Here is a 108,275-nt window from a genome sequence, read left to right as displayed (position 1 = left end):
CCTATTTTGTGCATTCCCCCATGAGAGTACGGACATTCCCATACTATGTGGTCGAGGGTCCCTCTCACCCCACAAAGATTAGACCTATCGCTACTGGCATCGGGGAACATGTGGTTCGCCATAACCGGGTGCGGATACGTATAAGTTTGTAGTCGTATATAGTAGCGTGGATTCAGTCATTCTTAGGTGAAAGAGAATTCTATTCCTACGAAAGCGGCTTTCTTCTTTTAAGCAAAAACAAACGAGAGGTGTACCGCAAGGCTCAGTCCTTTCCTCGGTGCTTTTTAATATTATCATGAGCACACTACCTTCTCATCAAGAAGTAACTACTTATGTTTATGCAGGCAATATTGCGTTTCTCACATCTGCAAACGACATCCACACGCTATAGCAACGACCGCAAACTTACCTTTGTGCTCTGGAGAGGTAGTTAGATGTTAATCACTTTATACTCAATGCCAGCAAATGTGCTGTTCTAATTTTTCGGATACGTGACATAGCGCACATCTCATTGTCTTGGCACCTTCAAGATATACCGCAGGTGGAATCTACTAAATACGTCGGAATTATTTATAACGCCTCTCTCAACTGGCACCCATACATAGATCATGTAACTGGAAATTTTGTTGCATGCTCTTCTCTAGAGCTCCAGCCTACTTTCCCCGTACTCTAATCCTCTTAAAAAGAGAAGCATTACGTCGGTGTTCAGGGCTGCCTAAATTTGTTGCGAATTCTATTCTTTATCTAGAATCCCATGTTCCTCCTCTTTCGTGCAGGTTCCGGCTTTTGACAGTGCAGACGTTCCTAAGGATTTACGAATCACCGCTGCGACATCCCCGAAAAATCTCTATTTCACAACCTGCGTTGTTTTTCGGTGTCAACGGCCCGCGACTACATACTCCGCAAATTATTCGTGCAAAAATTACTTGCCTCTTTTGGTGTGCGCATATGCGATGTACTTCCTATTTCCCACAGAGCTGTTGCAACGGATATTCAATTCGATGACATGTTTCCTAATAATGCAAAATTACACACACACCGTATTCTAGATGATATATTACAAAATCATCTGAAGAACCTTCAAACAAACATTGTAATTGCAACAGATGCTTCACAATGTGAAGAAAAGTCAGGTGCACGAAGATTTTCACCGATTCTTAATAGGACAGTTTCCATTCGGCTGCCAGATTTCATACCGATCGTTTTCGCCGAATTTATAGCCATGGCGCTGGCATTACGCAAACTAGGACCATCAAATACGTCAGCCATGATAGTCACCGATTCGTAATTATTGTGCTCATCTCTTACTGCTTCTCATGATTCTCGCGTTATCAGGGCGTTTCAATCATTGGTACCTCATTACTTGAGAAGCGTGCATTTGATTTAGGTGCCTGGCCATAAAGGACTAATTATAAACGAAATTCCAGACTCTCTAGCCAATGCATCGATAAGTGGCCCGATTCTCCCTTACTGCCCTTTGACTGCTCACGTTACTGCTGCTAGATTTCGCAGGAGCGTCATTATACAGACAGTATCAGGCTCCGCAATTACCCACTCTGCGGAATACGGATATTTCCTATACTCATGGGACAGAGATTTTTGCCGAACACGGAGAATTGAAATGTCCATCATGAGGCTGCGCTGCCGTATACCTGCGTTGAACTTCTACCTCCACAGGTCTGGTCTGGTCCCCTCACCATCATGCTCATTCTGTGGCGAAGCGGAGACAATAGAGCCCTTCTTGCTGTCTTGCAAACGTTCTTACATTATTTCTATTGGTCTAAATTTATCAGTGCCTGTGATTATATCTTTCAGAGCCCCCATTATTGGGTTCAGTCAGAGAAATGTTTGCTTGGCAATCCAAAATTACCTGAATGAAACCAATCAATTTCCATGTTGGACTGATCGTTCTCTCTCCCCACCATAGCTATCTTTTATTTCTTGTCTAGTATTAAATTATTATTATTATTATTATTATTATTATTATTATTATTATTATTATTATTATTATTATTATTATTATTATTATTATTATTATTATCTTTTTTATACCCGGTTTTGTTCTCATTATTTCTTTTTTCTCCAAGCACAAAACGTTTACTTTTAAACTCCAATGCTCAAATTGTTAACTCCCTTGTTATTATTAATATTTTGTGCACCTAATTGAACCTCCTGATTCTTGGCCCATCCCCCACGGTGGGTATGTGCCACGGCCACTCAGGACAACAACAACAATCAGAACAACAACCATCACTATCAGCGAAACCACATCCTTGATAATGAGCCTGACCAGTGGGCTGCGGGATTTATTTGATTATCTAGAAGCATGTTTCTTGCTGTTAACATGAATTGCGTAAGGGTTAACATTCATTTCTTGCAATATGTTATTCGGTTCAAAGTGTATTCTTGTAATTCTTCTTTGTTCTTTTACAGGTGGAGTCTTCTTGCTTCGGCTTTGGCTATTGTAGGGGGTCTCTAAACCTCTCCCCCTGCCCACGCTGGTTAGTTGGAGAGAGCCTATTACTTTAGGCCTTTGTTTTCGTAGGTTGAGTGGCAGACATGGAGGTCCTTTATTTACCGATGTATTTTTATAAGGTTATGCGCGCTTGTGATTGTTATGGTGTGCAGTTAAACCTCGCTATAACGAAGTAGGTAAAATTGTCAATTTGCTTCGTTATATAGAAATTCATTGTATTGGAATTCCACCTTTTATGCAAATTAGTACAGTCGCCGATCGATTGTTCTTATACTGAAGGGGCCGCAGAATTTTCCGAGTTAATGGGCAGTAGACAGAAAAAAACAGCGAGGTTGAATCAGAAAACGATTCATCCTGATATATCTGGGAGTCGGCGTCGAAAGATAACGGTTTCGGGCCACGTCGACAATGCTTTCCCATCAGTGGTACAAATAACACGAAGCGGGCCGCGCTTTCGCGTACACTCCGCCCCCATGGCTGTTAGCGTCGCGCGCAATGAGACGACGCTATCACGAAAAGCGCTGGCGGCGGGGAGCGAATGCTTCGTCTGCGTTTCGCTGCGTCGTGTGGCCGAAACGCGAGATTACCCAACCTCCAATAGTAAACGCGCTGTAAGGCAGCTTGCCCGATGCGATGCCGTCTCGGCACGCCCACACTTCGCACACGATGCAGATTACATGTGGAGCAAGGTGCGTACATGCATATGCGCTCAGCCGCGCTTACATAAGCCTTGCGCAACCCCGCTCCTCGCGTGCGCTTGATAGCGTTACCGCGAGCTCGGTCCCACTCTTTCTCTCTGCTCACGCAAAAGCGGCACTTGCGAAGCCACTGTCTTTCTTGTCTCACGCTCGGAAAAAAGTGCAGGGGGTGCAGCAGGATCTCGTCGCGCTTGGAATTTGTACATAACATGATGCCGCTCCACTTCGGCGGTTGCTCTTGTCCCACCACGTGCGATCTGCGCGATGCGTTTGCAAGCAACCGCTTGTAATTCCACCATTTGACCACGTCCTGTCCGCGGAAGTTTCCATTTACTGTCTCGTCATTCCTTTGCGGCGCAAGCGAAATTTCGTTACATTGAAATCCCAAACACACTTAGTTAAATTGAGGTTCTAGATACAGAGCATTCTATGGAAAAGAGGTTATGAAAAGGTGAATACTTCATTATATTAGGAATCTTGTTAAATTTAAGTTCATTATATCGAAGTTTAACTATATATCAATATTTAATAGTGGTAAGTATACAGATTACGTTGAATGATGATATAGTTGTTACTTCCAAATTAGCATTTAGTTTGGCTTTCGTCTGGCATGTATTGAAATATTTCTATAAATGGATGGATGTATGCAAAAGTTTAATGCAGAACCTGAGGTACGCGACTGAGCGCACTGCGGGCCGCTCCCACCTTGGGACAGTCAGGCCATGCCCGACCGCCGCATCGTGGGCCCTATGGGACAGCCCATAGTTGCGCCCCGCCATCGGGGCTCTTGATAGCGGAGAGCCACTTGTCCTCATTGACTTGTTGTGTGCCTCGTAACGAGGGGCTACGCCAGAGCATATGGTCTAGGCTAGCGATGTCATTGCAGTGCCTGCAAGAACTAGTGGCATAGGTGTCGGGATAAAGCTTGTGGAATAAAGCCGGGCAGGGATACGAGCATGTTTGCAATAATCTGAGGGTCAATGCCTACGCTCCAGTTAACTTCTTGTGTGGAAGGGGAAAGTGTCTCCTGCCGAGATAAACTAGCTGCGTGATTTCATCTAATAATTTTTATTGACCTGTGGCAAATGGTATTCTTTGATGCACTTGTTGCGTAGTAGTTAGGTAGGGATATTCGCTTTTTGGTTGCACATTTTCCCACACCCCCTTTCTTGCCTTGTACGTTTTTTTATCATGTCGATGTTTATATTTACTGCCTAATGCATGTTGCAGTAGTTCAACAAGTTCCAATATACCCAAACAGCCTAACTTCCTTCTCTTTCTTTTTTTCTGGTAAATATTCCAGATTTGTTATTTTTTTAATTTTTGGATGAGTGTTTTTAGTATTTGTTACAGACCCTGTAAATGCAGATATTTTCCCTTTTATCCGCTCTTACTTTTATGTTTTTTTCTTCCTTTTTTGTTTTTTTATTCCTGATTTTTTATTTTTTCCTTTTGTTCCGGGCCAGGCAGTGGGTTTGGTGAATTCCCTCCCTTGTTCTGGGTGAAAGGTTTGAGCTTACGTTGTGAGTCGGACACATTAGGATGGTACAGTTTCATAGGGATAGCTTCCTCTTCTAGTGGTAGCGTTCCGTTTGGAAAGCTTTGCTTTGCTCGTAGAAGTGCTGAGGAAAGTTTCCATTCTTCATCAATTTTTGCGATGGTGAAGGTTTTCTTTCCTTTGTGCGTGACGCCACTTGAATTTCCATAGCGCTAATTTTGTAGGTTTAGAGGAGCATGATCGTTTTTTCTACCCTTCTTTCCTTTCTTCCCGTCTTCTGTATGGTTGCTCGGGAGAACACCCTACGGGTGTTTCATCCTATTTGGGTTTTATCCTATTTTGGATTACTTGGAGGGAATGGGTGTCCTCCCTTCGTTGGTCCGGGGGTTCAGGAGTCCTACGAGCTGGCTGAACAAATGCGTGTTGACTGTTTATTTGCCTCCCCAGAAAATGGCTCATGACTCGACTTTTTCCCAGTACTCTGTTAGTCTCGTTAGGCTGTGAAGTATGTGTTGTTCAGCTTTTCTTTTTCTTTTTTGTTTTTTTTTGTACAGAGACACGCTCTCTTTTTATGTTTACTTTCGTGGTTGTAAATAGGTTTCTTTATTCATACAGCTTATGTTAGTATAACTTCGTTGATTTTCTTGACAATTTTGCTATAATCGCCATTTATTCCTAGGTTTACAGAATTTCTGGTTTGTGCTTACCTATGTTCTGCTTCTATTCTTTCTTTCTCTTCCTAACACCAGCTATGTCACCTTGCGTCATGCTATGCTAATCATTCAAGTTGAGAAATAGCTAATGAAATGCGCTGCCGATGAAATTGAATATTAGCGCAATAAACGTCGGTTTAGTGTGCGCGGCTTCTAACGACATGGTAATGCGTAGTACAGCGGCGGTGACACGGTAATCACCGCGAGACAGCTAAGTTCAGAATATAACATTGTTCTTTGGGCTTTAACAGCTGCTTTCGAGGATTAAAATTTCCCTACACTCAGCAACGACTAGATACCCGCTGGTAAAGTTGACTTCCAAAATCTTTCTCTGCTTCAGAAAATGTGCTCCCACAATGCGGAAAATGAAGTACAAAAAAAATTTGTTGACTGGAACATCAATGCAGTTACCGACACATATTCTGTGCATATACATCGAAGCTAGTTCTGCGCAGTGTTTAGCAAAATAATTCGTTCGGGGTGCTCGATGACTTCGATTCTGCAATTGGAACGTGCTCCTTTAAACAAATTGGTAAAAACTGCTGAAGAATAATGATATCGGTCTTATGATCACCTCAAACGAAAGCTGGTTGATCATACACTTTTTTTTACAAATAATGACGATTGCTTTCAGTTTTCGGTTCTTGCGCTCCTTTTTTTTTTGTGCTGAATAGCGTTGCACACCATCCTATATTTTCCAGAAAATTGAGGCGGTATGGCACTTCCGATTATTTCAAGTTGAAAAATTCGAAGTCCCTAGGTGGCAGTGCATTTTATATTCACAGTAGCGCTTGACTATGAGAAATACGAGAGTGCATAAGATTGTCATCTATTAGGGTGACATGTATTTACTTCGTTAAAACGGGCGTTTGGGCGATTTGGTAAGCCATATTTGACATGGATAGTGCTCGTCCGTGTCGTTCCTCCCTGCTTGTCCCCATCAAAACTGCGCTGTTCTGTTTCAAATTTATTTGCCATCATTCGTTAATACTCAGTGACTTTGGGCAGCTTCGTGGGTCCTGCGGAAGGTGTATCTTGTATCTTAAGCGATACGATACTTGCTCTGATGTATCGAAATTGATTCAGATGAAGGTCTCTTCTAATACATCATGATACAGATACAAGATACCCAAGGAGTATCTTAAGGTGACATCTAAAATTCATGTATATTCGATACTGGCTGGCGCTGAGATCACACTACCCGTTCAAGGCCATTTTTATTGGTGATCGCTTTCCTCAATCTAAGCATGCTAAGCTCGAGCATGCATATATCACGCATGACGGCAAAAAAAAGAAGACGACGGAATGACACCATAGTGAAATGTGATGACAACATTGGAAGCACTACGTCAAATTTTAGAGATGATGGAATGACCGCTATAGCACGGCGACGACGGAATGACGATGTTGCAGTGTTGACATTATCGTGGTGGTGTCGGAAAGTCGACGAAGACGCGACAATGGTAGCATGAAGACTATGGGATGGATGGATGGAAGACACCGTAACGAGGAAGAGAACTGCGGAGCTGCAATGACGACTACTGCATGGCCACAATGGAAATTACTACAATAAGGGGACGGCAATCGGAATAACCGGGGACAGCTATGTCTGCGCCAAAGCCGGTGGTCTGATGAGCTTGTGGTTACTTGTGGTTCTCTTGTAGTGTCTTGTGTCTCTTGAGATGGTATCTTGCACTTGTTGCGCGTCGATAGACACTTGTGCGTCTTGGAGTCCTGCACGCGCGACTGGCCTCTCGAGGCACTTTGCGTGTATTCGCCGGCTTTTTGAACCCTCGGAAAAACAATTTTACGTAGCACGTATTGAAGAACAGAAAACCCTATCCGGAGTTTGCCATGTCGCTCTACAATTTTCTCATTTACACTCTCCGTCTAGTTATATTGGAGAAGTTGAATAAATAATTAGGTCTAATTATGTAATTAGGCAGTATGAAAACATTGTTTGAATATCTCCAAGTGATGGCAAACAACATCACATTTGTTCTCTCCTGCTACGTGGTATTTGCATGTTTTTAAAGTCTATAAAGTTAGCTCTGATGCTATGCATGTAGAAAGATAGATTGATGGGCCAAAAACGGCTGAAATAGACACAGTTTGCTAGCAGGGTGTTCAAAGAGGCTGGTTGGTTCATAATTCGAATAAAGCGGAAACAGCACGACACAGGACGAGCGAGTAAAGAGCACAGGATAGAGCGGTGACTATATACCAAATGCTTCATTTGCAGAAGCAGCATGTAAAGACATCAATGAACGTGACATAAAAAAAAAGGATGAGCGTTAGCCATGGAGATAATCCAGTTCCTTTATTGGCGACATGCATCAATGGCGATGCATACTTCAGTTTTGCATCCCTCATGATAGCAAGAAAGGAACCGGAATATATCCGTGGCCCACCCTTATCCTTCTTTTTCATTCTTTTATCTCCCCTTCGTTGATGTATTTATATGCTGCTTCTGCAAATAAAGCAGCTCTCTGCTATATTCAGTGCTGTGTCTTATGCTATTTGCTCGCTCGTCCTGTGTGGTGCTGTTTCTGTTTTATTCCAAGGTATGCTGATTCTATTAGGACCTAAAGGTTCTTTACACATACTTGGGACTCACGTAAGCCCGTGAACATGCTATTGTAGCCGTATCGGTTGCAGCTAATCGACTATCGGTCTCAACTTCACGTTAACAAAGCTGCACAAGCAAGACGCACTTAGAGGCCACATCTGCACGCTGCGCCTTGTTGCTGTGCACTATTATATTGGTGTGCGTGTAGAAGGTTCTAGGTGAATTACAGTTCTTTGGTCCAGAGTGCCATTGCCGACATTTGTGTACATTCGTTAAGGTTTACTTGTGCGTGGTGTGTCGCATTATGTACAAGATGTTTCAGACCATAAGAAGACGCAAACCAGTGCAAACACTAGTGGACCATGTCTTGCTGTGCCAAGTTCAACACACACAGAGTGAACATTAGATGAGCATACTTGCTCTTAACCCGTAGTTGGTATTCCTGTAAGGCATAATTGTCGGTAAAAGCGTGCGCGCGAAGAGCATAATAATTGGTGTCTTTTGTTTGATGTCCATTTGGCAGTACCTATGTTTTATGGAAAGCACGTGAATCTGAGCAGCCAATACGGCAATCAAGAGGCTTCAAACAAGGACCTTGATAAGCCAGGGAAAACGCAAAGTGTACCTAGACATTTTCTGTGTTTATTTTTTATTTTTTTTTTCAAGAAAATTATTCCGATCGTTTCACGTTCCCCACCCGACTACAGCCCTAGCGAAGTTCCGCACAGCACTTTATATTGGGTGATTATTCCTGCCGTTGTTTATACATGGCGGCTCTGACCAGTTTTGACACGAAACTTCTTTCCGCTTTTATCGCTGACTCGTGTTTCAAGCAGACTGTTCCGGTTGCTTCTGTTTTCGAGCATCTTCTCTTCCAACGATTCTGGTGAAGATGAGGCTATTCAGCTTTGTTGTTGGCGCTTCGCAGGCGAGGTATGTCAGATAAGACAACAGGAAGCTCCAAACTAGCACTGCAAAGCCCAGTGTCACCTGGAAAGAAATTAAGCAAATTTAGAGGTATGGCTCTTTGTGCTAGTTGGTTAGATAGAGCAATGGGGGTCAAAGCGCTCGCAGACACGAGCAAGTGCGAGAGAGCAGGATGAGCACCAAATTTCAACAGAGTGTTTATTTAAAGAACACTAACGTAACTGTAGGACCGCATTAGGTTGCATTGAGTTGTGTCAGGAACCCATACTTAGTGATATTTTCTTGCCCCATTATGACAAGGTCATAGAAGTTTGTATGTCTCAGGTGTGGGTTACCAAAATCTGCAGATGTGCAGAAGAATACCTAGAACTGTTTGATTAAACCCAATCTGCAAATGATGTTGCTAACATTTTTTCCCGGTGTCTTGACAGTGTGGTCATAACACGTGAACTACTGGTCATGACAATATGAATCTGCTTCCAGATCATTCATTTCATTCTAGCCTAGTGAAAAGAGCAATCGCTAACCTGTCTCTTGACAATGTGCTCCAGAAATTATGCCCCCGTAAGATGTTTGGAAGCTTTGACAAACAAAAAAGCGTGTTTTAGACGCAGGTTACCCTGATCATGTACTTTTTTTCAGTAGCAGAAAGTGCGTTAAAGAAGTTAAACATACCCGCCATGGTTGCTCAGTGGCTATGGTGTTGGGCTGCTGAGCACGAGGTCGCGGGATCGAATTCCGGCCACGGCGGCCGCATTTCGATGGGGGCGAAATGCGAAAACACCCGTGTACTTAGATTTAGGTGCACGTTAAAGAACCCCAGGTGGTCAAAATTTCCGGAGTCCCCCAATACGGCGTGCCTCATAATAACAAAGTGGTTTTGGCACGTAAAACCCCATATATTATTAAAGAAGTTAAACAATGTGGCACGCACATGAGCATTTACAATATGAAAAAGGTGGTTGTGCTGGATTTGCATAGCGTATCACACCAACTAAAGAGACTTCGACGTAAGGTCAAAGTAGACGTATCATGTTCCGCTTCGCAGGAATTGTTCAACTTATGGAGTGCCACAGACCCGTTTGCCAAAAAAACGCGCAGTGTTGAAAGGATCATCCGCCCGATCTTGTGTCATGCGCAAAAAATGTTGTGTGTTGCCTTCCGTTATCGTGCGGGAACGTTTACATTGGGCAGACTGGGAGGTACCGGAACAATAGATACAGAAAAGATAAGCAAAAATTGAACCATTACCAGGATGGTCACGTGTATGCGCACTGCGGTGATTGTGGATGCAAGTCTTTGTTTAGGAAGTGCCCTGTTTTGTATAGAAATAGAGATAAAGATATGCGGGATGTTGTTGAACCTGCTTTGATAGTGAGAGCAGCTCATAACTGCATCAGCGCCCTTCAGTGGCTCTGACTAAGTCTTGTGTGTTTATTTGGGTTCCTTGAAGCGGCTGGTTTTCAAGTGCTGTGATTGGGCCTCTTCTCTGTGTGGGCCTGCAAATACAGTATTTATCTGGAAATAAACACTCTGCTGAAAGCTAGCGCCCATCCTGATGTCTCGCTCTTGTCCGTGTCGTCCAGTGCTTTACTCCCGTTGCTAAATAAATTTGCTCACGGACAAATAAACCCAATGTAGTGTTAACGTGAATATATTGCTTTTTGATTATGGATACAACAATATTAATCTCTTTTGGTCGGCGGTCACACTTTGTTATTAAGTACGAAACAGTCTTGCTTTCATTCGAATGTGCCCTTTTCGCATGAAATTTTTTTAATATTAAAAGAAAACGTCGCAGGGTCGCCCGGAAGGCGTAGCATCGACTGCGATAGCAAATAATAACTTATTAGACAGCTATACGAAGTAAGGATAGTTGTTTTGTCGGACGTGTAAGCTTGTGAACAATCACTAGCTAAAAAAAATTAGCAAGCAGGGAGTCACGCCGAAGTATGGTGTCAAAACGCTGGTACCCGCCGTGGTTGCTCAGTGGCTATGGTGTCGGGCTGCTGAGCACGAGGTCACCGGATCGAGTTCCAGCGACGGCGGCCTCATTTCGATGGGAGCGAAATGCGAAACACCCGTGCACTTAGATTTAGGCACACGTTAAAAAACCCCAGTTGGTAAATATTTCCGGAGTCTGGCACTATAGCGCGCTTCATAATCAGAAAGTGGTGTTGGCGCGTAAAACCCCGTAACTTATTTTTTTTAAACGCTGCTGTCAGAAAGCGCAGTAACAGCATCGAGGGAATTGACCTTCATGCTGCCTCTCGCTTGAACGCGAACTAAGCGGCTAGAACACAGTACACACGAATCTATTCAGGGCTCACCCCACCTAGACGCTGTTCTTCATCGTTCCTTCATTACCGATTGCTTTCAAGATGGTATGTGCGCGGCCGCGATCATCGCGCCATATGCACGTGCCATAGGAGAGGAAAGGCCTTCATCCGCAGTGTCTTGCGCGTGATAGAAGACGGCGCGCTTCCTCTCCACATTTATCCGTTGCGCGTGGCAGATCGAACCACCATACTCGGCTCAAGCTCAGACGTTTTAACTCGCTCATACAGCAGACGGCGCGTGGCTACCACATTTTCGCACTTGAACTTTATAGGGATCATGATGGGGACGGTGACAACGGATATGCGCCTGAAGGGACCGTATACTTGATATCGCAATCAAAATGCGTGACGCAACTTTCTTTACATGGCCTCTTGCCAGGTCAAATTGCAATTTTTTTTATGCAATGCAACTTGCAAATTGCCTTTGAAGGAGTCTTTTACCAAAAAAAATCTCACTGCCCTTCCACTCTGTGAAGAAGGACCACCAGCGAAGCTGTGCATGTGAGCCCCTTAATGGCAAACTGCACCCCCTCCGCGGGTCGGCCAGGCATAGCACGATCTTCGGGCTCGGCCCACGTATGGGGTGGACTTAACACCTGCTTCACCTCCGCAGCGGGTCGGGCTGGTATTGCACTATCTTCAGGATCGGCCCACGTATGGGTAGTGCTTAACGCCTGCTTCACCTCGGCCGCGGGTCGAGCTGGTGTTGCACTATCTTCGGTATCGGCCCACGTGTTGGGAGTGAACGCCTGCTTAACCTCCGCCGCGGGTTGCTCTGTCATTCCACTATCTCCGGGATCGGCAAACGTACTCGGAGTTTTTTGCTTACGACACGAAAATTGCCTTGGACGGTTGAGGTATACAGCTTCGCCGTAAAAAAAAATGTTCAAATTAGTTCATCTATGAAGAAGACAGAAGAAATTTATTGTCCCGGCGTCGACTTCGTCTTCGTCTACTGTGATAGGAATTGTACGGACACTCCAGGCGCATTTGCATCGTCGTCGGCGGCGCCGCTGCCATGATGTTCGTTGTAACACCGTGGCCTCGCACCGTTATGCTGTAGGTGCGAGTGCAAGTGTGCGAGGTTGAGCCATTGATGGTCCACAAAAAAGACGAGAGGCGTGCAGACAGGACACAAGATTAGAGAAGTGGACAACAGGAACAGCGTTCGTGTTGACCTCTCGTCTTTTTTGCATAATGATTCCTTACCAACTAGCTCAGTTTTCTGTCATTCTAAGCATTGATGGTGGCTTGATCTAGCCCGCGCGCATGGAAGTAAGTTGGAGAGGATGCACGCCGTCGTCCAAGGCGCAGGAGTTACCTATTGCGGGGGAAGGGGTTTCTATTGAGGCGGCGGCTGCGTATCGTGCAGCTGAAGGCATTTGCCTTGGCCCTATCCTAAAAGCAATATGCGATCACTACAGTGCCCAGGGTCACCGACGGCTGATAGCTTCGTGTGCGCTGTGTTCTCGCCACTTAGTTCGCGTTAAAGCGAGAGGCAGCCCGCACTCATCGAGTGAGATGTGTTTCTGTTTGCCTATGCGCGCGCGATACAATGCTTGGTAATTTAGATAGTAAGCAAATGTTAACAACGGAATACGGCCAATAAAACTTCGTACTTCGTACGAAGTTTGGGTTTATTGTACTTCGTACAATAAAGTCCGTACTTCATATAGCTGTCTGCTAATTTATTATTGCAATCGATGCTTCGTCTTTACGGTGGAGCTGCGACCTTCTTTCTTTCTTTCTTAGTTTCTTGCTGCGCGGCATATTCACAGCGGCGGCGTTGCGCCCTTCGCATTTGTGATTAACCGATGTCACGTGTCATGGTGAGTGACATAGCTAGCACTGCGTTTTACATAGGTGGTTTTGTGCGTGTTTCCGTAACTCTATGATTGGGGATCAGCTTCCTATAGAAAGGGAGGGCGCGCGACGTTTGGTCTGATTTTCCCAGCTGTTTTTGCACTCGCGCAGCGCTGTAATCCTTTGCAGATATGATCGTCAGCGGGAGATGTATATGCTGCGCTGGTCGGTTAAAAATGCCCAAAATACATGAGCTTCCGCTTAAACAATTGCTCCTTAAAAGGTCACCCGCAATGACAGACTCTTCATCATAACCTAGGCCTATTAAAATGTGAAGTAGTCTACTAATTGTAAGCTGCGGACACCCATTCCAGAATGAAAAGGGCTTCCCGCAATCATGCATAGGGCAGTCCTTGCTGCCCAATAGTAATCTTGTTTGAGCGCCCAAAAGATGAAAAAATTAGGTTCACTTAACGTGGACCCTTCTCGCGCTAGTTGTTCGCTCGAGGCTCCGACTAACTCCACTTTTTGCAAGCGTGGGCAATACTTTTTCCAATAGAAAGTGTCAACCTCTAGCTCCTGCGCGACTAAACAATTGCCACGTAAGCGTTAAAAGCGTAAGCTAAGGAGTGTTAGAACCCTGGCGCACTAGTAAATAGATGCGGAATTCAATTTCAATCGGTGATATTCTCACCAAGTTAAAGTGGGACCAAAGTACTCTTTCCCTGGACGCGTGTAGCATGAGCTGCATGAATGGCAAGTGGATGAGGTAGACGCCGAACGAAAGCTTGCTCAATGGCACGAAGGCCTTCCAGGAAAGGAACTTGCCGACGAATCCTGCACAGAGAAGTGATATGAACACTCACACATTCAAAGTTGGCACCACCACAAACGCGTCGCAAAGATGCCTACCAAATTATTTAACAATCCGCCATCACCCAAGCATTGAGAAGATGCAAGTGTAATGCATGTTGTTGCTTCGCAAGACGCCCAGGTCTCCGTCTTGTTTGCTATGTGCGTGAAATTACCCCAGTAAGCACGGAGCGACATCACCGAGGAAAATTGAAAGCTCTACGAATATAACTGCAAGTAATACGAACTCAGAAAGAAAGCTCAGTTCTTTCTTGCATGTGGCCCTCCCGACTTGCGCGATTTTCTCTATCTGTAGAAGCGCCGAGTGCAATGCCCACGGTGTCGAGAAAACCATAGAATATCTGTTGTGCTGCTGTACATCTTTTGAAAATGAAAGACATTGCCTCTGCACAGCTCTCAGTCAGTTAGAGAACCGTTCACCATGGCCTCGCATATCTTAGCTAGAAAAGGCCACAAAAGCGCTGCTGCGATATTTGAAAGCTACCGGATTGAGTCAGCGTCTGTGATCCGGATTGAGTGACCGGTTGATATTCCCAGTGGACTTTCTCTTCTTCTTTTAATCATTCCGTCCCCTTTTCCCTTCCCCCACTGTAGGGTAGCCAACCGGGCTGAGTTCTGGTTAACCTCCCTACCTTTCATTTATCATTTGCTCTCTCTCTCTGCCTCTCTATCTGTATAGGAGGTATAACTCCAAACACCTTTGATTCAATAGAGTCAAGAGCAAAAATAATAATGGAACGCAGTAATCAAACTGGGAAATCCGAAATCCTCGAAATTACCGCTCACTATTACTCAGCCTAAATCAGCAATCACTTACCGTTTCTACGGGAAAGTAAGAATTCTGGTTTCTGAACTGTTCTTGATATTCTCGCCATTGCTTATCATTAAACTTTGCAGGCCTAAATCTATACTGTGCATATTGCAGTGCATTCTTATGTTAATCGTTTCTAGTAGTGTGTTTGCTCTTTTGCTGTATAGTATACACAGTGGTATCAGTCCCTACTTCTTATACGCTATTTCCATATCCAAACGGCATCGTAACAGAAAATTTGTCTACTTAAATAGTTGCTGTCCTACGCTTTGATGCTGTCTGCATACGAGCACAGGCACACACACGCTGTAGTTTAAGTATAGCAGTGAAACCATAGTAGTACAACTGGAATATACATGCATTTATAAATATATATATATATATATATGTGTGTGTGTGTGTGTGTGTATAATATTTCTGGAAAGTGGATATAATACAGCTTTCGTAAAAAAAACACAACTTATTGAAGTGTTAGAAAGTATCGTACGGCCAATATTACCTATGCTTGCAAAAGAGGTTTTCATAACAAGCGCTAAAGACGAAGTCGAAGGAACACATATGCCAGGTCTAGCGCTTCGACTTCGTCTTCATCTTTGCCCTTTTTATGAAAACCGTCAAGATGAACGAACTCCCCCAAATCAAGGTACCCTTGAAAAAGAGGTCCCGACGTTACCGCAGGTCACAGGCGCAGAGGGAGGCCATGCTAAATGCAGTTCTCGTGGAAATGTTCGTGGCGGTGTGCTTATTACAAGCGTCATTAATAACTTCCAGATCGTCGTTCTCTTATTACTGTTTTTATGAGATCGGGCCTTCGGGCAGTTGGTTTCCGCTGTGTCCTCATTAGAATAAATGAGATATACCTGTTTTTATACTTGCCAGAAATAAGCGGCACGTTATGAGTTAGGAACAGGCGAACTAAGATGTGTGCGGATTATTTACTGCCTTAGCAGTAAATTGCGTATGCAAGTGATGATGATCTTCTCACGTTTTACGAGCAAAGTCAACCTAATGTCACTCCAGAAGGGCTCAAAGCCGGGCGACTTGCTACCCATTGATATTCATACCTTGGGTTGCGCAGGACACTCGTGGATGAAGGAAAGGACTCGTGTCGTCTAGTCGTTTCCATCGCCCATTTGTTTCGTGCGCTAACCAAAGCATGCATATGCTTATGCCATTGCCCTTGCCCAAATGTAAACACAACCGGGATCAAATGTAGTAAATATCAAAGAGGAGAAGAGAAAGGGGGAGCAAAAGGGGAGGGAGGGTGCGCCATGTTCAACGTTTAAACGAAGCGAATTGTGTGCCGATGAATTCTTGTCTTTTGTTGAAAAAATACCCCTCAAAAGCGTTGGAAAGTGCTGTAGGCGGGCAACGTCTCAAAAAAGAAAGCAGTAATATGCGGGCGATGTTTCCAAGCAAGTGATTTCATTACAGGATACTGAAACTCTTGCAATGGCTTGAAGTAAGTAGCGTTGCCAGAAATCGGGCTGGGAATGGTCCTACAAGTGTGCTCCAATTTCTGCTTATGCGGGGTGTATGGTCACTCTCTAGCACGTAAGCTGCGCATGACGGCTGTTGGATGTGATGTTTGCCTCTAAGAGTTCTGACTGTTTTCTTTGTGTGTTGTTTGTTTCTTTGTTTCTTTATCTATATTTGGGTAAATTTGTCACATGCAAGAGGCTCCGATCGAAATGAGCTGAATCAGTGCAAACACAGCGGAACTTGCCATCCCACATAAAGCATGTCGGACAACATGTGACCCACGAAATGTTTTTAACCAGATGCATAATAAGCCAGTAGAGAAAGAGCAATAAACTTTGTCATTAGCAAAAGAAATTAATTTCAGGAACAGCAGTATGCCAAGCATGGAAGACATCTACCAGAATGCTAGAGCCAGATACTTTGCACTGAGGTGAAGGAAAAAGCTACCCATAAACAGAACAATGAGACATGATGTTGCTGATTATTTGTATAGAAATGTCCAGCCTGGTGGATTTGCATAACTCTTTATACACATAAACTCGTCAAAGTATCCACGTTCCTCAGTGAATGTCTAAAAACTTGAGGACTCGTGAAGGAAATAGCTGTTTCATAAGGGCGCCTTTACGTCGCCGATTCGTTTCCTTCAACGACATTGTTCGTATACCAACTCTCACCGACTTCCTCAAATTTTATTGTTTCCGAAAGTTTAACGGTCGACAATGGACTATATGGGTGCGCGCCATGCTTTTATCAGAACTTCGCATTGTGATTTGTAAATAATTTGGTGTCGTCTCCCTTCTCTCCTTGTTCAATGGCATTAAACAGGCTTTCCAAGTCAGTTTACCAACACTGCCGACAATTACTGTAGCCCATCTTGAATCGGGGTAGTTGTGGGCGACATGAGTTCCTTGCACGACACAGGAAATTATTGGCGGCTTCAGTAGTGCTGCAACAATGCGCGCTTCCATAATTTAGCATTGTCATTCCCCTTAATGGTCACCATCACAAATCCCTTTTATCATCCACATTTTTCTCCTTCTCGAGCGTATGGTAGCTGGCCATAAAATGATGGTTATAATCTACGTGGCTACTTGTGCTGCATAGTGAATTACATCTCGCTGACTCTCGAATTTCTCTGCAGTGGTGCTTTTAGATGCTCCAAGTTTTACAGTTTGTAGAGTCCAAACCCACCAGGCTCTGATTCCCCACATTATGTTTACTGCTTCGTTTCAGTTTTAGACTCGTTAATATAAATCAGAAATAGGGACCGCTATATAGAGCGTGCAACAAAGTAGTGGCAGAAAAGCCGCGGCAAGAGCTATTGAGTAATTCCACTTGAAAAACACAACAGGAAATTTCAGTCTGTCGTATTTTGGGCCGTTGTTTCTATGGCTCCGTTGTCCAGCGTTCAGTTGTCTGTAGTGTAACGTCCTGTAGTCGAAAGTGCTGTAGTTCTTGATCAATATTTAATTAAAATTGACAGAGACCTCTTTAAGGCTATGTAAATTTGTGAGCACGAAAAAAGGAAAATAAAAAAGAACTTTCCCACCAGGGATGCGAACTTGGGACCTGAGGATCCTGAGATGAGAATATTACCACTGCAGCACGCCAAACTTTTTTTGCTTTATTACATGGAAAAGAGAAGTGAAGGTGTATTACAAAGTGGACACAACTACACACTTAAAACTTAGGCAAACACACACATGCATCCAACAAATGCATCCAGTCTGGCGCAGGAAGCAGCACTTTTGCGAAAGAAGGATCATTTTTGTAGATCGTGGGCGTTCGGCATGGCTATCACACACTCTACTTCTCCATAGGCTACATAAACCAAGTACTATGAACATGTCATAGGGAGGACCACCCGTGGCCTTAAACAGTAGAAACCCAATTGAATATGGAATCATCTCAACGTCCTTTTTAAGCGTCCGTTGGGGAATGTCCCAAAAAAATACAGCGTCCCTCCAGTCTATGAAACAGTGATCTATGGTTTCATACGTGGACAGAGTCGACAGTTGGTTGACCACGCCACAAAACAACGCCTCGTATTTAACCAAGGTTTAACAGGGAGTGTTTCCGAATGTAATTTAAAGAAAAATGTTTTTACTCCAGGAGGTACACACATTTTTCGGACGCGCTTAAGTACATCCTAATAAGGTCGCTTTAAATAAGGTGCGCGATACAAAGGATATGGGAAAATAGAGTTTACCAGTGCCGCCGAAATTTCTTTTCGACTCGCAGTGAACACGTACTCCAAGCTGAATCTAACTGCCAAGAAAAAAAAATGTGTCGACAACCTCCTTGCGAAAGCCCCAGGGAGCCTGTGGGACATCTTTGGCATTTGATGACACTGCTATATTAGGAGCATATTGAACTAAACGCAGTTGCAACATTTCACGCAATAATGAACGGTCATTGTCTCGAAAGAAAAACAGGCGTGTAACAATTTGCCTGACGAAGAGGTGCACCAACCCTAGACCACCACGTTCAAGGGGGAGGAACAGATTGTCGCGCCGCCTCAATTCACAACTCGAACTCCAAATAAATGCTGCAAATACGTGATGCAGTGCCTGAAGGCAAAGTCGTGAGCAGTGCAGTACTTGCAGCACATACATGAGACTGGAAGCTAAGAAAACGTTACGCACTTCAGAACGAAAGAACATTGACGAATTGCGCCCTCGCCATGAATTCACTTTACGTTGAATTTTGCCGACTTCTCCCGAGCAGTGAGCGTTGCTATTTCTATACTGTGAGAGAGGCACACCTAAATACCGCAGATCCTGTTCCATTGAATGCCTGCGTAATGTGATGGCATTGTGGCCCATAATCCAAACCATAAACCTGAACACTTTTTCAAAGTTAACGCTTGCGCCATAAGCCGCACAAAATTCTACTGTAATTGCAAGAGCAGTCTTTACACTCTTTTTATCCATACCAAAAAAGTCTACGTCGTCTGCATACGCAAGAACCCGAACCTCATAAGTCCGTAATTTAAACCCTTGTAAATTTTTTTCTATAAGAATGCTCATACACAGTGGTTCGAAATACAAGCAGAACAGAAGCGGTGACAAAGGGCATCCTTGTCGTACTGATGATGCAAGCTTAATCGAATCGGAGAGAGAGCCATTCACTGTGAGCCTCGTGGAACCATTAGCATAACATATCCTGACACCTCTAAGGAGCAGGGATCTGATTTTTATATGCTCTAGTAGGGTAAACAGGAATGAGTGATTCACCCTGTCGAACGCCTTAGCCAGATCTAGCTGCACCATTGCCACCTGTCCAAACCCCTCAGCTACACACGCTAGCACCGATCTCGCAACATGAATGTTCGTCTGAATGGAGCGGCCCCTGATGCCACATGCTTGATGATCACCGACCACAGATCTTATTACAACTTGAAAACGGTTAGCCAATAACTTAGCAAAAATTTTATAATCAACATTGCATAAGGAGATAGGTCGATATCCGTGAACGTTTTCCAATTTAGTCTAATCATCGCTTTTGGCTATAAGGACGGTGTGTCCTCCGTAGATTGTGGCGGTTAGGTACCCTACTTCCAAGGCCTCACGTACACCTGAAGTAATAATGGCGATAAGAAATGAAAACACTGATAAAATTCGGCAGTAAGGCCATCTGGGCCGGGCGTCTTGCCCTTCGCTAACGAATCGATGCATGCAGTTACCTTATTAACTTGTGTTGACAATGGCTACTGATATTGCAGACTTGAAAAGGGAATTCCGTAGGGAACTCCGGGAACTGAAGGGCAGTTTTGACTTCATAAACAAAGCCTTTGAGGATCTAAAAAGCGAATGTAAAACCCTAAAGACTGAGAACGAGACCCTCAAAGCAACGCAAGCGGTGCTTGTGCAGGAGGTTGAGGCACTGAAAAAGCAAGCGACAGCGCAAGATCAGTATTCCCGGAACAAAAACATCGAAGTGAAAGGAGTGCCGCATAACAAAACAGAGAATCTCGAGAAGCTACTAAATCAGGTTGGAAGTGCACTCGGTGAGCCTATCACGAAGGAGAATGTCGAGATTTGTCACCGCGTTCCTGCGCGCAACACCGATGCAGATACAAATATAGTGGTTGTTTTCAACCACCGAGCCAAAAGAGATGTTGTGCTTGAGAAGGCCAGAAAGACTAGGCTAACGGCAAAAGACATTGGGTTTACCATAGACAGACCAGTGTACATCAACGAACACCTTTGTCCTCAGCTAAAGAAACTGCTTGGAATGACCATCGCTAAGAAAAAGGAAGCAAACTGGCGTTTTGCATGGTCTAAAGGAGGCAAGGTTTTCGCGTGCAAGACAGAGGAGTCACGCATAGTGCGAATTGCGTGTGAAGCGGATCTGCAAAAAATTGGTAACTAAAGACAGCTAGGAAAGCGCGTTCAGTCCAATTTTATCTTTTCTATGGTCACACCCAGGGACGTTGTTGCCCCTAAATACAGCGATTGTATTACCTTTCTACACTACAATGCGCAATCTGCGTGTGCTAAGCATGACCAGCTCACTACATTTTTCAATGAATTTGCTTTCCATTTTCAAGTTATCATGATTACCGAGACATGGTATGCGTCTGAAAACGAAGTAATGTGCCTGCCTGGTTACAACACCTTCTTTGCCAACAGACCTTCTCGTCGCGGTGGTGGCGTGTTGCAGCTTGTGTCAGAGCGCTTATCGTGCAGTTTGCTCGATGACTTTTCCATAGCTACCGCAGATTACGAAGTTCTAGCACTAAAGTGTGGAAAATGCGTGTTTGTCACTGTATACCGCCCCCCAGATGGAAACACCAACACTTTTTTTTTCTTTTTTGGAAAAATTACTCAGCTTTGTGTCAGTAAACGAACTGCGCCTTACTATGGGAGGAGACTTAAATATCAATTTTTTACGCCAGACACCAAAATCTTCTGAATTAAGAGCGATTCTCGAGTCGTATCACTGTACTAATGTTATTACTGAACCTACACGCATCGGCCATCTCTCTGATAGTTTAATAGATGTATTTGTAACAAATTCTTCTGAACATTGTACCGATTCAGGTGTGATTGTCACTAGTTTAGGTGACCATTTACCAATTTATATGTTCTGCCGTTTTAATCACTGTTTTAAAGATACACATCACGCTGATACATTTCTCGTGCAAGAAATCAACGGCAAAACATTAGGGGAATTTCGCACGAAAATTGAAAATATAAACTGGAGCTTTGTGCTTGAAGTAAGTGTTGCAAACAACGCTTACAATACATTTATAAGCATTCTGAAGGAAGCGTATACTTGCTGTTTTCCGTTTAAACAAGTAAGAAGGTCCACTAAAATACGCAAGCCATGGGTTACGAATGAGTGCCTCAAAATGATTCGCGAGAAAAATTTATTATATGCTCAATTCGTGAAAACAAAGGCCACTAATGATCTCGCAGCATTCAAGAAATTCCGCAATGGTGTAACTAAACTTTTGAAAAACACAAAACGTGCATACTTTGAACATCGGTTTAATCAAGCAAATGGTAGAAGCGAACCAGTCTGGCGTGAACTTAACAAGCTTTTAAGATCAGACCGTGAAGATGAGTTGGAAGTTACTGTGGCTGGCAAATCGTTAAGGGGCGAAGAGCTACCAAACAGCTTTAATGACTACTTTACTTCTCTAGCCTCAAGCAATTACAACAAAACAGCAATTGAGTTTTTGGGTGTACTACCCAATAAAAGTTCAGCCTTTTTTGAGCCAACTTCTCCGGAAGAGGTTTTCTTAGTTTTCATGTCCCTGAAAAACAGCAAAGCGCGTGATATTGATGGGCTGCAAATAACACCCATTAAATTTGTGCTCGATCTTCTGTCACCTGTCCTCACTCATATATTCAATATTGCTTTATCTACTGGAGTCTTTCCCGAAGCAATGCAACATGCCAAAGTTACTGTACTGTTTAAATCGGGGAACAAAAAAGAATTTTCAAATTACAGACCAGTTTCAGTATTACCTGTAATTTCAAAAGGATTAGAAAAAATTATCTGTAAAAGGGTTACATCATTTTGCGAAAAACATTCTATCATATCCAAGCAACAATTTGGTTTTCGAAAAGGAATGTCGACAGAGCTTGCTTTACTGTCACAAAAAGAATTCATTCTTAACGGTTTTGAAGATAAAAAGATAACAATAGGAGTTTTTATTGACTATTCTAAACCGTTCGACCGGATTAATCATTTAATTTTATTTGATACATTACGACATTATGGGTTTCGCGGCACTCCATTAGCACTTATACAGTCATATTTAAGACATAGAAAGCAGTGCGTCTCAATTAAATCCCACCAATCAACCCTTCAAAAAATTTTGCAAGGAGTTCCGCAAGGCAGCGTTCTTGGGCCAACATTGTTCAACATCTACATAAATGACATCGTTCATATAAGCAAAAAAACACACTTCATAATTTATGCCGACGACAGCAGCTTGTTTTTCCAGTCAACTAGTCTGGCTTACCTTTCGAACCTGGCAAATAACACCCTGAGTAGTTTACTTAATTGGAGTAAAACTAACTCGTTGGAAATAAATAGTACGAAAACAAAAGCTATTATGTTTGCTCCACCACAGAAAAAAATTGATAGAAACATAATGTTAACGCTTGGTGCGGAAAGGATAGAGCTTGTAAAAACGGTAAGGACTCTGGGAGTAGTTTTTAATGAGCATTTATTGTGGGATGATCACGTCGCCCGAGTTTCACCGTCTTTGGCCAGGGCTTGTGGCATACTATGCAAATTCAGACATGTTTTACCCCCTAAAATTAAACTTTTAATCTACAACAGCCTTCTTGCTCCTCACATAAACTATTGCAATCTCGTATGGGGAACCACTTCCCAAACGAATCTTCAGAGACTACTAGTCCTGCAGAAAAAAGCCGTTCGCAATATTGTGAATGCCTCTTACGATGCTAATACAGCTGCAATATTTCGCTCCCTTAATCTGATTCCCGTACAACACTCGTACGAAACAAACCTTCTCTTAAAGTGCAAAAACAGTCTTCTATACAACAACATATTTTTCTTAGATATATGCAAATTAACTTTCCCCACACTTGTACCGTACAATATGAGGCAAAAGAATGCTTGGCTACTGCCATTTTCAAGAACAAATTATGGCTTTACTAGATTAGAATATCGCGTACCAAAGTTACTAAACGCCTTACAGAATGTTGATATAACCCTAAATGATATTTCTAGGCGAACGTTTACAGCACAACTTTCGGAATACGGCGCATTTACCTGGAACCAGTGACGCAAACGGTTGAGCAATGATTAAAATGACTTATATAACGGTATTTTGCTTATATTTCTTGAGTATCCTTTGTACAAAAGCATGTTGCTGTACTAAATTATACCCTTATAAGTGGCTGTATAAATTACAATGGCATGTTCCTGAAAAATGAATGTTGTCACAATGTTTAAAGAACAATGTTTCAAGAAAATGTTATAAATGTACTTGTCTTTTTTTGTATTGGTGAATATGTGGGCACTTCTGTGTTTCTCTCTCTCTCTCTCTTATTGACAAATTAACAGAAAGTTTTTTTGGTATGAGTGTGTGTATATGCATATATGTACTCTGAATGTCTGTATCAATCTGTGCCTGTTGCCAAGAGGGGCAAGGACCTAGTCAAGCTGCTGTTTTGCAGCTTTTTGTTCTTGCCCTAGTGTTCTTTTTCTGCTGTAAAAAAGAATGCTGAAATAAAAGGAATGAAATGAAATGAAATAATATCAATGTTTTCATTTGTATAATCGTAAACAGCCCGATTTACCTGGAGCAGCAACGATACATTTTTTGGGGAGCATCTGTATCCAATGGCTTATGGTCTCGAAATACTTTTTAAAAATGCTCGAAAAACGCTTTAGTTATTAGAGTAGGCTCATTAACAATGATTCCACCACACTCTATATCCAGTATTTGTTTCGACAGCGCGTGTCGGCGTTCATCACCAAGGGCCCTACTGCAAGGCTGTCCTGCCAGGAAATGCTGCTCTCGCGCACGCACTAGTGTACCGCTGTATTTTTCTGCGTTCAAAGTTTGTAACTGTGCCTTGACCTTATAAATATCATCAATATATTGATCCGGATGTAGGCATTCAAGCTCATGCAAGTCACTCAGAAGTCTATACAATGCTTCGTAATTATTCTTTTTTTCAAAGGCCAATATTGATGATTCTTCGATAGCTATCACTTAAATTTCCTGTTTGAATAATTCCCAAACAGCAAAGAGTGGTAAGTCCTTGCGGCATGACACATGAGCTATAAGCTCAGTAAGACGATTTAAGAAACAATCACGCAAATGTAATTGGTTACTAAACTTTCACAGCTTCCAGCACATACGCCGACTTTGGTAACGACGGCTGCCAAACGATGCTGAGACTAGGCAATGGTCACTAAAGATTATAGGATGCACAGTGTAACCATAAATAAGAGGTAGCACGCTAAGCGAAACGTAAATTCGATCAAGCCTTGCATGCGAGGTACCCTGGAATTGCGTATATCGACAACCCGCCTTTTCATTTTCCCCAATGTCCACAAGCTGATAACCACATATCAGGCGTTGCAACGCATCACCACTTGGATCACGTCTCAGCTTCAGTGACGTACGGTCTTGCGCGTTACATACTCAATTGAAGTCTCCAAAGATGACCAATGCACGATCAGTACAGAAATGCTGTTCTAGAGATAAGAAGAAACACTCGCGTTCACGTAACTTGTTCGGAGCATAAACACACACAAATCTAAACCTCATACCACTGATATCAACATCGCAACAGATTAGGCGCCCTTCCCTATCTGTAAACAAATGTAGCAAATCACATGGTAAATGTTCTGTCACAAATAACATACAACTTGAGGAAACGCCTACTGCATAGCTGACACAAACATTATAGTCAGATAGGAATGGAAATAGAGCTACTTCTGTGTTTTCATTGGATTCAATGTTTGTTTCTTGGATAGCAGCAACATCTAATTTTCTATTGCGTAACAAATGAAGAAGCTGTACTTGCCGCCGCTTACTTCGTAAGCCACGGACATGTAAAGAACCGAAATGGAAGGGAAGAGCGCCCGCCATGATTACCTACGTAGGTGCAGCGTCTAAACGCTGCTCCACAGGTGCGCCACTCTCTTCTTGATGAGGTGATGCACTATGGACTTTTTGGTGCACGTTAACACAAGGGACATCTGCAGGGGTAGGCGTTCCCCGGAGCGGTTTTGTCAACTTTGAGACTTTGGGAACGAGAGCCTCCTTTCCCGAGGGCGATGAATTCTCAGATTACGCTGGACGCTTCTTAACGGCCTCGCACATCGATCCAGATTCCGCTGACGGTGGGTGATATAGAACTGATGGCGATTCTGCCCATGACACAGTTGGTTCGTCGTCAGGCGCCTTAGTCTCATGCTCACTCGCAGGCTTCTGGCTGAGGCTAATGTCAGCCGACGACGGCTTAATCTGTTCTTGTCGCTGAGTCTCAGGGAGTGTTTCTCCAGTTGCATTCACAACTTCGCTCACGTCCATTAGATGATCGCTGATGGTATCATCTTCAGCTGGCCTATTTCCACGAAGCTTGTCAGCGTAGGTTCCGACGCATGCATCCGCAGGGACACCGTAGCGGTGACAGTTACTGCAGCGTGGTGTTCTACATTGTCGCCGGATATGCCCAACTCCGTTGCACCGGAGGTAAAGTGGTGGCCGGCCAGGTACAAAGATAAGGCACTGGTGGCCGTATATACTCAACAGATGTGGCAGATTACTGGCAGAAACTCCATCTTTCAATGTGAACGTTACGCCTCAATTAGTCATTTTCCAGCCCTCCATGCCGTCACACCACCACATTTCCCTCGTGATTAACTGCACTGTGCCATATGGCTCTAGAGCTGCAACAATCCGTCTCTGTTCGAGGTGTGGGGGAAGCCAAAGAAGCTTCATCTTGATATTCTTGCATTCGGGGTCTGACAAGGCACTTGAAGCCCTTCACCAACAACTCGCCTTTGTCGACACCCCTCTAAGTGTACATTTTGGCTGAGCCAACAGTAAGAATCTCTGTCTGCGTTGATGTTTTCATTTGCATTTTAAGAGCCAAGATGGGCTTTCACTCCACCGCGTCAGCTGCCGCATCTCTAGGAGAGCAAAAGTGTAGTTACCATCGACAGGTACATCGCGGAGTGCTAGAACATTGATTTTGCTGTATGATATCCACATTATATCAGAAATTCAGAAATAGACAACGGTGACCGGGGACACTGTTAGGATTGTTACTGCTACTTTCCACAGTTGTCTCTCGCTCGTTACACTTTTGAGCGCGCATATATTTCGTGCCTTTAACGTAAAATAGCTACATAAACATTCGTGGATGAGTGTTCATTCTGACAGCATACTGGCTTCTCACGGCAGCGCTGCACCTGAATCATGAGACCCGAACGAGACAGATTTTTACGCAACTTTGTGGAACAACCCAAAACTTCTTTTTCGCCTTGCAAAACCAATGTCATATTTCTGGGAAAATAGCTCTGTGTCAGTGTAATGACACATGTAAGTCCACATACCTGTGTGCCACATCTTACCAAATAAAACAAAACGGTTACGCAGCCATTCCCGCAGATCGTATGATTTTGATCAGCGGCCGATATTGAGAAGGGCGGTAGGGCGTTGCTGGTGTCTCGTCGTCACGGCACAATCATAACAATTGGCCACGTCGACATTAATGCCGATGTCGGAGCTATCAGTATTGCCGGCTTCAGAGATGCACAATTGGCTGCCGCGCAAGAGAAAAGTAGTGTAAACCACCAAGGCGAAACTGACGTACAATTCTAAAGCGTCAAGACGGAAAACGCTTCTGTCGGCGCGTCAGAACTTATGTCGCTGCGAAAGAAAGTGGCTCATTTCTAACGCCAGGGCAGAAAATGTGTGGTCCCGACAGAGAGTTCCTGTTGCGACGTTAGAATCGCTGTCGCGATAGAAAGTTGTTGCGACAGCATAAGCTCTTGTTACGACAGAACATTTCTGTTGCGACTTCAGAACTCCTTGCCGTCGCGACCGAATGTTTCTGTTGCTATGTCCGAAATGCTGTGGTAACGTAAGAGTCGCTGTCACGATAGAAAGCTGTTGTTGCAACTTCAGAACTCTTGTCGCAACTAAACGTTTTTGTTGCGACTTCAGAACATTTCATCGTCGCGACAGAATCTATTTGTTGCGACGACAGAATTTCTGTCGTAACGTCACAATCGCTGTCACTATAGAAAGATGTCACGGCTTCAGAACTCTCGTTGTCGTGACAGAATGCTTCTGTTCCGACTTCATAACTCTTAGTCTTCGCGACAGAATGTTTCTATTTCGACATCAGAATTTCTGTCGTAATGTCAGAAATGTCTGTCGCAACTACAGAAACGTCAGGAACTTCTGTCGTACAACAGAAATTTCTGTAGTTGCGACAGGAATTCCTGTTGTCTTTTTCAACTGGGATATTTGGCACAGAAACAAGAACAAACACAGAAAAGAAAGAATTTTGTAAACCTCACCTGCTCGACCTGAGAAACACGCTAGTGTCATCCAGGTAACGAATATGGACCAGAGAATGCGGTCGAAGAAGGCCGCAAGGAGCGTGACAGCCTCAGAAGTAGGATTCGGGCTCCTGTACCACGCCAACTTGCCGAACACTGAGGTCAAGCCGCAGGTCACGGACACGCACCAGCCTGCCAGCTGCATGCTCTGCACACGAGGTAATTTTCAGACTAAGTAAAATTGACATATGGGATGCACACTTCACCCACCATGTCAAGTTGAACACGCTACGCCGAAAGTAATTGGAGATTGCGCATCTGTTGAACTTCTCTACCACCGCCAACTCCACCACTACCACAATCACCATCGTCCTCGTCATTACCGTCATTTCTCAGCATTACAATCATCAATATTTACTCTAAGTTGCCCTACAGATCGAATGCACCTTTCACTACGCAATGCTTGTAATTTAGTAGCTGTGACTACCATGCTAACCAATAAGTATTCCTTCCTTCATGATGGGAAATAATTCCGTCACCATGCTGTCACCATTTTGTCTGCCAGAGGATAAAAGCTTCCTGCTGAATGGTTTGAGGCCTCACCTGCGCGATAAGGGAAATGCAATTTGTGGCTTTTATTTAAGTTATACTCGCTTTTGAGTTGTGAAAAACCCACGAATGAAATATATTACGGGGACAGTCTTATTCATGCACCGTTACTGGTGTAGTTTACGGTAAAAATGAGATGAAGATGTGTCGCTCCTTGCATATTCTTTCATTCTCCTCCATTATTGTAAGCGGCAGTGTCATGGGCCCTGCTGAAGATCGGGCCTTCTATCGTCTATTCCAGTGAATTGTTTGGTTATTGAAATTCGATTATTTCCTAGAAGGCAACAAACTACGGTCTTTAACATAGTGCACAGTGAAAGTCCTATATCAAACAATTATACACCATGCATTCAGAAACACATTGCGTTCAAGCCATTGATTTGAACGTTCATAATTTAAAAGGAAAATATACAGTTTTTTCATTACCTTCGAGATATTTCTCTTCCTGAAGTCCTTCATCAAGATAAACGTCATACAGCCACTGAAGTAGCAGACGCCGTGATAGTATGGCCGGATGTAGTAGTCCCCATATGTTTTCTCGAGCAAACTGTAAGAGATAAAAAGAACAGGTGTACTCATCAGCTAATAAAACATACTGCTGCCCTGAAGGCGCTATACCAACCTTATTGCTCTCATAAACAGCGTCATTTGACTCAGTGCATGCACTTTGTGAAATATATGTAGTACTAAAGCTTCCTTGAGTGGTTCGCGCAAGCGCGTAGTTTGAGAATTTCACGTATAAATGGCTTGACTACAATAAATACCTATACTATTGCCATAAAATGTAACTTGAACAATTTCAAGAACGTTTTAATGGAGTTATTTGCCTTCATGTTCACTTGCATTATTAACATGGCTTAACTGGGACATCAAAACGTCAGTTTTAGACTCCTCTATGTTGAAAAGAAAAACCGGCTAAAGAGTGAATCACACTGAACTTTAACGTAGTTACACTTAAATGATGGTCCACTGAAATGTATAGTTTTAGCATTTCAATTTATGGTGATGGTACATACTAGCAGACCCTGCGTACATACGTAAAAACTTACATGCATGCGTACATGCTTTCGTGAGCAAAAGCGCACCTACCTAGGATTCCGCCAGCAAGCCAATTTTCTTTTCTGCCTGTGCATGTCACTTAAAATTGAGGGCTGCAGTTTGTCATGGCGTCGTGAACTTTCCAGTCTATTTGCCAATACGAGTTACTGGATTTGAATTACAATTAAATTAAGATTTCTCGCCGAGCATGGGGTACGTATAACTGGTTAAAGGTTGAAATACGCGCGCGCGTGCGCGCGCGAGCCCACGCACGCACGCATGCACACACACGCACACACACAAGCACAAACACACACACACACGCACGCTCGCACGCAAGAACGCACGCATGCACACACACGCACAAACACGCACATACACACACACACACACACACATATAATGATCGTGCGAAACCCAGCATTACAAAACACGATACGAGATCATCAGACAGAACATTTACCATTAATTTTTCGTTAAGACGCTGTGTCATCCACCGAGAGAAAATCCTCAAGTAGAAAGAATGACGGCATTTTCGCTAGCTGAAACAAAAGTTCAGGACGAAATCGGCGTGGTGTTCTTTACTGCGGCTGACAGCGGTACAGACTCTCGTGCAGATGGAATGATGGGCAGATAGGCAGATTGTTCACACACACTAGCGGTAACGTAAAGTACTTACTTCACGTCAGGGCCTGGAAAAATCATAAATGGCAGCAGATTACTGCGCGCCACGCCCAATGTTCCGATAGCACAGCTAAGCACCGAAAGCACGGAGAACACAGCCACGAGCGCCATCTTGCGACTGAAAAAGACATAAGCGTGGCACGTTAGTTCAAGTGCAATTATTAAATAAGCAGCTATTGGTTCAGTACAGCAGAATTATTTAGCTAGGCTTCTTTTTAGATGGCATTTGTTGTACATGCAGCTTTGTGCCATCGTGTGTTTTTCACGTACGTGCCCTAGGCTATTGATAACGGAGTGGACAGTGTCGTTGCTTAACGGCAATGTTTGCCATCTTCCTTCGCATGCACAATAAACGTGCATGCGAAGGAAGATGGCAAAAAGTGCATGCACACTGCTTAATAAGGCTGCGTGAAACATGCATTTTCACTTAATATCACTTATCAAGCAGTGCAGATTTTGGGGCTAGTTGGTTCGTTGCCTCCATTCAAGTCAAAGATAAGAAAGACGACCGGACGTGCACTACTTCAATCGGTGCTCTTATCAAGGTGTGAACTGATTAAACGAGTACCACTACAGCAAAGACAAATAATACCAAACGAAATCGTTAGTGGCGCTTCTCGTCAATTATTGCAATGCATACATTCTACATGTGCTCACCACCGCCATCTGCTTTTCCCATATTATACTGAACCAAACCATTTTACCATATGACCATATGACCCGCATATATGCGTTATTACAGAAACGTGGCTACATGATCTGATAGGCGACGACGAAATTGTGCCGCCTGGTTATCAAGTCATCAGGCGTGATAGAGGCCCTCGTGGTGGCGGCGTGGCGGTTATTATAAAGATAGCGTTGATGCCACTCTTGTTGATCAAATTGCGGATCATGAAAGCCTTTTTTTGAAAATATCGTTTAAGCAGGATACCTTTTTCCTTTGTGCCATGTACCGTACACCCAATGCAGATGATTTGCTTTTGAGTAAGCTATACGATCGACTTTTAGGTTTGCGTAATAAAAACATATTGATAACTGGTGATTTTAATTTACCAACGATTGATTGGGAGAACCTACGTCATGGCTGTTCTTCTACTGGTGATTCTATTCTTGACATCATGCTTTTGCTCAACCTTAAGCAAGCGGTGACTCACTATACTCGAGGCAGCTCAATTTTGGATTTACTGTTCCTCAGTGAAATATTAATTCACGGCACCATTGTAATTGAGCCTGGTATTTCTGACCATAAGCTAATCTTCTTTATTTGGGATAAGGCTTTAGGTCGAACTAAAAAAACTGAGTCTGCCACTGTTGTAAAGGAATTTTCTAAGGCTGATGATGTCGCTATAATTGATTACCTTGATACGCACATCGAAACCTTATCACACGATGTTGAGTCCTCATGGCAACTCTTTGTTAAAACCATACATTATTGTCTTGATAATTTTGTACCCAGCCAAAAAATGTGTAAGCACCGTGTAAACACGTGGATTAACCGAGAACTGATCCACATGAAGCGTAAAATTAAAAGATTACGCAAGAAGCGTGCAACAATGACTTCCCAGTTTACAGAATTAAAAGTTAAGCTACAAACAAGCTTGGCAAAAGCAAGGAAATATTTTTATACTAATACATTGACAGATTTTCTTCAAACTAACCCCCAAAAGTTTTGGCGGTACTTAAGTGAAACGAAAACCGGGATTAGCAAAATGAATGTCGATGGTTTGGTGATAACTGACTCCTGTGCTATTGCTGAACATTTTAATGCATATTTCCAGAGTGTTTTTACTAAAACCGATTATTACGAATTTCAGAATTCAGTCGTTGAAACTGATACTGACATAGAAGTAACGAGGGAAGGAGTAATACATATGCTGTTAAAACTTGACCCTAAAAAATCAGCTGGGCCTGACGGTATACCTAATGCCTTTCTTAACCGATACGCTGAGTATTTATCTGGGTTTCTAACTGCTCTTTTTAACTGTTCACTGTCTTCAGGGGAAATACCGACTGACTGGGGTATAGCACGTGTTAAGCCGATTCATAAAAAAGGTGACCACTTGTCGTTTGAGAATTATCGTCCGATCTCTATTACAAGCAGTTGTTGTAAACTTCTCGAGCATGTTATTGCAAACTTCATTCATGAATTCTTTAGTGATAACAATGTACTAAGAAAATTTCAACATGGATTTAGAAAAGGGTTATCCACTGTTACACAACTAGTTACAACTGTGCATGAATTTTCACGAGTGCTTGATGCATCAGGTCAAATAGATGTTCTCTTTCTAGATTTCTGTAAAGCCTTTGACAAAGTGCCACATGGGAAATTGCTGTACAAATTACAGTGCTTGGGGTTACCAAGTCAAATATTTCAATGGATTGGCGCTTACCTTCACAACAGACAACAGTATGTCGTAATAAATGATTCATCATCTGCTATTCTTCATGTCACGTCTGGAGTTCCACAGGGAAGTGTATTGGGACCACTTTTGTTTTTAATTTATGTTAATGACTTGGTTGATGTTATTCCCGAAAATGTGTCTGTACGTTTGTTCGCGGATGATTGTATCATTTTTAAACAAATTGTATCCCCCAGAGATCACATTGAATTGCAACAAGCACTGAATGTTATTGACGACTCGTGTCAAAAATGGGGCATGCAACTAAATACTCAGAAAACAGTGCTACTTCGTATCACCAGGAAACTAAATCCGAGCCAGTTCTGTTATACCCTTAGAAACAATAGTATCTCGATTGTAGGCAAATATAAGTACTTAGGTGTCACCCTCACAAGCAACTTAACTTGGTCAACCCACATTTCTGATATCTGCACATCTGCACTACGTAAGTTATGGTTCCTTAAAAGAAAGCTGAAATTCGCACCCTCGCAAACAAAGCTTTTAGCTTATAATACGTGTGTTCGTTCTAAGCTTGAGTATGCTTCTATCATTTGGGACCCCTATTTAAAGAAAGATATCATGCAACTTGAACGTATTAACAGAAAGGCTGTTAGGTTTATAGTTGGCAAATATCGTAGACTTGATTCCCCATCCAACCTAATGCAATTAAACTGTATTTCTACGCTAGAAGCCCGCAGAAAATTCAGTCGCCTTTCATTTCTTTATAATTGTATGTTTGGTAACATAACAATAGATCTGCCTGACAGATATAAAACCCTAAACAACACGACGCACACGCCATGGCCATGAATTTGCTCTAACCCCAATCTTTGCCCGATCAAAAGCTTTCAAATTCAGTTATTTTCCAAGAACTGTGGAAAAATGGAATTCTTTGCCGTCTGATATTTTTGGTTCCAATAATTTTCTCGCTGAGTTGGAGTGTTACCTTCTCTCTTAAGCTTTATTTCTTTCTTGCTTGCTTTTTTGTTGTCTGTTACTTTGCACATTCATGTTGGATGTAACCCACACCTGCTTGGGCCACCACATTGGCCTGCAGTATTTTGAAATAAATAAATAAATAAATAAATAAGTTTCAGTAGCTTAGAATAGACCTTTATGAATAGCATTACTAGATATTGAGGGAGCCTACGACAACGTAGAAAGGAAATTGTCGTGGGATAATGTCAAGGAAAGAGGCATACATGATGATTTAGCGGGCTGCCGAGGGAGTTATACAGAAACGACCGAGAAAAAAGTGCATTGAGAGGCCGGAAATGTAATGAAGTGGTGGAAATTCACCAGGGACTGAAGGAAGGATTTCCTTCCTATTGCAAAAACCAGCGTCTTTCAGTTCTTTCCAGTAGGAAACCAGGGCGTTGTTTGACGCTGGATGAAACTGTGAACCTTGGCGCTCACTGGAAGTCACCGGCACAAAGGTGAGATCGCAGGATAAGAGCTGTGTCACACTCGACGAGACACTGCTTTCAGTGCTCCGACACTTCTCTGTGCAACGGAAACACCCTGCAAGGCCAAGCCATGAGGACATCATCAAAGTCGCCACGGACAATTGAGCTAGCCTCAGGCTGCCAAAATAACCGCCGGAGCATGACTACTACCGGAGACTTCCAGGAAGATCAAGGCCAAAGCCTCACCTGAAGTGACAGCACCTGTGCCGCTGATCATCCTCCAACAGCCCAGCTAGCCACGAACCTTTCGCGCATTATCGGCTGAACACCCGAAAGCTGGCTGGAGACATGAGAAAGAGTCGCCACGTTTAATAACTGGAACTGTCAGGACAGGTAGTGCCATGTGTACTTCTCCTTGGAAGATATCCAGAGGACTTGGTTTGAGAGATGGGAGTCGACTCTATGGAGTTCATGGGTCTCACAGATGTGCCAACCACCGCGGGTGAGCTTAGCGAACCGCAGAGCCGCTTCAGCAGTCACCTCTAGCGCTCCGCTGCGGCGAACTCAGTCCGCAATGGGCTACCGAGTGCATCGCACAAGAACGCAGTATTGTCCTGAGTTAGCATAAACCATATATTTTATCCGGCGGTACACAACACTGCTCAAAGGTCTGTTCCCAGGGTGGTGCGTGAACCAAAGGGGCGCAGCATGAAGGGCGAAAATACAGACACGGGCGTCTGTAGCATGTCGCTGCGATAGCACAAGCTCAAGCTAAGTCACGCCGCTATGAAAAATTCCCGCGGCTATACTGCTTGCTCTCGCACTAGCCAATGGGCAAACTCGCGAGAGGATAGGCAATTTCCTTCGGCTTGGGCCTCCAATACATTCGGCTCGGCTTGGTATTAGGTCGCGCGAACACTGCGTACCCCTTTCTCGGCTTAGCATCCGGGAAGCGTCAAGACAAAGTACGCGCTGGCCGCGCGGGCAAAGGCACCCTACTCGAGCTCAAGTCCTAGCCACAAAGCTGTCAGCAGACGAGAGGAAGCACGTAGGTACTCAGTGATGTCCAGGAGGTAAAAGGCGCTCTCGCCTATAGCTGACCCCTCCGTGACCTCGGCTGCCCACCCCCAACGCAAACCATCGCGAGTAGAGCGCCACAGCTGACAACCGGTCGCTAGTAGCAAGGAGTGAGGCGTAGAGATGGCAGAACAGATGAATGCGTGCGCTATGGCGCCGGTGCATTCCGCAATCCCCACAATCGTGAGGAAATGAGACATGTCTCGTAATGGCTTCCTGTAGTGTCGTGACCAAGGAAAGGGGAGAAGCTTTCCTAGAAGCCCGAGTGCGGATCCCAAACAAGAACACTGCCTTTTACATGGAAGAGGGGACCAGACCCTTCTGTTACGGAATGGCCACCCGAAAGCTTGTTTCCTCATGCGGTGAGTAAAGCAACAACATTTCGCTTGTATAATTTGCAACCCGCCTAATACAGTTAGAGTGTTCTTTGCCGAAGCCACGGCCATCAAAACGACTATAGAGATGCGCAGCAGACAATATCACTGCCAAGTGACTACACCGAAGTACGAAGTTCAGACTTCCACGAGCTGACAGAAACCGTCATGACCGTTGTATGTGAGGAACCTCGCAAAATTTTCCTGCACCGCAGCCTGAAATTGCTTCGATCACCGGCATTGTGAACGAAGAAATTCATCGGCCACTGGGAGTTCCCAAAGTGCAGCACGAATTGCCACGGCCCATGCCTGAAGGAATTACCCCGTCGCCGTCACTCGGCGTCCGTTTCTTTTTGCGCGCCCACGCAACGGCCCGGTAACGCCGCTTAACCGTCGCCAGCAACCGCCGCCGCCACTGCCACTGCCACCAGCCCGTCGGCCTGTCAGCGTGCGTAACGCCTTCAGGAAGATCGCCGCGTGGTGCGCATACGAGCACCTCCCGCTTTGTTATTACAGCGGAGCAGCACGCCATGTCTACCGCTGATGCCCACGCCGTGAGGTGGGACTAAGAGGCTGCGCCACTGACGCGCCGCGTTCACATATTGGCGAGCGACCCCGTATCATCGCCACAACATCACCGCAACGCACTGGAGGTCCCGACGTCTTTCACGTTCGCCGTCACCACGACGCTACCTGTCACCGTAGCGCCGATCGTACCCATGGCCAGCCCGAAGCCAATATGCGGGATGTTAAAAGAAGCAAGCGATCGAGTAGCGGCTGCTAGTCCTCGAAATGGCGAATATCATCCGCAGCCGACGAAGACGCTCAAAAGACCTTCACGACGACATAGCGATGACACTACGCCACCCGAACAAAGCCTCGAAGAGGAAAAAAAAACGCCGCCTAAAGAAGACCTCAGTAGCCGACGTAACATCACTAGCACAACGCGACACAGCCTTGAGCCGACACCGTGCCCTAATTGCAACGCAATACAAAGATTGCTCATATTTCATAGGGGTTGCACTAGTATTCGCGGGTGTCTTTTCTGTTTAAGATACCCAGCGGTTATCGCGAATCGCTTACGTGGCAAATCATTGGAAAGTGTGTGTGGGGGGGGGGGGGACATTTGCCTCTCGGAAAGGTATGTAAAGCGTTTTCTCCTGTGGGAAATTGATGTAGTATTGCAGCGATTGGCACGATTTTTTATTCCTTGAGAAACAACAAAAAATAATGTTTGTGGCAGAAGGCTCGGTCACTGCATTCGTTACTGTGAAGGCGCACAGCAGTCTTAAACTCATATGCACATACACGGCCGCAAGCCTTGTATCATTTGGAACACCCAACTTCAGCCGGAACGAGAGTAAGCGAACATTTTGCAGTACTTACCCTCTCAATATCAGAAGCGTCGGAAGCGCGACCAGAAAGAGTTGAAAATCCGCCGATAAGTACCAAGTGTGGGGTAGCACGTCCTGTAATTGCGACATGAGAGAATGATGTGAATTAAAGGCAGGTGTAGCACGGGATCCCTAAGACGGGCGAGATGGTCGTGATTCTGATTCTTTAGGTTTGGTTGGGCCACCTCTTTAACTTCATGACAACGGCTTTCCTGTAGGCTAAGATAAGCTGCGGAGCAAGTTGAAATCAGAATTTTAAAAAGCTGGAGGTGTAATCAACACTGTTCTCCTTATTCTTTTCTTGTTTTCGCCTTGCTTCGGAGGGTGGTATCACTGTCGCATACAGCGCAATTAAATGCACTTACACTGGAACTAATGATGAACAATATACTTATTCTAAGGCGCATCTTCTTGATTGTCCCTCCTATTATGATGAATGAAGCTTTTCAAGATATCGGGTTATGATATTTATGTAGGAATGTATATAAGGAATCATCAAAAGGCGTGCATGCATTTCTTTAATATAACAAGTATGATTATATTACTGAATACTGACTCGATAGACCACATTTGTTTCTCGCCGATATCCAAAATCAAAGGCTCGTGCTGAACGACTGTTCTAATTGGATTGAGCAAGATCTTACAAAACGCTTACATTCGACACGAAAATGCAGACCATTGCGTAGCCTATGTTTGGGTTGTCAGAGAATGTAGCGACCGATAATCTGCAATAATAGATACCAGGCACAGCACTTGAATTACGTTCAGGCTCTTTGCGTTCACTGCTCTGCACAATGAACATTTACAAACGCCAGCAATTGGGTGTTTTCATCCAAGCTTTTGTTGGCCAGGTTCACATAAGCGCGTTAGTGGCGGATCACATGTAAAGGGCAGTTGTTTGCCAGGAAGGCGAATCGCATTCTTGCTCCTGTTAGGAACGGCCCGATGACGTGCAAGTTTTGCCTGCTAGTTGCGACAGCGGGCGTCAACTTTTCCTGGAGCGCCGCCGTAAACCTCTAGCCACGGCGTCACTATGTCGACTTTGTGTGGGCAACAATACGCGCGTCCTTGACTCTCCGTCGCTGGAGCCGAGTTTGACGAAGCAGGCTTTGTATCTGAACCCGTCACCGCGTACCTTTATCTGCTATGAGCGGGGGAGTTGCCGCGGGAAAATCTACGGAGACACCCTCCCACGCGACGATCATGCCGCAAGAGAATGGGCAGCCTGCGGGCGCGCTGCGGGGGTCAGCTCGGGGAATCAAATGCGCCTACGGTGCCTGGTCGTCTAGCCTACGGTGCCTGGTCGTCTAGCCTACGGTGCCTGGTCGTCTAGCCTACGGTGCCTGGTCAACTTGTCTACGGTGCCTGGTCGAACGTTTTCCCTCACCTTGAAATCGAGGGAGGACCGAGTGTTTATTAACCGCTCTTGTACGGCTGCTCAGTGTACTTTCTCAAGGAGTCATGTTAGACTGATGTACTTTTCTCTCCAAGTCATGCTAGACTGATGAACTGCATGTACATAGTGTAAATAAACCCATATTCCTCGTGCTCGATGAGAAGCAGTCCTTCCCTTCAACAACGTCCTCCGCGTGGATAAGTTGGACGACGGCATGGGCCAGCTACCATCTAATTCATGCCCGACTTCAATGCTTGACAACTGATTACGAGCGATGGAATTGAGCCCCCAATCCTAACACTCCAGGGGAGGGCCGGTTCAGATGGGGCAATCGTCCAACGCGGTGCATGTAAACGTTGGCGTATCGCACCGAGAATAAGAAATATAATATGGCTGACGACATCTTTTCTATACTGTATTCACCGGAGAAATTGGCTCGTCGGAAGTAGGTTCCAGCTTTTTTTCGCACGAAGGGATGGATGCGCCACACGTAAACGCTGTCGCATAGCATCACCGCTGTAACGCGCATAACAATATGCGTAGTATTGCGCATACTGTAGTACGAAAACAGTCGTCCATGCAAATTGGATTGCTGAAACCGAAATTGCCTTACCCAGGATTTCATACGATAGAATTAGTTAAACGCAACGACAACGTCATTCGTGGAGCAGCACCGCATTTGTCTAGACGTGGATGCTGAGTAGATGGGTTCAAGGAGCGCTCGTGAACACCTTGGTCTTTGTATACCCCCCGTAGTGGTTGCCTAGGAACGACCAACTGACAGACAGATAACCAGATTCGCGATAAGAAAAAATGAGCGTGCTTATTGCAACATGGAGGGATGACTGCGAGCTTGGCCTAACTATGACGCCTTTGCCTTAACCGAATGTTAGGTTTGCCCTTCATAGTAGAAGTCTTTGTAAGGCATTATAACAATATTTGTCACTGATAAGTTTTGGTATTATTATTATTATTATTATTATTATTATTATTATTATTATTATTAAATTATTATTTATTCTTTGATCCAGATATTGAAGGCTGAAGCGCAGGAAATTATCATTGCTTTAATTATGGATAAAGGGAGCAAGGGTGCAGTTATCCAAGACCTACCCAAGAGGCATGAGTTGTCGTGGCGTTCATAATGAGACGATCGAAACATTAGGGGAGGATACTCATCCTATTCGACTTCGAAATGTTTGTGCGGAAGTCAGTTACAGTCAACCCCTCTGCCCAAGAAGCCTCTCGCTGAAAAAGAACAACAACTGCCAATATGAAGAAAGCATCACAGCAGTCCAGGATCTCGTAATGGCAGGAAGGCGCGTGACAGAGAGCTTCATCGCAGAAAATGTAGAGATGCCCCAGGATCAGACAGAAGGGTTGAAAACATGCTAACAGTTGCACTGGACATACGAAAGTTGTAAGTTGGTGGGTCGAAAAAACGCTTACTGCTCGAAACAGACGCCAGGGACAGGTCTTCTCTGCTGAAAAGTGCTACCATTTTGAGGCCAATTTAGTGACTTTACTCAAGCAATATGCGACTACAGATAAAGGTTAGGCATGCCAGTGTTATCCACGATCCAAGGTGGATGAATACAGTGAAAATATTGCTTATTTCCCGCATGCAAAAAATTCAAGTCAGTGCCATTCTGGCAAAAAGATGGTCTCTGCTTTTGGTATGCCGTGGCTGTCATCGTGACCGAGTACACCAAAAAGGGTGAGCCAGTGAATGGAGCATGGGCCACATAACGTAGAACTATTCCAATATGTTTCTGTACTAATCTCCTGACGTCAAACTTGCGTACCCGCCGACGCAAGCATTGGGCGGTGACCCGCAGCGTTCCCTGAATAGCCCAATCAAACGCTCTACTAACTTATAAGAGGTGTCTTTTCTTTGCTTTCAAAATGAATTATAGTGCCTGTATTGAGCGGTTTTTCGTTTGTAATTGGCTGCCAGGAGGCGAGGAGCTCACTCAAGTGGAGACGGTTTCGATGGGACCGAGCCAGCACAATGAACATAGATAAGTGGATGAAGAGGGTGGTGTGGGCGTCTGCGATTAGTCCGCTTTCCATTATTTAGCTTGCGGTGGCTTGTCTAAAATCACGGCGGCGTGCAACGGAAGGTTAAGAATGTCGCTAAAACGGATTCTCGGCAAAGAAGAGTTGGCAGAACGAGGTCGTAAGCGTTCTGAAGGTGCTCAAAAAGGTTACATGGCCACACAAATAGCTTTATTACACGGAAATAAACTCAAGCTCTTACGCAGGTGGAAGTAGCCAGTGCTTGAGCGATCGGCGGCAGCCATCTTTTATTCCTTTCAGAACGGGGCAGGGGCGCTATAACGTAAAGCTAGTCCAAAACTTTCTATTCCAGCTGTGCAAACAGCCATCTGTGATTGCTCAAAAACTTTTTTGGACCACCCCCGCGTCGCCTCTCTGTGACGCGACGTCACGAAAACCGCGATAGCTCGCCATCTGATATCACTTGTACACACTGATTATGCATGATTGGACACAACTAAAGAAAAATAGTTCCTTGTGATTCGACGCCTTTTCGCCATTAGACGTCGGCTATTGGTCAAAAGTTTCAGGGCTGCACCCACTTGACCTGCCTGTCACGCAACGTCACAAAGCCGCGAAAACTCACCGCGTCAAAGTGACGTGTACGCGTTAAGGATGCAATAATATGTCGAACAAAACCAATTTTGTATTCTGAATAGCCACAGGTTGCCCCGTTCCGAAAGGAATAAACTATGGCAATCGCCGATCGCTCAGGCACTGGCTAGTCGCCCCCGCAGGAGAGCATGGGTTTACTGGCGTACAATAAACCCTTTCGCATGACCATGTAGCGCTTCCAAGCACTTTCGCCACGTTTATGGCCTCGTTCTGCCGACTCTTCCTTGCTGAGAATCCGTTTTAGTGGCATTCTTACAATTCCGTTGCATGCCGCCGCGATTTTCAACCAGCGACCTCAAGCCAAGTAAAGGAAAGCGGACCAATCGCAGACGCCGGCACCACCCTCTTCAACCACTTGTCGATTTTCAGTGCACTGGCTCGGCCCCATCGAATCCCTCTCCCCTTGAGCGTGCTCCTCGCCTTTTATCAGCCAATTAGATAAGACAATCCGCTCACTGTAGCCAATGTTATTAGTTTTTAAAGCAAACAACAGTGACCTCTTACATATGAGGAGAGCTTTTAATTGGTCCGTTCAGACAACCCTTCGGGTCCCCACTCGATGCTTGCGTCTGCGTTTACGCAAATTTGACGCAAAGATATTGGAATAAAAACATATTGCAATAGCTTTAAGGGCCCAGCCTGTGGCTATTCGGTAAAAATGCAGCCTTTTTGGCATAATAATGCATCTTTAATAAGCACACGCAACTTAGACACCGGGAGTTTTCGCGCTTTTGTGACGTCGCGTGACACGCAGGGGAGGTGGGTGCAGCCCGAAAATATTTTACTAGTAGCAGAGGGCTAAGGTGAAAAAGCGTCGAATCAGAAATACCTATTGTTTGTTCAGTCATTCATGCATAATTACGTTGTACAAGTCATGTCAGACGGAGAGCTATCGCGGTCTTTGTTACGTCGTGTGACAGACAGGGGAAGTGGGCGTGGCGCCAAAAAGTTTTTGACCAATCGCGGGGGACTGATTACAGAATTGGAAAGCTTGGAATAGCTTTAAGTTATAGCGCCCCATAATAGGCTGCCCAATGGAAGCATGTGCTCGAGGCCATCAACGTTAAGTGGTTTGGAATGTTGAAGAAACATGCCCTTTTCCGACAATGTCAACGTACGGGAGCATACGTCCACCACTGTAGTGTCACTCATTAGGTTTTGTTGCTTTGAACTGCTTCCACATTGATTCCTCAGACATTGATCTCTTTCCTATGCTCAAGCAGCACTTAGCTGGAACCTATTTTTCATCACAAGATGACGTCATCGATACAGTGGATGACTTTCTTCTCATGCGCGTGGTGCTGAAAAGGGACTAGGTCGAAAAAATAGCCACGAATGATCAGGTTCCTGGCCACCTAGTATTGACATCGGGCGATAACTTTTCCGTCACCATACTTACGTATAACATTTTCCCGCGTATCCAATGTGTTTCCCAAGCTATAGCAGTTGTTTTTCCGTAAGCGTTTCATGGGCTAGTACGAAGAAAGCACATGCAGTCGACAAAGATACACAGGACTCACCCAAATAGTAATCTCATAGAAGTTCCTGATTTGGAGAAGCAACTGCCACCAGTGATTGGAGACTTCATCGGAGAACTTTTGAAAGAATGCTCTTGCGTTCGGCCCAGTGACCAAATGGGGAAGGAGATACAAGCAGATGATGATGAAAAAAAGAGGTAAGCAAAACCTGGAAAGAGAAGGGCATGTTAATACTACTCATTGCCGCCGGTGCACGCTAACAGCATGCTTGCTCTCACAGTAAATTTAACAGCTGTGTCAGCTGTAACACGGTGCCTTAAACACTTTTACCCTTACGGTTCTCCCTGAAACTCCTCACTGCGCGTACCTGTGATAGATAACCGAAGCGCAAGTGGGTTAAGTCCTTTCTGCGGAATAGAGGAAAAAAAAACATGGACACTATTTAAACAGGACAAAGATTTTAAAGGTGAGTTCTGCTTGAATGACTTTAGCCATGTCCATTCTCCGCATACGGCTGTGTCATGACTTAGCACCAAGCTGCCCCGTCGGCGAAAGCCCTTTTTCCTATATCTATACACAAGTTCAACTACCCAGCAGCTAAACATCGCAACAATAAATACGTATTAGGGTGTAAAGCTCTAATGTGGGTCCTTCTCCCTTTTTGGTATGTGCCATGCCTGAAGCACTTCATCACCCCTGTAATTCACGCATCATTTGTGACACTCTTTTGAAGACCACGATGACTCAAAATTGTAAGCCAATAAATCGGCATAGTCTAAAGAAGAATGTATGTGGGATGCGCACAACGTCATCCTCGTCCACAATAGCATTGCCTATCGGGGCTTGCGAAGTACAGACATACACATGTCACCCCTCACGGAGGTGGTGTGGAGAGCAGCAGTTTTCACTAACTTCCAAGAGGGATAGCGCAATGGAATGGTTAATATATACAACAGGGCCCCGTGGGGCATTTTCGAATGTTGAGGTGAAGGTAAGAGCAATACTAGACAGGAGACAAAATGAAATAATCCGGACAGAGCGCTAACATCAACGCCATTTAACATTAGCGTTGTGGCCTGTTTGTTTCTATTGCCCATTCTGTTGCCTCGGACTACGTTCGTCTAAGTTCAGTGGTAAATGTGCACGAAACCAAATGACGTGAGTTGTACTTACAATGTTTACAATGCCACAGCCGCGCGCGTTTCGCTCACATATGCAGCACCAGTTATGTTTCCGCGACGTAAGTTTTAATGCGAAAGCATTAGGCGATACAATACGGGAAAATCGGACGTCATCGGCGTGCCACCAACCGCTGGCGCAAAGAGTAAGAAATGTGTCGAAATGCTCGGATTGAAGTCATGTTTCTCAGGGTGATTCCTGTAAATAAAGGGAATCAATTAATTTTAAAGCGAAATTTGGCAAATATCGGTCTGGGTGGAAATTGAACCCACACGTCCGGGATGACGCCTCCAGACGCCGCGGATGCTCCGTAGTTCTGGTTGACTAAAGGCGTGCCTAGTGCGTGCTCCATTTGGCGCATGATGGTGCAGCCAATGGGGAGGAGGTGGCGCCATGTTATGATTGTATAAAATTGGTGCACAAAATAGAAAGCATGAATTCCCAATTGACCGGCACTGACAGCAGGCCTGTGCACTTCGCTTTATGACGTCATGCTATTTGGAGCGAAATTTGCATTGCTATGCCAGGCGAGACGTAAGCGGTCACGTCAAATCACTGCTCCGTGAGCGCTTCATTAGATTCTGTGGAAGTCGAGCAAGGTAGCATGACGTCCCGGATTGTTGGCTGAGTGGGGCTTGAGTTATGAATTCCTCGCGGCCAAGCGGGCACGTTGAGATGCTTGACGCATTTTGATTTGGCCTTACCGAGGTTTGCGAGGGTTTGCGCGGACAAGGAACGCCTGGAAAAATTATTTCCAAAAAGGCACTAAAACCTTTTCCTAATCCAACACGTAAACATTCTTAAGTGTATCTGTCAAGGTTCTCATTTCTGTTGTTGAACTGTTCAATATGCTATGCCTCTCACTGTGTGTCCTTGTAGGCCTTTGGGGTCTTTCTAAATAAATAAATAAAATATTATCATGCGCTGATTGGTTGGTAACTGCGTGTTCTAGAATGATATTCACGAGCCTACTGTAGATTTGGAGATGTTATCCCGTGACGTATTGTTCACTTATGCAGAAAAGAGGTTCGTTGAGTGGCAATTGGCGTAATTGCTATTCAATACAAGCTGACCTGCTTCTGCTCGAATTGTCCATAGTGCCAGTACTATAAAAAAATTAGGGCAGGAAATCTATACGTGAGAATTCTCATATAGTGCATAGCATTCTTCGTAATCACTAATTATGAAGCCCATTCTGTACTCTTGAAAGGATAGAGAACACGCACAGTATGAAGATCTCCCCAGTAAACACCTTTTTATTGCTTATCTTGAGTTTCATGAATGAAAACTATTGCTCCAGTGCCTTTTTTCGCGCACAGTTTGCCCATGGGCATGCTCGTTTTTGTTCCAACGCGTCTTCTTCACAAGCGTCTCCCTGTTGTGGCAGGCGCAACTGCCTTATTGCTTGCGTTTTCCCCGTGTTCCTTCTCCGCGCAAGCTTTTGCGTTTTTCAGTGCGTCTCGGTAAGGCCAAATTGAAACACGTCAAGCATCTATACGCATCCGCTCTCCCGCGAAAAATTCGTAAGTGTGTTGCGTGCAGGTTGTCGATGCATGTGTGCGTGTCATAATCGTTTCTGTATTAGACGTCATGTATGCAAGTCTCGCCATCTAACAAATTTATTGGTACCTATGTGATCCTTTAAGAAACAGTACTTCACTTAAGATGATGAGTTTACAAAGTCACGAAGTTTTTCGAAACCAGAAAGACGAAGTTTCGGCATACATATGTATTAGCCATCGGTACCATGGTCGCTGGATAAAAGAAAAGGCGCGGCCAGCTGCCTACATCGAAGACGCTGTTATCCACTGCGGCGTCACCACACAGGGAGTGTTGTCTGGGATGGATGGATCGATGGAAGGCAAAAAACTTTCAGCCCTAAGGTACGGGATTATCGCGCAGCGGGCCGCTCCAACATTGGCAAGGGCAGGCCGAGCCTGGCCGCCTCCTCGGCATAGAAAATTCGTGAAGAGTGCGCTTCGAAGGCCATCGCCCGTGCAAACCGACGTGGGCCGTTCGCGACAGCTAGCTCCGTTCGGCCCAGCCAAGCGGCCGAGAATGAAACTACAGCTGAGACATTCGCTGCCATTGCAGCCCGCCTGAAGTGGCAGGCCTCACCTTTCCCCGGACGCTAGGTGGCGTCGACCAGTCAAGACACCTCCGCATCGAGCTCCAACAATCGCATGCGTTTCATCGTTTTTTCCTGCTACCAGCCTATCGACGACATTATCCACGGACAGGGCGTCGCTCAAGGAACGGCTGGATGTCCTACCCTCCACAAAAGAGCCCATTTATTGGACTTTACAGGAGTTTTTTACCCGACCACGTCACTACGCCTAACGCCGGAGCTGAGACGCACTCCTGGAGCCTACCCCCACTCCCGTCGACGCCAGCCTCGCGCCACCGCGCTCATTTACGTGCCGCAAGGTGTCGGTTACCATAGGCTCCAACGTGCAACCGGAGGCGCCTCGCTCACTTATAATGTACCCTACCCCACCTGCCACCGCAACCGAGCCAGCCAATGTAATGGACACTCAGCAAACTGAGAACGCTGCTGAAGACGGCTGAACAACAGTTCAATACAAGGAGAAGAATCTTACCACCCCCCTGCACCCTGCTGCGCTCCACACTGTCGTAATTCCACCTCAGAGTGATGTGCACCACCCTCAGCACAACTTGCACCACATCTCACAGGCCGCGCGGCAACAAGCCCCCCTCAGCCCACACGAAGCCTGGGTCTCTCACTGCATATTAAGCCATGAAGCAATATAATCGTTATCAAGACCCAAAGTTCAATAGCAGCGGAGAAAATCGCTGTCATGTCTCAACTCACACTTGGACCAACCACGCACGCTGTCACAGCATACATTACCGCACCGGCCAACTCCTGCAGAGGGGTTATCTACGGAGTTGACGCCGGCACATCTTCGGAGCAGCTGATGCAGAACTTGGACCAACCCACCTTGGACACTTTTGGACCCACCATACTAGCCTCCCGGATGATGGGCCATTCAGAGACTGCTATTATTACATTTGAAGGACGCATTGTCCCCAGGAAAGTCGTTTATCATCGAGCTATGTTCCAATGTTTTCCCCACCTCCCCAAAGCAGACGTCTGTTCCTTATGCCAGATGTATAATCATCGTGCTAACAACTTCCCCACCAAATCAACCATGATCAGATGTCCTCACTGCACGAGACAACTCAAGCAGGCAGGAGAAGAACACCAATGCTTTCTCCTTTGCCCACATTGCGGTGGCGATCATAAGACCAACGACCCCAGCTGCCAAATTAAAAGGCAGAAAGACCATAACAAGACAGAACGAGCCTACTTACAACGCATCAAACTGCGCAACGAGCAACAGCCTACACTTGGTTCCAGCGCCCCCAACACCGCAACCTCAACTGATTACTATCGCGAATACCCTGCATTATTATCGCATGGACAACAACAGCAAAGAACGCAGACGCAACCGCCCCAGAAGAAGCAACAAGACATGCGACCTAACACACCGCTGTCACAGCCGACGACTTCGGCAAGCGCTACTCCGAACGTGCAACGACCAACCTCGAGCAAAAGCCCTGCGCGCACCCCACAGTCTGGGGGAACCATCATACCCAAGGCGCCTGGTAAGCCAAGCGCTCTCATCACCCCGCAATCCCCATGCTGCAATACCCTAACGTCAAAAGCACATTCTCCTACTCCAATTAACGAAGCACCACAATATCAGCAAAACATCCTACACGCGCATTCCCACAACACACCTTCAATGCTAGAGTCTCGTCTAAACAAATCAGCGACTCTGTTAGAATACTTTGAAAGCGTAGAAATGAAACTCGACCGCCTCACTGACATTGTTGAAAAACTTGCCACAGCCTACGAAGGTCACGAAACACGCCTAACCGTGCTGGAACAACGAGCAGACCGCATGCTTAAATGCCTTATTCCAGATAAAGATCTTAGCTACGAAAACATGGACCACATGTCACATTCGCAAAAGAGACAACTTCCTGATGACCCAATCGACACCTCCAGCACCCAGTCTAAGACTGCAAAGGTCGCTAATCCATGGCAGAAGTAAGAGACGGAAACTTTTGCGTTTGGCAGTGGAACTGCGGCGGTCTCAGTAACAAAAAAGCAATAATGAGGCAATGCTACCTGAAATAGAAAAACCCACCACAATGAACAGAACATCCCAGGATACACAGCTACACATTGAGGGCACACTGAATACGACCAACCATTAATTTCGACGTACGTAAAACGCAACACTAAACACTACACGGAAATAGCACCAGACTGTTTAGCAAAATATGTCTTAATAACCACAATATACCCGGACAACTCATAACGACCTGCCAAGCTGTGCAACGCCTACAATCCACCAAAATCTATGTACAACCTTAGTCAGATCTTCAAGCACGCTAAACAAAATGAGAAGACACATGACATTTACATCATGGGAAACTTCAATGCGCCCAACACATCATCGGGATACAAGGCGAACACGAAAACGGGCAGGTTGCTGGAAGACAACATAAACAAATTTCAGTACACAGTTCTCAACACTCCGGGGGTAACAACTCGCACAGGGGCGCAAAATCAAGTTCCTACTACACCGGACCTCGCGTTGTACAAAGGTGAATATGCTACGAGCTGCGAGAAGAGCCATGAAAACCTAACTAGGGACCACGACATAATAAACATTACTATGCACATGACACCTCGAAAGCGCCGCGCAACCGTCACCTTCACAAATTTGGATGAATTCCGGAAACTGAGGCAGAATGACACTGACACAGGGCATGACTTGGACACGTGGGCTAAAGGCCTCACAGAAACTAAGAGAGCAGTTACTGACACGCACACAACTTCAGCGCCGGCAGACCGGCCCGACCAGCACCTCACACACGTCTGGAAAAAACGCAAAAAACTATTGAGAGTCTTACCCCAGCAACCGCATAAAAATCACCTTCGTGAAAAGGTAGATTATATAACTATTCAAGTGATAAATCATGCCCGGGTGCTCGAACAGACAGAATGGAACCATATTCGCGATAGAATCCAGAATACGTTATACAAAAACCGCACCTGGCATCTTTTGCGTGCCCTGCTCGGCACAAAGAAACAAGTGATCCCTACCACCAGAAACACACCAGTACACAAGGTATAAACAAAACATTTGATGAACTTCGGACCCTTTGCGTACTTGCGGCACATCAGCCACTGTACACAGACTATACGGACCTCCCAAACGACAACATCGGTGCCGACTTCACTATGGCAGAACTAAACATAGCACTGTTGCAAAACAATAGGGCGACGGCACCGGGTCCTGACGGCATCACATATACTCTTCTGCGTAATCTGCCCGACGAAGATAAAGAAACGGTTCTCTCGCACATAAATGAGCACTGGAACACGGGCACCCTCCTAGACGAATGAAGAACATCACACATTACCATGATCCCAAAACCAGGGAAAAAAGCCACGCTTTGCAACGTCAGACCCATATCCTTAACATCAGGTATGGGCAAAACAATGGAACGGCTTGCCGGCTTGCACTGAACAGACTAGAAGAACATTTGGATAACACGAAGCATTTTCCGCACCAGCTCATAGGCTATCGCAAGAACATTTCCCCACAGGACTTATTTCTCATATTACAGAACATGCTTCTGCAGCCGAAGACAGCACAGACCCAAGCCCTTCTGGCAATGGATATAAAAAGGCATTTGATAATGTTACACATGATCACGCACTCAAATAGGTTCACGACAGTGGATGCGGCACCAACATGTACAATTACATACGCAGTTTCCTCAAAGGCAGGACAGCAGGCTTCAAGACAGTGCAGTCTCTTTCCTCCCCCATCAATATTTCCCGTGGAGCACCTCAAGGATCGATTATATCTCCCACCCTCTTTAATCTTTGCATGACAGCGCTATCAAGGCAGCTATCCACTTTCTACGCCGACGATATCACACTATGGCGCCATACCTTTCTTTCTTTATTTATCCACTTCCCACGTCAACAAAATGCTGGCAGAGCAATTATTGCATCGGAGGTTCGTGGGCTCACAAGTAGGTGGGGGTAAGCATGCAAATGCTTGCGTATTTACAGTAATTCACCTTTGAAGCCTTGATTTCGGAAGGGGTTCCTTGGCACGAAACCGGAAGGACAAACTAAATGATCCAGAAACTGACACAGGGCACGTAGCCAAAGAATACTAGGCACTGAAAAGTTTCATTTTAAAGCAAACCACTTTCGAAGAAACTCGCTGCTCCTCTCGCGTGGTGGTGAAGGCTGACGTGCAGCGACATGCTTAATATAAAACATCAGTCAAAGAACGGTCAGAAACGCAACCTGAGTTGGATTTCGGTATTTTTTTTTGTTAAAGTGGGAACATCAACATCACATAATAAAGGTTACATTGCATAGCGCTAGTGTCGGACAGACTACACAGCGATAAAGTGCCCTTTGTACTAGAAATACACTTGATTAACGCGGCTTTTAGGCGGGTTTCCACAGAAATAAAAAATGGCAGCAGTGAAGGAAAAGGCACGGACGGAGACGAGACGACAAGGACGAGCGCTGATCGCACGATGTGCACGTTGAATTGTGATCCCTGAGTGCCAGAAGTAGACAGCAACAAGACGCTACCGTTTCAGGCATCGCTGTCTCAGTAAGTCCTCCTACTCACTCAGTAAGTCGGGCTCGGGAACTTTCTTTCGGTCTCTAGGCCAAGCGCCTGCTTCAAGAAGCTAGCATGTGGTTCGGTGCACTTCCCCAGCCATCGGCCATGGAATATGTGTCGTGAAGATGTATCAGTCTGACTGGAGACACTAAGCACGTTTGTACGTCGATGTTCTGACTGTGCAACTCTGCAGCAGGGTGCAGAATTCCTCGCGCCAAGGTGAGCAAAGGGCCTTCCACGTTCTTGCCGACCAAGCAAAGGAGTCCCTTTGGCAAGAATGTTGGGAAGACTGCGGTTCCACTCTACTCCGGGCGCGAAAGGATCACACTGCAACGTGCACGTCGTAGGTTCGGCGCTCGTTCTTGTCGTCTCGCCTCCATCCATGCCTCTCTTTTTTTTTATGCGCTGCAGCCTTTTCAAATATGTACCAACACGTCCAATTCGCAATGAGCATTTTGGTATATTAGTTTTTCAAGTTACAAGCATACATCTGCGGATGATTTTTTTCGCCCTAATGCGATAATGAAGCAGAGGACGCGAAAGCGGGTGTATGATGACATAACAACGTTATCGGCGACAGTGGTCTTTTAAGCATTATGGGAAAGAGAGATAAACGAGTTGAACACAGCAAATCCAGTTTCGAGAAAATAGAATTACGTCACACTAAAATAAGGCTATCTCAGTATGGACGCTGCAGTTGCACATGAATAAAAACTACGAAGGGACAATCTAAATACCTGATTTTTGGCATATCACATTAATGAAGGGAATTAAACTGTGTCTTAATGTTTCATATATTTGTAACGCACATGCCTTCAATACAGTAAATCTTGTTAAAGAGTGCTTTCGCAATGGGCCACTAATGAAAGTACGTCATTCTTGCCTTAGTTGTGGCTGTTACGCTCATGCCTAATCTTTTTGGGTTTCAGTGGCTCGTGATAACAAATATCAACATAGAGGTTCACTCACCTTATAAGCCTTTTCGCCACGTCTGTAGCGAAGACAACAAGCCCGTTTCCAGTTTGTCTGCTCGTAGTAAAGCACAGAAGAAATCCACTGCAAAGTTAATGAAGACATGGCTTTACAGCGATCAGTATACTAGCGGATTTTACCAGGAGTGGCCGAAATGTCTGCCTTTGTTCGTCAATCGTTGACCAATTTGTCCCTGTTTTGCGGTGACCAATAATTTCTTTTTCTTCTTCTGGTGGGGAAGAAGGTTTTCATATATAAATGGGCTATTGTATCAGAACAAAGGCCGACACGTGAAAAAGGCCTCGGAAAACATGCGCAAATGGGATGCCTCAAATTCTACCACGAATTAATGGGCCGTCACTACATCCGGCGACAACTTTCTGTGGCCGTGCACTCACGCCTAAGAGGCGGACTCGCGCCTGTTTTGCTACGCCTCTATCCTATCCCACGCATTGCGGTTTTCTGGCGTCCGTATCTCTTTTCCGCCGCCTTTAAACGAATATGGTGTCCCCGGGTCGCCGCACGTCAACGTCGCCTGCTGACGCACATCCACAGCGTTCCGTGACCCCAGCCGCCTTGCATCTGTGACAAGGTTTGTCGAAGCAAAAGGTGTCCACGACAGGCCAAGAAAGTCATGTAGAAAGTTTACGCACAAGTATGCAAAAGAGGCCTGCAGCTCGCTACCACAGACGCATGTGGGAATGTGAGCGAACTGACTGGGGTTTCGCGAAAGCAGTGTGTACCGGGTTAAGCGCGACGTACAGTGTGGCACTTTCAAGTCACCGAAGCGCAAACGGCTGCTTCTCCCAGGCACACACAGCAATGCCAGAACTAGAAGAACGAGACTTCAACTTCACTACTGTTTCTCCCTAGCCGCTCTACGAAGAAAAGTGCAACAGTATTTCCTGAGAAATGAAATTCCGACAGCCGCAAGACTTGCTCGAGATGTGACCAGTGATAGAGACATGGCTAGGCCTAAAATGCATGTAAATGCAAAAGCTGCTTAAGGGCATTGGGTTTTATTTTCGCAAATGGAAGAGAAATTCTGCTCTCCTCGAGAGAAATACCTTGTGGCGGTGGCTGTCGCTGCGTACCATCTGCAAACTTCGCACCAAAGCGCGCTTTGTACGATAGTCGACCCCTTTTTGTATGTTTTATAGTGTATGGACCAATAAGCGATCTTTTATCACCCCATGAGCCTAAGCCTTTAATTCTTCCGCAAAACATTTTTTTTCCGAGAAGCAAAACACGCAAACTGCGCTTGGCTGTAATTGTTAGCTTAAACATTGGTAACGCCTGAGCTGTCGCTGGTCACAGAAGCGCCATGTGCACAAACGCAAGCGTTGTTGTTTGACAGTTCGCTTGTTGTTTATTCTCGTGGCAGAGCCATTAAGGTTAGCATTGTAAGTAGTGGCGCTTTTTGTAGCCGCGTGTCGCGCACCACCCCATTTCGATGCCTGCTGTGCAGCTCACTCCGATCACCTGGCCAGCGTTTGTATGCTGCGCACAATAAGATGCTTCACTCATTTCATCTCACGCACATGCGGTGTCTGAATATTGCTTAATCGCAACAGCTGAGGAGTGAAAGTTCACTCAGACCTTCATCCGTCATTAGAAATTGTGAGCTGCGCATGCCTGGCGACATGCTTCAGATCTTTTTGTTGTTTGTTTCTTTTCTGTAGGCACGTATATTACCTCCACAAAACTTCGGTCAACGCTGGGAGGTCTGGGAGGACGGGAACGTTGTTACACGCGAGGATGTTTTTCGGGAAGGTCTTACTACAGGCCTTAGCGCACCCAGCGGCAAAGGTCCCAGCCTGATCCTATTGCATGCCGGTAGCAACGACGGCTTCGTAACTGGTGGTTACATTGTCTTCCGAGCCGCGAAATGTACTGGTGACTACCACAAAGAAATCAATATGCCGCGGTTCGAGAAGTGGTTCTCTGAGCAACTTCTACCAAACATCATACCACGCTGCGTTATAGTAATGGACAATGCACCGTGCCACAGTGCTCGCCTCGAGAAAGAACCGACATGATCAACACCGAAGGTTGACACCACCTTGGCTAACCGAGAAAGGCATCGTGTTCTCTCAGGGCCAGTTAAAGCCAGAGTTGCTGGAGCTGGTCAATCAAAAGAAAAATAAGTTTTCATCCTATCGCGTGAATGTTGTTGCTAGGCCTGCTGTTCACGACGCCATGATGCGCTCTCTTCATACCACTGAGAGTTTAATCCGATCGAACTGATCTGGAGATAGGTGAAAGGTTAATGCAGCGACTGACAATGCCGCATTGACCCTTGCAGCTGTCTGAAGGTTGCTGCAGAACAGCATCACTTTTGTCACCGTGGACAAGTGGCTTAGGCCTTATTCTCACATCCGTAGCATCGAGAGGAAATTCTGACGGCCTGACGCATCATTGACGCAAGCCTCGACATGCTTGAAATTTAACTTGTATCAGATGCGAACAGCGAAAATGATGCGAATGATAGTGATATGAGTGGAATGGAAGAGGCGCTGTGTATGTTGTATTAACATTTTATTTTGTGCTTGGACTTCTGCCTCAAGCTTTTACTAATCACGCGGCATATGAAATAATTGACTGTGAGGTTTTACGTGCCGAAACCACAGTATGATCCCAAAGACCAGCGTAGAGCTCCACCCTGGACCAATGTGTGCCATTTTATGTTTTTCCTTTTAATTTTCAAAGCTTCCCCTTAGGCTGAAGCAAGCAGGCATAAAAATTGCGTGAACAAATGCGTTCTTCGACGTGCAGCACAATTTAATGTACGGGCGCTTTTATATTTTGCCCACATGGAAATTTGGCCGCTGTGATCGAGCTCTCAAGCTTGCACGTATCTGCCCATAGCTGCTACGCAATCGTCGTGGGTGCAGGACATGTGCATTTCGAAGGCGGACATAATAGCTGTGGGAATAGTTATAAATAGTTCTGGAAGGCTGCAATCATCTGGAAGGAGAAGGTTGCATAAATAAAGACGTTGACTTTGCTGCTTGCAAAGAAACACATCGCATGGCACGTTGCAGCGCGTGATGCCGCGCATTGTACATATAGAATGCGTGGCGAAGCTCGTAGTCACTGGCACTTTCCAAGAGTTACAGAAATAGGGTATTTTGCATAGGAGTTAAACTGAAATTGTGTTCGCGCGCAGCTACAACTGCGATTTTTAAAGGTTATGGTTGCTCGCGAAACAACCAATTTTCAGTGTTTACACATAAAATGTATCATCTTTCCATACATGTTATGGGATATACGTATGTATAATCTTTACAGTGCCTTAACACGGCTAATATATATCTACCACATGCTTCCACGAATCCAGTCATCGACAACGCCCATTTCAGGAAAGCGCTGGTGCAACGGAAAGCCGAAACCTCAATCGAAAGGCTCGGACTACTTGGGGCACTAATACATAGGCATAGGCTCCGCCCACGTAGCCTTCGCTGCACTTCCACAGGAAGCTGTCGCCAATTATAATGTTGTCATTGGGGGTGGCACATAGACGAATCTTTTGTTTCCCATCACATCTACTTGTTCGACTACTTCAACGTTGAACGTCTAAGCACCTAATGAGACACTCTTAAACAAAATCCTGCCGGCAAAAGTTTACGAAGTGTCAGCGCTTAGTTTGTGCGTAGCGAACTTAACCTCAAAGATGGCAAGTGCGGTTCCAGCCTAGTTTAACTCACGTGCGGGAGGCGTTTGATGCAAGAACCAGCTGTTAGCGAACAAAGGGGGCACAAGACTAATAATATACAAGCAGCTCCTTCTTAGGTTTCACGAATCCTGTATGACAAATCCTCAGGTTCCGCTGAACCTCTTAGAAAACAAGGGTAGCTAACAATGCGGAACGCTTACGCGTTAACGTTGACCGCCATGCAGGAGACCCTAGAGTCAATATTTATTTAAATAAATTCTGAGGCTTTACATGCCACACAACAATTATTAAGCTTAAGGCACACTCATCACAATATTTTGGTAGAAGGTAAGACATTGTTCCACTTAGTTGTGTTACAGAGTGTTTTCTCTAGTCAAAATGATAAGCAAATTTAAAAAAGAGAAAGAAAAGGAAAAAAAAACGTAATTAAGCGGAACACTAATGCAGCTTTACCCATGTTTGGGAAGGACATGGCTGCTTGTCGCTAGGTTGCTCCTGAGGGAATAGATCTTCAACCTTGTCTAGCTTCCATTACGTATACCCAAAGAGTCTAAGTAAGATTTTTCATTGATTTTTTTATAACTGCACAGATAGCCATTCGCTCTTAAATATTTGTTTGCCTCCTAAAACACTTACTATTATATGACTCCTTGCCAAGATACGGAAATGCATTATCATCTCCACCGGCCTGTTTCTGAAAAGATTGTCTCTTCTTCCTCTACTCTAGTAGTTGAGAGCTCATCGATGAATCACAGAATGATATCACCACGAAAATAAACTGCCACTATTACCTGCAATTCAACCAATGACGTTCTGCACCGAGGACGAAATCAGGAGCCGATTGACCATTGTGGCTGTTGGCTGGACTTTAAGGTGTATCTAGTTATCCTAAGTCACATTTCAAGATATGAAATGTGTTCGCTTGTTGAACGCTTTTCTCTCGTTTGTCATAAGATGACACATATGTGAGCGCGCACCTTAACTCTGTAACAACATTAATTTTTTTTTACTCACACTAGTGTGATCGTTGAATGAGCGACATCGTTCGTAAAGTGCCTCATCTCTACTAGTGCGAACAAGGACTCTCGACATATTGCTGCATCCCGCTCAAATCCAAATGGGTGGATGCAATGCTAATATTTCCGCGGTGTTGAAGTGGCGGAACTTAGAGAAAAAAGCTATAATTTTTTCCCCGTATCGGCGTTCGAAATTTAAGAAATCAAGCAAGGATTTGCTTAGACAAAGCCACCTGCAAACGACTCCATAAATGTGGCGTCGAGTATGCTGCAGGAGAAGTTAGGTTCGCAATGTATTCTGTAACGCTCATTTATTTCGCGAGGGTTGTGGTTTGGGGGAGCTGGTATTCAATGACGCTGTGTTGACAATGACGCAACCCAGAAGGAGTGGAAAGAAATTAGAAAAAGATACAGCAGAAAAATTGGGGAACAAAGAAAACAGGGAGCACCGGGAAAGGGGAGCCGGCTCCCTGTTTGATTGTGTTTTTGTTTACACTTTTCATTCACACACTCAGATTAGTGCTAATGTCAACATAAGCTAGCGAACCTGTTCATCCAAGTGACATTTTTTTTTATTCTTTGACGCGAAAAAGAGCAAGAAAAAAGACTTCAGGCTCAAAAAGACTCGTCAGGGCAAGCATCGGATACCCACTATTCTGATATGGTCGAATACATGTCGCATTTGGTAGTATTTTGCGCGCTGGTTTCATCAGCACCTCACAAGCATAGCAACGAGCTTCGGTAGAGTTGTTGCTGTAGTAATAACAATCGATGAGGTCTGTCAAAAAGCTGGTACGAAAAAGCTGGTCTGCAGGCCGCGAGCGAGACCGTAGAAAATATGACGAATGAATTACTGCTGGTTCGTATGAAGAACTTACATTTTCTTACGCGTGCACTTTTACATACTCCTTTAATTGTATTGGCTGCGGTACTTTGTGCTCAGTTAAATCTGCAGTCTCTAAGAGACAGCACTCTCTAGTCAGTCACGCCCTTGGATGTGTTCCAAAAAAAGAATGAACTGAATTACTTCCTCTTTTACATCACAGCGACTTACCTAAGAAAAAAGAACGTCCCCGCACTGTTGGACGCTGCTGCGCTGATCATGTGGGTCCACTTGTCAGAACTGATGAACATGTTCAGCAAACGCGCTAATGATAAAAAAGAGAGGAAGCGTTCTTTTCAAAATGACCTAAATGGTGTACAATGCTCGTAATTTGGAAGAAACAGTAAACAATATATAAACGTCTGGCTGCGTGACATGCGGGTTACCTCGTTATCGGATGAATGGTTACTTTAACACGCAATGGTGTTTGACTCAACTTGGCACCAACCAGCCGACATTAGTAAATTCTTGCTGCGCATAACACAAACGATGAAGCTGCATAAAAAATGCGCTACAAAACTAAGATGCCACGACTATGGATCGTAGTCCTTCCGACGGGCCCTTCATTATTTCACATTAGAATCTCCCCGCTTGTTTGCCTCCGCCAGCACACAGATGCATATGTCAATGACTATTTTTGAGGGCTATATGATTGCGCTTAATAAGAACACTGGAAAACAGAAGCATGCGACACACTTACACCAAGAGTCCGACAGAGTTATGTAAAAATGACCAATCACGAGGTGAACGAGACACAGGAAACGCATGCCGTGCATGAACTGCATGGCGTACTGGTCGGCATTTGACTTGTCGGCCACCTTGAGCAGGTCGCGCGTGTTCGATGTGGCGGAGAAAGCCACAACGAATTTGAAAAGGGCACCTGCACAACGAAAGCACACGAGTTACGTGGATGGTTTTAGTGCTGCTTTGCGCAATGGCACATTTAATTAGACCATTATGCCTATAACACGTCCCAAAACTATCAATGGTTCCGAAAACAGCGGGAAGTGACAATATCGGTCGGAAAGATTAAAGCACTAGCAGAAGCGTTGCGTCGCCTTGAGTTCGAGGGGCAAGGTTTCGGCATGGCACGCTTTCAATTTATTTAAATGGGCGAAAGGAAGCGAAACTGCATAGTGGTTATGAGGGACGCTGTAGCCAAGGAATAATGATTAATTTCGATTGCTAGGGTTTTTAACGCATGCTGAAAGCAAGGTACAGGAACATTTTTCCATACCTCATTGGCGGAATGATGCTGCCATCCAAAGCGGGAATGAAAGCTGTGACCTGATGTTATGCCGTGCACCGGAAGTTAGCCACTACGCCGCCGCGGTAAGTGGACCCATCTCTAAAGCTGAAATATGAACTTTGACAGTACACTTGCGAAGGCTTCGCCTGGGTGTCTTATTCTTCCCTTAATTTGTCTGTACCTTCCAAGCACAGTTTCGCACCCCTAGGTGCTCTATCGATCAGTATCTTCAGTACCACACAAGTGTTTTCAAGTTTAGCTTGTATTTTCTCGCAAGTTGCGGTGTCTTGGTGACGCAGAAACACAATCGCTCCCAGAGCAGAGCAGCTGCCGATGCCGTAGCGTTAGTCATGAGCAAGTTTTCCGCAACCAATCAATGCCGTTTTGCTTCATTCGGGCAGGGAAAGGGCAGGGAAAGGGTATAGGGCTCGCAGCGCCGGCTTCGTTTCCGTTCAGTTCATTCTCAGAAAACGTATGGGACGGCCACGTGTTGAGCGTTCCGCCAGAGGAACTGGCGGCGTTCGACGACCAGCGGTGAGAACTCGCCCGCGAAAGGGCTCACCATCGGCGCCCCGATCCAGCCGTTAAACCCGAAAAAATTTGGGGGGTGTTGCTCTTAAACTTGCGTTTAAGAGCAAGTTTTAGCTCGAGTACATGTAAAATGCAATAACGTTGTTGTGTGGTAACCCCTGGAGCGATTTTAATGAAATGTGTTGCATTTCAAAGAGAGAGCTGCACGTGGAATTTCGATTTCAAGCCTGAGTTTTGTTAAAAAGCTTTGAAACATTCAATAGCCTGAAAAAAATAAAAAGCATAAAGTTTATAAATTAATAAATCTGCATCAAGAACGTATATCGCGGTTTTGTCAACGGCATCCACTAGATCATTGAAAGCGGACAAATTTGGATATGTCATTTTTTATCTTAAGTCACTTTATTACGTTGTCTACAAAAGTTACCTAAAAGCTGTATTTCCATAATACTAACTTTTTTGAAATTATTATGTAGCATTCCACTTTTGTCCGCTTTAGATGAACTGCTATAGGCAATTCACATAATTGTACTATCATATTTCATTGCTAACTTACAGAGTTGTAAACTTGATAGTTTGGTTTTCTTAATTTTTTATTTTCGCCAATTTTTAATAAGTATATTGACAACGAAATTGGAAATTTCAAACCAACAGTCACCAGATTTTAAATTATCCTTTGAAGTGAGACAAACCTCGCCTAATTTGGTGCAGTGGTTTGGTGCAGTGGATTCACCTTTTACATGTATTTAGACAGCAGCACCCGAGCTAAAGCTCCCTGTAAGAGTGGAAAGCGATATCGTTCAAAGACCCGTGACTACTTTTCATGCTTACCGGGAATTGCAGCTTATGTGACCGTAAGGTTTACCGAGAAACGCTGGCGGCGAGCTATACGCACGGGTCTACGGGTCGATCTCCAGTTATTGTTTCGCCCTTTTAGTATTTAAGTCTGAGAAGTGCTAACATAAAAGGTATGCGCTTGCGGTTTGTATTTTGCCATTACATTTGTTTGTGGACTGCCATTCTCAAAATTCTGAGGAATAACTGTAAAGAATGAAAGACAACGTATGAGGTATGAAGACAAGGTATGAGGTAGCAAATTTGGTGGTAGAAGAGTGGTTGGGTATGGATCGTTCGGAATTTGGTCCGGAATTGTTGTTTTGCCTAAGTGACGTCCGACGCAGGACGCCGACGTGGCATGCCCACGCCGGATTTTGTGCAACGCGGGGCCCCTAACGCTATCGTCTTAAAAGATAGTCCGACGTAGCGTGAACACGCGCACACGTTACGTCACATCGGCAAGGACAGCGTCTATAGTTCGACCGATGCTTCGACGCACTGGCGCCGCCAGCGTAACCGAAACCGGCCAATGCGCTGCGATGCGCTCGGCGTGTAACGACGCTCGCCCATGCGCCGATAACGTTCGACTATAAACGAACCGTTAGAGCCGCCCGAGCCCATGCAATTCGACAGCAGCGAGAAGAACCCGAGCTGAGGATGCGCGAGGCAAAAGCAATCCTGCACCGTAACGAGTGGGTTAGTTAACCGTGACAAAGGTCAGGTACACGCAGGACAAGCTTCCCTGACACCCATTTTGCGGTAGGGCAAGGGTTCGTAATTTTTTTTATCCTGGTCTCCTGGAGACTTCGATCGTATCCCTGCAACAGATAATACGTCGTCGCCTGACAAGGTGGCCCTTGGCCATTCTAGACCTGCCCGATCCAGGTCGACCGGGCAGACGTTCCCCCTTCGTAGAAGCTTTGTGTGGCTTGTCTCACCTCGGCAGAAGCATTCGTGTGTCATCTCGGCGGTCTTATTGAGATTGCTTCTGGATACAGAGGTATGAAAGCCTAGCCCGTTGTCACACACAGGCAGCTTCGGATGTCATTGAAATGTTTTGGTGAGGCCATGGGTCACAGCTTTGGCAAAACCGATGCTGGCATATGGCGGTGACAGATGGTGCAACCATTTCTTTGCAGAGAAATTGGCGTCATTTGAGACGTACAGAAAGAAAATACAATAAGAGAGAACACCTGACGAAAAGTGGCATCGGAAAACAGTTCACGGCCTAGTTGTAAAACCCACCGCTAACGGATGCGAGCTTGAAAAAAGAGTGGAACGCGAAGGGAAGTTAACGCAACATGCTTTTTTTCGCTAAAACCAACGTTTTACATATAACATATGTTATATATTGTGACTCCTTTTATTGCGTCCCTGGACAAGCCAATGATACGCCAGACACGCTACCGAAGCAAGGCCAGCAGCGCGTGTGAGCGCTCGGCGGTTGGGCGTCCTGTTTCTTTAATGCATTTGCATTAGCAATATCAAAGGGGGAGAAGTGCATCTGTCTGTAGTGTGAGAAATCAGTCACGCGGTAGAGGTACAGGAGAGCTCAGAAGAGGTCGTATATATATATGTACCTCGATGCTTTCTATGGCGTCATTGCCTGTGGACTTTATATGGTCATGACGAACAAATGTCCAGCCTCTTGGTCAGCCTTGACTCGTTCTTTCGTATATAAACATATGTGCATACAGCTTGCCCTAACATACTTTAGCAACAGTTTAAAGATATGCAAATGCCACGTAGCTGGACAGAGCAAAGGTAGTGTTGAATACTGTTGCTCGGATATAGCCAACTATTTTTTTAATTCCGCCAAATAAGATACTTAGTCTTTACTATTTATTCAACTTCTCAAATATGAAGATAATTGAAAAGTGTCAATGAAAAAATTGTAGAACGACATGAAAAACTCTCGTTACAGCTCTCTGTCGCTGAATACGTGCTACATAAAAGTGTTTTTCCGAGCGTGAAGAATGCCTCGAATTCAAGCAAAATTATTGTGTGACTGGCCGATCGAGGCATTGTGCGAGTATCCGCGGGCGTTAAGGCGAAAGCGTCAAGGGTCTCCTGTCGCAGAAAACCCCCTCGTCAGCATACAGCGCCAACCGCCTGCTCAGCAGAAATAATTCCGAACCATGCAGACCTGAACCCCGAATACCCAACCACGCAGACCCTCCGCGTAGCGGAAAGAAGTTGCTAAACTAATTGGTTTTCTCCAAGGAAAATAGGTCAGAATAGTCGTAAGTTACGATTTGCACCCAACCGTCCGAAATGATAGCATCGGATTTAGATTTGAATATACGAGGAAGCATAATTCTGTTACGCCCAAATTCAAACACAAAGCCCTGTTCCAGCGTTTCTACCATTTATAGCACGGCCACGGCGTCCGAAGTTTACATGTGCCGGCGCGCGCAAATCTCGGACGTCACGCGGTGGCGTGCCCGGTTTCTCGCAACACCTTCAGATGGCGCTCGCCCCCGCCGCATCGCGGTCCACGCAAGGGGCCATGTTTCTACTACGGAAAGCTCAGCTTCATGCACAGCGTTCAGCGCCAGCGTTTCCCGGCAAACATTACGGTTACATAACTGCAGTGGCCGGGAAGCGTGAGAACCAGCCCGAGATCTTTGAATGCTATGATACTCCACTCTTAAAGGTGAAGCTTAAGCGCTCTTCTAATTTTGATTTCTCAAAATAAAAAAAAATTGCACCTGTAGAAAGTCCGTGCTTCAGCAGAACATAGAATGACGAATGACGCGCCGTTAGAGCACCGATAAGCGGAGTCGACCAGACAGCTACTAGCCAGCGTTTAAGCAACACCACCTAGGTAACACAAGGACTGTTCCCTCGCCTTCTTGACGTCATACTACTGGCCCGACTGTCATAAAATCTCATGGGTATGCTCCTGAGTAAACCGCGGTGATTTTGACGTCACAGCGTTCGTCACGCAAGCCTTGGCTATGGAAATTTCGGGACAGTAGCATGACGTCACGGATATGAGTGGGCAGGCCTTGTGCTATTCTAGGTGTTGTTCGTTTAAACAGCCTTTCAAGTTATTGCCTGTTAAAATAAAATTTGGTGTATCTCGGTCTGGGTGGGGGTTGAACCGAAGCCTCCGGGGGTGCGGGACGAGCACCCTTGCGTGATGCCACGGAAGTTACACGGTTCTGATTAACTAAAGATGTGCCTGGTGCATGCGCCAAAGCACACGTCACGTCGCAGCCATCTGTTTAAGTAAGCTTGGGCCCTACTGCGTGCGTCGGTAGGCACGCGATGGCGCAGCCAATGGGGAGGAGGTGACGTCATCAGCGTCTTGTATACCCTCAGTAGTAATAAAGAAGATAGTAAATGGTATAACAACGGTAATTCGTAGTGATTATGGGCAATTTAACTGAAATAAACTGAAATAGGGTGAATTGCAGACAAATAAAGCTAGAACAAGTTACAGTAAGGTTACCTAAGGTGGAGTTAATTAGGGAGAAGTGACTGAAGATGAATTAAAGTCGATGAACGCGTAATAAAGTGGATTGGGGAGGTCGAAGCGTGGTTGACTCGGTAGAAATTAGATCAAAGTCAATAATTGGTGGATTAAGGTGAATTAAGGTAGAGTTGTGAAGTTAGATTGAGGAGACGTAAGGTAGTGTAAAGGGAATTAAGAAGAAGTGAAGTGACTGAAGGTGAATTAAAGAGGAGTAAGGTGTATTAAATTGCATTAGTGTGGATTTCAATGCTTTTGGATTCAAATCACGTCAGAATTATTGAGGGTAAATTTTTATTCGTGACACACGCCTGCCGATTCGATGCCCTCACCGGCAGGTTCATTTGCTGGTTTACTGATTCTTTTTAAATCAACATAGTATACCCGCTTCGCAAATGCCATCTGAGGCATTCGCACATAAAAGACAGCTGATCTGTCGCAACTAAGTTAATTATTAACTCCTTAACCTGATCATTAGTGTGTTGCAATACTGAACCGCTAATTTCTAACAGTTTATTTCTTTCAACTTTTGCCCGTAAAACTAAGCAATTCCGTTGATTCTGCCTGATAGGTGTTATCGGCGATCAGCCACTTTTGGCAATTTTGTCAGTTATTACCGCCCGAGCGAAACGACGACACGCTGTGGCTGCGCCTGGCCCCACACAACGCAGGGCGCGATCAGCGTGTTTGCGAAATTTATATAACACTTTCTAATAATTTTTAGTAGAATTTGTACCAGCCGTATCGGCATTTTACATTGTTCGCATTTTGCTTGTATTTCTTTCTTCACTATAGTAATCCCAAAATATGTGCCCCCTCCACCCAACTTCAGAGCGTCGGTTTACTTTTTCACGGCAGACTGCAACCCTGGGCAACGGAAGGACGGCGGCATATTTATGGCGCGATGACGCATTGGCCCCATTCTCGCGCTATCTCAGTATCTCGCGCATGCGCAGCACACGCATGGAGGTAAGAAAGCTCCCAGAGTCGCGTGAGACGTTTAGTTGCACGAACCATGAAGCGCAAGTGGCCGCACCATCACTTTCCGCTCGATAGGCTCTGCAGTGAAGCCAGGTCAGTGTTGTGCATTCCGCTGCTGGCACGAGCGCTGGCACCCAAACACTATCGCTCCGGCTGAGCTGCCGTCCGCACGCTACATTGCGGTGCAATCAGTCGTGTCAGTGCAACGTAGGCTTCCCGGACCGAAAGCCAGTGGTTGTCCTGCTGGTTCATGAAGGTGCGATTACAGCAGGGTCGCTGGCATCACCCGTCATGGCACTAAACGTGCGTGGGCATGGTTCCTTCTACTCAGCAGCAGCTGTCTTCAGTGCTACATCGTGCTAATCCAACGCCCCCACTTATGCGTGCAATTTATGGGAAACACTAAACCTCGCTGTCACTTTCGAAGCTTTGCCCTTTCCACGAAAATGCATTTTTTTTCTTTTGGAAGGGGGGGCGGGGGGGTTGCCAGAATGCTGCTGCTTCATTCCAACCGATTTAATTGCAGTTTCTGAAATCCAGAGATGATTACTTCGCCTCTAGCACGTATCGCGCTTTCAGTAACCATTGCCAAGCCATGTCGTGTTCCATGACTATGGAATACGACATGGCGCAAATAGTCGCTGAAACTTCCCAAGCCATTGGCAAGTTTTACACTGAGAGTACCGTATGGTGCTGTGATAACAAAGATGAAGAAATTATATTAAAAATTAACGCTTGCACATAACGCACGCCCGATAAATGAAGGCAGAACCCTGAAAATCCTTCGATGTAGAAGACCGCCTGCAAAAGAATAATATTAAAAAGATATAACTTAATTTACGTACTGCGTTTCTTGTTGTTTTCCGGACTCGTTTTTGCCATGTAATCCATTGTAGTAGCAAATATGATGATAACTAGAAGCACACCAAGACACGACCTGCACATGCAGCAGATATTTATTTATTGATACACGATTTATATAAAGAAAAAGCGATTCAGTTTCGCTATTTTCCTTGAAATGACAAAATTGGCAGTATGCCTATGATAGGAGCACTCCATTTATACATGTCGTAGTGGTTGGTCTACGAGAAAGCAACCCAGGGGTAGACATCGGAATAATCTCTGTCACTTGGAAGTCTTTCAGGGAAGGCCTTAGCTTCTCACCAACTCCTATTCTGCATATTTATATACATGCAAAACCAAGACTTTTACGAAACAGATGCAAGGCGTATAATAGTGAAAGGGGTTTTCATTGAAAGAAATATAAAAATACTGGTCGCTGTAGGACGCCCAATTATCAGTTCTGGCTTGAAATGTTTAAAAAAGAATAGCGACTAATAACAGGTGCACAAGAAATTGTACCATGGATTTTACAAACCTACAACTCTGCACCAAGAACATATATTAACGTTCTCGAGACAACGTCGGTTAGAGCATTCAATGCAGACAGGCCTCATATGCCAATTTTGAATTTACCTGGGATTGTGACAATTTCTACGAGGATTTGATGGTTTTGAAATTGTCGATGTCACAAATCATCGCCATTTTCAAAGGGGTGTGCAATATATCAGTGTTGTCTACTTTAGAAGTGCCTTTAGCTTCAGTTGAGAAAATCGTGATATTCTAGTTTCAATGCTGAGCTGCGGGTGCAGTTGAGGTTCTGTAAATTTTTCAGTGTTCAAAAGTTTTTCTAAGCATTTGACGGCCTAAAGGAAACAATTGACCCGCCATTCCGCCCCTGCGAAAGTGGATGGCCAGCGAAGCTGCTAGAACACCACTCAAATGCCATCGATGGAGTTATGAAATGTTTTATTGTTCTGCCTAGTTTAAACACGACACCGTTTTTCAGCATTACGATTTTGCAATCTTCATCTCGCATCGTATTCACATTGCTCTTCGAGGGGCTTAACTTAGCGTGATCTACCCATAGTGGTCTCGCAATGGAGTGAATAAGTTGCTTTATATAGAAAGTTTGGTGATGTGATTACTAAATGATTCGTGTGGTGTTGTTGCCCCTTTCCCAGTGGAGAAGCGTATGCAAGCCTAATCCTTACCGGGAAACACATGCGGGGAGAAGGAACCTGCTTCGCATTATTCACAGGCGCCTTATCCTCCATCTTGCGGTTTTGAGGCTTGTTTTGTGCCTTTTGTTATTGAAATGAATACTGAACTGCGTGTTGTAGGCCTGTTTACATAGGAGGTATCAATTTTTCTGGTTAATTTTTTTTGATGAGGGACATGAACGATACTGACCAATTAGAGGCTTCAGACAGTACACATCAGCGATTCCTTTGGCCCTAAACCAATTTATTTCGATAGCAGTATTCTCCGTCAGTGAGGACCAACGTTTGATTTGTTTGCTTCGGTTGCCTGCTTCTTCCACAAGTAATTTCATTCTCCCACTACGGCAAATTTGGCAAGAATACAATCGCTATAGGCCGGTGCCCCCCCCCCCCCCCCAAAGGCGAAAGGTTCGATCACAAGAAAATCTATTTTTACACCTTAGCTGCCATGGGCTCATTCCAATAGCCGTTTCGTTTGGCGATGTTGTCCGCCACCACCGCTTTCCGCCGTGGCCGTTGCAGCTATCGCCGGGAATGAGAAAAACAAAACTGTTCCTGCCTGAATCGTAGTGAGGCCCGCTGCGCGGGGGTGAGCTGTATTTCAATCAGTGGTGGGAGACTGTCAAACATGTGGCATTAGAGGAAGATCAATCCAGACAAATACTCATGTTGCGCCGTCTGTGCCCGAGTGTGTAGCAGAAAGTGCACGCTAGGTCGCGATAGTTCAAGTCGATTTGCAAAAGTATTTTATAAAGTTAATCACTACTTCATGTTTGTTGTGTTAGGGCACATAAACTTTGGGCTTCTTTTTGAGAGTACCACTATCTGTTACGCTAACGATAGAACAGCGCTAACACTTAATGGTTATCTGTCGAATCTATCTACCTGAGGGCATCGGTAAGGCAAGGTTGTGCCTTGTCGCCTCTACCATTGGCTTTGTACTTAGAACCGTTTTCCGTATGGATTCTGAAGGATCATATTTTTCATCGGTGCAAATTATTATCCAATGAGATTCATGTACTTGCCTATGCACATGGCATAGCCTTTTTTGTGCTGATAAGAAAAGTGTAGGGAGTGCTCTTGCCATACGCAGCAGCGTTATTGAGCTTCTGGTGCAGCAGTAAATTATAAGAAAAGCTCAGGGTTTTGGTTCGGTCGAAGGTGTGCGATGCCGATCAACTTTTCAGGCATTCAGTGGAGGCAAGACTTTAAGTACTTAGGTGTACCTGTCTCTCAATATCTCAGTAGTAATCTACACTGGCCAGGGGAAGCTGCAGAAGTACAACGTAAGGTTAGCAACTGGCAGGGACGACAGTTGCCCAAATTTAGCCGAGGTGATGATGTGTTCCTAGCTGTTCAACTTTTGTATGTCCTGCAAGTATTAGACTGCCCTATTGTCTCCTGGTTATTATTTCGTGATGTAAGCAGTCCATTTCTGAAAGACATGCTACAACTTCAATTAATCAATTACCTTCCAGAAATAGTTGTGTCATCATCTGTCAGAGATGCACCACGGGCTCCTTGATACTTCTTGAAGGAGGTTGTTGAAGGCTTTCAATATCTTAAGGCCCACTGTAGCGTGGATTATATTTTGACTGCCTTCCGAAAAGAAATTTCTGCTGCACTCATAGGCACATTGTTTGCTGTTTCGCATTATCTTGCACCGTTTTTGTAATGTCATGAACTAGACGTACTTAAGAAGCATGTCCGTCGAATGATCAGTCCTCCAGGAATCAAAACTCTTTTTTTTAAGTAAAATTTGGCAATCCTTCTTGTCAATACCTGGTTAGAAAGAAATGGCCTATTTCGAGCCGTGGTGGACAAATTGCCGCTTGCGTCCACGTGCTGAAACGATTGACCACTGTTCTGTAAATTAAAAAATAAATAAAGAAATATAATGAAAAAATTGTGCGGATTAGATAAGGTATCACGTTTTGGTTTCTGAGATACGCAGCCTCTTTTGACTATGACACGGTAATAGAGGTTATGGAATTTAATGTACCTACATTTACCGACGTGAGCACTCTCAGGCTCCCACTGTCTAAATAGGCTACGTTTATTTAGTTCAAATGCCTAATTGTATGAAATCCTTTATTGGCAGCGGTTTGCACCAAGGCTGATGCAGTTAGTTTCCTTTTCGCAGTGATGAAACGTTTCACATTTCAAATCTAATTCAAAGGAATCTCTTTGTGCAACATGTTCGCATTAGTTCTTTGCATAAAATTGTCGCATTCATTTTTTTCCACCACTTTGTAGGACGACGTCGAAACAACTATCAGCCCAAGGTGACCGAAGCGTGGCATTTCAGATCACCTTCAAGCTAGAAATCACTGCGTAAATTTTTATTTAGGCCGCAGGTGAGGAGGCAGTTAATGTATTAGAGGTTTCATGCCTTTAATGCCCGATGATTTGCTTCGAAGTTGGCGCATGGTACCCAAACCTTCCGCTACTGCTATGTGTGTAAACTATGTGGCACTGTCGCAGTGACGCCGCTGTCGGCACCGGCGTTGTGAATGCTTTCGATGTTTATTTTTTCACTAATAAACTGATTGTCAGCGCATACTTTGTTGCTGCGAAGCACGATGGTTAAAGTTTCCTATGTCATAAATTATCATATGCGCCTCCTTTATGCCACCGACGCTTACTTCTCAAGCATTACAAAAACGATCGGACGCAGACACACCACCATCTTGTCTAAAATAATTTCTATGCGATCTGCCTTACGTAATCCTCGTCTGCTACAGTAATTGCTCATTCTGGCCTCGAAAATACGTGACGAGATGCCACTGCTCTCAGACCCAGTGTGGAGAGCAGCTAGGCCTTGCAGAACTGGCCAACCAATTCCGCTGCGAAATGCCTCAGTGGTTGCCGGCCACGAATCCGAAATGGACAATGCTTCACTCTCATTGGTTCATATTCCAGTGGAGGTGGCTTGGAAGCAATTCCTTTGGTCTCTCTTCTTTTTAAGGTTGGGCAATGGTAAAGATGGGGATAACGAGGTGGCCTGACGTCGAAAACAAGGCATCCTTGTGGTTGATCCGTGAAGACAACGGTCGTCGTCAGCGTAGCAAAATGACCAGATAGATGGACGAACGATTGGTTGGACAAGACAAACACAGTTTGCATGGGTCACTCAGCTTGCATGGGTCACTCGGTTTTAGCGTTTTATTCTAAGCACCACAACTAATTAAAATCAGTGCTATGGTTGCCGAAGAAAATCAATTTCTCCGTTTCGACCTGCTTAGATACGAGCTTCTGAGCTAATGTTTCCTCGCAACGTACGCTCATGACATATAGAGAACGTACGCGACGCAGTTGACATCAATATTGCCCGTCTAGAGCACATGTCTGGAATACCGACGCGCTCTTCAAACCGACTATGAATCTCATTAGACTCGGCTCGTGCTAATTCGTCGATAAATCTTGGGACGTTATCAAGGTAATTAGTTATAACACAGCGGTTGTGTCTCACAATGAAAAAAGTTATTGCATAAAAATTTAGGTATTATGATGGCTTTCAAACACGAAAACACACTCGTAACAGCATGACTTCCCTTTATGAATATTAGAAAGCCTCGGTTCATTTAGTCATTAGCTGTCGGGTAGATCGTTGTATAAGGTTTATATGAGTTAGCATTTATATTCTGTTCATCTTTCTTTGGTTTACTGGGTTTTACTGTCCTTGTATATTGCGTTGCCAGTAAATCAAGAACACATTTGTATTAGCATTGTGCGAATGAGCAACATATATAGACAACTTAAGATCAATCCGCATACATTCTTCAGATGCTCTTAAGTCTCAGTTGTTTTAAAGAGCCAATGTGAAGAGACTATACAATAAATCTTGCTCATAATTCATCCCACGATGCCGAAAAACTTCATCGCGAGAGAAAAACAGAGATAACAGCTTACGTGATCGCAATTTGCGCTGTAGTCCAGGGTTCCGGTCCCGCAGTTACACAATTCGACACTTCAAGGTGAATGATTGACAGTTTCACTGCAGGTAGAGATGGTTGGAATAGTTTCAGCAGGCGAATTCCCATCAATATATTTGTGCACATTTTACCACATCCCCAACGAAAATTCACCAGTGCGTTTTTTTTTTCCTGATCTAAGAAACCTTAGGTAATAGGTTCAATGTATGTGTACTGCTCCTCTTTGGAAAAAGCACAGAAATTGCTATGACAGTAAGACGTGCAACCAGATCCTACTTTATAACTCAAATAGGGCTGTCAGCTTTTGAAGAAATGTTGTGTGTCGCGACTTGACTCAGTCAGGATCAACGTTACTCGTTCTGCCTAGTAGATAATGAAACATTGAAAAATTTGCTGTTCTCAAACACCAATACCTCGCGCCTATATACGTCCTTTCTCTGTTCTTATGCATTCTCGTCAATTCAAAGGTGTGTTTTGTGGCGTGGTACTACTTTTGTGGTATGTATTAGCCGTTCACGGAGGCCTCTATCTGTATTGGCGTCCATGTTGGTGAAGAAACTACGTCATTTAGTGGTAAACCACTACACGATAGACCAAAGAAAATTTATTCAATTTGCTTGCATGTACAGACTAGTGGTTCCTGGCTCTGACAAAATCAATCGTCGCCAGCCATACCACTTTCCTTTACTCCCCTCTCTCCCCGTACCGACTTCATCAGCTCGACCTTAGAAAATGCCAAGTTTATGTGGTGCATGAGGCACAAAGCAGAGACTCTGGAGAAACAAATATCCTGAAGTAGCCTCGATAGGCCTGACGGCAATTCCGGTCATGATAGCAGCGCCATCAAAGGTTTTAGAAATGCTTGATCTACACTGCTGAATTCCCATGACTTAAGCTTAATTTTGCATCCAGCAAAAACAATTGCCTATTCCGTGCACTGGCACTTCGCCTGTCATGATTCAAATACGAGAGACATAGTATTAAACGTACATGAGTCTACGAGAACTTGCAAGTCGTCCTGGCCACACAGGTCTATGAAGCAAATCCCAAGGCGAACAAAGGGGCCGTCTACCAAGGTGGAGATATCCTTGAAGTATTGAAACTGCAACGAAAATGCATCTTACGACAGTAAGTCCACGTATTTTAACCAGCCAGTGTAGGTTCCATTGTGAAAATTATTTTTGTCATCTTTCGATCATTTGTGCCCGAAAGCCGGTGTTTGCTGTTGCCAAAATCTGTCATGTTATTTAGTGCATAACGAAAAAAAAATGCGCAGAGTGTTCTAAATTTAGGAGAAATTTAGGATGTTAACTCGTAACAATGACTGCCGCATTCATTATGATCTTTGTGTTGCTTGAAAATGACCAACCTGTCCAGTGCAAGCAGTAATTTAACGCATGGGGTTTGTTGATTACTTAACTGGACTGAAAATTAAAGCATGAGCCATGTCTAATGATTGCACTGAAGCTTTATCTCAATTTACGTTTTTTGATGCTATCAATGGCGGCGCCAATAGCGATTTCTTTTCTTGTTGTAAAAGAATCACCTTCGTAAAAGTCCCACAATCGACTTGTCAGCATATGATCTGCGGGAACAAGCTATTCTAGCAGAACCGTGGGCAGAATACTCATTGGGAACACTTCTTAAATCATCAGGATGAATCAATTAGTGAAGGCTTGGTGTTTTTTGATTTTCAGAACGCAATAAGAATCCGGCCAATATCAAAACAACAGAAAAACAAACTCCTATGCACAGCTGGAGAATGCACATACACACACACACACACACACACACACACACACACACACACACACACACACACACATGCGCGCACGCCCGCACGCACGCGCACACACACACACACACACACACACACACACACACACGGACGGACGGACGGACGCACACGGACGCACACACACGGACGCACACACACACACACACGCACACACGGACGCACGCACAAGAGAGAACATTGCCATTGCTGAGGAGTACATCTGTTTCGGCAACCTTGTTTCACTACTACCAATAGGCAAAAACTGTCCTGTGTGCTTCCGTTTCGTGCTTCCGCAAAGTACGTAACGAATTACGTGTAATGATTTACTTCTAATGAATCCCCATTTCTAATAGTTTTGTAATATAACGACTAATTTGTTTACTAGGTAACTCGCTGCAATTCCTTTTTTATAAACGAATTACATGTACTTAATTACCTTAATCACGACAAAAGCTGGAGCAAACAACGCAGATTTGAGAACCTGAATTTGGCGAGCATTACACGGAGTAGAAGGCTTGAGATCTTGCAAAGTAAGAGCCTCGCAAATGGGCTTGTGCAGATATCCTAACCAAGGCGCTGAGTATCTCCTTGCTCGTAATGATGCTCCACACAGATGTTCGCTGCCTGACGAGTTGAAAAGGCGCTGGTATCTCTCGATAGCGAATGCAGATAGGACGGTAGGTCTCGCACGTACGGAAATATTTGTCAGTTTTGCACTGGTCCAACCAGCAGCGACTTCTCAATCTGCCATCAACAATGAAGGGCTGCGCATTATAGAGGACGCAGATGCTAAGTAATCATAATCTAGTGCTCAAGATCCAAATACATCACAACTCAGTTGCACCCACCAGCGCGCACATCAACTGAAGTGGCTAAGGTACCTTTCTTTCACTCTCTTGCCCCCTTCAGCAAGTTTGCAGTGTCGCTGATGACGTCCGCACAACGAATAAGAGAGACGATGAGCAATGATAGATCTTAGAAGCAGTTGTTTTTGCTAACAAGCAACTTATGAAGGGCTGTGGAAGGCGCACTGAAAGTCTGAATGTGTCAGGCCAGCTCGTTGAGTTTACGGCATCTATGCAATGTTAATAAAAGGAACGTACTGCAGAAGCAATCAATTATTATTGAGAAAGCCTTCAATGACTTTCCTGGGGCAGTAATTGGTAAATGTACTTGATTATATCTGTGAATGAAGTAATTCTGATTGTAATCAGTTACTTTCTTTCTTTAACATATACAAGTCATCTTTTACGCCCTGCGCGGTGATTATTGACGCGCCCCAAGTGATGGAAGGCAGTGCGTTATCAGTTTTTAGGAGCAATACTACCAATACTATGTAACTTTAGGTGTTTTCCATGAATTCTTAAAAAATAAAGTCGACTTTCCGCATACATTCTTAATGTTGCCCCACACAAAAGGATGACTGCTTTCAAGAATTCCAAACAACACGAGAGGTTTACAGTAAGATCACCGATTGGAGTGATCAGCTGAGGTCGAAGAAGTGACGTCACTGGAGCCAGCTTTTCAATAAAAAGGTTTACCTTCATCGGAGCAACGACTGTTTTCTTTTGTCGCGTTTGTTAGTCATAACAATATGAACCCAACGAAATAGGAGAAATCACTGGTTTCGGCGGGAATATATAAATAATAAGGACAAAGAAAATTCAGGCGCCCGAGAATATGACTTGCCACCGATGCAAGCCGAACCAGCGTCTCAGCATTATGCGTTTGGTGCTCTACTAATAGAGCTAAAGCAATGGCTATCCTCCAGTCCATTTTCTTGGCTATTTGCGCACACGCACTCGATCTGACAATGCAGGGGAGTGCCCACCAGCACCAGTAATTAATAGCTCGCTCTACTACACACCCACAGAGAAATGGGTGCTACGCGTTCGTGAAGCAGGTAGGTGTGACAAAAAGTAAGAAAAATATGACATGCAGGCAAGCGTTGCCAATCCAATGAGCCTTATCTTCCGAAAAAAACGAAGTTGGAAAATGGCGATTAAAAATGAGAAGAAAGAACGTAATATACCCTAAGTGGTGTTGTTCCTTTAGTCAAGAGTACGAAGGAGAAATAATGAATGAAAAACAATAAGCAACAAAGTTTTCACTTTGTATTTCCAACCAGCAGAACAGAGCGCCACAGCTTTCCTCGACTCCCTCGAAATCGTGACAGAATTATGAGCGAACATTTCGACTTGTCACCCTACTTCTTTATGCAACTGCTCATCGTTATGCTGTGGAAGTATCCTTGTTAAAATGTTGGCGTCAGAGACAATGCTTGTTCGACGACCGTTACAAAGAGGGAACATACAGTGTAAAAACCATCAAAACCACATTCTTTGAGCAGCAGTAAATATTGTGCATGTTTCTTATGCGTCTGGTATCTTTTGTGTGTTGTCCTTCACTCCTTGCTTTTTAGGTACTATAGTCCACTGTTGCATGAAATCTGTGGTGTCACTGTAATCCGGACGAATACTGTCGATAAAGGGAACTTCTTCCGACACAGTTACGGTGTTGCAAGGAAACCAGCTTTGTGTAAAGTTTCATATTAGGCACATTCCTGAGTTTTATGGTCTATGTAACAGTATATTAGTAATTTGTAAGATTATCAAAGAAACACCACGTGTTTCCAAGTGCCATGCGTCTCAGTGCATTGTTCTTGTGTGTTTTTGAGATCAGCCGTCTACGCTTTCCGAGGCAAAACCTGCAAAACATGCAGAGGAACTCTTATAAAATTTCATATTCCAACACACCGCAGAAAGAAATTTGCCACAGGTACTTAAGTGTAAGCGATGACGCCAGTCACTTATCGCGGTTTTCAGGTACACGTGTCTTTTGATCTCGCCATAAGTATGTACGCCATAGGCTGTGCTTTGACGTGTCATTTCTTCTACGTCTGAATGGAATGCATCCGGAACTGCGTTGGCTGCACCAGTCAAGATGGTTACGCTGCCAGTACTAATAAGCCAATAGAAATATTCCTTACCTTCGGGTGCAGGACATTTGACAAGGCCTCAATAGTGCCTTTCGCGGCAGTGCTATTCTTGATGTAGGCAACGAAGTTGCAATACTGGCCTCGAGTGAACACGTTTCCGCTTTTGTCATGCGCCTCTGTTTCGAGGCACTCGTCGAAGGCTCCCATGTCAGCACGTGAGCCTTGCAACAATCCCGTCGGGTACTTTCCAGACGCGTCGAAAACTGTACGTGAAACGAAGTCGCTAGATTAGGTGGTAGAAAAGTCGATATTCGTGGTCATTTAGCGAGGCAAACAATTCACAGAATGGGTATTCTATTCACGGTGTCACATAATTCACGGAAATAAAACGTAAGTGAGCTGTATTCTTTGAATTCACAATAAACTGCGAGGCTGTATGTATGTAGAAATTATGGTTTTCATTTATGTACTACTCTATTCGATACGCTGCAAACAAGTATAAGCCAACAGGTCAGAATTTATGCTATTTATAAAAGATGTGATATCATTTAAATGCTGCATTCGAATGTGTACTATTTTTCTGTTTACTGTGCTTTATTTGGTTTACCTAATTCTATTCGGAACGATTAGCTTTGTGCATGTTCCTTGTAAACAGTGCCTTGATGATGTGTACTACAGGACTGATTTGTGTGTCATTTTCTTCTGCTATTGTTTTCAGTTGTGGTAGTGGGGCTTTGTCAAGGCACTCAAGTGAAGTTTTTATCCCATTACCCTTTTTCATTTATGTACATTTGGCTACACATCAATGGGGTGAAAAGCAAATCAACCCAACTCATATGCACAGCAATTGTTCTCGTGTTTCATGGTATATCTGTAAGCCCAGAATTAAATGTATATAATTATTAGGTTATCAGGTTATTAATTATTAGGTTATCAGGTTATTAAATGTATATAATTTGTGGCCGATTATAGTACCAGAGTACCGTGTTCACCAGAAGAATCTGTCATGAAAAAGTGCTATGACATGTTTCAGAAAGAGTACAGTACCATAACGGGCTTCAGTGGAAGGATTATTCTCATGTATGACAAGTTGCCTCTTTCTTAAGGCTATACCAGTTCAGCAAGTTGATAAAGTATTACACGACCTCGGAAGAACTGACGTCGTATATCGAGTCAAACACATAGAATGGCCCACATTCACGGTGGCAACAATCAATCGTGCCAAAGAAAGGCGACTCTACAATGACCTGAAGGGATCACAGAATAACTGCTAATCCGCGCTCAGTGGGGGATCATCACCCACTGCATATGCCAGAGGGCATTTTGGTGTCCATAGTAAGAGGCACAGGTTCCACTGTTCTATATATCTGCAAGAGCTACATTCCACTTCTGCTTGAAAACAAGCCCAAGAGCTCTTAACAGTGAAGAGCCAATTGAGTTTGTTTTGATTTAAAAGACTGTCATACGGAGTAAGAAGTCTTATGAACAAGATTTTGCGATCCGCTCCTTGTACCGTAAGGTACACATATGTCCTAATTTTGGGAAAATACAAGCGAGAACCTAAAAAGGCGCTAAAGATAAAGGTGCTGAAGCAGTTTTTTCAAAGAATGGGCATTATTCCAGTAAAATTTAGGTGATTTTGAAGCGAAGTTCGTTATTTCAGACACAAAATTGACCGTAGCGCGTAGCAGCTGGTGCCAGAAAAGGAGAAAGCCATCATGCACGCTCCCCAACCAAAAGATGGAAGAACTTCGTTCTCCGCCCCGGTGTGCCCAAGCTTGAACTTGCTTGGTGCTTTGGCTGAGTTTTGGATGAATTTGATCTAGTTATCTGACTTATCTTATTGTGTAGGACTTATCTAGCGATTTAAGCAGCGCTGATGCTTAAAAACGCTCCTGGGCAAGGGCCCAGCCCTTGGTTAGCCTCCCTTTCTACTGATAATTTGCCTTTGCAATCTTACTTCCGCAGTGGTGTTAGCAGCATTCCTGCCCCGCTGGCGCCCTCGAGAGGTGGATTCATCCGGATTAACAACCCGCATGCTGTTCAGGCCGAGATCCAAGCCATGACGCGTCACTTCCACATGATACGCGATGTCCGGAAATTTGGAAGTTGTGGGATAGCTTGTAGGTCATCAGATTCGACCTGTGTTGCAGACCTCCTGAAGTGTAAGACTTTCGCATCTGCCTCCGTGAGTGCGTTTATTCCTCCTCATCTAACATGCACTAAAGGCAATGTCCGGGGCGCAAACTCGCAATTGAGCCCAACTGAGGTTGGAGAAACTGTCTGAGGCTCTTGTCATAGCTGCATACCAATGTAACCGACTCGTAAACGGGGAAAAAGTTGCCACTGCACCGGTTATTGCTACGTTTGCTGGCATGTCCTGCCATCAGTAATAAAAGTGTGGCCACTTATTTTTAGAGTGAAACCTCTCGCTTCCTGTCGACTTCAGTGTCGCAACTGTTGGCCTTTTGGCCACAGTGCAGGAGGCTGTAATTAAAATGCACCCTGTCTCCCCTGTGGGGAAGATCATTCCCCCAGTGAGTGCACAGCTGAAGCCAAAACGTACTGCCTATGTGGAGAAAACAATGCGGTTGACTATAGAAACTGCTCGGCAAAAGCTAATGAAATACAGGCAGTCGAGATAATTGACAGGCGACGATGTCCACGGCGAGAAGCTATTGCAGCCGTCAAGGAAAGAGCCTTTGGATACGCTGGCGTCACTGCGAGGCAATCTACTTTACACGAAGACAAATTGTCTAAACTCCTTAAATCAGCGGTAGAAAAGCAATGACAAAGGCTATGCAACATATTGTCACAGGTGTTACCGGATGCATTTCACGAGTGTTTACTGCGCAGATGACAGAGCTGTTGCCAACATTTGCAACGCCAATCACGAAATCGATCGCTTGTGCTGCAGAACAGGTAGGCAGTTCAGTCCTAGCGCCGAGTACCAGATCGGACACAACATTTGTTGGATCCGCTTCTTGTCCTTCGCGTCAGTCAGACTCACAGGTTGACATGGAAACAGGTCATAATACGAGGCCGCAAAAGCAAAATGGGTTGCCAGTAACTCCGTCATGTCCATATACTAAAAACAAAAGAGGTAATCCTATTTCTCATTTTGGCATACATTGCGACGGTAGTCGCTGAAGTAAATAGATCAATTAGATCATCACCATAGCTTTTTAATAAGTGCTAAAGTGGAACTGCCGTTCCTTGCTTTCTGCTTCAACAGACTTAAATAGCTTAACTCATCTTGATCCTGACGTCATAATATTACAGGAAAGCTGGCTTACTCCTGAGAAAAATTTTCAAGATTTTTGATCTTTTCGATCAGATCACCGTTCTCTAGGAGGTAGTTTAATGATTTTGTTGTCATCTAAATTCTGTCATCAGGTGAAAACAGCTTTCAAGGTACTGCCTCCGGGATGTGAACTTTTGGCAGTGTGCCTTAGCATGCCAGCTACCGTTCATTTTCGATTATAAATGCTTATTTCTCTACGGGCGTACATAGTACATACTAATCGGATAGTGCGCTTGCCAGCTGCAAAAATGAAGTCATCCTTACTGGTGACTTCTACTCGCATCACGTGTCATGGGGTTAAAGAACAGATGCATTTGGGACATGTCTATGGGACTGGACCATAGAGAAAAAATATTTCATGCCTTAATATCAGAGGACCTACGTTTGGCCGTGGGCAATCTCGCTCAGTATTATATCTCACGTTTTCTAGCACAAGTATCGCCGCGACATATTGGACTACGATTAATTTCTGTACAAACCGTGATCATCTCCCGGTGTACTTTGAAACTGCACGCCCTTTAATATCAGTTGAACGACACGGCAGAATATTTGTGGACTGCAACAAATGTAAAGACTTCTTGTCCTCAACCATTGCGTCATTAGCTAAAAGTAATTACTAAGAAGTTGGCTTGAATATTTATTCAGCGTTACAGATGTCCCAACAAAAGTCTGAATTCGTAATGCAGGCAGCTCAGCGTGCTTCATCTAGTCCCCGGTGGAACAGTCAGCGCACACTAGTTAATCGAAAAAGGAAAGCTGCTTGGAAGAAAGTTTCTACATAATCAGAGCCCGCAAAATTGGAAATATTATCAATTTGTTTCTGCAACCTTCAAACGTACCGTAAACATGCAAAAGATGAGTACGATAAAAAATATTTCGAATATCTATCTGAATCCAAAAACAAACGGGCTTTATTTATTACCTTGGTTTTAGAAACAGACTCCCAATTATCGTTAATGTAGATTCAATCGTCTATACCTCACAGGAAATGCAGGCATCCTTAGAGCTATTGGCTAAAGGATAGGAGAGCCGGTTCACAACGCGCCTTCAAACTTCTGTCTTTGGTCCTGCATTCTCGGACAACAAAGAGACATCTTATTCGGAAGTAGCACAGGCCATGTTACGGTTGCCGACTTCAGCGCTTGGCCCGGGCAAAATAACAAATGCAATGTTAAAGATTTTCATTCAAGAAGCTCCAAGTGTGCTACTGAAGTTTGCAAACTACTCTGTTAGTAATGCATGGGTTCCACAAGAATGGAAGATCGCCAAAATTATTCCGTTAAATAAAAAGCGAAGGGCAGGGTATGCTATCGACATCAGACCAATCGCGTTCAACTAACATAGTGAAACGTATTGAAAAAATGCTTCACGGGCATATAAGAGTTTATTGACGAAAATCAATTGTTGAGTCCTTGTAAAATTGGATATAGATCTAGCTGTTCAATATGCCACGCACATGTAGACCTTAAAGATCGTTTTAAAATGGCCCGACCGAAAAAGTAATATGCCCCTTTGCTTACATTACATATATGTATAGCCTATGACAGCATTGAACACACAATATTAACAAATCGGTTACAGGGCCATTCCTTTCCAGAATATATTGTAGCATGGGTGCATGGATTTTTAAGACAGGAAATTCTTTTGTTTTCGAGGTGGCTATTCTTCTAGTAAACACAAGCAAACATGAGGTGCGCCTCAGGGATCCGTACTTTCACCAGAATAATTTATTCTTTTACTGAGCAAAATCCCCGTTCACCAAGGTGTCACTACCTACGTTTGTGCTGATAACATTGCCTTTTTTGGTATGCCTAGTGACATATACTCTCTTTACGAAATTTTGCAGTCATATCTAAGAGCACTTGAAGGCTGGCTATATAGCTTACATTTAAACCTGAATGCTAATAATTGTTCTGTCCTTGTTCTTTCCCGTTAAAGACCCAGTATGCATATAGCTTAGCTATCATCTCGGATATATCCCACAAGTAGAGTCACTCAAGTACCTTGGAGTTATTTACAACGGAAATCTTAACTGGCGGCCGCATAATGATTATATTGCGGCAAAAGGAGCTCGTACAATGGGCAATTTGCGCAAGTTGAGCAATCGGAGAACAGGCATACGAAGAAAATCCCTCTTAATGGTACATAAAATGTACGTTCGCGCGGTGTTAGAATTTGGATGTGCTTCATTCTGAGGTGTTCCATCATACAAGCTTCGGCCACTACCTAACCGTTCGGCACCTTGTGACCGTTCAGACTTTCTTAAAGCTATATTAATCACCATGAAACCGCTCTCAAATAATTTTTACTTCCAAACCAGAATTATTTTTCCTGCTCATTGGCCCAGGTTTCATACAACGTAGATTCATCACCATCATCACCACCATCATCGTCATCATCATCGTCATCATCAACATCATCATCATCAGCCTGGTTACACCCACTGCAGGGCAAAAGCCTCTCCCATACTACTCCAACTACCCCGGTCATGTACTAATTGTGGCCATGTTGTCCCTGCAAACGTCTTAATGTCATCCGCCCACCTAATTTTCTGCCGCCCCCTGCTACGCTTCCCTTCCCTTGGAATCCAGTCCGTAACCCTTAATGACCATCGGTTATCTTCCCTCCTCATTACATGTCCGGCCCATGCCCATTTCTTTTTCTTGATTTCAACTAAGATGTCATTTACCCGCGTTTGTTGCCTCACCCAACCTGCTCTTTTCTTATCCCTTAACGTTACACTTATCATTCTTCTTTCCATAGCTCGTTGCGTCGTCCTCAATTTCAGCAGAACCCTTTTCGTAAGCCTCCAGGTTTCCGCCCCATATGTGAGTACTGGTAACACACAGCTGTTATACACTTTCCTTTTGAGGGATAGTGGCAACCTGCTGTTCATGATTTGAGAATGCCTGCCAAACGCACCTCAGCCCATTCCTATTCTTCTGGTTATTTCAGTCTCATGATCCGGATCCGTGGTCACTACCTGCCCTAAGTAGATGTATTCCCTTACCACTTCCAGTGCCTCGCTACCTATCGTAAACTGTTGTTCTCTTCCGAGACTGTTAAATATTAATTAAGTCTTCTGCAGATTAATTTCTAGACCCACCCGTCTGATTTACCTCTTCATGTCAGTGAGCATGCATTACAATTGGTCCCGTGAGTTTCTAAGCAAGGCAATATCATCAGCCAATCGCAGGTTGCTAAGGTATTCTCCATTAAGTCTTATCCCCGATTCTTCGCAATTGAGGTCTCTGAATACCTACTGTAAACACGCTGTGAATAGCATTGGAGAGATCGTATCTCCCTGTTTGACGCCTTTCTTTATTGGGATTTCGTTGCTTTATTTATGGAGGACTACGGTGGCTGTGGAGCTGCTATAGATATCTTTCAATATTTTTACCTACGGCTCGCCTACACTCTGATTCCGTAATGCCTCCATGACTGCTGAGGGTTAGACTGAATCAAACGTTCTCTCGTAATCAATGAAAGCTATATATAAGTGTTGGTTATATTCCGAACATTTCTCTATCACCTGATTGATACTGCGAATATGGTCTATTATTGAGTAGCCCTTACGGAATCATGCCTGGTCCTTTGGCTGACAGAAGTCTAAGGTTTCCTGATTCAATTTGCAATTACCTTAGTAAAGCCTTTGTAGGCAACGGACAGTATGCTGATCGGTCTATAATTTTTCAAGTCTTTGGCGTTCCCTTTCTTATGGATTAGGATTATGTTGGCGTTCTTCCAAGATACCGGTATGCTCGTGGTCATGAGGCATTGCGTATACAGAGTGGACAGTTTATCTATAGCAATCTGCCCACCATCCTTCAACAAATGCACTGTTACCTGATCCTCCCCAGCTGCCTTCCCCCTTTGCATAGCTTCCATGGCTTTACTTCTTCCGGCGTTACTTGTGGGATTTCAAATTACTCTAGACTTTTCTCTCTTCCATTATCGTCGTGGGTAGCACTGGTACTGTATAAATCTATATAGAACTCCTGAGCCACTTGAACTATCTCATCCATATTAGTAATGATGTTGCCGTCTTTGTCTCTTAATGCATGCATCTGATTCTTGCCTAATCGTAGTTTCTTCTTCACTGCTTTTAGGCTTCCTCCGTTCCTGAGAGCATGTTCAATTCTATCCATATTATACTTTCTTCTGTCAGCTGTCTTACTCTTGTTGATTAACTTGGAAAGTTCTGCCAGTTCCATTCTAGCTGTAGGGTTAGAGGGTTTCATGCATTGGCGTTTCTTGATCTGATCTTTCGTCTCCTGCGATAGCTTACTGGTATCCTGTCGAACCGACTTCTTACCACCGCCCATAAGATTGTCGTTCATTGCTTCAACACGAAGGTCCTCTTCCTGTGTTAAAGCCGAATACTTGTTCTTTAGCTTGATCCGGAATGCCTTCACTTTCCCTCTTACCACTAACTCATTGATCTTCTTATGTACCACTTTCTTCCTTTCCTTACTCAAGTCTAGGGTAATTCTAATTCTTACCATCCTATGGTAACTGCAGCGCACCTCGCCGAGCACGTCCACATCTTGTATGATGCCAGGGTTAGCGCAAAATATAAAGTCTATTTCATTTTTAGTCTCACATTTCGGGCTCCTCCACGCCCACTTTCGGCTAACCCGCTTGCGGAAAAAGGTATTCATTATCCGCATAAAATTCTTTTCTGCAAATTCTACTAATAACTCTCCCCTGCTGTTCCTAGAGCCTATGCCATATTCCCCCATTGACTTGTCTCCAGCCTGCTTCTTGGTTACCCTGGCGTTGAAGTCGCCCATCAGTATAGTGTATTTTTCTTTTACTTTACCCATCGCCGATTCCACGTCTTCACAGAAGCTTTCGATTTCCTGGTCATCATGACTGGATGTAAGGGCGTAGACCTGCACGATCGTCAATTTGTACCTCTTATTAAGTTTCACAACAAGACCTGCAACCCTCTCGTGAATGCTATAGAATTCGTGTATGTTACCAGCTCTATCTTTATAATCAGGAATCCGACTCCTAGTTCCGGTCTCTCCGCTAAGCCTCGGTAACACAGGACGTCCCCGCTTTTCTGCAGTGTATATGCTTCTTTCGTCCTCCTAATTTCACTGAGCCTAATTATATCCCATTTACTACCCTCTAATTCCTCCAATAGCACTGCTAGACTCGCCTCACTAGATAACGTTCTTGCGTTAAACATTGCCAGGTTCCGATTCCAATGGCAGCCAGTCCGGAGTGCAGCGGTGGCGTAGAGGTAGAACATCCGCCTGGCGCGCAAGAGGACCGTGGTTGAAATACCGGTGGCGTGCAATTTTCTATCGGAATAAAAAAAATCCGCGTGTTCATAAAATTGCATAAACAGCCCGAGAGTGTGGCCTGATCCTGGTGACCAGCGCCAGTTACGCACTCTGTCACCAGAACAAGATTGGCCACCCTGGTGCAGTACTTGACCAGAACCTCCTATATGAACCTCCATAAAATATATTTCTGCAAGCACTAATTGAACCACTAAATGGGAAAATTCGCGATGTGCTTCCTAAAATATGAATTAAAATTACCCATAGATCAGGTTCGATAATATTTTCCCAAACCACGCGATACTACTCCCTTGCGGCATATTAAACGTCCTGTTGCCAGACCACCTAAGCACCCTAGAAACAAACATTATCATTGCATCAGAGGCCGAGGAAAAAACTAGCACTGGAATATTTTGTCCTACACTCAACTGGTATTTTTCTGTAAGATTGCCTGATTTTGTGCCTATTTTTCTGACCGAGTTTTTAGTAGTAATCCTAGCTTTACTTAAATCAGACCAAATTATTGCAACAGCTGCTTTCTTACTGACTCCCTTTCTACATGCTCTTTTCTTACCGCTACTAATGATTCACCTATGCTAAAATTCTTCCACTTGCTAGTTCCTGCTTATGTGCAATGTGTTCATTTGATATGGGTGCCTTGTCATCAAGGCCTGTCTTTTAACGAAACTGCCGATCCACTGGCAAAGACATCACTTTCCGGCCCTGTTTTGCCTATTCTACCAGTGGCAGCACAGATCACGGTGGCGAGATTTCGAATGCCATCAAATAAAATAGCCTTACGAAACCTAAATCTGACTGCTTCTTCAAATTATAAGCACCTGACATTTTCCTTGCGTAGCGAATCCTGTTACACAAAGATGCTTTCGGTCTCTCTCACCAAATTAGGTTGCCGCCTTCCCTCCCTGAATTTCTACTTACACAGGTCAGGTTTGGTTCTTTCTTCCGTGTGTTCATTTTGTAAAGAGGAGAAGACGATACATCCCTTTCTTCTATTTTGTCGCCGCTTTACTGCGGCGAGAAAAAGATTGTTGGAAATATCTTTTTCAAAGAATTGGCCTCGACTTGACAGAACCCGCTATTATTTTATTCGGGGCGTCCATTTTGGGATTCAGCCACAGGGATGCTTGCTTCGTTGTCCAAACACTTCTGACAGATTCTAAACGAATACCATGCTAAATTCGATTTTTTTGTACTGTTAGATTAATTATTACTCATTGCATATGACTTCCCTGATTTTATTTCAACAGGTAATTTCACGCTATTCAATGCTAATTTCATAGATATTAGGAAATTCATGCTCCATATTAATTTGAAACCATCCCCCCATTTCTTCGCCAATCCGCCATCATGGGTCCCCACACGTGTGACAGGCTACAACAACAACACCAACATGTCTCTCAGCTGTAAGCATTCCTTCGTTTAATTAACTTATACGGGAAGTTTCTGCCCAACGTGACATTGCTTTTTCAGCCATTACACAACTTGCTAGGGAAGGAAAGTAGATGTTAATGGTTGAACTCGTGGAATAAGTGTTCTGAAAATTCCAAATACACGTCATATGGTCCTCAACATGGCGAATCATTTCTGTTTGTAGACACTCGCCCACGGTGGCTTGCAGTAAAAATTGTTAAATCTATTACAGAGCCCAATACAATCGAAACCAGTTGCTATCCGAGTACTAGAGCTGTGTCCTGTGAAAAACGGCTTGCGTCCGTTTTTTGGGTTTGGGAGCACTGTTTTCACATGTGGTGGATAGAAATGCGAAACCTATGGGTTTTGCATTGCAATCAGTAACCCCGACAAAGCGCTATTAGGCGCAACTCGAGAAAAAAAGGACTTACAATTACTTTGAAATCAAAACATATATTGAATAATTGTGTGGATGAAGGCTTCTAATTCTCGCTGATAACCAACTGCTGACGATACTTTTTGACATGAAGCATCCCGCAAGCTCTGTGGGTTGCCGGCCGAGAGCATTGTTAGCTACATGTGCTGTTAAAATACCGTTACCAAGCCATATACAATGCAAGGCATGCCAATGGCAACGCTGAAGCTTTGTCGAAGCTCCCCCTATCTCAATACGCCGAGGAAGGGGAAAAGATTGCCTGTACGTAACAATCCCTGTCAAAGTTAAAGAGGTTTAACAGTCGACAACCAATTGCAATGTCATGAGCGTTGTACGTGACTTCAGGTACAGCAGCTGGCCGAACAAAATATCTGACGAGCTAAAGTGATATTTCGTAAAGGGGTTAGAAATGATATTTCACATGTGTTGTATGGTGCAGAATGATTGCGTTGTGGTTATCGTCGAGCTCCAAAACGAGGTTGTCAAAGTCGGTTGTCAGTACAGTGGCCGGCCGACCCTGCATAGATCACTGTACAGAGCAGATCGCTAGAGAGTTCGATGTCTTCCACTGTTGCTCCTTTATGTGAGCGCACTTTGCTGCAGCCGTGGAGACAGTGTAAAAATCGTGGAATAGAGCGCAGTTATTTTTTTGCAAAGAAAATGGCGAATAATTTTTTAGATTTGTAGACTCCCGCTCACAGTGGCTTCGAGTAAAAATTATGAACTCTATTAATGTGCGCAATGCAATTGAAAACAGGTGGTATACGAGTGCGTTTGCTGCGCACGGATTGTCACACGATATTGTAAAAGATAATGACCTTCAGTCTTGCGCACAAGAATTTCTGAATTTTCTAAAAGAAAATGGAGATAAGTACCAACTAATTTCTCCTGACCACCAACAATCACATGAGGCGGCTGAAAGTGCAGTACAACCACTGGAACTTTTACCATATGCAGATGGAATTATGTAAAAAGAAACCCGCTAGCAAATATTCAACAAGACGACAACGTGTTTGGATGCTGGACCACTGCACATACATTCACAGAGCAGATGCCAGCAGAATTGTTCTCACTTCTACATCCAGAACGGGCAGGGACACTCAAGAAAAAGACAGCTCACACAAATGAGAGCGCGCAAAAGAAGTTCACCTAGACACCTTCAAAACGGGCGTCTCTGTTACGCAAGTTAAAAGCATTCTACGACCAACCGTAAAGTGCAAGAATTTGCTAAACGGGTCTGGTTGGCACATGATCTGGACGGGAACAGACAGCACTTAAGATGCGACGGTGGGAGCGCGACAGCACGGAAGGCGCTGGCTGACATCCACTGGTTTATTGTCTGGAATGCAAAGTTTAGGAGAATCAGATACAGCGCAGGGGACGAACTAGGAAAACGGTGTCTGCGCAAAGAACCGCCATCAAAAGCATATTATTAGATCCGTCATTCTAGCTGGCTTTCACGTTTTTAGCAAATATCTAATCTCACAGCTATGCAGAGACACAGAAAGTAGAACTACGCTGAACATATCGCGGGAATGAACGAAATACGCTTCGCTAATCTGATAATCTCATAAAGCGTACGAGTAAGCATTGTTTGTTTCAGCCCTAACTGTTATGCGGTCCCCTGGAAAGATAATCAACCGAAGATCAGCAATTACGTATTTAGCGTATGTTTTTGACCAAATGAGATTCTGTCACGCCGATCATTTCCGCGGCCGCAATGCACTAGAAGAAATTCTGTTTCACGGGGACGACACGTGAGCCCCATTGATGTGCATTGGCAGTCCAGCGCACACTATCGGCACGATAGCTGCAAGTAGAAATGGGACACCCTCGCGATCAGCTCCTAAGACGGACGTTGCTGCTGGCAATTTGCTCAGACGTATAGTAGGCGTCCGTGAAGTTTGTGGGCAGTCTGAATTATGATGCTTTTATTCTTAGAGGCGAAGTGTTATTGGGAACCATAAGTTACAAATATAAGCTATGGCAAATCTTCATCGTTTGCGTCTTTAACACCGTGGCTGTGAATGCTATATTGTGTGGTCTTTCAGTGTTTGCGTTGAAGTGCGGTTGTGAAATATGCGCTCCTGCCGCTTTCTTCAACGCCACTCACTGGCATAGTCACGTTCACCCAGAACACCGTTTTCTCCACACAATGTAAGCAGAGCGCGACGTAACGGCCCTACTTCCTTTTTAGGAGCCCGATTCTCAAGAAAAATCTGTTAGGGGCTGTGTGATGGTGCGCCTCGCAATAAATACTTCTCTTCGGCACTCTGCTCCTGTGAAATATGCACTTAACGAGCCGCCGCCAGCCCCAGTCACGCGTATAGTGAAGTTTTCCCGGGGAACCACTTTCATTACGTAAAGTAAATAGAGAAAAACTTAACGGCCCACTTTACCCTCGAGGAGGTCGTTTCTACGGGCACTCTGTCCAGGCATGTGTAACTGTGAGCATCTGAACAAGTAATTTTTCGTCTGCCATCTGGTACTGAATTTTCAATAAACAAACTTCGTTAGTCATATTATTAATTTTTTTCTAGTAGAAAATAATGTTTGCCTCTAAGAGGATTCTACCTGAAGCAGAATTACTGCATATTTCTGTTGAAGAAAAAAAAAAGCTTCATTAAAAAGAATGGTCCGGCAGTTTTGATGTGGTGGCCTCAGGTGGTGGCTCGAAGTCCTTGGAGTCGGGCGGCATCTTCGGCTTGCCGGACGGCCCAGACCTCACCTTCCAATTGCGAACTTTTGAAAGCCGCCTCCCAGCGTCGGTGACGGCGATGGAGAAGGTCCCGGGCGGCCCCCGCAGCTGGGGCGGCATCGGGAAGATGCGAGCTCGAGGCTTCATGTACAATGGTAACGGCCGTGGTTATGGACGCATCACGAACAGAGGTAATTTTAGTACAGTTGTTGCTGGCACATTCCCAAAGCATGTGTCGCAGCTTTCCTCTCTGCCCGCACGTTTTACACGCATCGGTTCAGTATAAACCCGGGCAGCAATGATGTGAGACGGCGGGGCTAGGGTAGGTGTGTGTTTGGAGCAAGCGTAAGGTCATGGCCTTGTTCCTGTTTAATTTATCGTGCGGTAGCGGCAATGGCCGTCTCTCGAGTCTGTAATGTTCGGTGAGGTCTCTAAACGTGGTCAGGTGATCGCCCCACGCCCATCGTGATTCTTGTTGCTGTAATTCTGTCGTAGTCCAGATCGGGCAGATTCTATGTCCCGCTCTAGGGGGTGGAGGCGGTGGGGTCATATTCTGCGGGGCCTCGGCGTGTGATACCTCAAGCCGTCGTGTGGGCCGCCTCGTTGCCCGCGAGTGTGTGCTGGGGTCCAGAGGAGGAAGACCGTAGAAATTTCGGGTTGCCAGGGCGATGACAAGTCACGTCGTCACAAATTTGCGGTCTGCAGGCCACTTCCCGCGAGACCCAAAGCCGAGGATTGCCCCCTGTGAGTCGCTTATCACGATCACCGCGTTCGGCACCGCGGCGAGTGCTTGGGCAATCGCGGTTTCTTCGGCCTCCTCCATGTGTCCCGTGGTCAGCGTGGCGCACGACAGGCACGTAGCCGTGGGGTCTAAAACAGCGATCGCATGTGCGCTGCTACCTTCTCCATACCTCGCAGCGTCTACGTACACCGCCTCGTTGCTGTTGCCAAACCGCTTTTGAAGGTCGCTTGCTCATTTATTGCGTCTCTCTGAGTGGTGCGTCGGGTGCATATTCTTGGGAAGCGGCGAGATGATCAGGCGGTCGCGGACAGAGGCCGGAACCACCGTCTTTTCTCCATGCTGAGCGTGGTATGTGATGCCGAGCGACTCGAGCATCACATACTTTGTCTGCAGATGCATTATGTACAGTGCCGTCGATAACCAAACAGCTTAGTCTTCGGAATTTCTCATGCTGTAAAAGTTAGCAGCGAGAATTTCTAGCGATTCTGGAAACGAGTACGAGCTCCTCAGATGGTACGCTTCAGGCCTCCCACGGAAGCTAAACGTAAGGGTCTTTCTGGCCTTAAGTGTCTTTGTGCAACCTGCATAACTGCTTGAAAAATCGCACATCGAGTCCTTTTCTTATGTATGCCTCCGTGCTAAAAGTAATGCGGAAAGAATCATTATCTAATTTTCGCTATTTTTAAGAAATAACGAACGCAATTTCTAAAACACCTGGTGTATAAGGTACAGGTTGACTGATGGATGCAATGTGAAGCAACAACGTTCCACCTCATGGCTTCTTGCGACAGCATAAAAATATTTTTAGCACTCTTGTTGGATACCTGAAATGAAACCACATTTAATTAACAGTGCGAAAAGAATGAAAGGCCAACAAGACGCAAATCCGGTTCACTACCCTAAACAGGGAAAGGGGGCTAAGGAATGAAAAGTCTCACTTCATCGAGAGGCGTACATCGAATATAATACCGCTTACCGAAATCTGCTTACATCAGGAACTGCAGTAACACCTACCGCTTTCTCGGGTATGTGACAAATGTCGCTGTGGTGCACGCACTTTGGACATCAAAATTGTTAAATCCAGAGGTTCTAAGCTGGGTCGTGGTAGAAAGCACTGATGATCGCAGTGGAGACACATGCAGAGGAAAAGTTCGATAAGCAGCACGCACACGCAACTGTCACAAGATGTGCACACTCTTTGCCACGTCCAGCCAGAAGTCAGTCAGTGCTGTTGAATCGCCGCGGTAGGAACGTTCTGAGAGACGGCGCTTCTGGGAAGGGCCGATAAATATTAGGTGACATTCAGAGGGAAGGGGGGAGTTTCAGTCGTGTAGATTGCCGTTACGAGGCAGTGATCCTAGTGTTCTTGCAGCGTTCGTTCTAAGCAGACATATCCGAACTGCTAGGTCAGTATCATTGGCACGCCAGGTAGACCGGGCAGCACCATCACCGAGACCGTTCTTAACAGTGACCAGGAAACCACCTAATAGCTATGTTGTAGTCTTCTTCAAGAGTGCGAAGGGGACCTTCTGATTGTAGGATGCTATATGGTCGTAGGTTCCGTGACATAGGCTTTACAAGCGGCTTTGAGTGGCTGGCTTGAAAGACAAAATAGGACCCATTTTCTCGGTAATTCTTAGATTACCTAACTAATCGCGGTAAGGATAGCGCCAAGTTCCGTCTCTGTTCACATTCCGTCGTGAACTACTAGAGGCCCCATCATTCGCAATTTATCTAGGGTGATAGAGGCACCCGAGCAGGCTAATGCGCATGTAATATGCACTAAAAAGGGCCGAGGTGTCGGCCTGCGTTTTGAGGTTGCATAATACTATGAAAAAAATTCAAGGTCGCTTTTAAGCGCTTAGTAACGTTTGCTTACTACGATTTTATTATAATTTCGTTGGAGTCGACGCATTGAAAGGAATGTTAGGGGGATAGTCAATTAGTTATGTAGGGCTTTATGGCGCAAAAGCACCTGCGACTATGATGCGTGAACCACAATAAATTATTTCAGCCTTTCTAATCGTAACTGCTAATCAAATCATCTAATAATCGTCGAATAAAAACAATCCTTGTCATCAAAAAGACGTTTCTTGGTTACATGGCACTACTTATTGCACAAAAGTAGTCCTCATTTTTATTTCACTAAATTCATATATGCTGACAATTCACAATTGACTCACAATCCATTGTACGAATATTTTGTGACATAACTGACGCCCAATTTTGGTTAGTCTGACAGCCACGATAGGTCGGCCAATATTTTTTTTTTTACATTTCAGACTTTTCTCATAGCGAGAGAGTTGAGATTGTAGAAAGCCCGACCTATGGCAACTATTTTGTGATAGGTGTGGTAGCATCCTGGGTGGGGCGTCGAGGAGCCTTCGGTGTTAGCTTTTGGTCTAACAAGGCGATCGTCTACCTTTAGGACGGGAACAAACAGCGCATAAAACGGGACGGTGAGAGCACGACAAACAAGACGCTGACACAAGGCGTCACCGTCCCAATGATGTGCCGACAAGGCCAGCTTAACGCACTCTACCAGACTTCCCTAATACAAACGCCATGACAACAATATACCCTCTAATGAGACTGAGTTCGGTAGAGCAATAAATAACGCGATAACACATCGAGAACGCATTTAGACCAAAAAATACATCAACTTCCCTCACAGTACCATATTTATTTCTTGTAGAGGAAGTGATTCGCAGCTCATTCTGAAACATGACACTGATAATAGGCGGCACTGCCATGTAGCCGGCCGTCAACTTTTCACTCTAGCAATATTAAAGCATGGGTGCGTCTTAAAGCTAATGAATACTTAAATCGTAGGGAATATTTGTTATGCGCCTTTGATGTTTGCGAATAAGCAGTTCTATATTTGAGGGGATGCCCTGAGGACGACCAGAGATATTGAAGCATTTTCGCAAGTGCTCTCTGCACATTTGACTCAATGTAGTTTGACGCCCTGTGTTGCTTGATGCTCACTGTTGCTCACAATACGGCCACTTGAGGCAGAAACATGTGATATGCGTACTCACGTCTTAGAGCCCACGGGTCGAGCTTCAGAAAGCCACGCAACGATCGCAGCAGGCCCACTTGACACTCCCGGCTCACATCGGCTTTCAGCAGCTGGAACTTCACGGAAGCCGGAATGCTGGCGAAGCCACGGGCTAAAGCGCCTCGTAGCATCGACATGTAGTCAGAGTTGTCTTGGATGTTTCCCCTAGTTCCCGCGATTTTCATAGTTGACACGAGTCTACTACCGCTGGAAGTGTTTGTCGCACTCTGCGTCACAGCTTGTTGAGCCAACAGCAATATCAGCGCGCCCAGTACCATGTTTTCCATCGTTGCGTGTGCCAGCAAGTGGAGGGTTTTGGCTACCACGATAGCAGCAGGAGCAGAGCCTCCATCGACGGCTCACCGTCGACTGATGATCTAGACAGCAGAAGACGAGAGCCGCCTCATGAATTCTGTCTATGAACAAACTGGTACGTACTCGAAATATTTCGTTGCAGCAGACTGTATAATCAATGACTCAGTCGTGATGCAAAACTTCTCCCGGGGCAAGAAGAACGTTCGTTCAACTAACAGAAGCGAACGAAAGGCAGACGGCATCACCGGATGTTTGCAGCAAGCTGCGCCGCGATTGCAGACCGCGTCTAAGTTAGCGAGATCCGACAGTGGTTCAGTCACTGCGGATACCTATGTGTCGCGGTATACTTGAGTGTAGGGGAGTTATGTTTTTCACAAGGCGAGAAAAGTCATACCAAAATTATCTGGTCCTAACGAACCAGTCCTTTTCTTTTTTTTGGGGGGAAATACCTGTGTGCTGCGTGACGATATTTCCCTTTAAAATGTTGTACCCACCAGAGACCAATGTACCATACAACTTCAGTGCATTTATTTAATACTTGCGTTCATTGCATTATATTCGCGCACGTATGTGGCAACCCAACAATTTTAAGGCATATGGAATCGATATTTTATTCACGCTCGTAGAACGCGCGCACAATTGTCCTAAGGAGGTCTTAAAGGGTGTGAGAGATACAAGCTTTAAAGATACGGGAGGAATGTTAAAGGGGGAGTGCGCATATGCTACAGAATCACTACCGAAAATTTAAAAATCGACGTGTTCCCTCCTGTATCCTTTCTTGCCCTCCAGTTCCTTCGTTACAGCTTGTTACTCACAGCGGGAACCCTTTCTCCACACTGCACCTAGGGCTTAAGAGGAAGCTTGAGCTCGAGGCCAACTCCCATGCCGCCCGCTAAAATACATGCAAAATGTAGAAATGCTTTTATCTGCAAACCACAGGACCGTTTGGAAAGAAAAGTGCAACATTTGGGAGCGAAAGTGACTCTGAAATTACCAATATGTCTAACGACGGCTTGTAATGACTACAATTAATCAGAAATTACTAGAAATGTCTAGTAATGGGCAGTAATGACCAAAATTACTAATAACTTGTAATGAATACTAATCACTACGAAATGACCAATATGTCTAACGACAGCTTGTAATGACTACAATTGATTACAAATGACTCAAAATGATTACTAGCAAGCAGTAATTACTAATAATGACTGAAATCACTTGTAATGACTACTAATAACTGCGAAATGACCAATATGTCTGACGACGAATTGTAACAACAAAAATTCCTTAGAAATGACTAAAAATGCGTAGTATTGACCAGCAATGGCAAATAATGACTGAAATATCTTGTTATAACTACTGATGACCATAATATGATATGACCACGATGACTGGGCACGGCAGCATCACCACGATGTGGGTGGCATCTAATCCTTTCCTGTATTTTGCACAGATTTTGGCCTGCTGCTCACTGTGGACAAAACGCGCGTGGAATCGGAGAACGTCGTAGTGGCGCATCAGCGGAATTTCCAGGACTTCGAAGGACCACATAATCTACAAGCCCCATGATGGGCTAGGCTACCCATTCACCCAGCGGAGACGTTACAGCGCCACCACGTGACCAGGAAGTGGATGAAGACATTGACGGATTCCGCTATAAAAGGCTTTCCAGCGGACTTGACTGGCAGTGGGCACATCAGCATCACCACGATGTGGGTGGCATCTAATCCCTTCCTGTATTTTATGCAGGTAAGAAAGGGATACGGAAAGTGCCTCCGTTCTAACGACCCATTCTTTGTGGTGTTGCCGTGCCCACGGTTCGGCTCCGAAATACGTTGCGTATTGTTCGATGCTGCTTCATCTGTTCGAAGGATACTAGTGCTCTGTGGCGACATCGAAACTAACACCGGCCCTGACCTCGCGCAAATAGCAAAACAACTTAGTGAGATTGCAATCGACATTAAGGAAATTAAAGAAAAACGCCTTACCGATATTGACAAAACATGAGATTCCTTGGCCAGTCTAAAAACGTCATGCCAGGAACAAATTGCCCACCTTGAAGCAAGAATTCATTACCTGGAGAATCTAAGCAGAAGGTCTAATATCATTGTTTACGGACTACCTGAAGCTGAAGAAGAGAAAACCGAATTGCTAGAGGGTGCTGTGAACAATGAGATAATACAAGGTATTCTTGAGCTAGAACCAGTTGCTATAGAACGTATTCTTAGGTTGGGACGACCATCGCCTGGCAAGGCCAGGCCTGTTATTTTTAACCTCGTAGATTCAAGAGGCGAAATTGTAATTCTAAAGCAGGGAAGCAAACTGAAGGGCACGAATTACTCTATTTGCGAGGATTCTTCGGTAAGAGGGCGGGAAATCAGAAGAAAACTATGGCATAGCTGCAAAATTAATCGAGAAAACGGCGACAAAACCTCACTCGTATGCGATAAGCTATACATCAATAAAAATGCATACGTTTGCGACGAAAACAAAAATGATAAAGTACCTGTTCAAAAAAAAAACGGAAACAAAAAGAGAAGCACTGCAGCAAGCGAAACCCGACGGCCAAACTCTCGAAGCAAAGCGCCACCGACACAGACATAACTGAGGAATGCGAACAGATCCCTCGTCTAGAAACGACGCCCTATGTAAACATAGCTAAGTCCGCCAAAAATACCGGAGATGTTAGCAAAGGGGAAAAACTGAGGCTACTTTACATAAACGCGCGCAGTGTCACTAATAAAATAGATAAGTTAGAAACCGTACTTATGCAGTATGATCCTCACATCGCGGTGATAACAGAGACGTGGATGATAAAAAAAGTCTTTCCCCCATGTTACAACGTGTATCGAAAAGACAGTACTAGCAGAGGCGGGGGAGGAGCCATCCTTGTTAAACCCTAAGTAGAAGCTACGATTAAAATTGACGTTGGTATTCTTCAATGCTCTTTCATACAGTCGTCCTGTATGAACACGCATGTTACAGGCATGTTACGCATGTTACGCATACGCGTGTTACAGGCCTCCGGACGCGTGCCCGGAGTACTTAACAGTGCTCAAAGAACATACGTCACTGTATCATAATAAGAAAATTTTCGTGGTTGGAGACCTTAATTTGCCAAGTGTGGACGGGAGGGACTGGCCTGTTCCCAGGGCAGTAAAAACGCTAATATGGTCTGATGATAGCAATTTTTTTAAAAAATTCACTTGAGAGGGAGCTTTATATCGGAGGCAATTCTCATGCTGAATTTTCAAATGCATGTAAAACGCAGAAATGCGTTTATGAGGCAATCTCTCAACCAAATGAATAGAAATTTGTTGCATTTAACAGAAAAAAGGTAATTTCTAGGGACTGTATGAAAAAAACATTGATTTAGGCCCTGAATTGTTTTCCAAAATTGCGTAAATTTCGTAAGTTTGGAAAGATAAACACGTTAACGTTACAGATTGGAAATATGGCACTGCAAGCAAGTATTGCAGCTTTGTAACCTTCAGCTGTTCACCAATATAAAGCGGAGAACGTTGATTTATCGATGTATGTCTCACACAAATCCTTCATAACAATTAGTAGAATTTCGCAAAGTCTTGTTCACTTATTAGTGATTTATTTGTGAACTATATATAATAAATTGAATTTCACAACGCTAGCTGTGTAGTTGGGTGCTTTCACAAAATTCTGAAATTTTTTTTTGTTGCAAAGTTGTAAACATTATAATTTCTATTTTGAGAATATTAGCGACATTCATCACCTACTAAGGGGGAAATTTGGGGCCTAAATCATAGTTTCAGTTGGCACTGCCGCAATATTTTAACGTTTTCTTTTAAATGGAGTGATCCTCAAAGAGTGCGATGCCGTAGTCGCCGATGAAAAATATTATTTCGCCATTTCCATGCATTTAGACAGCACTCCCCGAACCAAAACTTCCTCTTAACTCGGATTCATTTAATGTCGCTCTTGGATGCTGATAAATTTCTTGAGACATTTAAGCCTCACGTTATAGTTGTGAACAAGGACAGGCTGCAAACATCTGGATAATTTTCTTCCGCATAAGAGGGTGTACGAGCCTCTACACGAGTTCAACACGTTCTTATTAAACGGCATTTACCCTATTCTTCGCTGATCACTGACTGCACAGATACGCCACACCATATCAAGTATCCGACGCTGCCTGAAGTCACCAACAACTCTTCAATTTAATTGAAGAGTTGTGGTGACTTCAGGTGAAAAATGATGCGGTTCCTGTTTGGGTTCAACGCGTGTAGATTCTGTTTTGACTCAGTTGCAGTCGGGATAAAACAAATAACGGGTCGTGAGCCTATTTATCCATCTCTACTTTATCCTCGCTGGCGACACGTTGCAGTGCTTCCAACCTCTCCACAGGTTTTGTGAAGTGGAGAGAAAGATGGAATCCCTCGACCAAAGGGACGGACAAACTGTTGTATATGCATAAATATATATTGACGAAGTTTAATGCCGTGAATCTACATGTAACATAGGCTTAAGGACTGACAGATTAGTAATTTGCACGCTAACAGTTTAGAACAAGCGGTGCGGCGCCTCGACACATCCATCCACGCTGCTCTCCCTTTCCCGCAGTACATTACGCAGATTATAACAAACACGTGCAAAACGCAGAACGTAAATTACCTAAAACACGTGTAGGTGCATTGAATTTGGCATCTGTAAAATTTTGGGGTGATAAATAAATCATCATAAGGAGGTTTTTCTGTCGTAAATGGCACGTTGCCATTTAGCGATACAACATTGCAGACACATAAGAAGATATATGATAAGGTTTGTCCTCAATGCTTCCGAATACTAGAATACAGGAATTTATCACTCGTATACAGCGCCGTGCAAAGGAACTACAAGCGACAAATTTTGAAAAAATTTGAGTTAACCTTCTGATGTAAATCAGCTGTAAATAGAGGCATAAAAAGGAGCATGTAAACTGACATAGATCAGCTTATAAAAATAGGCACAAATGGAACATGCAGCGCGCGATTAATTAGTGTATAGTACAGAACCACGCAATAGAATTAGGTTTATTCTAAAGCTTTCAAACAATAAATAAAATAAATGCTATTAGAATGGTGGCTGTTCGTGGGACTACGCTAATTTTTGGGTTACGCGGTCCTGTATGCCTCCCTCGCAAGCAAAACAGGAGGCAACCTGAATATACCAATTTATATGCCTGCGTCATGACGAGTAAATCTCGTGATTTGCCGGAACAGGCGAGAATATATGGTAGTCGAAAAGCCCGGGACATGCGCCTTGTCGCGAGCTGACAGGTTAGTACGTCGCGTCTGTCGCTTTTCATTTTTTTTGTTCCGTGCGTGTCCGATCAGGCGGTTCACCATGGGCGTGAGTTCTTTGTTGGATCAGTAAATTGCATTGAAGTAGCAGGAGGTAAAATTTTGTTTAGTTCTCTAAGATACGCCACACGGCAACAAACATGACTGTTGGCAATGTGCTACGATAAATAGCAGCCAGCAGAAGTCGAGCAAATCTGCAGATTTCATTTCATCACTAGTGATGGCGGTGCTCTTGCATGCGCTTATAGCGATCTGACGGTGGCGAAAGGCACCCGTCCTGCGTTTATTATAACGCAGGCGCTCCTTCTCTTTATCCTGTGGGCGCCGGGCCTTTTCTGGGCGCCGGGCTTTTTATTGTTTAACAAGCGAATCTTGACCCTGCAGGAGAAATGCTACCACTTCCTTCTCCATTTGAAACAAAACCACTGCCCAGGTGATCAGCTTATGTGCACTGCAGTTGCATTTTATCCATGGTTGTGCCGCTTTTTTTTTTGTCGATCAGAGACGAGTCATGTAAGCATCTTGCGCTTCTGCATGGTGCGCATCGAATCTCACGTACGCTGTTCTGCGCGTATCGCTACATGGCATCCGCGGGTGCCGCTATGCTGGAGCACCTGTAGCAAAGAAAACGAGTGGCATTATTTCATTGCTTCCGTAGTGTATGGCCCCGGCGTGTTCACGAGGCAAATATGAGTGTCGCTGGATCGCACGTTCCGTCAAGACTTCGGACCGCTTTATGCCCGTCTATTTGGAAAAGATCATGCCAGTGCCCACCGCAGCCGAAGAGCTGCTCGAGTACCGTTGACCGGCAGCTTTTGGCAGCGAACTGACGTCCTCGGACGAATCCATCGCAGCAGGTTCCAAGGTAGCCATGGCGCGCCAGCTCTGTGCGCATGTCTTGCAGATCGCCTTGCGCATCACCTGTGACATAACACTCTCTACGAAAGGGGAGAGGTCTACTCTGGGCAAAAACGTCTAAAACACCATGATGCCTAACCTAACTACAATTCACCAGAGCACTGCTGGTAGCCCAGCGCATCTTACCCGTCTCTAATATAGCGCTGAACACGTCACTGCGAAGGTCCTGTCCCTCCGTGGAAGCAGCAAGAGTATCACGATTACAAATTGCCATTAACCTAGATTCACACATTCACCAGTGAACAGCTCTTAATTGGCATTTGTTCACTCCACCACCGAATCTCCTAGAAGACAATAACGCCACCAATCGGTCCATGCAACAAGGGTATCACAGAGGTAAAGGAGGCAAAAATGTTGAGTGAGTTGTGAGAAGGCAAGATAACTGGACCGAGCGAATACGTTAACCCACGTCGATCTGGCGCGCGCCAGCGGCCGCCGTAACCGCAAAATCTGTGCATGTCTGACCTTTACCCGAAGGGTAAAAGGCTTGGACATCATGAAGTATGCCCTTTGCTGGACATCATGAAGTTTGCTTCCCTTTAGAATTTATTTCAACGCGCCGAGGAGGCACGATAGTAGATAGTTTTGGTATAGAGTAAATTGCTTGCGTTAGCGTTAGAGTGTTCCGCACGCTAAAGCCATGCGGGGTGTTAGTTGATAGAGTTTTAGCATAAAGAAAGAAATTCAACAAGTGGAAACACTCAACGAGAACTGGTAACAGGAAATACGTAACGGCTACTCTTAATCCATGCCGTTAGTTGAAGCGAACATCGCAAAAAAAGATTGTGAAATGAACTTACAGACATCGTTTCTTTAATTCTTTCCCGCTAAAACTAAAACGTTTTACATACAAATGAACTTATACTTTCAGACTTATTTTTCTTGCGTTACATGGCAAGAAGCCTAAATGCATGCGTCATACGCCAGGCACGCCACCGAAGCCAGCGAGGCCTGTTGCACATGCGAAGTTCGCCTGCTCGGCGACCCGTCTCTTTTGCATGTAGCGTGTTTGCTGCGCTCCCGGGGTATTCTTGTGTTTCTTTTGCACTTCGACATGGCACCACTGCACTATTGGACTACGGCACGACGAGGAATTTCGTTTGACAGTCTGCGATGCATTTCAAGTAATTTTGGCCTTGCGAAACAGAGCCTAGACTTGTGACGCAGTTAGCGAAAAACAGCTCGGCTGTCCTGGCGTAGTTAATTTAACTTAATGACTCGTACTGGGAGATGCTTTCGACACTGTCTGAGCCCCCGCATTATTATACCTTATTTCGGTAGTTTTTGGGCACGCTTCCCACACCCGGCTTTGTGATGCGCTTTCGCATGTACTGAATCTTATTGGGACAAGTTTTGGCGCTCTCTATCTGACACACAACAATATTTTAACTAATTTCGTTACTTTTTGGGGTACCTTGCAAGCACAGTGGCTGCACCCGGCGTTGTGACGAAGATAATGAAAAGCCGCGCGGCTGTGTGTCGCAGCGAGTTTGGCATGTATTCAATTTTACTGGGACAAGTTCGTGATGCATTCCCTGACCCCAAAAATTTTAATCAATTTCATAACTTTTTGGGATACTTTTGAGGCACGCTCATCACGCTTGGGGTAGTGAAGCAGTTAGCAAAAAAACAAGCCGGTCTTGGTGAGAGTTAGTTTGACATGTACTGAGTCTTAGTGATACGAGCTTGTGACGCTTTCTACGTCCCCATAACATGTACCTCCTTACGGTACTCACGCTTGCCAAGCGATTGCCAAGAGGGATAACATGTGATAGGGTTGCTGGCGCCGGCAGAACGCGCAGGAGATAACGCCGAGTGGCTCAAAAACCGAGAACTCGAATATTCTTTCTTCTGAACGACTGAAACAGGCTGAAACTGCTCATGTGAACCGTGCTTATGTGAAACTACGTATCTTACTGAACGACTGAAACAGCTTATGGTGCAAGCTGTAGTGATGTGCATGCAAAACTGAGATTGGTGTTTGGTGTCACCGATTTATTTAAAGGCAACCGTCAATAAAAAATTTCAATCATCATCAATTAGAGACACACTAGCATAGCACTTAGCAATTGCACAACAGCGTGTCTTCCCTCGATGGCGTGCTAGACAAAGCACTCAGGTGAGAACCCTTGAGCATGAGCCAGGAGCATGAGCTTCTGGTAACCTGTGAGCGCGAAATAGAAAAGAAAGAGCTTACGCTCTGCGTCCTCTTCGAAAGCGGACGATAAGGCAGAATATGAAGCATCTAGTGCGTCTGACGTGTTTTGGCGCTGAACCTGTGCTGCAATGTTGCCCCTTCTCATTTTAAATGTGTGTCCTACCTTTCGCACCAGTTGAAGAAGCTCTGTCAGCAGATGTTCTTTTTCTGAGTACTCATATTCTGTTCCTGAGATGGAATATCGGAGATTACAACACGTGAAATCACTGGCACGGAAGAAATGCGTTTGACATGCTTAACGACAGAGGTTCTTGGAACAGGCAGAAAGGGGTCAGAGGTTTGCAGGGATAGCAAGGAATTAGTTACTCACTTCCTTATATCGGCTGCATCGGCAATGCAGAACTACGACAGCAGCAAGTCAAAATTGTTGGCCAGCGCAAGCACAGTGATCGTTTTCCCTTGGCCACCTGCTCTGGAGGCAAAAAACAGGCAGGAGGCAAACTCCGGCCATTTGGAGCAGTCGCTGACTGCACCACAATCAATCACTTCCCGAAGCAGGGCGAGGTCTTCAGATGTAGGAGAGCGCCGCCTCGCCTTGTCATTTGCCTTCGATGTTGCCATGTCGAGAAAGCGTCGTGCATGTGGTTTCGGATTCCGCCTGAACTGTATTGCGCGCCTTCCTAGACAGCTTGTCGCGATCACGGCCAGTGGTCAGAAAGCCAAGTGCTAGAGCACGGAAATTAATTGCTACTCACCTTGTGGCGCATCGGACGCTGTCCGTGGGTTGAAAACAATTCAACCAAATAAATAATCAGTACGAAAACAATTTATGCTACAGGCATTTTAATACAAAAGTTCGTGCCGCAGTCTGATGAGTGTCTACAATAGAGTCACTCCATATAGTGTACAGGCACGCTTTCATTAGGCGTACGAGTGCACGAAACCGTGAATTGATATCAAAAACAACGTTGCCTTACCATCCGTTATCCATCACGGAAGCAAGAACAACCGAAGCGAAAACCAGCAGCGCCATCTATTGCAAATGAGTGAGCTCTACAAGGCAACAGGACGACACGATAGATGTGAAGCGGGCAACCGTCACTTCTAGGGCACCGCCATGTCTTTTACGCTAAGCAGACTTTGCGAGTGCTTGCGTCTCCCGCTAAATTACGAAAATAGCCGACGCACTTGCGCTATGTGCAAAGCTGCTATGGCGTTCTGCGCGTGCGCATTGTGGCCGGCTATATTTAGCGTTTAGCGTGGTGCCACGCTATGCTGAAACTGTCTAATGAACGCTTGGAGGGAACGTGCCGTGGAAGCCAGGCGCGATGCGGCGCTGTAGTATGTAGGATAAGCGGCGGCTACTAGTGCTGCGTTTCTGGGCACCCACATCAGTACAGATCTAACATCTTTCTTTCTTTATTGATTTATTTAAGACAATGAACGGATTGTCTTAGGGGACACGGCTAAAGGCAAACATTTGCCTGACTAGGCAGCGCCACCCGTACATTGGCAGCAACATGGCAGTGGCAGGCTTTGAGGAGGTCACGCATGAAATTAAAGTAGTACACATTTTCAACACTTGAGTACACAATTCGCGTAAGAAGAAAGAAAGAAAGGTTAAAGATTATAGAGTTTTCTAATCAATTGAAGTACAACAAGGACAGGAAAAAAAAGCATGTACGAAATTTTCCATACCTGTAGCTGAAAGGTTAAAGTTTACACAGTTTTCTAAAAACAACAACAAGAAACATGTACAAAATTTTCTATACCTGGAGTTGAACATTTCTATTAGTCTTCGGATAGTAACAATTCTTCTACCGTTTTTCTTAAAGCTTTGCTTTGAAATTCCATAATTTAGCAGGTCCAACACCAAGGGGTAGTCGTTTAGAAGGTTAGGAAGTTGAACTGCAAGTTTTTGATCTTCGTATTTCGTTCTGCAGCCTGGTTTTCCTATCAGAGTTTTTCTGGGGTTATAGCTTGTCGTTCTGTCATGGTATTTACTTTGGAAGGAACATTTGTCTTCCCGGAATTGCCGCGAAATTTGGAGGAATAATTTGCAAGTGCGAAGATTTGATGCTGTTAATATTTTATATTTGTTATAGTATGGTTTTGTGGTATCAGTATGTTCTAAGTTACCTATCGCACGCAGTGCGCGGTTTTGGAGTGTTTGAATTGATTTTAAGTTGGTTTTTGTAGTGGTTGACCAAACTAGAAAACAATAGGTTAATCGAGAATGTATAAGCCTGTTGTAAATATTGCGCTTCACATTTATCGCTAGCAAATATCACAACCTATTTAGCACACCGACAGCACGAGCAATATCTTTTTCTAAGAACATCTATGTGCGATGACCAGGACATATTTTCATGGAATATAATTCCTAAAAATCAGGCTGTTGGTGCCTGCTCGAGGTTGATCTTCTGAAATTGGAGTGTTTTCGGAGGGTGGATTATTGTTCCTTTTGATTTAAACACTAGGTACTTAGTTTTAGTTATGTTTCATTGGAGTTTATTCGCATTTAGCCACAAGCTTAGTCGCTGTAACCAGATGTTAGCTTGCTCAAAAAGATTTCCTATTTCCCTTCCTGAGAAGAACACGTTAGTATCATCCGCGTATGATATAATATTGGAACAGCCTTGAATATTGACAATATCATTAATATAGAGTAAAAATAAAACAGGCCCCAAGACGGATCCTTGTGGCACGCCGTACTTAATGTGCTGAATTTCGGAACTAACTCCATTTATTTTTGTGTACTGTGTTCTAGAGGTGACACCACGAATTCTATAAAGAGGTAGGTTTTTCAAAAAGACATCATGTTTATCGCAATCGAAGGCCTTCCTAAAGTCTAGAAAGATACCTAGAGTTAACATGCGGTTTTCTATGTTGTCAAGGATTTGTTCCTTTATTTCAAGTAAAGCGGTTTCGGAAGATTTAGCCTTACAGAAACCATATTGCTCCTGATCTATTATTTTATACGTGTTTAGAAAGTCACAAAGTCTTCTATCAATTACATGCTCAGCAATTTTCGCGAAGACAGAAAGAACGGATATTGTCCTGTAGTTATTCATGTCCTTAACTGGGCCACTTTTATGAATGACAGTCACTCGGGCTAGCTTCATCTTATCTGGAAACACACCGTTAGAAAGAAATAAGTTACAGATATGTGCAAGAGGCGTGTTTACAATTTCACTGACGGCTTTCAACGGCTTCACTTTTATATCATCTTCACGTGAAGCACAACTGTCTTTCAACGATAAAATTATTGTCTGTGTCTCGTGCTGCTCAGTAGGCGCCATGAACAGCGTAGGAGAACATCGATTTAATATATATTCCGTGCAAGAGACCGGTGTATCATTTTGTGAGAACGCACCAGCATCAATAAAATGAGAATTAAAAGTATTTGCAACCTCAATATCTGACAATTCACCACGCTGAAATGCAACTTCTTCTTGCGATAGCGCCTTTGTTAATTACTTCATTGATCACTTTCCACATGAGATTTGAATTTCCCTGTGAACACCGTGGCACTCCCTTTGAAGTGCTCTCTAACCGTCGTTGCCATGGTTCCGAGATTGTTCAGGTATCGCGTCAGAAACCGTCCGTTCGGCGTTTCTTGCCAGTGTAAGCTGCAGCCGGCTGTCGGTTTCAGCGCGTGGGGTTGAGCGCTGCTCGTACATTTCGCCTTCCTCCCTCATCTGCACGCACTCATCATCCCCACTTAGGTCCCTAATAGTGGATGGCTCGCTCGCTGAAGGAAGACGTGTGGCCCGATCATTGCCTCACAAACACGCACGCACGCACGCACGCACATACATACATACATACATACATACATACATACATACATACATACATACATACATACATACACACACACATACACACATACATACACACGTACATACATACATACATACATACATACATACATACATACATACATACATACATACATACATACATACATACATACATACATACATACATACATACATACATACATACATACATACATACATAACTACATACATACATACATAGTCCCCGGAAAGTGCGTGAAGTACCTTAAGAATGCTAGGGCATGAAAAATCCCGCTGAACCCTTCTCGGCACGAATGTCGGCAGCATTGCGATTAGCATTGAATAAATGTAATAATAATAATAATAATAATACACACCCTATTGCAAGGGCCGAAACGTGTCTTGTATGTCGGACACGCTGTGCGATTTAGCGCCAGCGTGGAGTATTAATGTATATTTACACCATATTTTTTTAATATAGATGCCTGCGTTCGCTCTACTTAGCAAAAGAAAAATTAACCATATGTTTTTTTCGTCTTTAAAGAACGCCCCACACGCAGTTGCTCAAGGCCAGTGACCGAAGTTTAGGTCAAAGGGATATTAGTGAACAGCTACATATATCCAATTATGCTTATTTTTTATTATGGGGTTTTACGTGCCACAACCACTTTCTGATTATGAGGCACGCCGCAGTGGGGGACTCCTAAAATTTCGACCACCTGGGGTTCTATAACGTGCACCTAAATCTAAGTACACGGGTGTTTTCGCATTTCACCCACCACCGAAATGAGGCTGCCGTAGCCGGGATTCGATCCCGCGACCTCGTGCTCAGCAGCCTAACACCATAGCCACTGAGCAATCACGGCGGGTCCAATTATACTTAGCTACTCACCGACGTAGGCGTAAAAACAATTCATTTCAGAGCGACATATACCTTTTGGCATACACATTGAGGTGCATAGCTTCTGGCACATAGCTTGTCGCACATAGTCAGAAACCTATGTTTTCGTAAAAAGGTTGTTCTTGTAAACGGTAAAAAAAGGGAGGGGCACATAACCAGGTGAACATACCCTGTAACCGAAATTGACTCCAAAGAGGTGTGACATATGCCTGGTTTCACATACCCAGTGACCCTAGTATTGGGAAATACTCAGTAACGCAAGTTGACGTGAACAGGTTAAATGAAATTATTGAAGCTTGTTGCGTACGCAGCGACACAAGCTGAGTTACCGAAGTTGACCTGAAGAGATCTATTCAATAGCGGCGCATACCTAGTGGCGCATACTCAGTTGGCCGAATTGGCGTCCTGTCCATTTAAGAGCGAGCGGCGAAAACCGCGCGGCGCTCACCCATTGCTAAAATTTGACACCAAAGATGTTCATTGAACAGCACGGCAGATACCCAGTGTCACATATGAAGCGTCCGAAGTTGGTCCCACCGTTGCTTTCAAACCGTTTCATTAATACAGCAGCCATCAATACCCCTGTAGACAACCCACCACTAGTCGCCCAAGATTGCGGGAAGATAGATAGATAGATAGATAGATAGATAGATAGATAGATAGATAGATAGATAGATAGATAGATAGATAGATAGATAGACGGATAGATAGATAGATAGATAGATAGATAGATAGATAGATAGATAGATAGATAGATAGATAGATAGATAGATAGATAGATAGATAGATAGACGGACGGATAGATAGATAGACGGATAGATAGATAGACAGATAGACGGATAGATAGATAGATAGATAGATAGATAGATAGATAGATAGATAGATAGATAGATAGATAGATAGATAGATAGATAGATAGATAGATAGATAGATAGATAGATAGATAGATAGATAGATAGATAAATGAATAGATGGATGGATGGACAGATTGATGGATTGATGGATGGATTGATGGATGGATGGATGGATGGATGGATCGATGGATGGATGGATGGATGGATGGATGGATGGATGGATGGATGGATGGATGGATGGATGGATGGATGGATGGATGGATGGATGGATAGTGCCAGGAAATAGCGTGAAGTAGCCTAAAATTTCTTACTGCAATCAAGTAATCGAGTGGCTAAAGGCTGAATGCACTTTATTTTAACGACGCTCATGGCAGGGAATTATCCCAAACTATTCTATAACTAAAGTTGCTCATAATAGGTCTCACGTTCTTGACAGAATTATCCCTCAGAAATCCGAGATTTACAGCCCACAAACAAATGCCATGAAAAACAACACCGACACTCAGGGGCGTAGCCAGGGGGGCGGGGGGGCTTATGGGGCTTCAGCCCCCCCCCCCCCCGGAAATGTTTTCGTGCTGTCCATGCGCCACCCACCAAAGCTATCCTCGGTGCCGGAAATCATTCTGAATTTTCTTTAGAATGTCTTTTTCACGCTCGAAAATACATTTCAGCGTGAACCTTGCGAACTCAGGCTGGATTTCGCGGCAGTGCCCATGCATCGGGAGTCACTAACGCAAGCAGCCCGTGCATCCGAGCACAAAATTTCAAGGGCGTTTTGATGGCGAACGGGCTCGCCATGGCATCACGCGGAGGCCACGGAATCTACGGAGCGCATGGATGTCAATTCCGAAAATGTATGGGTATAAAGTTCTCATAAACTTTTGATGTGAAAGGTGCATTGATATTTCCAAAGTTGTGCTTTAGATTTTCAATTGCGGAACTTTGTGAGTTTGATGTTACTCTAAATATTAGACGCCAAAGGTGCATTGACTTTTCTAAAGTCTTACATCGGACCATACAACGAGACAAGCCAAATCAACACACTATCATACAAGTTTACAAAGCCAGCAGAGTGGTCCGATCAGATGAAGCGTTCTGTTGGTTCATTTGTGCCGTTATGACACGTAAAAAAATATCAACATTTTTTTTTTCACCCACACCAAAGCATCCATGTCAAGAAACTAAAGTCAGCCAAGGTAACTGCGTTCTTATTTATTTTTTCTACTTCGACTTATAGTCGCGAGGACACATTGAGCCTCTTCTATTTTTTTTTGTCCTCGCTACCCGACCCCCTGGCTGCCAGAAGAAGCCAGGGGGCATGCGTTTTTCTCGTGTTGCTACGACCATCGCGCGGCGCACTTCGGTGCGCGTTCGCTTTTCTCTGGCCGAGTGGATTTTCACCTGGCAGAGTTTTGAGCACTTTCTGGCTAGCAGACGAGAAAAAGAGGAAAAGAAACTACCGGCGCTCGCCGCCATCACTGTGGGGACTCGACGAATTGCACCGCGTTCGCTAGAGCGCAACCTCTCCGGAAAATCTTGTCTCGCCAGTGTAGGATACCGAGCAGTATGCGTATGATTCTCGGTGTACCAAGCATCTCACGTTTTCTTCGATATTCTTTTGGTAGCTACATTAGGTGCCCAAATCAGGCATTCGATTGTGGCCAACATACTTTGCACTTTGTTAATTTTGGTGCTCCGCCCCCCCAAATGAAAAAAAAAGGACATTGTTGTAGCGCAGCGAATCGTCGTATGGTGAAATTTCGATTTTGTTACTTCTTTCGCGGACAGTAATGGGCCGCGGGACGCTTCAGCTGCTGGATAGTCTTATCATATAATATTGCAATAGCAATTGCATGGACACTCCAGGCGTCGCCTTCATGTTTCCTATAAAGTCCAAGGGCGATAACATCGTGACCACACGCCGCATGCTGTACGTGCGAATGAAAGCGTAGGGAGGGTGTGGGGAGGCTGGAATGGTGAGACGATGATGGTGGTTCAGTCTTGCGTGCGCAAAAGAGAAAAGCGGGGAGAAAGCGCGCCGCCTTTTGTCGCGCGTGATAGATCGGGGGGAGTGGATGGAATGGGGGTGGGATCTAGGATTCTGTGAATCTCTGATTGCGCAACATGTTTATTTGCCTTTTTTTGGATGCATTGTATACCGTGATTTTTTTAGATACGTAGATTTATTGGAGACTTATACACATATTTAAATACCTCGTTGCGGGGTTTTGCGTATACATGCAGTGAACTCTGTTTCCAGTGCCACTTTTTGCGTTTTATCAAGCTGTTGCTTCGCATTTGTATATTCCATTGCATCTTCGCATTTCTAATGTACGAAGGCGAGTAAAATGAAAGTGAGCCAACCCACCCCGCGCAATAATTGTTCGGTCCATTATCTGCTAGGCATGCACGTGACAGAGAGGCATCTCTCTATTACAACAGTGGCACGCAGGTGTGTGTACCAAGGTTGTTTAGCGCTCTCAAACACTGGGTTGAACATGGTTGCGCGACATAATGGAGACTCTAGAAGTTGAGCAGCGTGGTGCCCTGAGGTTTTTGACAGCTGAAGGTATTTCCCAAAAGGAAATTAGTCGC

General features: G+C 44.6%; 1 protein-coding gene across 3 annotated transcripts; it reads right to left on the bottom strand.

Annotated features, from left to right (window-relative positions):
• Positions 1–8,611: 8,611 nt before the first annotated feature.
• Positions 8,612–91,757, bottom strand: LOC135910944 (nose resistant to fluoxetine protein 6-like). Of its 3 annotated transcripts, none has more exons than XM_065443013.2 (15): positions 91,394–91,757; positions 74,499–74,710; positions 70,723–70,834; positions 69,710–69,794; positions 64,580–64,671; positions 57,359–57,538; positions 56,830–56,923; positions 51,081–51,167; positions 42,277–42,442; positions 36,680–36,762; positions 30,033–30,155; positions 28,742–28,862; positions 27,725–27,914; positions 13,718–13,860; positions 8,612–8,944 (listed from the first exon to the last, which is right to left on the bottom strand). In XM_065443013.2, the coding sequence occupies exons 1-15, from the start codon at positions 91,698–91,700 to the stop codon at positions 8,783–8,785; spliced, it is 2,157 nt and encodes a 718-aa protein (XP_065299085.1). In that variant the 5' UTR covers positions 91,701–91,757; the 3' UTR covers positions 8,612–8,782. The 3 variants fall into 3 exon arrangements, with proteins under 3 accessions (XP_065299085.1, XP_070389120.1, XP_065299086.1); XM_070533019.1 differs by having other exon boundaries at positions 51,081–51,137; XM_065443014.2 differs by lacking the exon at positions 57,359–57,538.
• Between the last annotated feature and the right edge of the window lie 16,518 nt (positions 91,758–108,275).

The sequence above is a fragment of the Dermacentor albipictus genome, chromosome 2, assembly GCF_038994185.2.
Source record: "Dermacentor albipictus isolate Rhodes 1998 colony chromosome 2, USDA_Dalb.pri_finalv2, whole genome shotgun sequence".
In the NCBI taxonomy this organism is placed as follows: domain Eukaryota; kingdom Metazoa; phylum Arthropoda; class Arachnida; order Ixodida; family Ixodidae; genus Dermacentor; species Dermacentor albipictus.
The sequence above is the reverse complement of the archived record's forward strand: the minus strand, read 5'-3'. Positions and strand labels throughout refer to the sequence as shown.

Coding starts and splice junctions, on each gene's coding strand:
- LOC135910944 (XM_065443013.2), bottom strand. CDS start 91,700: ATGGAAAACATGGTACTGGGCGCGCTGATATTGCTGTTGGCTCAACAA. Junction 70,835..74,498: donor CAAATGTCCTGCACCCGAAG/GTAAGGAATATT, acceptor TTTTCGTTGCAG/TTTCAATACTTCAAGGATAT. Junction 42,443..51,080: donor GTGGCGAAAAGGCTTATAAG/GTGAGTGAACCT, acceptor TTCTCTTTCCAG/GTTTTGCTTACCTCTTTTTT.